The following is a 111825-nucleotide window of genomic DNA, read 5'->3' as shown; positions in this document are numbered from 1 at the left end:
CTTTGCTAACTTTATGGAGCAAGTCAAAGCTTTAAAATGCCTTGCCTTTTTATGCTTTGGAGAAAAAAGTTATTTGCAAACATATTCAACTTAAAATGCAACAGCTATGCAGATTTGAAGCTGCTAGCATATACAGGTCTGCTTACAGCAACATTTTATGATAAACTGTATCTTGGAGACAAATGCAAACACATTCCTACATGTCAGACCACAGGGGTTGGAAGCCCACACAGGACATTGGGTAGACTAAAGCAATTGTCAGTCTTAAATGAACCATATCCAACAAATGTTGCACCAAATCATGTTTTCACTTGAAATGTGTTGTATTTATTTAAATTTGTTAGATGACAGTCAAACATCAAAACAGGATCTGCACACAGTGTTAAAGTGTAGCAGACTGATGAGTGTGTGTTTCTCTCACAAAATGCAGACACTCACTCTGTCACAGCCCAAAACACAGAAAGGCACAGGTCTAGATTCAAACTCAGGACCTTGGTGCTATTAGCGGAATAGCAATAAGTTTATTTAACCTAATTCCTTGGAGTCAAAAATAACTGACTCTCTAACTCTGTCATATCTATTGTTATAGTAAGGAAGTTTTTTTTTTCTTTTTTTTTTCTTGTTACTTTTTTCATGCACAAGCTCATTATAAGCATATATTACTTTCTAATTGTTTGTGATGGTTTTTGACAATAAAATATGGAGATGCAACAGCTCCCCAAAAATGAAGCCAAAACGTCTCTATTGCCCCCTGGTGTCTGGCTGCAGGATAGGTCATAAACGGGGCTTTATGAGGCTTTCTTTCATTATCAGCAGGCACGTGCCCCAAGTTCCCTTTTCTTGAGGCAATTTACTCAAGAGTATGTGCGTGTGGAGTCCTGCCTGTGCCTCCCTTGCTAAATAAAAGAATCTAGCTTGCATCAGGTTACGAGCTAGGAACAAGCTCACAAAGAGCACGCACATTTTTTGCTGTTTTGTGTGGTAACCCACTGCGTCTGTTCAAAGATGGTCGTTCACAGTGGGCATAGATGGCTTCTTTCACTCCTCTTTCAAACTATCTGTCTTCTGTCCAAAATGTGAACATTGGTGTCATCAAAGGAGTGACCTTGGTCCTTTAGATGCAGATGGACCGCCGAGTCTTGTCCCGTCGAGGTGGCTCTTCTATGCTGTGCCATGCGTTTAGGAAGTGGCTGTTCGGTCTCTTCAATGTAGAGGTCTGAGTATTCCTCGCTATACTGTACAGCATATACTATGTTATTAAGTTTGTGTTTAGGAATTCTGTCTTTGGGATGAAACACAGAACTCCTATAATATTTAAAGCTTTACTTTCTGTATTTTGAAAATACACACCACGCTTATATGATTAAAGTTTTTAAGTTTTAAGGCGTTTACCGAGTTTTTCACTAATAAATAATTTAGGTGACCTAGAAGAACTTGGTGGATGTAAGGTCAATTTTAATGGACTGTTAACATAAACCCATTCTATCAGATTTCACTGAAAACCTTTTGAGCTATTACGTTTACAGATAGAATGATCACATGTATGCACGCACAACTATAGACGTACACATGCAAACACAACCACTTTGGATGCGGTAATGTTGCTCCAGCGTTGAAATTTTAAAATTTTAAGTATTTCAGTGAGTCTTCTTCAAAGAGTTAGCAGCCAGGAATGCTGCAAAAATCTGAAAGTAATCAAATTTGTAACTGGAACAAGCAAAGAATAACACATTCCTGAACTTTCACTCCAAATGCAGGATAACTTGTATTTCTTTATAAACTAAAGAACTACTGGTGTGAAACTTTTCCCATTAATACAGTCAGATCCAGTATACTAATAAAAAGATCACATGTGGACACATAGGTCATCAAGGAGAAGAGCCCATTTTTCACACAGGATTGTTTTTCGGTAAGAAAAAACTGAATAAAAAGGAGGACGTACAAAACGAATGGTAGTCACTCATTTTTCTGCTAGTTCAGCTCACACGGCCCAATTTTTTCTCTCTCTCTCATTTGTTGTCCCTTGAGTCCAATAAAGGTGTCATTGTTGAAAAGGCACAACGGTCACAGACACAGACATAAACACATGCACACACACTACTTGCTTTTATGAGCTTGCTGAACAACGCTGTAGTGTTTACACCGTCGTGCTACTTTGCTGCGGTTGTGAATTCCAGTGAGTCATATCAAGCCAGGCATTATACTAACACGGAATCACTCCAACTTTATGTCAAGACACAGAAAGGGAGAACATAACTTGATGATTACAACCCAAGAAAAAATTCAAAACCTATGACCAGTCAGTAATGTCTGCAGCATGAGGTTGTTTATGTTTTATTTTTCTTTAAGTCAGTTTTACTACATAAAGCCAAGAGTAATCGAATAAAAAGACAGTATACTATTTGAGACCCACCCGTGGTCATTAGGTCTTGGCTTCAACCTCTGAAATTGAAACGCAGTTTGGAATACAAAGTTCCCTTTCAGAAAGGTATACGTACTTGAGGGAGAATGGTCCAATCATGCCAACTAGATTATTAAATAAGGAGGTGCTCAGGGAAAGGGCACACTATGTAACAGGAGAAAGTCTCTAACGAAGGATAGGAGAAAAATATAGAAGACTCACTCATCCAGAGAACTGTCATGTCTGCCACTGAGTACATTAAATACCACGGTCTCCTCCTGCCCCCGGAGGCCCACACCACGGAGAGCTTGGAGTACGCCCAGAATTTCTGTGTGGAAGACACTGATGTGTTTGCCATCACTTATCCGAAGTCAGGTATGTGTTTGTTCTCATATCTGTTGTCGCTTTTTAGCTTTTCTAGTTGTCTCTAATGGTTTTTGTTGATAAGCTTTAGTTTCCACATTTTATATATGGAGGAATTTATTCCTGTATATTTAAGAAATTTATTTTGATAGCAGCAAAACATCTCAAAAAAAAGCTGAGATTTGGGCAAAAGAACACTGAAAAGGGAAGTGACACTAAAAATAATCACATGGAGGAGCATTTCAAAACTTTTGGTTAATTAGTGACAGGTCAGCAACATGACTTGGAATAAAAAGATCATCTAAGAGAGGCAGAGTTTCTCAAAAATGATGCTAGGCAGCAGTTCCTTTCTGAAAACATTCACAAGTTGTGGAATGGTTTCAGAAAAATGTTCCTCAAATTAATGCCTGCATCTCTGAAGGTGTGGGGGTCTATCTGTGCTTATGGAGTGGGTGCTTGCACATCTGGAAAGATGCCTTCAGAGCAGAAAAGTAACTTTTAGTTTAATTTTTCTGTGATTTTCTGCCTCTTTTTCTGTGATATCCTGCCTTTTTGGCCTAAAGAGACCACCCACCATTGGAGAGGAACTCCTCTAATAAGCACATCAGGGCTTAGGAGGGTAGCTCAAATAAGTCAAACGATATAGACCAAAAGCAAATATGCATATTTCAGCAACATAATGCTAAACCACATACTGCCGCTAATACAGCATGCTTTTATAGTAGAAGATTCTACTTCAACTGGCTCCTTTCAGTATGGAAGAGTAGCGGCTATACCCTGAGGCACAATCTCTAATGGAGAGACCAGCCTCCCTTCAGAGAAAGGCCATTTCTGCAAACTTTCTCAAACTTAGAGGTGCTGATTCTCATTCCCACCACTTCATACTCAGCTGTAAGACAGGACAGCAGGGGGAAAAGGGGGAATTTCTTGAAATTCAGAGATTATACATAATGTCCTCATTTATTTAAAAAACAAACTGGAGTATACTCCCTGTATCCCATACAGAGGTGGCATGAAAATGCTATGCAGTTAAGTGAAGGCTCAACAAGTTAGCTTACTGTTTGTAACAATGCACCTTGTAGGACTGGTAGAGAGCAGACTCTGGGCTTCATGGTCAGTTTAACAGACAATGATGGTGGGAATATTATTAGTAGTCCACTCACTGAGCTTGACATTTATAGTAGCTTCATACTCTGTAACAGTTGGAAATCAGCCATGATAGCTCATCTAGCATCTCTGTTGGCTAAATCCATAAACAACAGTGAATCTCAGAGCAGCAGCATACCTTAGCTGATCACAGCATGTACTCAAAGAAAAATCCTACTGGCGCTCACATTGGGAATTGTTCTTATGTGATTCTTTTCCCTATGCCCACCACCCACCTACTGAATCCTACTGTCTACTGTAATGTTGGGCTACATTATTTTTTTCTGTTTACATGTTGATGCAAAGTCACCCATCTACAGTGCAGGCAAAAGCAACAAATGTAAGGCTGAGTTAGCTTAGCACAAAAATAGCTGGTAGAAATGTTTTTCAAAGAGCTGTTTTTTATTTTTGTACTCAGGGTACATTTACATCCAGTATAAGTCCACATGCTTTACGTATACTTGGTCAAAGAAGTTGAATTATCTGGACGACCCTTTCAAATTTTGATTTGTCAGACCTCTGGAAAATCTTTCACTTAAGTCTTTGTTAGATGAAGTCAGCCTCAAAGAAGACAACAGCATTTCTGGATCTTTTTTTCCCTTGCAGGGCAGGATGTTGTTTTGAAGTTGTGGTGCAATGACAAACTGTGTTCAATGGCATTGTTTCTCAGAAGGGTTCCTGAGCTCGGGCATAGTTTCCAATACAGATTGTTGTTTCACTGTTATTTGGTTAACAGATTGATTGAGTGGTGTTCAGCTAACAACCTCCAACTGAACACCACGAAAACTAAAGAACTTATTTTGGACTTCAGGAAGGGCAGAACAGACCCGGCCCCACTCTACATTCACGGGAACTGTGTGGAGAGGGTACACTCCATGAGGTTTCTGGGCGTGCAGATCTCTGTTGATCTCTCCTGGACTGCAAATACCACGGCGTTGGTAAAAAAGGCCCAGCAGCGTCTCCATTTTTTGTGAGTGCTCAGGAGGAACAACCTGGAGGAGAGGCTGCTGGTGACATTCTATAGAGCCACCATAGAGAGCATCCTAACGTACGGCATAACAACGTGGTATGCAGGGTGCTCAGTTGCAGACAGGAAAGGACTGCAGAGGGTCATCAACACAGCCCAGAAGATCACTGGCTGCCCTCTGCCCAGCCTGGAGGCCATTGCAAACTCTCGATACCTCAGCAGAGCTGGCAATATCATTAAGGACTACTCTCACCCCAGTAATCAACTGTTTGAACTATTACCGTCAGGCCGACGGTACAGGTCACATAAAACCAGGACAAACAGATTCAGGGATAGCTTCTTGCCCAGAGCTATCACCATAGTAAATAAGCACAAAACAATTAAACCTGCTTAACCATACTTGCCATTGCCACTATACTATGCTGCTATTCATACTATCATTATACGATGCTGCTATCCTGTATATATTGTACTTATTTATTGTCTGAGCACTACAGTTGTTTTATTGTACTTTTTATATTTTACATTTATATTTATTTTGCTTTTTGCACCAAGGGAGTGGCACTCCAATTTCGTTGTACTTTGTACAATGACAATAAAGGCTATTCTATTCTATTCTATTCTATTCTATTCTATTTCTTCAGGTACAATCTGGATGCAGGAGATCCTCCCACTGGTGCTGAATGGGGGGGATCTGACCCCCATCCATACCATTCCTAACTGGGAGAGAGTCCCATGGCTGGAAGAGAAACAACTGGCACGGGTGTTGGATAGGCTGGCATATCCACGGGCACTGGTCTCACATTTTCCCTACAACCTCATGCCCCCTTCCTTCTGTGCCTCCAAAGCAAAGGTAATGACTCTGTGTGATATTCCCAATTCATTCCTGATTATATAAGAGACTTTACACTCATTATGTTTTTGCACTCTTTCTGCTGTAGGTGATCTACGTCATGAGGAACCCAAAGGACATCATGGTGTCTTCATACTACTTCCACCAGATGGCCGGCTTCCTTGAGGATCCAGGAACATTTGATGAGTTCATGGATAAATTTCTTGAGGGCAAAGGTCAGAGATCAAAACTGCACTTCTATTATCACCAGTAGAAGAGTGGTTGCATGTGTAAATGATTACCCAATTTCTATCTCATTTGCAGTGATGTTTGGAAAATGGACAGACCACGTAAAGAGCTGGAGAAACAGTGAACTAGGAGACAGAATAATGTACATTACCTACGAAGAAATGGTTCAGGTAAAACACTTTTTTTGTTAACAACATCTTCCATTGTTTTCCATGAAAGGAAAGCATAACAGATCACTGTACAGAACACTTTATCTTCGAGCATTGTGTTGTCGGTATGTCTGCAATATTCCCAACAGAAAAGGTTATTTTAACATTCTTGCTGTTAAAAAAACCCCCTCAAAGTTCATATTACGTTTGGACGTATAGTATTCAATTAATAAAAGTCAGACTTTTTATCTTACCAAAAATGTGAAGCTGTTACTTAAATCACTCAAATCCCTGACCTTTCAAAGTATGATCTTAAAATGACTTCAGAATGAGCTTTCATTAAAAGCTAAATATGAAAAACACAGACTGTTTCACATAATATAACAACCGTGTTTCTTCCAGGACCTGCCTGCATCACTCAGGCATGTCTCCGATTTTCTGGGCTGTAATCTGACTGAGGAAGTCATTCATAAGATAGCAGAGCATTGTTCTTTCAAGAGCATGCAGAACAACAACATGTCCAACTTCAGTCTATTCCCCAAGGTGTACATGGACAGTGACAAGTCTCCTTTTCTAAGAAAAGGCGAGTTTCCATATCTCCTATCAAAAGTGTATTTTTAGATTTCTTCCCAGAATCAATTTCTTTTCTCATCAGGTGTTTTTATGCTTATGTGACTCAAGCTTGGCATGTTTTTGTTGTCAGGTATTGTTGGAGACTGGAAAAACCACTTCAGCTCAGAGCAACTGACCCGATTCACCTCTGTGATTTCCAAAGAGCTGGAGAGTGAGAGCTTCTCTCTGCCATGGAGCCTGGATTGACCACCATAGAGATCAGGAGTGGCAAAAATCCTGGCCTGTTATTTCAGACCAAGTAATTCATGCTAACTGAGCCAATATTCTTATACTTATTTATGGTTTCAATATTAGGAACATGAGTAAATAGCATTAGAAGTAGCAACGTTTATTCACATGTCTTCTAATACAATTAAACCAGGATTCAGAAGCCTCACAGAGTCCATTAAAGTTCTCATGACTGGCATGCTTTAAATTAAATGGAGACTATTTATAGATACAGATTAAACTAGCTTGACAAAATATTTAGTGTATCCTGATTCAAATCTGAAGCTACAAGCACTGGACATTAAAGATTGTACAATTTGTGCTGATTTACCTACAAGGAAATACTGTTGCAACATTTGAATTCCTCACAAATTAAAGTGAGATTTTTATACATCTATACTGCTGTTTTCATTTTATTTCCAGTTCACATAATATGCTGAAATCTGTCATTTTTTAGTAAGCACTTTTTAACTTATTTTTATCTCTAATAATTATTTATGTCTTCATTATTTTAATATGTTATTTTTTGCATGTGGGAATGGATTAACTACTTCAGATTTAACTTAAAAAGTAAAAAAAAAAAAAAAAGTAAAAAATTATAATTTGCCCAGTGAGTCTAAACTCATGCACTAAAATGTACTATGTGAATACTTAATTTCTGTTACTTTGGTATTATTTAATCATAAAATACGGGTTATCGCTTATTTGTGTGATAATTTAACAGAAATTATGCCTAGCAAGAGGAGTAAAAATATAAATCTGATATCTGAATGTACTGAAAAATGTTGGTAAAGTCCTTCAGATTAAAATAAACATATTTTTTTTCAGGACCATTTCTTTTTAGGCTAATAAAATTGGTGTAAGAATTTATAATCTGATGTAGTCTTAGCCTTCACTGATAAATGATGGCTTTTCCACAGCCATAGCAGAGATGCTTTTATTTAGAGTCGCTCTTAATGTAAACCAGGTGTTATTACTTTAAGTGTAATATACTTAATTTAAAAAAAAATAATGCAGGGCAACTTTAAAGGAAAATGTGTTTCAAGAACAGTCTAGAATCTAGATTTTAGATTTATTGTTATGTATGGTCATTCTTGGACGTTTTCTTTACTGCACCCTGTGAACTCCTAGATTGCGCACTTGTTCTTTGTTTACCTCAACTTTGGACTAAATGAAGAAAAGGCTCAGTACAGCTGGAACTCAGTGTAATTGGCAATCAAAAAATATAGTTACTTTGCACCACATAGCGTGCACTTTATCTACTGATAATGCACCAGATCAGTACCAGAGGAGGAGTCTCGTAATACCTGATCCAGCTCGAATTTGAGCCAAATGTGCACAGATTTTATTAGATTAGATTAGATTAGATCAGATCAGTATTAATAACAAAACAGAAGTTGAAGTACCTGTCAAGAATGTTCAGTTATTCAAATCATATTCCTTTTAGAAACTATTGAACAACAAAACAGTAAAATGGGAGACAACAGTGGAGAAAAGTTAGCTTTTTTAAAAGTATCTATTTTAAGATAGATGAACATATTTGTACATTGTGTTTAATTAATTAATAATTTATTCTGAAAATATATTAATTTTTAACAGCATTTATTTTAAAAACTAAAATACAAAATGAAATGTTGCTTTAATTTTACAAGTAACAAAAGAGCAAAATTTCACACAAGCACACAAATAAAATGCAATGGTTCAACACTAAACAGATCAAACAGGATCAGTGCAAGATTGGATCAAGAATGATACATACACTCCTAACAATCTAACACAATTCGACACTCCTTCAATTCCTCACATTTAAACCCATTTAAAATATTTTCTAATATGGCATCAGACATGGCAAAGTAGAAAACAATGTGGCAGCAACTTTAGGTTAAGGCTTCTTTGGCTTTTTGGTGTTCTTTGGGACATCCATGGTCACCAGCGGAGAGCAAAACAGTCGAGTTCAGTATCTGCTGCACTTGCAGACGAGGGGTTCTTCCACACAGCTCCTGTGAAGACAAAACATGTACCGTTTGACAAACATACCCAACATTCCAAAGTTAAGTTCATTCATTGATAGCTCTGCTGAAATGTGGAACATTGAAGGGTTAAACACATAAATGAGGTAAATACAAATTTGAATGAACTAAAATCAGACAATCATATAAACCACAACCACCTCACTACACAGTTATCATGGTCCTGGGTCAGTGACCGAGTGTTTTCTGTATTATTATTATTATTCTGTGATTTCATCATGGTTTATGATTAGTAGTGGTTTAGTTCAGTTTTAATGTTTAATATGTTGTTTGCCCCTGTCAGTCGTGTCTCTCGTCATTCCTGTCCCTGTGTTCCACGTTTCTTCTGTTCTGTATCAAGTCTGTGCCTGTCGTGTGTTTCCTGTTTTACTTTGAAAGTCTGTGTCTCATGTCAGTGTTTATAGTTTAGTTTCTCTGGTCTCGTCAGGTCTAATTTCTCCCAGCATGTTTCCCTCCTGTCGCCCATTCCCTGATTACTCCAGTTTGTATTTAAGCCCTTTGTTTTCCATGCCTTGTGTTGTGTTGTGACGGCTGTGAAAGCTGCCGTTTTAAATTCATGCCTTTGTGTTCTGTGAGTCCTGCATTTAGGTCCAATCTCCTGCCTGCACATTTACACAGCACATGATATCATGACAGCAGTACCATTTGTTAGAGGATGGAACCACAGGTACATGTAGGTGAGCTGTTTTGCTGAGCTACTCTCCAGGACTAATCAGTTTCACTATCGGTGTCAGTATCACCAAAGATGAGTCTACCAAACAAGCCTTGTTACTTTTTAGAATGGATAATTGAAACATTTGCTTCATTTATGACTACCGATTAATCAGTGATGAAACTACAATAATCAAGAATTGCTGACATTTCAAATACTCATCAGTCTAATCTAGGAAGCCCTGGGTGATTTGGCCTCAAAAGCACACAAACAGTCCAGTACTGGACTTTATCTGTTCTTTTTGTATATGGAGTTGCCATGTGTTTTCGTAAAGTGAACTAAGAGAATAAAATACACACACATTAACGCTGTTTATGACACATTTAAAGCCATATAAACGTTGACATATATCTCCATAGACTTGTTGAATTAAGTGGTTATATGGTTTTAAAACTGTCTGTCTCTAAATAATTCCTAAAGATTTTCTCTGTTCTCTGGGCCCAAACCTCGGTTTTCTCTGGCACAGCCGGCAGAGCCTGCAGGCTCATCGCCACAACCCCCTAGGGCTTCTGCAACATAGCGGCTGGGTGACCCCCCTTCCAGGGCTCCCCTCTGCTCTCTGGGTGGGGGCCGCCATTGTCCCTGAGGTTTTCCTCCTGGGGCTCTCATGCTCTGGTGGGCCTCTTAGCTAATTACAGGCCAATCTCCAACCTTTGTTTCACAATGATTATGGCAAGAGTTGCTACTCTGACAATTGTACCCAAATACAAAGGGACAAAGACTACACTTTGGGTTATTAGCTTACTGCAAGATAAATTAATTAATTAATAAAATAAACTACCTAATGAAAAGAGCAAATATAACAAACACACCATACATGCCACCCCATGTGCAAGTGAAAGATGTGAGGGGAAGGGAGTGCAGTCCTTATTAATGATAATCTGTACCACTTGATTTCACTTAAGGTAAACAGGAACAAAGGTGCTAATCAGAGGCAAGGAAATGTGGACAGGAAATAACTAAAGCCAAATCAAGCCCAGGATCATATTAATGTGGATTCACTCCAACTTGATGTGAGGATACAGAGAGGTATAATGTTGTTGATAATGTGTTTCCCTCAAATAGCAGTTTGCAGTATTACATTGTTCATTATTGTTCATTATTTTTTCCCTTTAAGTAAAGGGAAAAAAGACACAACTGGCAGTCCAGCACACATTGCTAATACCACTGAGAATATTAACTACCACATCCTCCTCCACCTCCTCCACACATTGGAGAGCTCAGAGCAGCAACAAAATGTTCTGTCTGGCAGACCCTGATTCCCATTGTTTCTAATGGGTTTTGCAGCTTCACTTTTGCTGATAAACTTTATTTTTCACATTTTATATACATGTTAATGTCTCGGATAAAACAAAAATGAAATTAGCAAACAAAATTATATGATTTGCAAATCACATAAGCCCATATTTTACAAAATATTAAGCATATCAAAAGTTTAAAATGACGAAATGTACCATCTTATGAAAAAATAAAGTGATTTTGAATATGTTGGCAGAAGTGCTTTGACAGCTGTTTCTTTTTAGTACCTAAAAGCTATTTTTCTTCAAACTGTCAATAAGACAATTACAAGATTACATTTTATACAGCTTTCTAACTTTTTTTAAAATGTTAAAATTGTTCAATGATACATTACTGAGATGTTCAGTGGTTCAAATTCAGTGGTCATGTTTGTGGTTTTATGAAGATGCAACAGATGGCCAAATTATTACTTTACTTAACAATGATTTGATTCAACCAGTAGATGGCAGCCAAGTATCCTCATGAAGAAAGCACAGTAACCAGCTCCTCATAAAACACAGACACAGTGGCTCATCGTGGTGCTTTTGTGCCCTAATATAACAGCGTGAAAAACAGTAAAATGAAAAGAAAAACAAATGAGACAAGAAATCATTTTGCAAAATGAAACTTTTTTAAAAAAAATAAAATACCATTGTGTGTGTTTCTACTGTTTTCAGTCTGTTTTCTTAAACCTTTTGTGTTTTGTTATATATATTTTTTATATGTTTTTGTGTATTTGCATATTTTGTTCTTGTTATTTGCACCTAAGGGGCCTCCACGAGCAAGGCAAAGTAAAAGAAGCCAAACTCAAGTGAGCTGAACGTGACAAAAATGTATTTTTTGCAGAACTGTGCAAACCAATTCACATGAATATATAACAATATTAATAACATTGTGCAAAAGAAGGCTTATAGAACAGAACACAGACAACACTAATACAACAGTTTTATATATAAATGAATAAACCAAATCCTTCCAAACTTGTATCAGCTCTATACACTAACAGATTTTGTTACAGAGAAACTCTGAGTTAAAGAGTTTCTTTTTCAAGTTTGTAATAAAAACAAAAACAACCAAACAAATTAAATATTTAACCAACAAAACCATTTTATGCATAATACTGCACATTTTCTAAATCGTGCATAACATGTTACCAAGTTGTTACCAGTTCATTAATTATCAAAAGCTCAAACAACACTAGATATTGAATTTCTATTAATTTGGTTCCACAAATCAGTACAATCTTAGTAGTCATCATAAAATAGACTTCATTTCTGTTCCTGTTTATTTAATGAATCTATTTTTTTATTCTTTGGTGTAAATATTAAAGAATAAAAATAGAGTTTGATATAAATATATAAATGTGTGTATTTTTTTTTAATAAATCAACATAAATTATCTTCTCTTTATAACTTAATTTCATACCACTGCCACTCTAACTGTCCCATGCAGCCTGTGGGTTGTTTGCAGTACGTGGGCGCATACACGTTCAGCATCTTCGCCACATGATGGGCCCTCTTCCTGACTAAACCAAAACTAATAGTGTGTTCATATTTGTAACTTTTTCATTTTGGCCTACGTTTTGTTTTTCTGTTGGCATAAAACACGATGGAGCCACTCCAGTTATGTCCTGCATTATCTAGTGGAAGGAACATTTAATTTGTCAAGTTTTCCATTGGTGACTATCATTTAAGAATTAACTTAAAATACATTTCTCTATATCGCTCAAGAGTTCTAAGTTTATTTTCTGATATTTATTTTTGTGAGACGTTTTTTCCCTCTGTATCTGCTAAATGCAAACATAGACTTTAGCAATCATTGACTCAAACTACTAAATTACTTTAACAAAAATGTTAACGCACTCTCCTTAATTATTGCCTATTGTCCTTCAGTTTTTTCTGATGTTTCTTTTTTACATAGTTAAAGTTAAGTTAAAGTAGTTTCTAGAACAGCTTCTCTGTGTGTGCGCATATGCATGTGCACATGTGCCTCTCCCCAGAGTTCTGACACTATTTCAATTACATGGTGGCCTTTTGTCCCCAGGGGAAGAATTGGGTGTGTGTGGATCTCAAAAAGTAAATGATGTGCTCTAGGACACCCACCTCGCTGCCGCCTTGTACCCACTGGTCCTGCCCTGGGTTGCCCACAGGATGCTATCTTGCTTTGATGCTCTCATCATACACACACACACACACACACACACAGCATACAGTACACAAGATAACCAATAGTCCCTTAGAAGATCCTGTAATCTTAATAAAGTTTGCGACGAGCAGCCAGCATAGTCTTCCTTAGTCTGTTGACTTCCATCACCCAGAGCACTGTTCACACTAATCAAATGATTTTGCATTACAGGTGTTTTTGACCAGCCTATAAATGACAAAACTGTTTTTGTCCAAAAATAATTTGGACAAAGTTGCTTTGAAATAACATCTAGCAGAAACAATTAACTGGAATAAATGTAAATGTGAGCCTGTGATGTGGGCCACAAGCCCCCCCCCCCCCCCCCCCCCCGTTAAATAAGTCGTTGTCTACAAAAATATCCTGCTGTTGTCTTTATAAGACACATGCCGCCAGCCCTCCCTAGGGTCATATAGCCTGCTGTAGACATCTGCAGATAGACCAGTGATAGCATGCAGTGCATTTAAACATCCGCCCAGTCTGTATGACCCAGTCCCAGAATTGCCAATAAACTGTCACTGTTGTGTGTTGTGTGGTATATGTTACAGGCCGCTATCATTCATCACAAATACAAAGTGGGTGTTTCTCCATAGCTCCATTTTTATTAATTTAGAGCTTACGTGCATTTGATGCTTGAGACTGTTCATGCGCTCTCTGGTTTTTATACCTAATGCTTGCAACTCGCTTACACTTCTCTCTCTGTGCTCTCCTTTATTGTCTTTCCCTTCACCCCTACACCAGTCACAGCACTGTCTGTCACTGAGTCTGGCTCTCCCAGAGGTCTCTTCGTGTTAAAAAGGGATTCTTCCTTCCCACAGTCGCCAAGTGCTTGTTTATAGCTAATTGTTGGATTGCAACTGTTTTCTCGCTATCATTGTAGGGTATAAACCTTATGACAAAAACCAGACTGAATTTGACTGTTATTGTGAACTGCTGGCATATAAATACGATTGAATTTCACTCAGTTATCTACATATTTCTTCTCTGTTCCTCTGTTGCCACTGTTAAAACAGCACTCCTCTATCTCAGACTTCTGGTCATAAACTCATAAACAGGTAGTTAGCATTTACAGATATATGAAAACTTAAATTTCACACACACACTCACACAGACGAACATACTCCTCAGTCACGCCCCACCCAGGGTGTCTGCACAGTTCTGGGCCGTGGGGCAATTAGGAATAATGGCAGGAAGCTAGTTAGTGTTATCTCCTGCCACGGCGGCCTCCACTGGCACTGAAAGACCCGGGACCGGTCACGTAGAGACACAGACAGTCAGACAGGGAGCCTGGACAGAAAGAGGAGGAGGAAGAGGAGGTGGAACTGTAAGAGAGCCCTTGGGCAAATGGCCTAAAAGGACATCAATATTATTATTATCACCTGTTGGGCTGTATGTTAAATTAGAAGTCACACTTGAGAAAACCAAGTGTTGTCCCAAAGAGTCTTCTAATGTGGTTATGAAGATAAATTTTAAAATCCAAACATCCACACGTTCACATATCAATAAGCTCATAGTCCAGAAATTTGGCAAAAGTGACCTAATGTCTCATCTATGTGCCACTGCTTCGTCTGCAGTGTGGCTCCTGGCTGCAGTTAAGATGTCTTTCTATTGTTTCAGCAGCATGTCCATTTCCTGTATGCATGACACTGTGCACATGCCTAGGACTACGTGGGTGTGTTTTGATGGGGGGCGACAGGGATGACGGTAGGAGTAGCGCTGAAAAAACGTAAGAGGATGTGGTAAGGGAGGCCCAAAAAAGACTAAAGAAAATAAACAAAGAAATCCGTGAATGAGGCTCAGGCACAACAAACAGTCACGTTCACCAGCTTCAGGTCACATCATCAGTCCTGCTTCTGCAAGATATGTGTCAAGATCTGGCATTAATAAATTAGCAATGCTATGAGTGGGCTGTTGCTGAGAAGAACCATGCTGACGACATAAAGACAATTTTAAAAATCCTATAAAAGTAATTTTGACAAATATGCCTTGTCCATGTGAATCCATAGTCTGTGTTCCACTACAGATTTTATCAGAAGGTTTATCGATGCTATAGACATTGGCCTGTTGTTGTGGACACAAATCTGTTGTGCGGAGTGAACTTTCATATCTCTTTGCGGCAATCTTTACTGAGTTTACTATGTATGAAAGTGTGGGGGATAAACTGGGCTTACCGAATGTGTTTATTTGTCAGATCTTCTCTTTTCCCTTTTATCGTCGCACCATTTCAACAAAAGAAAAGGCCTCTGTCAATAGAAGAGGCCGAGATAAGACCGCAAAATACCCCAACAGACGATTTACAGTAATGCCGCATGATGTTACGTGCCAGTTTGCAAACACTGTCTTTGAAGTACATGAAGGTCACTGTTGCCACTATAATGAACTTCCTACGTATAAATCTGTCGTGTTTGTGCTGATTGTTGGTAATCTGCAATAATCTAAGTGGGATGACTTTCCAAACCTTCAGTGAAGCCTGTGCTCGCAAGTTCCCGACTGTATAAAGATCCACTCTTTATTTTTTCTCATTCTGTCCAGATCAGAGCTTAAAAAGCTGTTGTTTGTCAGAAAGCATCCTTAACGGAAACCCTAGTAAAATATCAGCCACTGCCAAAGCGCACTGTTTGGACATGTGTTCATTCACTCATGTAATGGCGAAAAAATAAACTATAAGACAAATAAACAGGTCTCTATTTTGGTAAAGTTTGTATTTGAGTTAAGAAACTGGGATGGAATTGAAAACTTCCCACCAATTAACAATGTCAGCGTTTGGGTTATTTATTGTTTTATAAGCAAACTTTTTTTCCCAAATGGCCAGATGATTAAATTTGAATGACCTCAGAATAAATGTGTGATTGAAATTCATCCAATGGCCAAGGCCAAACTGAGCCAATGCGTACGCTGCTGCAGAAGCTGCTTGTACATAGGTATGTCCCTCTGTTTGTGTGCAAAAATAGCTGATTAGACTAAAGATGTTTAATTTTAGATGAACTGTCTTCAGAGCAGCCTACCATCTGTCTTCCTTCTATTGTTGTGGCTAATTGTATTTTGAATTTCAGTGACGTACAGTAGCATCGACAGGCTCAGCTATAGTCAAACTAATTCCAGGGGAGTGGCTCCCAATCACAGACTGATGATGGACTGTGTGAGTGAGGAAGAATAGTGAATTTCTGAATAATAACAATGCTAAATACTTTTCACTCGTTTGAAAGCATGCCTGATATGCTGACTTCTTTAAGAAGAAAATGTCTTGATGTTCTATCAGGAAACAGCTCTATTTTTAAGTTAAAATAAACAAAATGTAAAATGATGTAACTGCAATGCTCTGATGTTGGTTTTTTTTAAAAAAAAAATCACAGCAAGGAAACTTCATCGACTCATCTGCAGCTGGATCTGCCAGAGTGGGTCTGGATGTTCTCGATGTTCAGATGAAAGCTCTGGTGAGAGACTTTATGGCGACATCCAAGATTGTTTAGACTGTGGGGCTGTTTGATGAGCGACATGGCTTTGGCTGAAAAACCATTTCTTACAGTACTTTGTTTAGTCAATACATTTTAAGAAAAACATCGAAATATTTCCTGTTGCCCCTCTGGGGTCACTGGAGTGTAACTGTAGTGCTTTACCTCTGACCCAAATCTTTCATGATATCACATCTCATCAGAGAAAACCAAGCAATCAAATATTAGAAAGTCATGCGTATCACCTGTCTTTGTCCTCTGTGTATTCACTATGAGTTTCCTGTATGGCAAAAGAGGTCAGGAAGAAAGGAGCACCGAGCAGGAAACTGTGTGGGTGTGTTACTCCCATTACGAGCTGGAGAAATGTGGAGGTGCAGGGTCGCACAAGATGCTGGATGAGTTCAGAATAGCCACACACAATGCACGTAAAAGTGGTATACACACAGACAGCGCACTGCGGTGTTTGTTTATTAGGTATTTATGTGACAACAATGGCTGGTGTAAACAGGGTTTCATGACCTCAGGGCATCTTTCTGTCTGTATTTCTGTGTATAAATACATCGTGTATAAATTTAGCAAGACGCTGCATTACTATCACTATCACTTCTTTTGTTTAGAGCCCGGTCCAGTGTTATTTTAGTAACAATGGCTGTGTCGCAATTCAGGGTCCGGATCCTTTGGAGGCCGCATTTGAAGGCCGATTATTTCACAGCGACACGATGAAGGTGGTCCAAATTCGAAGGCTGCTCCAAATGTGGCCGACAAATGCGTCCTTCATTGCCCGAATTTGAAGGATGGGTTGGGTGTCCTTCGTGGTTTGAACACCCGGACAGCTATCGACCTGACCGGGTGGTCAAGGCTCACTAGAGCCGGCGAGAACAGCGAACTCCCGGCACATCATTTTCAAACCCTGCACGGTCTTTATCTACTCAGGTTATAGATAAGTCACTTAGAACTTAAAAATGTCATTGTTTGGCTTTTTTAAGTGTTTTATGAGTATGCGATTAAAGTTATAGTTTTTACACAGCTGAATGGACGTCAAACAGAAAACTGATTAAACAGAAGTGTGAGATGGTCAAGAATTTGCTCCAATGTCCTGTTATACTTCAGATAGCAACGAGCAGACGGCTGAGTTTATTAAACTCCACCGAGACAGCAGGGATGCGAATCTGAAGGCTAGACCGTCCAATTTCACAGCGTTGCACAGCCTTCTCTGGATGCAGCCCCTGCATTGAGACACAGCTAATGACTATGTAACAGACATGACTGCAGACCACGGCACTTTTGCACCTCATACATTTAACTACAGGACAAGCAGAAAAAAAAATCTTCCAAAATTTTACTCTTAAACTGGTGGCAAGCACTTTTTTTCCACTTAGAGTTTTGTATTAGTTACAATGTTTTCTTTTTTGTTCAAGTTTTCTGTTTCATCCCTCTCGCTTGCCCTTGTCACTTATGGAGCCTCTTGCCACATATTTTTTAAAACCTGACTGATAGGTAGTAGTGCCTTTTTCCACACTCGCTACACACACACACAACTATGGAATATCACATGGAATATGCATGGAGCTTGCTCCAGAGAAAAGAGGTTAAAGATGTGTAACCAGCTTAAAAAACTGCAGGCAGATGTACTCATAAGCTGTCACAGCTACAGATGAACTTAAAACACCCGAGTTTCCTAATGTGTTCTCAGCCTGCTATAACTCGAGGCAAAGGGGAGTAGCAATTTTAATACACAAAAATATTAATGTTACAGTACGCAACACAGTTATAAATCCAGAGGGCAGATTTCTAATCATTAAATTATCTGCACTTAACAAAACGTTTTGTATTGTGAGTACATATACTGGTATATAAACTGTTTAAAATCTACAGTTCTTTCAATTAATTGCTTATTTCGTTATTCGTCTTCTACCCAACTGCAATCTGGAAATGTTAAATATTCCTCCTAGGCTTGCAGATGTAACTGCATTAAATCACATCCCACTTTTAAGGAAAGTAGAAGGTGATCTGCCTAGATGGAAGTCTCTACCCATAACACTCATGGGAAGAGTCGCTTCAAAACAAATGAGGGTTTTGCCAAGAATCAATTATTTATTCTCAATGATCCCGCGTAAACCATCTCCTGACTGTTTTAGATCTCTGGAATTTTCCATTTCTAAATTCCTTGGGAAGATAAGCTCTTAAAAACCCTACAAAGGACCAAGGATAGAGGAGGACTAGATCTGCCTAACTTTCACCACCACTTCTTAGCCAACAGGCTACAAATTCATCTCAGGAAGGTTAAAATATACTTTCTTAGATGAGCTCTGGCTAGATGTAGAACAGCCATTATGCAATTATATAGAGCAGGGCTCTCAAACTCACAGCCCGAGGGCCACTTGCGGCCCACGTTGTACATTGACGTGAACAAATATAATGCAATTTGGCCCTTACTTTACTTTTTTTGTTGGGGAGGATTTGTTTGTTGTTGAGTGCAATGCTAAAATACGTTCTTTAAAAAGCAAAAAATGATTTAATATGCAGGCAATATGAGCAGAGAGTACAAACATGTTGAGGGATTGGCTGTGTTAGTTCAGTGAGAGAGTTATTTGTAAAGAAAACCTTTTTTTTCACCAGCAGTCAAAAACTAATGTGTACACTTTAGTACGCAGGCTTCAAACTATCAAAACTCTCCTTTAAAGAGGACAAAGTCAACATCTCAAACCTGTCAAAGACAGTATGGCAAGGAACACAGACTGAGGGGCCATGAGCAGAAGGAGAGATTTGAACCCTAGTGGAGAAACCTTCTCATTAAAAAAGTGTAAAAGAAACTTTCACAGGCTGCAGGGGAGGGCTCAATACAGTCTGCGATGCATTAAGAACAGAGTCAGTGATCTGAAATAAAACACCCAGATTGTGACACTTAAACCTCACTCGCATCTGACAGCTTTGGTCATGTCGTTCAGCCTGTCGTTCAAACTCTGTAATTCGTTATTATGGGTGTGCTGAAAGCTCCCTGAAAAGCCTTCAGTTGATCCAAAATGCAGCAGCAAGAAAACTGACAGGGTTAGAAAGAGAGAGACCATTCATCCTCCCATGATGCACTGTGTGTGTTTCGTCTTCACTCACCTTTTTTCACTCACTCTGCATTTATACACCTCTCTACATTGAAGTATTAGTTATTATTAATCTCTGGTTCTCTTCCACTGTGTTTCTTTGTTAAACAATTTATATAAAATATAAATTTAAAAAAAAGTCCGAATTTCATAAGCCCATGTTTTATTTACAGTAGAACACAGAACCTATATCAAATGTTTTAAATGGGACTGGGGCATTTTGATTTTAATGGCAGCAACATGTCTGAAAAAAGTTGCGATGGGAGCAATAAAAAGTTGACAGTAAAGGGGGTACTCAAAAGAAATATATGGTTATTATGTTGGTAACAGATCAGTAACACGATAAAGATTTAAAAAAATGGGCAAATAATCACCAATCTGCAAAAATATGCATCTACAAATTATGAAATCATTTCAGACTAATGCTGCTCAATGTAAAATTGTGAAGACTTTGATTACCTCATCATATAGTACATAATATCACAATGCAGCATGCAGCACACAATAAACTCAATTAAGACAACACATACTCAGACGGCTTGATGGATTCGGTCTGTACTTAATGTCTACCGTTGCGCACATACACAGACACATGTACACAAGCCCTTGCAATGTTGTACGTGCACTGGCTAAACATCCGTTATCATCTGTGTGCAAGCACTAAGTACTTCCTGCATCGTGATGTTAGAGAACAACAATGCTGTGACCGCATGAATAGATGTCTTGGCAATGATAACACGATTCCTCCTCATTATATTTTCAATTAATATTTTTGTCTGGAACTTTTAATTCACCCGTGTCTGCAATAAAGTTTTTATAGAGAACAAATTTGCATAAATCCCGAGAATCTGGAATCATTTATGTAGTCTGATCTGATCAGAGATGAATGAAACTCGATGGAGCTATGTGTGTTAGGAATAAAAAACTGTCCTCTGGGATTTGGAAAATTATTTATCCGTTACATCGCTCCATTGCACAGTTTTACACATGTTCGTAATCTGCCAAATTCTTTTGTTGTACTTGCCTCACTTTTCCATTCTTCAAACTGGAACGAAAACTTTTGCCTTTTTTTGAGACTGAACATTTGGAAACTGTTTAAACTTTTAAAAAGTTGAACTTAAAAATGTATCTAAGAAGCTTTTTAAAAACAATACAAAAAACATGAGCCAGGACTTTCAGCATAGTGAAGACACTTGAGGACAAGCACATACTCACAGCGGTCTGTTTTGTTCACACAAAGGGGAGAGCGAGGGTGGGCCTCTCCTCAGTCACGAGAGCCTTGCTGTCTCTCACTCCTTCCTGCCTGTCTCGTCCTCATGTCTTCAGCTGCTCTTGTTCCTGTCTGTACATGTTCGTGTCTGCAATTCTTTTGTGTATTATCTGTCCTTAGACACATTTAAGGTCCTCTGTCTCTTTGACACTGAAACATGTTTGTTTAATGAAGTCTTTTTATCTTAAAAGATACATAAAAATCTATACTTCTACACTTCGAAATTTCTTCAAATCTAACTTTACTTACCTGGTTAACTTTAACATACAACTTAAAACTAGCTAAAAGAGATCTTGGGGTGTTATGTTGGATTTTTTTTTTTCTTTACAGACTTACCTGCTTTTAAAGGTTTTGTTAAAATGTTTGTTCTTCTGTGAAAACGAAGACAAACAGCAAGTTTCCAACTCATCTTTCTTTATGTCTCAGACTCCAAAAAAGAAGGAGAATTTAGGTTTTTTTTGCTTTGTTTTTTAATCAACATAGTTTTATAAAAAATATATATATATTATTTTTTACTATTTTAAGTCTATATGGCTACCATTTTAACTTATGTGTAGCCTTTAAACACATGAATTGAACATCAAAGAAGAGTTGTTTTTATTTGTATAGCAAATATTTGTTATATTCTGATCCACCAGAAAACCCCTTTAGCATCATTTTCTTACCTGAAAAGCCTACAAAGGAGACATGTTGGCCCATTGCGTGACCCCAAAGCCAAAGACAGTTCACATCCAGGAATCAGTTTTTCTTTTACACTTTTTACAATTTTATTTCATTTTTTTGTGGTTGGGTTTAAGGATGGATGCGTCATTCTAGATTTGGAAGACAAATTAGGCTTCTGTTATGTACATAAGAAAAACAAATCATAAGCCATTATAAAATTTGATTTGTTCAGCTCAACCAAAGGTGCTTTTTCTGTTAGATGTTTTAGCTTTCGTGCTATGCTTGGCACCACCTGGTTGCTGATACTCTGGAACCTGAAAAAGCAGATTATACAGAAGGAATAATGTTTAATAAAGTCTTAAATATTTTGTTAAAGATGATCATACTGTCATTATTGGAATATTTACTGAATTTCAGATAAGAGATAAATGAATCTAAACAACTTCCAAAATCTGGCTTGCATTCTTTTCAATAGTCCTAAAGTATAATAATTAGTATAAAGTATAATAATTTATACTCCCCTTGATATTAGAAAACCCCCCAAAACAAAACAAATGGATTCCACCATCGACAATATGGTACACAGCTTTACTTAGTTTTAGTATATTTTGAGTATATTAACTGGATTTAGTCTGTTGTTGAGCATTTGCTTGTGAATTTGCATGTATGTCTGAGACAATTTGGCTATAAATATATGTAGTTATAAATATAAACGTAATGTTGAGGTTTTGGCACCAACAGCTGGAACAATTGTTCTCAATTTGTTTATTTATTGGCTACAAGGACAAAACAGAGGACGTGGACACCGTTACCGTGCTGTGTGTGTGTGTGTGTGTGTGTGTGTGTGTGTGTATTTGTGTTTTTGTGGATGGTGTGTCTTCATCGAAGAATGTTGTCTTGGGTAGATAAATGGCACATAGACAGTATGATAGAGTTTTTAACTGGGAACGCTGTGTTACTGGATGTTAAGTCTGTTTGTTTCCCACTAATCTCTGCAAAATGTTCCAAATGGAAATAAATGTTACACATTATGCCAAGTCCTTCTTGGTCTTGTTAAGCAGAGAGTTATTAATATAAGTACAATGTTGAGTTTTTGACAAAATCACCTGGGCCTGTTGTTCTAAGTTCTAAAAGAGGGGTTGCAAAAATTCTTAGATGTCAACAGTGTTAGAGATAATATTAAAAAATACTGTCTTCACAGGCAAGAAATAAAGCTCTTGGATAATGTAATGTGTAACAGTTTATAGCCACTATATAGCCCCAAGAAATGCTGCTGAGACCAACAAATGAAAAAAAAATTTAAAAAATGAAACAAACATATATATATGTTCACTATTTACTGATTAGTCAGACTCTCTGTTCAGGTAACATATATGTTTATGTATTTAAAGCTGTTATGTTGAAACTTTCCTTTAGAAAAAAAGCATAAAATAAAAACAATGTGATATTTAGGGAGGTATGAAAGCTAATATCCTCTTTGCAAGTAATGTACTCTCAAAATTCATACTCACATTATACTCACTACTTACAGTTTTATTTTTAGCTAGCAGTGCATTATTCTATACACTTTAAGCTTTAGCCTCACTAATTACTCTAACATGCATGTCTTTGGACTATGGGAGGAAACCCTAGTACCCAGAGAGTATGCAGGCCTCCAGTCGTGGTTCTAACCAATAACCTTCTAGCTATACGCCAACAGTGCTAATCACATCATTACTCCTCATGATCTTTGTGTGACCACTTAGATGTGTGGTTATTTTGGATTTTGCCTTCATGGCGCCTTGGGCCTGAACTAACCAATTCTTAGCAGCACCATGAATTATAGCAAGACTTTTGTCAGTTTTATAAATTTTGCTAGTAATCAAGCAAAAAAAGACTCAAATAAATATGATGCCAACAAGATCTCTGTGTGTGTGACCACCGTCGTTAAACGCCCTCGTTATGAGCGCACTCTGTTGTAATGAGCCATAATAACACCTCCTGATAATCAACATGATAGGTGTCCCCTTTGGGCTCTCCAACCTTTGACTGGCTGGCTGGACGTTGGTGTGGAGACACTGATAGGCTATCAAAGGGAAAGAAGGAGAGGCGGGCTGGCAGTTGGCCAGTGGAAGTGATAGGACCCAAAGGAACAAGACTTGACTAACATCACATAGATGAAACACAGTGGCATAAACTGTATGCGTGCATGTGTGTACACTTTTACATTTTTAAGTTCATAACACTGATCATCATTACGATCTTTATGGTTATGATCAAAAGGGATGTAAAGTGTTCCCTATTGCTAGTTACTGTGTTTGATTTTGTCGTAGTGGATTCCACGACACTCGGTGGACAAAAGTATTGGACGACACGGTCTCTCAGTTTTTGAATCCAAGTATTTTCAGTCGCATTTCCACAGGTGTATGAAATCAAGCACCTAGTCGTGCAGTGGACCTTAACACACATTTGTGAAATAGTGGATCGTTCTAAAGACACTGTAGTTCAGCACAGTACTGCAATAGGATCCACCATTGCAGTAATCTCAGCCACAAAGCTACAGAGTGAGTCTCTGAGCACTGAGATACATAGCGCATAAAAGCAGCGCTCCACTGCCTCAATAGCTGCAGAGCTCCAAGCTCCTCTGACATGAACATCAGCACAAACACTGTACACCAAGAGTTTCAAGGCATGGGTTTCCCTGACTGAGCAGCTCAAACTAACAGTGTGGCCCAAACAGTGTATGCTATTTTGTCCCATATACATGGCAACCATGTAGTATATGGGATTATGTGGCAGACCAACACTTGAATTTAGCACATTTATGGTAATGTAAACAATCGTGTTGTTTTTCAACATAGTTCAATCCACCCACTATAGATGCAGTGGCTGGATCCCAAAGATCATATCTAATTCTTGCTGACATCAAAATAAATGAACACATTAAAAATGGGCACAGGCACAAAGATGGTTAGAACACTTAAAGCAAGCCTTATTGAAACGTAACTGCATTAAAAAATGGTCTAAAAATGCTCCAGTGGGGAGCCAGGACTCTTTGCACACCTTTAACAATGCACAATTTTAAACCCTAATAAGACTTAAAGATAATCGTCAACAACATTAATCAGTTCTCATGAAAGGCACTGCATTTACATTTTGATATATCAGAAGTTGTTAAGAACAGAATCACTGATTCAGCAGTAACTTAACAGACCACGATGGATTCACAGAGCATGTAGTACAATGCATAAAAAAGCACCTACATCATTTTGCTTTTTATTGATTACTGCTGATTGTTTATTCTTGCTTTAATCTGATGTGAGTAGCACACGCTTGCTCAGTGGCATGTCTCATTTTGAGAGTTACAAGAGCAAAAAAACACTCTCCCGTGAAAACACAACATTTATGTCACCTCGTCACTGTATACACTTCGCTCCTTTGATTTGACGTCGCTTTCACATCTCAAACAAATGCTTTTTTTTTCAAGGTCTGTGATCCAATGTAGCCAACAATTAACACCACCAAAGGCGATCCCAGAATACGAGCTGTTTTGCAAAGTTAAGAAGTTGTTTTCTTTGCAGCAGAATGGGCATCACTGTGGTTTGTTGATCTCAGCTTCCTGCAGGATGTAAAATGTCTGTGAATGCGAGCGTTGTCATGCTGTATGTGCAGTCTGGTGCGCTTTCTTGAGAAGAATGTGACCCTCTTTAAATGAGAGGAACAAACGATGGAATGATAAAAATATCTTTCTCCATCTCTTCTTTCCCTTGAGGGCTGCCTCCCCTCGCTTTCATCCGGCAGCCTGAAGGGACAAGGAGGGAACAGGGTGGAGAAGGTGAGAGAGAGGGAGCGAGAGAGGGGGAACGTGAACTTTAGCAAATGTAACTTTTTAACTCCAGATTTTAAAGAACCTAATGCCTCCTCGGTAATGAGAATAATACAAATATTCCCATAAAATGAGATAAGGATTGTGTCCTTACACGCAGCAAACTGAAGGACAGTGCATGCACATACACACACTGATGTGATGTAGAGGTATATTTAACGATATATGCAATGTAAATACCGTACCTAATTTGTGCACATTGTTTATTCTGAAGAAAAATGTTGTTGTTTTGCAGTGTTAAAAAAAGTGCAAATGAAAAGATAGAAAAGAAGATAAATATGAATTAAAACAGGCCAACCCAACAATACTGGCAAACATACAGTGTATGTTTGCCAGTATTTGCCAGTAAAATCCTAGAAAAACAGTAATATTCCGGCAGCTGGGGCGCCAAAATAATACCATGAAATAACAGAAAATAACTTTCCCATAAAATTACGGTTATTTTCAGTAATGACAATACAGTTTGTTGCCCTAATTTTACATGGGATTTTGCCTTTTTCAAGTGCTTTTAAACATGAAATTAGAAACATTTTAATGTGATCAAACAATGAAATTACCTATAAACAAGGTCAATGAATGTGGCAATATGAATCATAATACGTAAATGTATATACAGTTAACAGTTGGTTTAAATAATAATGGATTGCATGCCCTGGGACAGACTGACAGAGGCGAGGCTGCCATATCGCACCATCGGCCCCTCTGGCCATCGCCAGTAGGTGGAGTGTCTTGACCAAGGACACAACGGCCGAGAGTGTCCGAGCCGGGGCTCGAACCGGCAATCTTCTGATTACAAGGCGAACTGTCAACTCTTGAGCCACGATCGCCCTAAATAGCAATAACAATTATTATTTGATGTAAACAAAGTTTATAGGAATCATGTTATATATTTTTCCATAGCATTACATTTGAATTTAACAGTTCAATCCTTCACATAACGGACAAATATTTGTGCAATCATGATACATTTGTGAATGTATTTTAACAATCTAAATATGCATGTGTACAGACAAATTCATTTAAAAAACAAGGAAATTCAGTTTTTATTACATTACAGAGATTAAGTGATGGGCACTAATGTGGACGAAAAATAATAATAAAAGAATAAGCTTCAAATTAAACACTAAAGCCTTAACTGTGACTTTTTGCTGGTCTTTAAGTACAAATTTGATTTTACATTAATTTACATTTGAAATGTGAACTCACAGTTTATTTATGTAAATTTAATGATATTCTAGAAGAACAGAACAAAACTGTAAAATACTTTTATATTAGGACTTTTTCTTACAGTGTAGGCAGTCACATGAAATGAACTTACAAACATATATACAAGCAAATCTACTATAATTGCAATTTTTCCCATTCTTGATGCACATTCATGGATTACCTGTTAAATTGAGCTTTTCTGTGTCACACATTTTCAACTTCTCACGTGACCTATGCGCTGATAGAGCGTGCCGAATTGAATTGAACTGGCTGAGGTGAGCAAAGCAGAATGCGGTGAAAAAAAACGAACAAAAGAGATAAAGATAATAGAACGTGGGGGACCATTTTGAGCAAAACAAAAAGAGAGAGATTAAGGAAAAGATGAGAGGAGCAATGACGTCATTCACTCACCACATCCCAGTTTTCTTCCTGAATGACCCAAAGTGACTCTGCTGGAGTTTTAGGAGGGATGAGAGACCAGAAGTCGTGCTCCCCCTGTTCCCCGCCTCCTCCTCCTCATTTCCTCTCATCTCTTTTGCCCTTGTGCCCCTATATAACCACTGACATAGACCCTGTTTCTCTCAGAGTGGTGCTCGGTGGATAGGATACAGGTGTTTGCCTGTCAGTTTCATACTCAGACAGATTTATTTTTTGACTAGCTGATTTTTCTGAATTTTATTTGATTTGCTGACAGCACAGTTGTCGTTTGAAAGATCGGTAACCTGCAGACAGGTGAGCAAGATGAACCAACCAACTCGCATCCTGACATTGGCCTTGCTGCTCCTGCAGCTGATGGTCAGCACAGGTAAGATCTGCTGATGTTTTTAATGATGTTGAAGTGGAAATACAGAGTTGTCAGAGTGGGAAAAATGAGACTGTGGTCTATGAAAACTGTGAAGCATAAGGATGAAATTATTCAAGAAAACTATACTTTATTGAGAGATAAATCCACAGAGCGTTGGAGTGTTTAAACTGGATTCACTGGGGAGAGATGTGTTGTGCATGTCATTCAACTGCTGTCTGTTAAATGTTTAACAATGAACTAAAAAGTCCTGATAGGTGATTTAGGAACAACATTGTTACTGTGTTTGTTTTGGATGAGATGTTGCTCTGTGTTCCTCTTCTTCCAAAGAGAGGAAAAACATCCCAGACTAAAACCAATCTCCTCTCCTGTCTTCTCCTCCAGATGCTAAAATGAGCATCATTTCCACTAAACTAGATTTTAAAGTTGGAGATGAGATCTTGCTGTTGTGTAAAGGTGAGTCGTTTATATTTCTTATCTAATTGAAACGATTCAGCATGAACATATTTTGCAATCCAGCTTTATACTCTTGTGAAGGTATTAAAATAAGGCTACAAATTATATTTTTTTCCCTCTCTTTTTCTTTTTTACCTTCTTCTTGCCTCTCCTCTCAGCTGGAGCAGAGGGAGAAATAACCTGGCAAAAGGATGGGGAGGACATAGATGATGAAGAGATTGTGAATAAGTTGGACGAGACCTCCTCCAAATTGGTAATTAAGAAGGCTAGAATGCAGGATGTCGGCAGGTACACTTGCCACTGCGATTTTGACAGCGGACATAAAGATGATGTTCAGATACAGCTGTTTGTTTATGGTACGTAACAGCTGGCGGCACTTTTTCCATTTAAACTTTAAACTCAGTAATATGTATGCTAGGACTTGTTGCTTTATCCTTAATCTTTTCCTCTTCTGTCAGATGGGCCGTCATTTGGAAGCACTAAGACCTACCATGAGTTTCTGGAAGGTACAGATGTGCTGGTACCCTGCCTGGTGACTGGACAGCCACAGGTGGATGTTCAGTGGTTTAAGAACCGGCAAGAAATCTCTAATGGTAAGAGCAAAAAATGGGAACATAGGACCTGATGCTACCCTGCAATATGAAGGCTTGCTTTGTGATTTAAAAAGTTATTGTATGACTATCATACCCAAAGCTGCTCTAATCAATATTTCTGCATCAAAATAGTTTTTAGTTAATTTTTTCTGCCTTTCTTCTCTTGCTTCAGTGGGAGGGCATATGCGTAAGCAGTCTGATAACACGCTACGTATTGAAAAGGTGAAGAGAGCGGATGCTGGGACATACGTGTGCAGAGCTCAGATCAGAGGGAGGTCGTCAATCTTTGTGGAACTCTCTGTTTCTGTTGTTGTCAATGGTAAGTGACTGTTTTGCACCAACACATTCATGAGGCTGAATTATTATCATCACTTCCTCATTGAGTTTTAGAATGAGATTAACAAAACAAAAAAAAACTGAAAATATACTGAAACTCAACCCTCTCCTGCAGCTCCCCCGACTGTGAGACTGAGAGAAGAGGTGAAGAAAGTGTTGGCTGGACCTGAAACTAACGTCTCTTTGTTGTGTTTGGTGGACGGTCTGCCACAACCCAACATCACCTGGACCATGTAAGACCACATTTTATGATCTAATATTAAAAATCAAATGTATGGGCACAGAAATGTTACATTCCTCTCTCTAACGGCATCACAAAACCTCTAAAGATAAACTTGTCTGATTTTTCACACAGTTCATCCTTTCCTCTTTATTTAATTAACATATATGCATGCTTGTCACAAAATGTAAATAATGTTGTTGTTGTTTTTATTGGTTTTAATTACCACCATGACTGAGGGAAAATGTACAATCAGCAAAGAAACTGGGTCACGTTGTGTTGATGTTTGGACTAGTCCCCCTGACGCTCCCTGTCACTAATGTAGCGTGACATCTACACTGTGCATCAGCGGGTGGAGCAGAGTGCACGTGTCTAAGGGGGCTGTGTATGTATGTGTGTGTGTGTGCGCGCTTGTGTGTGTGAGAGAGAGAGAGAGGAAAAGGAGAATTCCTATCAGCTTTGTTAATGTTCCTTGGACTCGCTCAGTTTTGATTTCCAGCTTTATCTCTGCCTCCCTCTCCTGGCCTCGTTTTCTCCATTCCTGATATCGAAACAGTCTCACTATCTCATATTGCATAGCATATTAACATGAAAAAAATAAGCAATTTTCTATTTATTTCATTTTTTTTCCAGGCCTGTGGAGTTTAACCCCTCCCGTCATCACTTCAACTCAGACAGCAGCCAGCTGACTATACAATCTGTTGTGAGGGAGGACTTTGGGGAGTACGTCTGCACGGCCACCAACAAGATTGCTGAGAGCAGCGCTACCATCATGCTTCATGTCTTTGGTTGGTTTGATTGTGTTTCACTTTAAAAACAGCTGTGCTAGAAAAACTCTTTTTAAATCTTGTTTCAGCAGTTTGTGTCACAATCATGGATGTGTTTCATTTCAGAGGCCCCCGAGGTGTTCGTCTCAGCAGAGCAGCAGCGTGTGTTGGTGGGTGAGGCTGTATCTGTGTCCTGTAATGTGACCGGCCATCCCCACCCTGAATTACACTGGCTCAACAAGCAAAATGGACAAACACTGGTAAGACCGTATAAACATAAATACTTATATTCAAACAGCAAATTGTGTAGCTGACTATATGTAAGCACTAATCCTGCATTGAAAAATTTGATAGAGCCCTAATGGTTAAATATATGTAATGTTTTTTAAAATGTTTTTACCTTCTGTCTTTTTCTCTCTGTCAGAGTTCAACTTCAGGCCGTGTGCGAGTGGTGGATAATGTGTTGATGATTGATGAGGTGGTGCCCTCTGATGGTGGATTGTATTCCTGCATGGCCACCAGTTCTTCTGGAAATGCATCAAGAGATGTCGCCATATACAGTAAGACTTTGTCTTCGTCATATATGGTTAAATGGAGAAAGTGCCTTTATACTTTATTTATAACACCAGTACATGTTCTGTTTCTTTTATATTAATTTGTGTTTTGCTGTTCCCTTTTTCATTTTTTTCATTTTACACCCTAACTTCAGCTCAGCCCGGTCCACCTCTCTACCTGTCAGTCTCTGCGGGTCCAGCTTCAGTCCACTTCTCACTGAAAACCACACCTGTGAGTGGAGGAACACCCATCACAAGTTTTGTCCTGCAGTGGAAAGAAAAACCCACAGAGCAGTGGAAGGAGAACACCGTCCCGGCTACAGGTAAAACACCTCCTCTTTCCAGCCGTGTATATGCATCAGTCATCATTTACACTTTCACCTGCTCACAAGTAAAAGTTTTATGAATGAGTGAATGAGCAGTAAGACTTGAATATGTGCAGTATCTGATGCTGTTTGTGTGTTTTTGTAGATCCTCTTGTTATCAACCTCAAGCCGTACACTTCGTACACAGTACGTCTCTCTGCACTGAATGCAGTGGGACGTGGAAAGTTCTCTGAGACACACAACGTCCACACACAGGGAATACGTAAGTTCTTCACACATTACCAACATATTAGTTAAAGCATACATTATATCTCTAATTCATTTTATAAATTTAAATAGGTGTGAATGAATTACTGGTTCACACTGTGCAGGATGCTTGCTGATATTTTTGTGGTACTACATCCTTATCTGCCATCATTACTTTTTCTTTTCCATGTCATCTTCTTCCGTCTCCTGATATTCACTCGCGCTGTTCATCACATGATGTAATCCACCGTCATCCATCCTCAGAAGGTAAAGTTCTCACAGTTTCTTGCTAAACTAACCTGACATGCTAGTTTAACTAAATCAGTCAAATGCAGTGATCAGGTTTTAAATATTGTTATGAATTCTTCATGTTTTTCTTGCGTCGTTCCCACAGGTGAACCTGACAGTCCAGTTCTATCCTCTGATGAGATGAAAATAGAGGGCAACACCTTCTCTGTCCCTCTTAAACACACGGTAGATGGTGGCAGCCCTGTGTTGCAGCTTAATGTTCGATACAGACAGGTAAGAGACAGCATGAGCCTGTCTTTGTGTTTGTCTCCATCAACCCATTTCCCTCGATTAAGTCCTTTGGTTGCTCTGCTGTCTTTAACCAGGATAAAGAAGAGGCTGAGTGGAAGGAACTGCAGATGCCACCTGATGCTGACTCTGTTTCCCTCAAAGACTTGGCTTTTGGTTCAAACTATCAGCTGGAAGTCTCAGCAGTTAATGCCAACGGTTCCTCCATACCTGCAACATTCAACTTCACCATCGCAGAACAGTCTGGTGTGTGGCCTCTTGAGCTCTGCAGCATATACGGAGCTAGAAATTATTCTCAGAGTGTAATTTATACATCGAAAAACTGACACTCATACAAAATCACAGCAGATCTACCTGAATAATAGAATTTTCTTGTCAGAATAAAGATGTTTAATGTTTTCTGTTTGCACATTGAGACTTTTTCCTCTCTCCCACCAGCCAAGAGCGGCATGACCAAAGGCGCTGTGGTTGGCATCGTCATGATCATCTTCCTGGTGGTATTCATTGCTGTCGATGCCACCTGCTGCTATAGAAACCACTGCGGCCTGCTCATGTGCATTGCAGTGAAGCTCTTTGGGCAGAAAGTTCCAGTAATCAAAAAGCTGGAAGAAGGAGGTGAAAAGGGGTAAGTGTTTGGAATAAGCTGGAGGAGATGAAGCTTATAGCATATATTTCCATGATCATAACTCAAATATTTATGTGTTTTGTCTGCAGAGAAGTAAAGCTGAAGGGCATGTCCACTCTGAAAAGCAGTATGCAACAGGTGGGGGTCCCACTCAAGGAAGGGAAATGTGACAAGGCCCCACTCACCAAGAATGAGTACGTTCATTTTCTCCCACACACTGTAAATCTACACAGATATGTCATAAACATGCGTTGATCTCATTGACTAATTATTTTTGTCTCGCAGGAAAACCCAACCTGATAGAGACCTGCCCAGCATTAATGCATGAGACAAGAAAACAAAGACGGGAAGATTTCATGTACTTTACAAACAACAAAAGAAGAAGTGAAGTAATGATAGGTGCCATGGGAAAGGGCAAACATTTTAACACTCCGTAGGGGACTGGCTGACTTTGGCCTGACCCAAACCTCTGAACGGTTTCAGTCAGAGGACAGCGATTCTTTGTGCAGCCTCTCGTGACAGCACCGTCCTCTCCTCAAGCTTCTAGCTGACCTGGTTGATACATGACTGCAGACATGAGATTAGCAGAATTTGTTTTTGTTACTATGTCTGCTTTTACAGGGTAATCCTCATGTCTGTGGTTTACAGGCTAAAATCATTGTTGTTACTTTCTAACTTTACACTTGATTTATGAAAAAAAAATCATAAAGACACAACAAAGGTTTGCCTTTCACATTTGAATGTTACACAGGCGTGAGGACCTAGTTCATTTTGGTTTTTGTTGCTAACTTTTTATTATTACTGCACTGTGGCAGCTCTACTAACTTATGTCTATGACAAAATATCTTATTAATGTAACACCAAATATGACAACTTTACCATGTGGACTATTTAAAGGGCAATATATACTAAAGCTACACATAACCAACCTTAATTTAAAGTATGCTCATTTGTGTTGGTATTTATTGGGTTTAAAAGCCGTACCGTGACTAAATGAGAAATGTTGCAAAAATGAAAAACATAATTGGACTTTTTAGCCAGTTTTGTTCTCAAGCACTTTTTTAGGAAAAGTTTTGAAGCTCTGCTAGTATCACTGACCACTTAGGGGACCTTAAAATGAGATCCCTCTTTAAAGTACCTGTAATAATAGCCGACATGTATGATATGGTTGCTAGACACAAAACTGATTGATGTAACTCATTTTTGTATTTATGACCAAATTAATGATTACAGGACGCAAGCTGTTCAAACGACAATTTATTTGAAGTATCTTCGAATTTTTGAAGGCGATGCATGTTTGTTTTTATATTATATTTTTCACTGTACATTCTTGTAAATACATGTTACTTCCTTCTCTTTGTGTTTTATAAAAAAACTTTGACTCAGAAAGCAGCCGTATGTCTCTTTTACTCACCAAATGAATGTTTTTCCCTTTTTCCTGGTGTAATTATCTCATACAGTAAAACTATGAACACTGAGAAAACCTGTTTTTTCTTTATTGACTAAGCCTATCACTGTTACATATAACACCTGACTACTATATTTAGAGAGTTTAAGAATATAATATGTACCATTAAAAAAAACCCTGCATGGAAATGACTGCGTTTCCACAGCTCACTGAGCGCCATGTTCAAATTTAATGTAAATGTATAAAAAGAATGATGACATGTCTCCTCTTCCTCCCACTTTACAAAAATGAAGCCAAACGCTTCTACAGTCACTGAACTCAACATTTATTTAGCAGTTTTTAATTCCAGATCAACCAAGTATTGATTCCGGTTGTGCTGAATTGATTTCTGACTTAAATCCTTCAAGTAAGCAAGATGTACTATTCAGATGTACTATAACTTACATGACTACAGCATTAAAAACCTTATTGTTCAGTCGTGGTATGCTGAGCTAATGTTGGTATTTTGATATCCAAGCAACTTTTTTGATACCAACTTTTTATCTTTCTCGAAATCCAGCTGTGTACAAACAGAGTTAAACTGTAGTCTCAGTTGCTTTCTTCATGTTTGGATGTTTAGGATGTGATAAACTCCAGTCACATAAACATCTGTTGACTTCTGAAGAAAACATCAGGACTAGAAAACAAAGAAAAAAGTCTGTCTGCAGATGCAGTGCTGTGTAATAGTGAGTGTGATCAGCATGAGTATGATGTGGCTGCTAATCTGAATTTCTTCTTTCATGTAATATAAAATGAGATTGACCACAGTTATGACTGATGGCAGTTTTTTCTGTACAATGTGAGAATGGCCCATCACGTACACACCACCTGACAGGCAGGCCACAGTGCTTTGTTTTATATAGTGGTGAGCGGCTATGCTGTCTCTATTCCTGTTCACCTCATACACCTCAAACTGTCAGTACAGCTCTGCACTAACTCAGTGAAAGCTTCTGCTTCTGAAAGTGAAAAAGCCCCGAAAATTCATACTTTTACAGAGGGACTATCGAGAGCGTCCTGAGCAGCTGCATCACTGTCTGGTCTGATGATAACTGCACTGTATCGGATCGCAACACCCTACAACAGATAGTGAGAACAGATGAGAACATCACTGGAGCCTCTCTTTCCTCCATCACAGACACTTATCGCACCAGCTACATCCGCAAAGCCACAAGTATTTTGGAGAAACCCTCACACACACTCTTTGCCCTGCTGCCTTCTGACAAGAGGTACCGGAGCATTCGGGCCCTCACTGTCAGATTGACAGTTTCTTCCCCCAGGCTGTTAGACTCCTGAACACTCAGTGACTGGACTGACACACACACACCCATACCCTCATACACGTCACTACCAAGCACTTATCTGCACAATTTCATACACACACAGACAGCACACCTTCATACACCAAGTTACTTTTTGCACAATGCTCAGTCATTTCTATTGCACAGTTGTGTCTGCACTGTCTTGTGTCGGTAACGTTCTGTTCTGTCTGGTGTTGCACTGTCTTTGTTTTGTTTTTGCATTTTTTGCACATTGCACTTTATGCAGTCCTGCGTTGATTGTGTGTTATATGTCATATGTAGCACCAGGGTCTTGGAGGAAGGTTGTCTCGTTTCACTGTGTACTGTACCACTGCACATGATTGGAATGACAATAAAATCCAGGCCAGCCGAGAGATATAATCTCTCCAGCATGTCCTGGGTCTGCCCAGGGGCCTCCTCCCAGTGGGACATGCTCGGAAAACCTCACCCAGGAGGTGCCCAGGAGGCATCCTTGTCAGATGCCCGAACCACCTCAACTGGCTCCTTTCGATGTGGAGCAGCAGCGGCTCTACTCCGAGCCCCTTCTGAATGGCCGAACTTCTCACCCTATCTCTAAGGGAGAGGCCAGCCACCCTTCGGAGGAAGCTCATTTCTGCCGCTTATATTCGCGATCTTGTTCTTTCGGTCACTACCCACAGCTCATGGCCATAGGTGAGAGTAGGGACGTAGATTCACCGGTAAATTGAGAGCTTCGCTTTTACACTCAGCTCTCTTCTCACCACAACAGACCAGTACAGCATCCGCGTCGCTGCGTCCGCTGCACCAATCTGTCTGTCAATCTCCGGCTCCTTTCTCCCGTCACTCGGGAACAAGACCCTGAGATACTTAAACTCCTCCACTTTGGGGCAGGAACTCATCCCCGACCCGCAGTGGGCACTCCCCCCTTTTCCGGCTGAGGACCATAGCCTCAGATTTGGAGGTGCTGATTCTCATTCCCACCACTTCAGGGGTACTGCCCCTGATCTCCACGCAACATTGTAGAGGCGTGTCAACCAAGACAGCCCTACAACATCCAGAGCCTTCAGGAACTCGGGGCGGACCCCGTCCACCCCAGGGGCCCTACCACCAAGGAGTTGTTTAACTGCCTCAGTGACCTCGCCCCCAAAGATTGGCGGGTTATCCCCTTCGTCCCCAGATTCTGCTTCCACCACGGAAGACGTGCCAGTGGGATTGAGGAGGTCCTCGAAGTATTCCTTCCACTGCCTGGCAATCTTCTCAGTCGAAGTCAGCAGCACTCCGCCACCACTATACACAGTGCCGGTAGAGCACCGCTTTCCCCTCCTGAGTCGCTTGATGGTTTGCCAGAATCTCTTTGAGGAAGTCCGAAAGTCTGCACTGTTAATAAGAAGTTTATCAGTCCCATAGATGCTGGCCTGTTGTTGTGTGTATGTGTGTGTGTGCAGCAGACGTTGTTATCTATCTGGGTAGATCTGATATGTTTACAACGTGTGAGAGTGTGGTGAAGAAAATTGGTTTACCAAATGTGTTTATTTGTTAAGTCCCCTGTTTTCCTTTCATCATCTCCCCAAGGCGGCTGCCAAACAAAAGAAAGAACTTCTGTTAATAGTAGAGGCCGAGATAAGACCCAAAAATACCCCAACAAACAACTTACGGTAATGCTACATGATGTTACGTGCCAGTTTGCAAACTCTGCATTTCTTTGACTAATTTCCTCCATTTAAATTTAACTAATGAGATTGTAACAATCTAAATGGGTTGACTTTTGACTAAAACTTCCAGAGTCGCCATCAGTAAAGTCCACTGTATAAAAATAAATTCTTTGAAACAGACACTTTTTTCCCTTCTCTGAGATGTTTTTCTGACAAACAACCACTGATATCTGCTGCTGGCAAAACAGTGTTATATAATGTCACTTAGAATATTCAAAATATTACTATGCTATATGTTGTCCTTGGTTGTACTTGACGTGATTGGTGACCTGCAGCCAGGTGAAAATGATGAACCAGTCAGCTTTCATCCTGAAAATGGCCCTGCTGCTTATGCAACTAATGCACCGCACAGGTAACACTGGAAGTCTCAGCCATATGAGAGTGTTAAAGGATACTAATGTCTGCTCGATATTTATCAATGATCCATGAACTCACCATGTATAAATCAGATGCAGTATTATTAGATGATCAGGTTTGTTTTTGATGAAATGTTGCTCTGTGCACTTCTCCAGATGCTAAAATGAGCATCCATTCCATTAAATGAGATATTAAAGTTGGAGATGAGAAGAATCATTTGTTAAAATAAACCTGGAGATTCTATTTCTATCTTCTTCTTCTTTTTTTCTTCTTCTTATCGATCTTCTTGTCTCTCCTCTCAGCTGGAGCAGAAGGAGAAATAACATGCCAAAGGGATGGGAGGACATAGATGATGAAGATATTGTGACCTCCTCCAAATTGGTAATTAAGAAGGCTAGAATGCAGGATGTTGGCAGGTACACCTGCCACTGCGATTTTGACAGCGGACATAAAGATGATGTTCAGATACAGCTGTTTGTTTATGGTACGTAACAGCTGGCGGCACTTTTTACATTTACACTATAAACTCAGTAATATGTATGCTAGGACTTGTTGCTATATCTTTTCCTCTTCTGTCAGATGGGCCGTCATTTGGAAGCACTAAGACCTACCATGAGTTTCTGGAGGGTACATATGGGCTGGTGCCCTGCCTGGTGACTGGACAGTGGTTTAGAAATCTCTAAAGGTAAGAGCAAAACATGGGAACATGAGACCTGATGCTATGCTGCAGTATGAAGCCTTGCTTTGTGATTTAAAATGAACATTTTGTGAACATTTTATGCAGATAAACTTATCCAATTAATCACACAGTTCATTCTATTGTTTTTATTTAGTTAACATATATGCATGCTTGCCATAAAATGTAACTTTACCTGAGGGACAATTTAAAATCAGCAATCAAACTGGGTCACATTAAGTTGTTCTGTCAGTGTTTTTTCAGCCTTACTCAGAAATTATTTACATGGAACAATTTTCATGTAACCACCTTAATAATATAATATTTATTTGTATATTGCTTACCCAGTCCTGTGCAGTTTAACCCCTCCCGACATCACTTTAACTCAAACAGCAGCCAGATGACTATACAGTCTGTTGTGAGGAAGAACTTTGAGGAGTACGTCTGCACAGCTACCAACAAGATTGCTGAGAGCAGCGCTACCATCATGCTTCAAATCTTTGGTTGGTTTGATTGTGTTTCAGACCAGAAAAACACCTTCTGTCTTTTTCTCTCTGTCAGAGTTCAACTTAAGGCCGCGTGCGAGTGGTGGATAATGTGTTGATGATTGATGAAGTGGTGCCCTCTGATGGTGGATTGTATTCCTGCATAGCCGTCAGTACTTCTGGAAATGCATCAATAGATGTCGCCGTATACAGTAAGAGTTTGTCTTCGTCATATATGGTTAAATGGAGAAAGTGCCTTTATACTTTATATTTATAATACCAGTGCATGTTACTGTTCCTTTTAACTTAATTTGTGTTTTGCTGTTGCTTCTCACTGAAAACCACACCTGTGAGTGGAGGAGCAACCATAACAAGTTTTGTCCAGCAGTGGAAACAAAAGCCAATCACTGACAAAAAGTCATAGTTTATACTTTCAACTGCTCACAGGGGCATAATTAGGGGGGGTTACAGTGTCATGCCAAATTGTCATACATCCGACTGCTCTAAGTAAAATATTCAATCAATTCACATGCACATCAACAGGCCAGTGAGACCCAACACTTCCAGTGAGACGGCAAACAACGCCAACAGAACAGACAAACAACAAAACAAAACAAAAAAAGAAATCCAAAAGAAAAGGCAAAGCAGCAGCACTTCTGTCAGTGTAGCCCGGAGAAGCAGTGGCGCCCAAGCTATAAAAGTTATCAGCCACCCACTGAGGCCCATACTTCCGATTAAACAGCATTGAATTTGTTAACAAAGTAGCCCATATGAGGCAGCTATAACCTATAAACAGTGTTGGGGAGTAACGGCATGTACCACCGTTACGTATTTAAAATACAAAATATGAGTAACTGTCCCTGTACTAATGTTCAGAGCCGCGGACCTGTTTTATATACATGCGGAATAGTTTTCTATACGAGATCGCTGCAAAAAGTGCAGCCTTACCTAATGTCCACCCTACTGTTACTCATTTATTTTATATTAAAATTTAAGAATCTAGTTGGTATTGGTATGGCGAGTATCCTTCAGTAATAGTAATAAATCACACAGCAATAGTACTTTCATGTAGTTGTAAAAAGCATGAAAAAATATTAATAGTAATCCAAAGTAATCAGAATACGTTACTCTCACTGAGTACATTTTAGGGCATGTATTCTGTAATCTGTAGTGGAATACATTTTAAAAGTAACCTTCCCAACACTACCTATAAACACACTTATTTACCACCGAGTAAAATAATAAATGGCACAAAATAAACACATACCAGCAGCGATGGGAGGCTTCAGGAAGATAATCTGCAGGTGATAACATGAGTAACACCAATCAACAAAAGTACAGCCAATTCAGGCTGAGGAAGTCGCAACATGTACGCAACTCCTACCTGTAACACCCAGGGAAGTCAGCTGACCGAAAGGCCGCATGCGGATAACAACAGGTGAGCAATTCAGGGACACTCAGATGGCAGCTACTATTTATAGCAGAGCCATCCAATATGATTGGTTAGTAGTTGGATTACAAACAAAAGTACTGAATACAGTATTCATTCTGCTGCACAGAGAAGTAATGCTGAAGAGCATATCCACTCTGGAAAGTATGCAACAGGTGGAGGTTCCCACACTCGCTTATGAGGTCGGTCAGTTCACAGAGATGAATATGAAAACTGTTTAATATGCTGTAGGCTACAAACAACAAAAGAAGAGAGAGGTCAAATATACTAAAACGGTCTGATTTGGGGGTGAACCAGAGCTCTGCATTTTTGCAGTGAGAGGACGGTGGTTCTGAATGTAGCCTCTTTGTCTTTGACAGCAATGTCCTCTCCTCAGGCTTCTACTCGACAACAGGGTGACTACAGGGAGGAAATTCTGCTGAATGTTTTGTTGTTTATTCAATTTGTTCACTGCAGGGGAGTAAACGAGATGAATTAATGCTGCACAGTGAGACCAGCAATTTATTTCATATCAGCAAGTTTTCTAATTATATGTCTTGGTATAAGATACACTGCTGTAATATGCAGACTCTACTTCATCATTCCTGGTACAGCAAGCTTATGTTAGTCTTTTGAAATGTAAGCAGTGAACTTCCTCAGGAAATAACTGATGTCCAAGTCTCTTTTGTCCCAAATTTGTGTGTATAAACAGAGTAAACAGCAGTTCTGGTTCCTTTCTTCATGCTTAAACAGTGATAAAAAATGATAATGTCCAGTTCTGTAAACAGTTGCAGACTGCTGAGCAGAACGTCACAACCAGAAAACGACAAGTGAAACATGCATATCTTACTCTTCAGAGAAGCAAACTTGAGAAAATGTCTTTTTCACCACCTAGTGCTGATCTTTTTTTTTCTTCCAGTATATATTGAATAAAATGCAAGGTTTTCCCCCACCCTAGTTCTATTTTTCTTAAATGAAGCTTATGGGAAGGTTCAATAATGAGTATCTATGGCTTTGCATCTGTCTGCTCGCTCCCAGATGCTGCCAAATAAATCTAAGCTTTATCACTTCCACTTTCCCACGCTGTCAAGCTGCTTGTGTCATCGCTGGACTAGTCCAGTCACCTTCTCTCTGCCTTTTCCCGGCCAATCAACATTCGCGTCACGTACTTAAAATCTCACTGCGCATCTGTCTTTCTCCTTCGCAGAGTCCTTTGTGCAACCCACCTCCTCCCCGTCTCCACTCACTCATCACTCAAGCTCCATTCAAGCCACCTTCATCTCCACCACCAGCATCTAGGCCATCTGAGTCTAACTGCCAAACATTTATCTGTATTATTATTGTTGTTATTATTATTAAGTCTTTGTTATTATTTATTTATTTATTTAGTATCAAATATGTTGGCATAAAAATTTAAAAGGGCTATTGTAAAATTGCTAAAATCAGTGTCAAATATAAATAGCAAAACTTTTCAGATTCGATTCTTTCATTGCCTGCTCAAAGTTTGCCCAAAACATTTATTTGAGGCAATTTAATATTTCATTTTTCATGTTTTATTCAAAAGAAACTGGCAGGCACAAATTCACTATATGGGACTCAAACACAGAGTTTGTAATACTTGATGTTTTGTGCTGATTAATAAAGTGTCTTGCATGCAAATGCTCCAAATTAAAGAGATGGTCCTCACCTGCATCCATCAGTTAGAGGAAGAGAGAGGGAGTCAAGATTACCGCATCCATTACTGATTAATTTTCACTGTAGCTCTCTTTTAAAATGGCCATATATGTATTTAAATGACTTCTGAATATATGTTTAGTTTTGACCAATACAATCTGTTGATTGTTTCTTCACTTTCTGTGTATAACTTCCGTTACCTAAAAGTATTAAGACAGAAATTTGGTTTAGATTTTCACAGGTCAAATTCGGGTTGCCTGCATTATACACTGGGCTGCCATGGCAAACTATATGCTGCAGTGACATTTTTCCTCCTTCAGTGATTGGTCGCCAACAGCTTTGAAAGTCAAAGCTGCAAAGCATTTGTTAAAGATTAATTAAGATTATTCAAATCAAGCATTTTTTTAACCTGGACAACAGTCTGTGGCTTGCTCTTTGTCCTGCAAAAGAATGCTAAAAATCTCAATTTGGGGCGTTAAAAATATAAAAAGAATCTTTAATGCAACATCTATAATCTCTCCTTAGCACCAAGACAGATACAGTCGACTCTTTTTTCTTTTTCTGATTTCCTCTCATAACAAGTTCAACACAGGACCCACAAAAAATGCTTAAAGGTGCAACAAATGTCAAATGTTGAACTATATTTGTTAATAATTAGGCATGTTCTATGCTTTCTATTGTTAGCTAGTTCATTTACATATCTTTGGACTCCAGTCACACCTCTATCTGTGAACACTTGGTCATTATTATAGTCCATGGTTAGACCAACGAAGAAAACTAAAAACAGAGAAAAAACTGAATCTGCACAGAACTCTTAAGCACTGTAGTTAATATGTAATGAAAACTATCATCACAGAGAGAAGTGAACAAATAACGACAGAGGTGAAACTACTTCCCATGCGACAATGTTAGGGTGGATCATTAGATGGCAGTATTTCCCCACGATTTTAACTATTGCTCCAAGAGACATGACAAATATTATTTTGGGCTTTTAAGATAACATTTCAATCTGTAAAGTCTTTATATTCTTTTGGAGATGACATTTCCTGCACACATTTAATTTGTGTAGAATTAGAGTACAGTAACCAAGTCAAGATTGGAATTTGTAGTTTTATTGTTTGATGAAATAATGTGGTCTTTTCCCCAGTAACCCTTGTTAGAGTCCTAAAAGACATAAATATTAAATCTATAGTTAGAAAAAACATCTACTTTATCAATCAATCAATGATTCAATCAATCAATGAATCAATCTTTATTGACAGACTTTTCGTCTATAAAAGGATCATACCCTTTTTTTTAAATTCATAACCACAACTCCATTACAGTATGGAGATTTGTTCTATTAGTACTGTTAGTGTGTTAAAATTGCGTTTGTGCACCATTTACACTCACACTTACGCTTGAATGTTTTTCTTTAACTAAATCACATCAAACACCCACATCCACTTTATCTTTTTTTTTTTAGCTGTTTTTACAAACCTAAAATAATGAATTATAATGAGGTACCCAGTTTACCCATCAGAAAATAAATACTAATTTGATGACGCCTCGACACCTCTCGGTAGCAGTGATGGTGGCAGCTCTATGTGTTTCAGGTCTGCACGCTAGCCACGCCCCCTGCCTGATGCGTTCCTGCTGACTGAAAGCACATGACCAAGCGTGTTTACACCTGCAGTCTTTAGTCAGGCGCTAACGTCAACTGTGACACGGATACGCAAGCCTGTTTTTTAAACCAAGATAAGACTTGACCGTGGGGTGAGAGATTATTGTTTGGCAGACCCTCGGCTGGTAAGTTAGCCATATTAGAAAGGCCGCTGTTTTGGTTCAATAAGAAGGCTAGTAGCTCTTCCGTAGCTGCAGCTGCTGCTAGGTTAGCACACTAATGACTCTTGAGTAGGTTGCGACAGCAGCATCACCACCAAAGCAGGTAAAAGCTAAATGTTTAACAGTTCACTCATCTATAAATGGCTTCACTCCAGGCACTCTACTTAGCTTAGCCCACACGGCGTGTTTGTTTGCAATGTCATCGTTCTTTATGGTATAATCAACGTAAAATTACAATAAATGACTGAACGAGCTAGCAACGATTCAGTTGATGGTTATGTTAACCCTTTAGCACAGCAGGTGTGGCGGACTGATAAAAAGTTAAGTCCTATTGACCGGATAGTGGCAGTTTTTGGTTGAATACAGCCTTAAACTCATTAATAGGTGTTAGTGTGTCTCAGTGTGAACTTGTCACAGAGGTCACAATCAATTGTCTTCTCTTAGGTAGCTTCTCGCAGGTTCCCTGTGTCTACATGAGTTGTTGTCATCAGAGGTTAAACTGACATTTGGCAGGTGAAGGCAGAAAGATTGGCTGCAGCAGGGTCAAATAATTACTGTGAGTTAGAAGTAAGTTACATAAAAATGTGTTCTGTGATGTCCAGTAGATGTTTCTTTGTCTGCAGATTGTGATCAGCTGAACTGCCATGCTACTCCGATATTCCCTGCTCTTTATGGATTTAACCACCTGAATTCAACAAGATATAAGCAGATGTTAAGACAGTAAAAGGTAGACTTCGGTGAATGAGTCTAATCAGCATCAACTTAATCACCTTAAATATAAACTCATGTAACCCATTAGCAGTACCCAAGATAGTTCAACATACTAATTCTCTGTAAACTTGATAACAATACTGCAAACTAACCAGTGTAGCATGCACTAAACTGCCTAGTGCCATATTTTCATGTAAGCATTTGCAAAATGTTAGGCAAAAACATATTTCAGCAACACATCATGCATAATCCAGTATTTGATTTAAAACTCAGAGACTGCTCAGCATGTGAAAATCCCATTCTTTAAAAATAAATAACTCATCTTTCTGGCATCTTTCTCCATATGTCGGTGATGCATGTTAACATTTTTTTTCCTCTCCCTGGGAAAAAAAAGCAACTGAGCATTTAGCTCACGGATGTATTTTGCAACACACTGCACGGATATAGTTTGTGCATTTGCTGATATTTGTTGAGCTGTTTTAAAGTTAGTTTTTACAATACTTCCCCATTAAAAATAATTTCTTACCTCTTCTGTGGCACTAACTAGATGCAGACTACTGTGAAACCTTATTTAAATCAGCACCATTATTTGCATCACAGGGAGGAAAAGGAAAATGGGATGTGTTTAAGGTGTAAATGAACCATGGGATGTCATTGTTTTCTTATTATTGAGCAAGTGTCTCCATGCCATCACTGGAAGCAAGCACAACTCACTCAATAGTAACATGCACTAACCTCTCTATCAGATGTAATTAATCATTAACTGAAGGTGGTGGGATGCTCTTTCAGATTGTTCCAACCCACTTTAACCCCTGATTGTCATGTTTTTGCATACATTACTCCACATATTTGATAAAGGAACATCCTTACTGGCATGGTAGTATGAACATTTTAAATGAATTAAATGATTTTGGTTGTTCCCAAGTCAAAACAGCAGTTTATTTCCAATGAAAAAATGGCAATATTAAGAACAGTATTAACTGTAAATACTGTATACTGTCTTCGGTAGCTCTAGCCCATCTGTATCCCAGGAGAAACAACCCCTCTTTGGCCTCTGGCTCCAGGAAGCCAGAGCTCCTTGCTGTCCAACATGGATGAGACGGATGTTGAACGTGAGTCTCTTCCCTTCTCTACTGAAGGCTAAGCCACATGTATTTGACATTGGTCAATTCAGGTTTCTGAAATGTTGTCCATCCACTTATGTTTACTCCTTTTCTGCTCCGATATGCTTCTGAGGTTGTGTTTTCCTTTCAGAGGTGACCCTGGCTCTTCTTGATGCAGCCACCGATAAAGACTCAGAAGTCCAGGAACAAGTCAGGAAGTCTATTTTGACTCTGGGAAAACAGCAGCCAGACCGAGTGTTGGCCATGTGTCAGGACTACCTCCTGAAACACCCTAAGGTAACAACCCAGAATAGCGAGAGTCATTAGAAAGACGAAAGTCAGCCATAATTACGTAACTAAGAAAACAACTGCAAAGTCATTTAATGTTTAAAAGCAATATGGACTGTTAAATCTATTTTGAGCCTGTTTTTCTGCATTTTTTTCCTGCACACAGCTGCAGAGACTTTTGATACCGTTGTAGCCACTGACTTCATTCAGTTTATTAGTTGGCTTTTTTTAATTTAGATGGTGTAAAATGTTCTTAGTGATATATTCTTTGCTTCTCTAAAGGCAGTCCCTGACATTCAGCAGAAAACAGTCATGCTGTTATGTTTCAGATTAACTGCTCTTGTAGCATTTTAATTTCCTGTTTCACTCCATTGTGTTCCTGTTCTCCTTTATGTTAATGACCTTGTCAGTGAGGCTGATACTGTTTTCATCTTATTAATCTATCAGTATCATCATGCTAAAATGTGCTTAGGGAGACATATACTATAACAGAAACTACCACAAAGGCTGTTTTGGAAGCTCTGCCTTTCTATGGACAGATTTTGGCAACAAGGTAACACAGCTTTGGGAGATGCAGTCATCAGATTTTACGCTTGTACTGACATCAAAATGAAGGCTGATTTCTGTGTGGTCGGAGAGCTTATTGGCATAGTGACTGATGTTATTCCATCACAGACCAGCCTGTGGTCCTCTCTTCTTTTTTTTTCATGCTTTTATATCGCCTCTTCATATCTTCCTCTTCTTCATCTCATCTTTCTTCTGTAGCTGGTGGTGAGCCACAGAGTTGTGATTCTTCGGACTATTGAGCTGATTGTTAGCTGCAGGATAGAGGAGATCAGTCCTTCCAGGATAAAGAGTATTATCTCCCTGGCCTCAGATGAAATGACTCGATCAAAGGTAAATTATTTATGTCTGTGAAGGTTCTCAGTCACCCAGGTCATCGTAGTCTAAGGAGCTTGGAAAGAAAAGCATCTGGACTTCTTTAAGTGGACCCTTCACCTCTCATCCGAGAAGCTTCTTCAGTTCTTCTTCTTTAGAGCTAAAGAAGCTGAGAGGTGTAACGTCTTCAAGAAACTTAAAGAAGTCCAGATGTTTTTCTGTCTAAGCTCCTTTGACAAGGGTAGAATATTTACTTTTAATCATTGATTTTTGTTTTTTTTAAGAGTGTGGACATTACATGATTGAGTTTTGATTAAGATATCTTAAAAGTCTTAGTCATACAGTTTCGTGTGGTCCCTTTCTTACCTCCTCTTCATTGTTGTTCTGCCATCATGGTTGATTCAGGAGGTCATCCCAGACTGGCAGCAGGCAGCCAGTAATATCTTGGTCGCGGTGGGTAATAAGCACATCAATGATATCATGGAAGAGATACTAAGCAAGTTCCAGCCAGGGGTCCTGCCTCACTTCTTTGTAGTTCAAACACTGGCCAACCTCTCTGATTCAAATGGTAAGGACATTTTTACTGGCGTGCATGAAAGGAAAAATGTGTAGTCTGTCTTTAACCTCCTGAGACCCGAACTCTTCCATGACATGCATTTTTAATTTCTCTTTGATATTTGGGCACGTTGGGACCTGATGAATGTAAAAACAAAGAATTTCCAGATTTTTTTTTTTTTTTACCTGATTTTTGTTTCTGAGAGAAATGAGATCCACATAGGAGGACATTTGTTTTAAATTTCAGTAGAACAGTGGCAGTATAATGTCCCCGTAACTGGATATCAGGCCCTTGTGGAGCAAAATGTATTATTTTGGTCTAGACATCCCAAAATGTGATGTCCACATGTGGACGCCAGGTCCTAGGAGGTTAAGGAAGCCAACATGCAGGCCAGGTTAGGATTTTGGCTGAGAAGGAAGGAACTGAGCGGTTGCTGAGAAAAGGTGAACCTGTTAAACCTGTTCAGTAAGAGCACTTGCAGGTCAAAGATTTTGCACAACACCAGGATTTTTTTTTCTTTCTCTCTGTTTTTTAGGAGCACTCTGTGATTACAAATGATTAGGGCTCATTTTTTTCACTAAGTATGGAGTCATGGATTAGTAAAACTTATTTAAAGCCCTGAACTTCAGTGTCTGTGCTCAGAGTATGGCAGCTACCAAAGTAGCATGTCAGGTAGTTAAACAGAGTTTGTCAGTCTTTAAAGGGCCTTTAAAGTGCGGCTGACATTACTAATCCTACATTTGAATTTGAGCATGTGTTTTATGGCATGAATGAAGTTTTTTTTTTTTTTTTTTTTTTTCCCCAAACTCCAAAAAATGAAATCTGGAATAACTTTAAAGAAAAATAATCTTGTCTGAACTACTCATGTCTGAGTGTCACTTATTGTGGTAACAGCCAAATAACTGATAGACAAATCCATTTGAATTATTGTATAAAAATTAGTCTCATAGTGCAAAAATAATGCCAATGTATGTCTCACTGCTGTTATAGAGGACGAGGGAAATGTAAGCGTGCCATAAATGTGTAATCTGTTCTGTTTTCTAGTTTATGGCATGGTGCCGTTTCTGAATGCTATTCTGGGAACCATGTTACCCATGCTGAGCATAGCAAAACAGGACAACATAAAGTGGGTCTTCTCTTCTGGTAAGAACCATCTGACGTTTTTTCCAGTGGTTTCTTAGATTTTGACTGAACAAACCAAACAAAAAGTGCAGCTTCACGATGTTCGCGTGTTTGCTTTCCCTGCTCTTTACAGTCACACGGCTTTTCTGTTTCCTGTTTTGTTGTTTTTCTCTCCCTGCAGCTCTGTCTCATTTCAGCGACAGTATCTTGGAGTACCTGGCCAACTTAGACAAGGCTCCAGATCCTTCAGTCAGAAAAGACACGTTCTCCAGTGACATCTATGCTGCTTTTGAAATCCTCTTCAATAACTGGTTACAAAGCAGAGAGCCCAAGGTAGGTTGATCGTGCAAGATGATATGAAGTGCAGTGGACTATACAACTGAAAAACCACCTACGTTTTGCAAGAAGTCATGGGTTGAAGGAAGCTGAATCATTAAGGAAGCAGAAGTAAGCCATCCAAAGCTGCAATGACAAATAAAAAAATAAATGATAAACGCTAAATTAATTTTCTCAGCTTGTAAAAATACAGAGAGAACACTTGGTATAATTTACTCTCCTATCCTGGAGAGACACTGTTTTATAGGGAAATTCAAAAAAAAAAATTTTTTTTTGAGTATTCTGGAAGGTATATTAATCCGTGTTACTGAGCCAAACAATTAAACCACTTGTTGCACAATTGGGAAGATACAACTGTTTATTAGAAGAGTATTGAGTTAAATTATCTCAGAAAGAGGCTTGTTCTGGGAACGAATATTTATTCAATCACAGGTTATTGATGTGGAGGTCATTCTTATTACACATAATATGTCCAAGTACTCACCTAATCTCTGTCATCTCTGTCACCTCATATTCTGACTTTTCTTTGTATCTGTTTGGCTTCCAGTTGAGGCTGACAGTGGCTGAGGCGGTGGGATCAATGTGTCATCTGATGGCCAGCGATAAGCTGGAGGAACAGATTCCCAGACTTGTTCCTGCCATCCTGTCCCTGTACAAGAAAAACAATGAGCACTACATCATTAGCAAGGTGAGCACAGTGTGATGCATCAGTGTAGGGATCGTTTATTATGGGTTTTTGTAGAAAGTATAATTTATGTAAGGAAATGGAGGACCATCACTCTCTGAGCATCTCTAAACTCTGTCCTGGCTTTAAGTAGAAGTGCATCTTAAACTGAGTCTGAGCCTTTGCGTGTGTGTACCTGTTTGTTTTTCTAAACAGAGTCTGTGCCAAGTCCTAGATGCATCTGTCAACATGGGCAGCAGGGTGCTGGAGACACAACTGGAAGCTCTGCTCTTTGCACTGCACCAACAGGTACACTTTAAGTGCATTTCTTTGCTTCTTTGCATGGTAATAAATTGGTATCATTGATTGTGTAGTGTATTGATGAGAAACAAATGGTTGGAAGAATTGTGTCACAGTATTTGTTTGGTGTGAGAACTACTTATGGTATTGAAAGCACAAATCTGTGAATGAATGGACTGGGTTAATTCTTGCGAATTGCTCACCTGTGCTGCTTTTCTTAGTCGATGAATCAAATGACAGTAACTGTTACTGAGGTCACACATTTTCACATCCTTGTGACTCAGCTGACACTTGGCCTGATGCCTGCGTGTTGCAAAATTTCACCTCAACTACGTGAGTGATGGCATAATGTTACAGCAGCAGTGTCTGTTACAGTTCCTTCTGTAATTTTTATATATGTAATATTTAATGGTGCTTAAAAGCGCATGTTGCTGTTAAGAATGTGTTCCTACAACATTTTCAGTTTTTATTTTCAGCTGAGAAGTGTACCCAAAGTGAGAAAGTGGTGGCACATGAAGCTTTTCAAAAACAATAAACACATGTGACTTTGTGCTGTAAAAACAGACCATGTGTCATTAGCTCTTACTCAGACTGTTAATTTTTTTTAGTATGGTTTTCAAAAATACACTGGTCCATGCAAAAATGAACTCATGTTAATATTCTCCCATTCTTCAGCAGCAGGAGAACACCATCATCCCTATATATGATACAGCTGCAGGAGAGCGTTTATACAAATGTTTTATTGCCTTTAGCTGCTTGATTTGCACACTGACTTGTAGATTGTGATATATAAATCACTCAGTATATTTTTAATATACAGATGTAGTCATTTGTATTGGGTAGATATACATTTCCTGGCTGTCACTGATCCAAACACACATCTGCACCCATGACACCCGAAGCCACAGAAACCAAATTAGAAAACTGTATTTTATCCATGCTGAATACCACATACGCTGTTATTAACACAGCTGTTTTAATACAAGGGATAAAGGTAATGGTAAAAATATTAAGATTATTTAGAATAATGTGACATGTAGCACAATTGTGTTATAGTGAGCCATTTTTAATGACATCTAAAATAATCTAATCTACAGTTACCATTATTTTCCTGATGTAACTAAAACTCACCAGAATAGACACCATGATGCTCTTCCCTTGTTTCTACCAGGTGTCTGCCCCTGTTGACTACAGTAACCCTCCTACTGTCAAGAACCACAATGAGGTCCTGCGCTGCTTCAGTTTGATTGGTACTAATTTTACTTTTATTTTTCTTCGTATGTTGATGTTGAGTGCAAAGTGACAGCTGAATGTTGTCCGGTTGCGTCAAGCTTTTCTATCTGGTTTAGCTCTAGAGAGTCACAAGAGCAGTAATGAGATGTGCATTAGTGTGTCAGACCCAGTTTCCACCACAGGATAATTGCATTAACTGTGGCAGTTTGTGGACTGCTCTTATCCTCTGTCTTGCTTTGCTTGCCTTTTTGACCTGATTATTACATCTTTGTCAATTTATGCATTTCACATTTTAATTTTCTTTTTTTAAACTTCTAATTCTCTCCCTTTAGCCAACTCTTTCCCAGATCGCCTGGTTATGTTTGTTCTTCAGAAGTTGGAGAACAGTAATGAGAGAAGCAGGCTGGGCTCCTTGGCTGTCCTCCGTCACCTCATCAACTCCTCCAGTAAGGAAATACAATAACAGACCCAAGCATGACACACACTATTCCCTGATCACACACTTGCCTGTTTTACGGCACGCAGACATTTCAAGACAAGTAAGAAGCAAATTGTTCAGTTTACCTAAATCACGTGATAGTATTTATGTATCTATGTGTGCATATACGTGTTGATTCATTTGATTATTTAAGACTTTACCTTTATTAGTACCTGTGCATTACAGCTTCTACTATGGAGAGCAAGAAGCTGCTGATTCTGGCCAGCATCAGACAGCCGATGGCTGACCACAGCAACAAGGTAACACACATGTACACACACACACACACACACACACCTTTTTATTATTATTCTTTTGACTATCATGCTGTTAGATGGATGAACATATTCTTGTTCTTGTGTTTTACCCTTTTCCTTAAGCTTTTAGTTGTTTAGACAATGATCTCATTGTTTCCCAGGTGAAGAAGCGTGTGGTCCAAGTGATCAGTGCCATGGCTCATCACGGCTACTTGGAGTTAGAGGGAGGAGAGTTACTGGTTCGATTCATAGTTCAACATTGTGCTTTACCTGACACGTATCAGGTACAACTCCTTTTGTGTTCATTTCCCTTTTTTTTTCTGATTTGTATGGAAGTTCTCTGTTAGTTGCATTTTCAGTACTGTATGTGTGTGTTAGTATGGTGGCTTTTTGTTGTATATATGTACACCATGTACAAAATGGTAACAGTAAAAACAAATATCATTTTCTGTTTTCCATGTGATTAAAATCTAAGGTGCAAACAAGCCCATTAATGCCCAGACATTCATAGTTGATATTCATAATCATTCATAATTCACAAATGAGCTTTAATACTTTATCTTAAAGTCTATAAGATTAATGAACTATATGGAGCTGAAAATGACAGATTCTGCAGACATGAAACATCTGTCCTCTCACAGATAACCTGAGGACCTTAGCACCCCAGATTAAAGAAGAACTGTACAGAAGGACCAGCGAAGATGTTTTCAAGTAAAATATGTATTACTACCTGTGCGCTTTTCTGTGTGTCTTCAGCGGAGTCAGAGGCCCACAGATCCAGAGGAGGTAACTAACGAGTCACTTAGGTCAATGTGTGACAACACCCTTCATCTCCTCACTACCACTGTTGGACGACTAGCCGATGTATGTACCCTTTCTACCAGTCTGATCTGATAAATATTGTGTATATATATTAACATGTGTTGTTCGGGAAACAGTGTTAGCAGCAGGTGTTTCTTATGTCTTTATTTTATGCTGTGCATGTGTGAAACTTCCCTGACTAGTAGTGTAGGTCAGTTAAATTTGATTTGTACTACTAGTCAGTTAAGTGTTACATTTAAGAACTTTGCTGTGATATTTAACATGTGTGTTTTCTTGTTTGAAGGTATTATGGCCAAAGTTGCTGTATTATCTGACCCCTTCACAGTACAGCAATGCCACTACTCCTCTTTGTAAAAGTCTCATAGTGCTGGGCAACAAGAAGAAAAATAACCAAGAGCCCAGCTTCAAAATCGACTTTACACGGGAAGGTACTTGGCTATAGACACTTTATGTAAAGTGTGGAAAGCAGTGTGCTGTAAGGGGTCTATGTTGAAATGTTGTGTGTGAAAGTGGAAAAAAATAATATTATAAATAACTTTAAGCATTGAAATTTGTTCTTTTGTCTCTTCTTGTTCTTGTTCTGAATGATCAGTTTAAGCTAAACATGTCTCATCTCTGTCCTTTAGTCAATCTACCATCTCCACAAACACTGATGATCAGACTGCTGGTAAGCAAATATAGAAGCATCAGCTAAACCTAATTCCCTTTTTGCATCTTCAGTATTAAAATAAAGGCTTGCCAAGCATCCCATCTAATAATTGGCTGGAGCAACATTTTTGTAATAAAATAAAAAAATTAAATTAAATTTAAAAAAAAGACTGCATGGATTTATTATGCTAATTTAATCCCCAGTAACGTGTGTGTGTGATCTGCATATAATGATTGGGTGTTGTATGCATACTGTGAGTGAAAGTTAAGTTATTTATTTTAAAATGCTCTCTCTCAGTCTGTATGTGTGTTTTTTGTGTGCGTGCATGCGTTTGTTTCACTCATTATGGCTTTAATCCCAAATTCTTTGTAGTTGCATTTTTTTCTCTAGCTCCTCCTACCATGGAGCAATAACCAAGTTATACAGATTTACTGCAATTGTTTGTCTTTTATGTGATCTGTGATATAAATGATAGGTATCTGTTTTTGTAGGTGAATGCAGCTTTTCCATTCAATAACAGAGATCATGGCGCTCCATCCCTCTCTCTCCTCCAAATCCTCAGTATTAACATTCACCCCAATGCTGAGGCAGTCTGGGACAAAGAAATAGCTCCACTGCTTACAGTACTAGAGGGTATGAAAATATGTGCACATACAGTAATCATTTTATGCATTTATTTGTATTATACTATATATGTGCTTTGCTGTAGTTACACACAACTGGCATTTTTGCCCCTCAGGAGTTCTCATGCTTGCATGCTTCATTTTCTTGTAAAAGTGATCGTCACCTTGAGTGTCATCCTCATGCACAGTATTTTTCACTATGCTGCTGCCAGAGCTTTCTGACTGTGGATTTTGGTTTTAACAGAGTCCGCTGCAGAGAGTCTGGATAAGAAGGAGTGGGACAAGAGGCTACTGGAGGTGTGTGGGCTTTTTAATATTCCCTCTTCAAATGCATTAGTGATTTTCAGCTGAATAAAACAAAAATATGGTCCCACTTATTTGGGAAGAGAGTGAATGATGGTTGTCATCATTATGAGATTATTTATATAGTTAGACTGTTATGATCCCTGCTTCGTCAAAAACCATTTAAGTCAATTAATTTGATCAAAGTCATCCTAAAGGTGCTAAAACTGTCCACAGCTCTTGTCTAAAACCCTGACAGCACTTGATGATGATAAGTGGGTATGTCAGTTGGCAGCTGAATCAACCAGATACCTCCCTACGTATAACAACGCCTTAGAGGAGAAGGTAGGTACCTTTTTACCAGTAAAGGTTTATTAGACAACCAGTTCAGAGCTGCTAAGGCTTCAAAGCAAACTTAATTTAGAAGTGAAAAATATGGAGCAGGTAGAGGGTGGTAATAAATCTAAGAAAAACGTCAGAATTTCTGACAGTAAAATTGGCAATTTCCAAGAGAAGAAAACTACAATTTTCTGAGATTACCATCACAAATATGAGACCACAGTTCACACAGCACACATTAGCACTAAAATGATGCCCATGGTACTCCTTGTGCATATTTTGGCAAGACTGTGCAATGAGAGCGGATGCCAAACGTTCATCATCTCACCCAAATCACAAAGTTGTTTTCTTCAGGACACCCATGCTAATATTATGAATCATATTTAAAATCACAAGTATTTCTTCATTCTTAAATCCAAATGCAAGGTATAATTTGATTTGGTCATCTGCTGCAGACATGATGAATGCTTAGCAGAACACATAAAATTTATATTTATTTATATATTTTTTAAATTGCATACAGAAAGTTGAAAAGTTACACCTGACCAAGGGTGAAGCTTGAAAATAAACAAAATTTAACTAGTAAATTTTGTATAGTATAATTGATATCACAGATGTTCCTCTTATAGGAGAGAAAGATATGAAAATACTGCTTAGATATTTATATAATGAGCCTTTTTTCATTTTTTTTAGAGCTTCCTGTATCGATGTATAGGAGTGACTCTCCAACACTGTTACAATAAAGACCTGGTCAAAAAACAGCTGCATGAAGTTCTCCTCGCAGCTCGGCACAGTGATGCAGTCGAAAGAGAGGTACCTGAAACTGTCACCTGACAATATTCTTTCGTACAAAACTTATGTCACTTTTGATGTTGTTGCACAGGTTTATAGTCTGACTCTAAATTCCCGTCATCTGCATCTCTCAGGGAGTGGCGATGGGCGTCGGTCTGTGTGCAAATAGCCACTTGGAGGGAACTCTGGCCAAGCTGGATGAGTTTGGAAAATCGGATGCCTTCAAGAAGTCACCGAGCATCTTTAACCTGCTCAAAGTACGATGGAAAATGTGCAAATAACAAGTTTCCTTATGTTTATTTTATGTAAAGCAGTGTTCATTTAGACAGCAAATTTTGATTTAGTTTTGTCACAATCTTTTGACCAAAATCTCATTCTAAAAAAATCTAAATTCTTGTAGTTTTAGCTAAATATCACAAGATATGAGACCAAATCTGACGTTGGCTACATTATAAAGTGTGAAAGAGTGTCAAGTTTTGTTGGTGACAGTTTCTCAGCACTGTTTATTTTCCTTGACATGAAATATCAAATGTGTCCATATGTCTACTCTTCTCTTCCTCTCATATGTTAATTTAAAATCAGAGATTACTTCTGATTGGATCACTTCCATATTCCCACCTGTCTATACACCTGTCTCTTAGATAGTTCTTATTGGATCTTGTCTCTGCAGAATATTTTCATCTTTTTATTTTTTATTTTTTATTTTTTATTTTTTTTTTTTGACAAAAAGTGGCAATACATCCCATCATCGTTTTTGTCCTCGAGCATTATTTTTTATTTGCTTGTCAGTTTGTTCTTATTAGGAAAAAGTGTGACAAAAATTATTGGTTAACAAAATGAATACTGATTGTACAGTTTAAAAAAACAAACAAACAGCTAGTTATTCCTTTCTTGTCTAACCTCAGGAGCGTAATGATGTCGAGGTGGAGAAGGTGAAAAGCACATTAATCCTGTGCTACGGTCAAGTGGCTGCGAACGCCCCTCCAGAAAAGATTCTGAACCGCATTGATCAGGACATCCTCCGCTGCATCAGTAAACATTTCAACACCAAGGTATGGAAACACTGAGAAACAGTCCTGTGATTTAGTAGTTTGCCATTGTTTGAGATGGTGTTGCTGGGTGTCACAGACTCCTGCATCACTTAGGTCAGCGGTCCCCAACCCCCGGGCCAGAGACCTGTACCGGTCTGTGAGTCGTCTGGTCCGGGCCGCGAGAGTTGAGGCTCAGGTGTGAAATTTATGGTTTTAATGGTTTTTATTGTTAACTCGATTTCTCTGGGTCTTTTCCCGCATTGTGGTTGTGCGTCTTATTTTGAAAGAAATATTTACGCATTACCATAGCGACCAGAGAGCATTAAGGGGCAGAGAGGAGGATGTTACTCTGAATGCTGTTGGCGCATTTCAGGAGGACGCTGCTAATAAAGTTACACAATTACACAGTGAATTTGCCTTTATTATTATATTTACAAAATACCACAGTTTTTGTCTTGGTCATATCATTTTATTTTGTTGTATTTATCCGCAACACCTTAAAGGCCAGTCTGTGAAAATATTGTCTGACATTAAACGGGTCTGTGGTGCAAAAAAGGTTGGGGACCGCTGACTTAGGTGATCAGACAGTTCATGAGAAGAAAAAAAAAAACAGCAAACTGAGCTAAGATCAAGGTCTGATGCTACAGGCAGTGAACAAGGAAACTCTTAATTTTAACAGCTTATTGATTAACATTTTATTTGACTGAATCCTGCAGGAATCAGGGCTGTGTTTGTATGTGAGCTCATCCCTTATCACCTTTTCTTTATGCAGGTTCTGGGGATTAAAGTAGAGACAAAGGTATCGTCACAGGAATCCAGGAGCTTTGTCTTTAATCCTTGCTCGTTAACATTTCTTCTTTCTTCAGTTTGATCTCACCCTCCTTTCTTAATATATTTCTGCATAAAATCTGCATACTTTTGGTGATATTGTCACTAAAATCATACATGAAAGTCTTCAATTTGAGAGCGCTGTGCAGTAAAACAGCTTTTTCATTATGCCTCAACCCAGCTTCACTGCATACATGTGAAGTTTCACGGTGCAAGAGCACCAGACTTTACTGTCCACTGAAGGCATTCATGTATGATCGATCACTAACATGTTTCCAGTGTGGTGGTGGAGTTTATGTTGATTTGTAAAATGCAATTTAAAACTTTTTTACAATCACGTAATAGCAATGAGACTAAAATATATCCCAGTTAAATTTGGTTGTTGAACCGTCAGAAACCATATTGAGCATCACTTCTTATTGTAATAAGGGACCGTGGTGTACTTCAGGGAAATGTAGCTTCAAAGTGATGCATCACTGAAAATATCTCACACACTCACTTCAGGAAAGCTTGAAAGATGTTTTTATCTTTTGTTGTCGGCTCTCAGCTACAAAGGGCAGATGATAAGAAACTAGCAGACCACCTCTCTTACATTAGTTCTTACTAAGTAATATTCAGGTTTACAACAATATTGTATTATGTGTGTGCTGTTAAGCTGTTAACATTTTGTCTTGTGATTATAATCATTTGGGGCAATGAAACAGCTGTGTTTACGGCATTGTTCTAGTCAGGGTGACATTCATAAATAACACCTTCAGGTCCGTCTCTCTCTGTTCTTCACTATAAGCTCTCCTCTTTCTTTCTTTTTACCTTATTTGCTTAAAGGTTGATTGCTGTTACATTACTCACTGGTGACTCGCACGCTGTGTGAACGCCTTTTATGTCTTGCTGATCAGAGCTTGCAGATGTTGTTGTTCTACTGATCTCCTCACATTTCTTTCCATCCATAGGCATGGAGGATCAATCTGCAATATACATGTTGGATTGATTTAATTAATTAGCTGACTGATTTATTATTATATGTATTCTATTGTTTATTTTTACTAAGCTTTGTGTAGAGTTGTGTCTGCTAAAACAGGTTTGCAGTGCATCTTGTTCATTCTTGATAACAGAGACTGCCTCTTGACCTGAATCATTTTCTCTTTGTTTTTTTTGTTGTTGTTGTTGTTTTTTTATATGTCTTTGTGCGTCACTTGTCTTTCTGTATTTTGTGTACCCTCATCTCTGCATTTTCCCAATACAGGACCTGACTATGAAGCTCAGTTTGATCCAAAGTGTTGGCCTCATAGCCAAAGCCATCAGCGAGTGTGTAAAGAAACAAGGCTACATCTTCTCTCGCAAGCAGGAGCTCATTACTGTTATGCTGGTCAGTGGAAATTAAGGGCCAGCTTCTTGTTACACAGTAATTGCAGACCTTAAGAATAGCAGACATGTTCTTGTCTTTTATTTTTTTCACTGGTCAGGACTTCATTAAGGCAGAGCAAGCTGATGCACTGAGGACTCCAGTACGCCAGCTCGTGATGAGCACGTGTGCCAACCTTATGTATCCTTCACTTCAGTGAAGAAACTGAAATTTGCAAAGTAATATGACAGAAATTAAATCCCTTAATAATAGAGACTAACAGCTACTGAATATATGTACAGAGCGCTTACTAATAAATGAGTGTTTGTAGTAGTTAATCTTACTGTTTGCACTGAATGAACTGTAAAACTTTCATTTGGGGTGACTTCCTTTTGCAGACTTAAATGATAACCACAGAACTCAAAGTCAACAGAAGACAAATACGAGGCAGCACTTTGCTGACGTGAAATGAATCATCAGTGACTAAAGCTCTGTCATCTCCCAGTGTTTTATCTTTGACCTTAATGCCTCAGTCCACTGGACCCTCCGATGAGCGAGAATGAGAACTTTGACTTGCTAAAGGTGTGTATCAACAGTGTGTTCTCTCTGCCAGCTGAGACGAACACTCCAGAGAAAACTAAAGAAGAGGAGCCACTCGACCCCAAGCAGAGAAAGGTGAAGTGAGGTAGACTGAGATCTGCTGTAGTTTGTTTGTACCACCTCTGATCTTTATAGCAAACTTTTTCTGTCATTGTAGCCAAGTATTTTAAATGCTGTCATGCTGTCAGTCCAATATATTCTGGTGGATCTCTACAGGCGCTGTACAAAGACACGCTGGCTGCTCTGCAGGAGCTGCTGAAGAGAGTATTGGCTAAAGATCCAACACCCGACGGTTTACAGAATGTCTTTAAGGTGAAGCCTGCTGCTTCAGCAAATACTCTTGTTTTCACTTGGCTATTCAATGTGTTATTTATTTATTTATTTATTTTAAATGAGGTCATTTTGTCATAAGATTAAGAGGCTAATGAAAATCTTTACTACTACTTTTGGTTGAACAGTAGAAGAATGGGGAATAAAATCAATACAGAATAGTAACACAGTGTTTTACATGGTGATAATAGATCAGTACAGGGAAACAAAATATCAATATTCTATTAAATAAATAATACTTCTATTAGAAAAATCAATAACTTTATCTTATAGAGTAAAACAAATACTGAAATAGTTTAACTTTGAAGACAAATCACCTTTTTAAACTGAAAAATAAATTGCAAAATATGCTTTTGAATATATTCAGCATATGTTAAAAGTACAATAATATTATATTGTGAGTGAAGTATAGTGACAATATTGTGTCATTAGGTATCTGGTGATTCTAGCACTAGCTATGCTATCCAGCTATGAGAAGTATTTATTTCGGGTTTTAAGCGCATGATACAAATTGCTCTCTTTCTCTGCTTTTAATTTTAGTTTCTGTCAGTCCTGCTCACGACTCCAGTTCCACAAATAACTTTATAAAAATCTTTAAGTATTGTAGACTGCCATACAGTAATGATTGACTTTAACATGCTAGTATCATATTGTAGTATACATGTAAAGCGCTTTGGGGTCCTTAGGGACAAAGTAAAGCACTATACAAATACAGGCCATTTACCATAGTGTATGTAACCTGCGTTTCCTGATGTGACTTCCTTGTGCAGCACATTGAATCATGGTTGAGTTCTGGACAGGACCACGAGAGGGAGCGAGCTATCACAGCCACAGCTCACATACTGGCTTACTACCTGGATAACCTGACTGTCAAGGTACACACAAAAACATAGGGCAGATATATTGGTTAAATGTTTTTATAATTCAATGGATAATCGTGTAATTACCATTTAATAACTCAAAACTTTGTGCAGAACATGGTGTCTTTCCACAACCTTGGAGCTCTGCTGGGCCGCCTGTCTCCACGCTGTTCGGACCCTGTCCCTGCCGTACGCGCTGCTGCCATTGAGTGCATACACACACTCCTTTATATACAACTTCGATATGAAGGTACAGTCATGTAACGCTTTGACATTTTATACATTGTTTTAAGGAAGTACCATGTCATGAAGTGGGGAAAGGTAAGGAGGCAATGATGAGACCCTGTCTGTTATTTTGTAATTGGTTTATAAAAGGAGCAGCTGTGGGATAATCTGGAGTTGAACTGTGAATAATTATTGTCATTGTAAAACTTGTTTAAATATTTCTATCCCTGTTCCTAGGATTCTCTTTGGATTATAAGGATGAATCTGTGGACTCTCTGCTGTCGTTAAAGGATCGGCTGGAGAACCCTGACCACTCAGTTCTGTACAAGACCTGCTCAGACCTTACCAAGGTACGCGCAGGAGAGCTGCAAACTGCTTTATTGCTCGTGCTCAATACTTGTTTTCTTGCCAGTGGGGATTTTTATCTTTTAGTATGACACTCAACAATATGTTTGTGCAGTTATCTGTTGTAATGCGTATAGTCTGTCACACTCTGTCCACCATAATGTAGATGCGCAGTGTGTGTGTGTAACTGCATCTTTCCCTGCATGAAATCAGGTGATGAGTAAGCGTCTGCCTCAGCAGCAGCTGACGACATTGGTGTTCATGCTGTTTGAAGGGCTTGTCGACAGCCAGACAAACTGCTGCCGAGCTTCAACTGTCATTCTGAATACTCTGCTCAAGAACAGAGGAGGCGGACTACAAGATATGGTAACACACGGACTGCCTTTAGTTGCATTTTCTTATGCCTGTACAGTCATTGCATATGATATAAAGTTTCAAAAGAGAAATCTCTGGAATCACTGACATTTCCTTATAAATAATTGTATGCAACATTTGCCTACTCACAAATTTGGGGGATAGCTTTCACAGAACCTTAAGAAGAGGCATTTGAGCGATCCACCAAGCAGGGAAAAGCAACAACAAAGCAACAAGCACTTCTAAAGATCTGGATGTTATTCAGCCCGCGAAAAGAACTAATTGTCTACAAGTGAATAAAATTTAAGACTACTGCTACTCTCCTGGGAGTAGGCGTCCTTTAAACTTCAAAGGGAATAACACTCAGTCTTGGGAGTTGAAGAAGACCAAAGGGCCGCAAAAAACAGCAAAACAGCACTATAAATCTTTAAACCTTGTTAAAGTCTTTGTTCATGTATTCATAAAAACACTGATCAGGAAAACTCCTAATGAAGGGGAAAGTTTTTTTTTTTTTAAAGACCACGCAGATGTTTCAAACTACATTTAAAAAAAAAAAAAAAGAAAGAAAGAAAAGAAAAAGGAAAACACTCAAAAAACTCAAGATTGGCTGCTTTGCAACCCAAGGGCCACGAAATCTTTGAATCAATGAGTGAGCAATAAATTCAGAACAGAATCAAACAGCAAAGTGGTTTACAAAAAAAAAAAGACAAAGAAAGGAGGAAATTCCACTTTTTTGAGCCTCTTAGCTCTGACCTGATTCACATGATCTGGTGTGACCTGTAGAGGCCTGTTAGGTCAAGACATCCCAGACATATTGATGAAATATTTCTGAGAATTAACCAGGACATGGAAAGTACAACTGTTACTGGTTTAGTTAGATTGTGTTTGTCTAAAACGATCTTGATGGCCGTACAGATGACATCAAATCAAAAGTCCTGCTAAATGTAACCAGCTTCACAGACATTGTTTTGCAACTGTAACAGTGAAGTGCTTTACCTGCTGCTGTCCTGCTGGATCACCAAACACAGCATTTGTTTGTTTCTATGTTGTTTGGTGTGTATGTAGGTCCCAGAGATGCTGGAGGTGCTGCATGTGCGTCTGCAGAGCGTCACAGAGGACCAGGTAAAGACAAACATGAATGCAGAATTCATATATCACACACTTAAATTATTTATGGATTTCTTATTATCCCCATGTTAAAATAACAAAGAGCAAATTAGAAGAATACCTTTGAGCCCTATTTTGCAATGATGAGCCGTTTACTTCACAACTCTCTTACGTTGTGTTCTTGCAGGTACTTAATGAACTCACTCGGTTTATCAGGGGTTTATATGCACTTTGCTAAGAATAACTGTTTTATTGTATTATGTTCAGGTGAGAGTGGCAGTGGGACAAACAGTACTTATCCTGGCTTCTCAGCATCTACAGACTGTTATCAATACACTAGTCAACCAACCACTTCCTTATGACAAGTAAGTATAAAGAACCTTTAAATCCTCTTCCTCAGCGTGACCACATGCCAGCTGTTTTTTGTCTTAATATAAGAAAGAATTGCTCATATTTTAGCTGTAACAGATGTTTTCTGGGACATGTGTGAACATGAAGCGTATTTGTTCGTGCAGCTGGATCAGTGAGATGTGGATGGCTTTGGGAGCAGACCCCATTGTAGCTAATCAGATCATGGAGATGGTGATGGAGAAACTTAGCATCATGGCACCCTACGTAGACAAGAAGGAGTCATTGATGAGAGGAGGGACAACAAAGGTGGCTACTAATCAGCCACTGGCTGTAAGTTACAAAGTGACTCACTACATTTAAATTGAGATGCAATTGTTGTGCACAGGACACACACCCCTCATGTGCTTGACTTTCAAAGTAATATCATGAAAGTCTGTTGTACAGACTTGCACATAGGTACAAAACAATTGGCTTGTGTTTAGTTTCTGGTGCTGTTTTTAAACTTGGTAAATTTACTATAGATAATTGATGGGTGTGAATGTTGTGTGACTTTTGTCATTCAGATGACATGCGGTCTCAAGGAGCTGTTATTAAACGGTCAGAGTCAGGAGCCAGCGGTCAGTCTGTTCCCTCGGCTATTCTCCTGCCTCACTGTGCGACTGGGAGCGAGCGTCGGAGTCTCAGCACCAAAGGACAGCAACTCAAAACACACTGCCTCCATCCACGTCGCAGGGTACTCATCTTTTTTTATGTATAAAATAAATAAATAAAATCTCTGTCAAGTTAGAATGTCAGGTGTTTCTGTGGGTGAACTTTTGGATCCAATCCTTTCTTCTCTTCCAGGGTAGCAGCTGAAGCGCTGAGAATTTTGTTAGTACGAGCCCAGTTAGATGAGGTGATGAAAAAACTGGATGAGGATAACGCCTGGGATGCAGTGAAGGAAGCCAGTACACATGTTAAAGGAGTGACACTGCTAGCAAGGTACAGATATCTTCATGTTGCACACCAGTAAAGCTGTAAATCTCTTTTAAAACAGTACACTGGAAACACTATGCCCTTGTTTTGCATTTTATCCAAACCCTGTCTTATTAGGAGTTAAAATGTTAATTTAAATGTGCTCTAAATGTACTATGGTGTCTTTGTAAACAAGCGTTTGTTTGCCTTGTCCTTAGGGCGATGGCAAAGCATGCTGGTCCCAGATTGCCTGCAATCGTGGAGTGTCTGTGTCCATTACTGAACAATATCTATGAATGCCAGCGAATCACTGTCACTGCTTTCTTTTCTGAGGTGATAAACCCAGTGATTACATGCCTCCAATTCTTATTGTTATATCTAAATTACAAATGACTAAATGAGTATCTTTAGCAGCTTCATTGGCCAACAGCAGGAGAACAACAATAAAATAATGTTTTTTATTTATTTTATGTCTTTTGTCACGGTCTTATCTTGTGACTCCAGCTGTTGAACCATCATGTGGTGACAGAGCTGATGTTAGTAGATGTGTTAATGAACAACATGATGGAGAGGATATCAGATCCATGCTGCACGGTCCGCATGTTGTCTGTGCGAGGGCTGGGGAACATAGCCGTGGGCTCACCTGAAAAGGTACGCACACTCACAGCACTCGCACTCAGCCACCCTAACTGTTACGACACTCACAGCTTTCTCTGTGTAACTTTCCTATCAGGTGAATAAATATGCCAAGGAGCTGCTGGCAGCCATGAGTTCAGGAATGGAGGAGAAAGATGATCCAGGTAAGTCAACAGCAGAGTTACAAGTGAAAAAAGGTAACGCTAATAAACATTTGTATCTAATTCACTGCAGTGTTTCTTAAAGCGTACATGGTACAGTCATTAATCAGATCTCTCTCTTTTTTTCTATATAAAACTGAAACAGGTAAACTGATCACACTTGAGGCCATGTCAGGCCTGTCTAAAGTTCTTGTCCACCTCGACAAGAAAAACGTTCACCTACTCGCGGTCTACATCTTCATGAAGATTAAACCTTTCTTGGAAAATGTAAGTTTGGTCTTTTATATATGTCCTGTATCATGTTATTAATCAAATATTAATCTAAATAAAGTAACATTTTGTTGTATTTTATATCAATATTTCTTACTTTAGCTTTTTTTTAAAGTTCATTCACATCTGAGGTCAGTTAGATTCCTCAAGCTTTGTTCAGTCCTGTAAGAAGAAGACTTTTTAAATATTCAGACACAAGGAGGCTTTATGAGACACACCTGTATGTTTGTGGCTTTTCAGCAGGTGTGCCTACTAACAGGGCCCTTTTTGTAGGCATACCTGTGTACCTGCCTACACCTCTGTGCCTAATAAAGTGAAATTTCCCATTCCAACCTACATGAGACAATGAAACAGGCAATGCACTTTCTCTAGTTGTCTAAATAAAATGCTAAGTGCAGCTTCTGACTCTCAACCAGGAGAACGATGACATCCGCTGTACTTCCATCCATCTCATGGGTAACCTGTCCACGTTTGGCTCAGGAGAGCAAGTGTTCAAAGACCAAATCCACAATGTTCTGGTCAGCCTGCTGTTACACCTGGTTGATCCAAACCCAGAGGTGGTTAAGGTGAAGTTGTAAAGCACACACAAACTGTGACAGCAGCTTTCCCTCTTATTGCAGATACACTTTAGTACTAGAGGGTGAACTGTTATATATATGCTGTCATGTAAAAGTTGATTTGTTTGTTTGTTTAGGCGTGTAAGTATGCGATGCGAGTGTGTGCTCCTGTAGTGGGATCAGAACAGATCACAGCCATGTTTCAGAACCACCTACATGAAGATAAGAGCTTGCACTACGGAGAATTCATCAACGACCTCACAAAATACCTGGTGAGCTGAGAGACAGTCTGAGTTAAGCTTATTTAAATGTGGGGAGATAAATTCAAACCGTTAGTTTGATTTAGATTTTGTCAGCTTTCTGTCCTGATGTTTGCTTTTCTCACCACAAAGTTACAATAAATGATGAAGCACATCCTAGATGCTTGTTTGTGATGCTTATTGTGTGTTTTGTGGGTTGTAGATTCAGGACTTTCCTGGCATGCTGAACTTCTACCACATTTCAGTCATCCAATTCTTCAAGAGTAACTGGCCTGAGGTCAGAGCAGGAGCTGCCATGTTTATAGGTATCACTGCACTTTAAAAAAAAAACTCCATATTATAAACTGAAGTTCTATCAAGCATGAAGTGTCAAATGACAACCAGCCTCTGTGTCAGTTAGGTTACAGTATGATAGTTTACAGATGACATGTGATCTACATGCCGTGCTCCAAGTGATGATAATGTATCCATCATCAGGGTTCATGCTGGGAAATCTTCAAGAGGAGCATCACTCCCACCTCAACATGGGCACCATCACTAAAGGTACAGTGAAAAAATCCCTTCATTTCCTCTCTGATCTCATTCTGTTTGTTTGCTGGTTTTAATATTTGTGTGCGTTCATTTACAGGTTTGGTGATGCTGCTTCAAGATCCGGATCCTGTTGTGAGAGTGAAGGCTGCTGAAGCCATGGGACACTTCCACTGACACACACACCCCTACATACAGATACTAGTAATTCCTTTACACATCAGTGGTCGATCAATATAGATAGTAATTTAATTTTTTTTTTAAATATTCAGCACTCTGTGTTCCAGTGTGCAGTCATTCTCAAATTATCCAAATAAACTAACTGCAGACTTTTTTTAAAACCAGAACAGGGACCAAAGAGGAAGAAGTGAGGAGTACGAAACCAAACGGTCACATGATCATGCCAATGAAAACTAAAAACACTCAGTCATACACACACACACAGATGCATTTAGCTCTTATAGTCTTAATTTAGCCCCTCTCACCTTTTACTCTGGTACTTGAAGGAAGAGTTGATTCTTAACGGTATTTTAGTGACCCAGGACTGTGCTGCTCTTCACAGATAGACCTCATCTGTAGCATCCTGTCAGTGTGACAGTGACAACGAGATACACTGTGTTCTCTCGATCAATATATTATACGTGAAGTTTCTAATGCGAACATGAAAATACATTTAAACTTGAGTAAAACTTTTTTAGAATAAATATAGTTTCTTTGAATACAGATATATATATGAGCAAGTGAAAGTTGCACATTTGAAGTACATGACTAGTTTACGTGAGCGTGGTTGGTAGCTAGTGTGTGTGTGTAGTCATGGCAGCATTTTGTGACCATGTCAGTGAATGTGGAGTTTAGTTCCAGAAAATCTCCGTTACAGGTAGTTGCAGTTTAGTGAGCTTGGTTTTGGTGTACTAAAGACCCCACCCTCCCCCTCACCTTTTGAATCTTTAGCCTCCGCTGAGCTGTTTCCCTGCCCTCAGTGAAGACCCTGTGAAACGTGCTTAGATCGATTAGATTCGTAGTTCCACGTGGATGTCTTAAAGTGAAGCATAAAATAAAAATAAATGCACGAGAGCTAGAGCAGATCAGATTTGAAGGGTTGACAGTGTGTCTGGAGGATGTGAGTAATTAATTCATATCATTTAGCCACTAAATCAGCCACCAGTAACCAGCCAGTAACTGTTAGTGTTTCTATAACCAGCAGGACTCAAGCTCAGTAATGGGAACTGGGTAAGAGTTTGCCTATTGACTAATGCCAGGCTCACCATCACTGTTTAATGATGCTGTTTATAAATCACTGCCATCTCTACAGCTGTAACAGTCATGTCTTCAGCCGAGGCTTTTAAAGCTGCTTTGATTGTTGTCTTGTTTTATCAGCATATGGTTAATTTAGTTTTTTAATTTCACGTGAACTTCACATTAATCTCACGCGTACACATTAATCGCCTGGAAAAAAATCTTTGCCAAACCTCCTGTGTTAACCCTCATGAACACACCAGCCAAAATCATATCAATCCATAACGCTGAGAGGTGTCACATTATTTAGAAAACTAACTCAATTCCAATTAATAATTGTCAAAAAGACATTTGTAGCCAATAAAAGGTTACTAACCTAGTGTTGCTTTGTCAAACAGTCCAGTTAAACGTGATGAAACCAATGCCAAATATCTACAGCCTCATTATATTGTAGCAATGCCGTTAATGATTTTCCTTTATTCTAGCTACGAAAGCACTTGATCCTTGTTTAGTTTTACAGTTGTTGCCTCGATTTGTGTGCTTTTAGGTACTGATGTGGGTGTGCGTGTAAATATGTGTGTGAGCAGTGTCTTATACGAGAATGACTTGAACACTGGGCCTTAGTATTTATGTCTCCAATCAATGTGCTCAAAGACAATAAGTCAAAAATAATATGTTGTGCATCCACATTCAAATCGATTTTGGGGCAGAAATTTCCAGAAACTCTGATTAAGGTGATAGCGATGCATCGTTTGTTGTAAAGTTTACCTCTGATATTTCCGTTGCACTTTTAAGCCCTGCTGTGCGGTTCCTGTTTGGGGAACTGGCCGGCAAACCTCTGCTTATTTTCTTCCAAAGTTCAGCATCACAAGTCTTCTTTATTTTTCCCTGTTTAGTTTTGCACTTGGACAATCTTAATACTCACATTCACACTATAAATGTATTAATCGCATACATAAGCTGCTCCTGGATCTGTTTTTGTTAGCCCTACAAGCAGGGATTCATGGCCTCCTGCACTTTCTAACACTATGGCTCGGTTTAGGGTAGTTGGTATTGTTCTGTTGTTGTAAACTTTGTACCACTGATATTGATTGTTTCATGTCTTCCTGATTTTTAACATGTTCTGAATGTCAGATGTTGATTATTTCAAATGTGTCTGCGTGTTGGAGCGTGAATGTGTGCATGTCTGTTTTCAACAGAGTGTGTGAGGACGATGGTAATCAGTGCATATAAAACGAATAAATAAACAGACCCATTATAACATAACTGGTCATTTTGTATTTTTTTTAATACCTTTTTCAAAATGACTTATACTCTTACTATAGCAGATCAACCAAGTTCAAGACTTTGAACGAGACTGGATGGATAAATCTCAGCTAAGAGACCAGCAGATACCCACCTGTCTATATGAAGAGACATTTTCATCCTCTATGCAGATAACACATGCCACCATTTTTTAATAAAGAGAAATTTTAGCTGAAATTCTTATTTCATATGTGTGACATAGGTGTACTCACCGTAATCATGCAGAAAACTGTTAGAATAGAAAGTGAAAAACTTCAGATGACTCCAACAGAGAGCTACAATATTCTTGTGTATTCGATGAGCCTCCAACCAGGAAGCATGTTAACAGTTTCATTCATACTGTCCTCAAGTGCCGCTCAAGGATGATCTCTCTTAATCCAACAACAGATGAAACTGCGTAGCAATCAGTCAAACAATGCCACCAATGAGTATTTCACTAATTACATTAAATTCATTGAGTTGTCTGATCATTCAAAATGTTTTCAGTATAAACATCAGAGGTTTACCAAATTATTACTTAAGGTAATATAACCATGTTGTGTTCTATTACATTGGTCCTTCTTGTGTTCTGCACACGAAAACATAGAGTGGTGACAATTCGGTGACGGCCAGTGTTGGTCAAGTTACTTGAAAAAAGTAATCCGTAACTAATTATTGATTACTTCCCCAAAAAAGTAATCCCGTTACTTTACTGATTACTGTGGGATTATAATATTATTTTATGCCATGTTAGACCCCTAATTAAAGATGCATTATTATATAGTTTTAGTTTGCATTATTCTCCTGAATTAGAAGAAGGTGATAACTATTACATTTGTTAAACTGATTTGCATTACATTAGACTGCTGATTTATTGTGAATGAATGATATTGTTTTATGATGCATTATACTGCTGAGATATAAGAAATACTGTTTTCAGAAAGTCATCGCCATATTTGTCTGATTAGAAGAGAACATACATACCGGAGAGGTTTTCTGCCCCATCTCAGCAGGAGCAGATAAACAGGGAGCCAAGGTCGTAGCTTGGGCGCCGTGTGAGAGAAAGAATGTGAATGTTTAGGCTTTTATGATTAGGTGGGGGCCACTAGAGGCTATAAGAGTTTGATCAATGCTCCACCATTTTGAGATCTGATGCTGTCTGCGTACGGCGTCCATCTCCCACGCGTGTGATCATTAAAATTATCATTTGACTCAACCCAGCCGGACCAGTGTTGTTATTTTGGTTTTCCTCTTGTATCCATCCCCAATATTTGAATCCGTGACATTGCTTATTTTCAAAAGTAATTAATTAGTAATTAGTTACTTTTTAAAAACACGATTTACAACCTGAATAGGTGATAAAGCGATAGATCTTTCAGCCCAATTCTACTTTTTCTGCATAATCCATCATACAAAATGTAATCAAATGGAAAAGTCTCTTTTTTTAAACTTGTTTTATCAGTTTTAATCTTTTAACTTTATGCATCAAGCAAAAATTAAATTATATGCAACATTCTCTGACTTGAAGAAATTAGTTTAACATTTAAACCTATTTTCTGCACATTCCAGCACATAAAATAAAATATTTTTTGTGTTTACACTCAGTCTTTCAAATAGATGCAAGTAAAACACAGCAGAAAATAAATAAAATCAAAGACTAGCGGTCCTGTTGCTCTATTTTCACCTGTAAAGCAGGAGTGGGGTAGGCGGAGGTTTACCCTGGTGCAGGTGTGCCGCAGCGGTCAGTGGAAGAATCCGTGAGTTTCTCTGTGAATTTCCCATTACGTCGTTGCGCACTCGGTGCTTGTTTAGGGTTTTTTTCTCTGTAAAAAGTTTTTTTTTCCCACGCACAACAGACACTAATGTTTTTGTCACTTTTTATGGAATCAAACTCAAAGTAAGGTCAGTACTTCCACGCTTTAAACGCTGCACGCTCATACTCTCTCCCGTACTTGATATATTATCCATTGTTGATCTGCACACAGCTGTTGTCATGAACGTCGCACTCGCTTACATCATTGTCATGAGATATTCTCGCAAAAAAAAAAATCACGGTTTTAGTAACGCAGCGTTCCAACGGGAAAGTAACGGTAATCCCTTACTTTACTCGTTACTTGAAAAAAGTAATCAGATTACAGTAACACGTTACTGCCCATCTCTGGTGACGGCACATCAAAGTCAGTCACTTGAATATGAATGAATGTTGTCAATGTTAGCACGTAATAGAGCAGGCAACATTATGAGCTGTATTTGTGTATAAAGGAAAAAATGAAAAGTATCTTTCATTACAAGTTTGTGAAAATTCAACTCCAAGCATGTGTGATTCTTCTTTTTCCTGCTGTTCCCACAGAAGCCCCACAATTCATCTCTCACACATCTTTGCACTTTTTAACAAACCAATGAGGTAATTACTGCACACAACAGTCTGTGGAGGTCATTAAGGTATCCAGTAATCGACTGTTCATATACTGCAATACCACTTTTTTTTTTTTTTTTAAATGTGTGTCCGTAAGTCTGCAAATTAGTAATGTAATTACACTGCCTGGCCAAAAAAAGGCAACCACATGGATTTAACTAAGCAAATAGGTACAAGCCCTCCTATTGGATAATTACTGCATAGGCGATTGTCTTTCAGCTGGTAACAAGTTGTTTAACCCCAACTGGTGCAATGAGTTGCTTCTCATTTCATAAACAACCATGTCGAAAGACGCATCTCGTGGTCGTGGAAAAGATGATAGTGTTTGGAAAGGGTCAAATCACTGGCATGCATCGATAAAAGAAAACATCTAAAGGAGATGCAGAAACTACTAAAATTGGATTAAGAACTGTCCAACGCATTATTAAAAAGTGGAAGGGTTGCGGGTACCCAATTGTCTTCGAGGAAGAAACGTGGCTGGAAAAAATTGATTGTGATCGGATATCACTTACACATTTGGTGAAATCTAATTAAAAAAAACAAAAAAAACCAACAACAGTAGAACTCAGGGCTGTGTTTAATAGTGAAAATAAGAGCATTTCCACAGACGCAATGCGAAAGCAACTCAACAGATTGGAACTGAATAGCTGTGGAGCCACAAAAAAAAAAAAACACTGATCAGTGAGGCAAACCGGAAAAAAAGGCTTCAATTTGCTAGGGAGCATAAAGATTGGACTGTGGAGCAATGAAAGAAGGTCATGTGGTCTGATGAGTCCAGATTTACCTTGTTCCAGAGTGATGGGCGCAACAGGGTACGAAGAGAGGCAGATGAGAAATGAGATGAGACTGGGAACAACTAAAGAACAAACCTGAAACCACACAAACACGGGGCGAAGAGCAGAAATGTCACGGAGAATGCTGAGCAGAGAATTACACCAGGTTACACAGACGACGCGACAAGGAACACTATAAATACACACAAGGTAACGAGGGAATGACACACCAGAGGGGAACACAGCTGAACCTAATTAGACAAGACAAGGAAGTAAAACAGAACACACTAACATGATACAGGGCCTTCAAAGTAAAACGGGAATTTTACAAACTGTACTACAACACAAACTCGGGCACGAACAGTGCAGGGGAGAGAACGCAGGTAGGAATAATAAAACACTAAACACAAGAACCAAATGACGTGTCCACACTGAACGCGATAGACGCAACCAAAAAGCGCCAGACGCCCCTAGCTGGTCACGTGCACATTCGCACCTTGAAGCGCGTCCAAAGTGAACTGGTCACACTTTAAAATATGCAAATTTCACGCACGTGAAGTGGAAATGTGGGAGGAAGTAGTGCCAGACGGTATGTTAGCAAGATGGCAGCTGTCGATCTAGCGTTTGAAGAGAGACAGTCTCCCTTCTCTATTTACTGTGGAGAGCAGAGCAGCGGCGTAAAGGACCTCCTCACCGTACCTGGGTCCATCAGGTCCTCCACAAGCGTGAGCAGTTTGGTGAGTTTCACCACTTGCTCCAGGAGCTGCGTCTGAATGATGGCCGCTTTCAGCGCCCAGTTTGAGGAGCTGCTGTCCCACGTCGCGCATTCCTGCCTTTTTAAAATTTTCTTAATAAATGAAGCTTGCCTCCAAAATAAACTAACCTCTCTTTATTCTCTTAAATAATTGGTCTTCACTATGTTCCTATATAGTAGTATATTTTTTCATTAGTATATTATGAAATAAATTCTACGTGTCAAGTTGTGTGCCAATATTTGCTGTGTAGTAGAACTGAGACATTAGTCATTACAAAAATTTATTTGAAATAACATTAAAAATTTCAAACAGAAAAACCTAAAACATTAAACCAGCTTAAAGTGGAAGAGCCTCAGGGAGAAGGAGGAGAAAAATAAGAACATTATTTCTGCCCTGGAGAGCCTGCTGCCTCATCAGAAAACTACTGATTGCTAGGGTCCAATGTTTCCAAATTTAACACAGCTGTGCTGTTTTCAAAAACTAATTTATAAATTTGAAATTTCACATTTTCTCTTGTCTGAGGCGGCATGCTCTCCAGAGCAGGAACAAGGCTGAGGAGGAAATGCTCCGTTGGAGACTGGCATGGCCTCTTCAGGGACTCCAGGATGGCCAGCTCCACTGCCGATGGACCGTCCTGAGACCCGTCCTGGGATGCGTCCCTCATCCGCCTCGGAGCTGTCCTCCTCTGTGGGCCTGTAAAACAAAGCACAAAACAACACAAAGTAATGAGAAGGCTGCTACTACATTTTCATTTTCAACATTGAAAAAAACAGGATCTAATCAGATTGGTTGTAGATATTTAGTAAAGGTGATCACATGGGAATTCAAGTGAGTAAAAAGCTATCAGTGCTGCTGTACATCTGTTGCTACAATTACATACCTGTGGGTGCAGCAGCAGGAGCAGAGGGACCAGGGACTGGGGAGCCAGGAGAAGCAACAGGGGATGCTCTGCTGCACAATCAGTTGGCTCTGTCAAGACAATATTAAATGTCAAAAGGTTGAAAACAATAGTCATAGAGAAATTATATACAGTGGTCCCTCATTTATTGCAGCAGGGGTTCTCAGAATAACTAGCCCCTCGCCACGCACTTTATACACTTTTTTTCCCACACATACATGAACATTACTCACAGTTCTCACAAGTTGATTCTCAAAGTGCAAACCTTTGTAGATTTTAAAACGTAAAAGTATTGTTATGCCGCGTTTTTTATCCATCTGCCTGCCACTTTTGTGCGCCTTTTTCCCTCACGGTGCAGGTGTCTATTTCCGAATGAGGGTCATAGTTATGGGTGTTTTTGTGCTGTTATCAAAACCAAACATGACACGACGCGGAGGAGATTTGTCAATCAGGCTGCAGAATGCAATGCGCATTGTTGAAAGTTGTACTGTGCAATACTGGAACAAGAAGGCATCGGTGGGCAAGAGACAAAACAGGGCGTTATTGGAATGCTAGTACGCAATTAACCCTGGCGAAAGAGGTTACATGAATAGGATGAGGGACCTATGAATTCTTCGATACCCAACATCCACAATGACAGCGAAACAACTAGTAGCTCAGTGTTCCAACATTCGAAAGAAGGGACTTCTCTCACAGCTAGAGATTGACAAGGTACAACATAAATGCTACGGCAAGGGGGAGCCAGAACGCCAGGTCAGGGGGGAGATATCATCACCCCCACCCAAGATTGGGTACCAAGCCCCGAGTGCGATAGGAGAAGGATCGTTGAGTGCGAGAGGAACTGACCTGAAAGATAGGATCATGGCCAAGCTTGAAACCTGGACCCCCCGTAGCCGGTTACCAAGATTACGTGAAGTACCCTCAGAAGGTCTGCTAGATGATGTTAATGCAGCACTACGGACGATACCTACAGCCACGATTACCGACACTAACAAGCTGATCTACAATACAGCAGCAGTGATCAGTGAGATGCTTGGCTACAAGTTGAACAGCCACAAGGGGCAGTACCCTCCATGGAGAAGGAGGCTAGAGGCTAAGATCAAGGTAGCACGGAGAAAGGTTAGCCAACTATCGGAGTTGCAGAAAGGCGCAATGAGGAAGGTCCCTAAGAAGTACAGGAAGCTGTCCATACCTGAGGCCTTGGAAACTGCCAAGCAATGACTCACAGCCTTGGCCAGCCGCTTGAGGAGGTACACCAGAGAGATAGAAGGCAAGAGAATAAACCAGCTGTTCTCCACGGAACCAGCCAAGGTGTACTTTCAGTGGCAGGGGGACAATATGAGAACAGCACCACCAAGGCTGGAGGCAGAACAATACTGGAAGAGCATATGGAAGAAGGACGCAACCCATAACGGCAATGCTCAATGGCTAGTGGATCTGAGGGAAGACCACAGTGACCTCCCCGAAAAGGGTCCAGTAACCATCACAGTGGCAGATATCCAAGAAAGGGTCTCCAGTATGAAGAGTTGGACAGCACCACGCCCTGACATGGTTTACTCCTACTGGCTGAAGAAGCTGACTGCACTCCACGAGCACCTGTCAGCACAAATGAACCAGCTGCTAGCCAATGAGAGACACCCAGAATGGCTAACCGAAGGCCAGACAGTCCTGATCCTCAAGGACTCCCAGAAGGGACCGGTCCCCTCCAACTACCGACCAATAACCTGCCTCAGCACCACGTGGAAGCTCCTGTCAGGCATCATAGCGGCTAAGATGAACAGGCATATGGGTCAATACATGAGCGGGGCACAGAAAGGGATGGGCAAGAATACCAGAGGCGCAACCACCAGCTACTGGCAGACCAAGCAGTCAGCCGAGACAGCAGGACCAGACTGACCAACCTGTGCACTGCCTGGATTGATTACAAGAAGGCCTATGACTCAATGTCCCACACCTGGATCCTGGAATGCCTAGAACTATATAAGATCAACAGGACCCTGAGAGCCTTCATCAGGAACTCAATGGGGATGTGGCGGACAACACTGGAGGCCAACCTCAAGCCCATAGCACAAGTCACCATCAAGTGCGGGATCTACCAAGGAGATGCTCTGTCCCCACTGCTGTTCTGCATAGGCCTTAACCCCCTCAGTGAGATAACTGACAAGACTGGCTACGGATACCGACTACGGAATGGAGCAGTTGTCAGCCACCTCCTGTACATGGATGACATCAAGCTGTATGCCAAGAGTGAACAAGACATCGATTCACTGATCCACACCACCAGGATATACAGCAATGACATCGGAATGTCGTTCGGGCTGGAGAAGTGTAGTCGGATGATAACAAAGAGAGGGAAGGTAGTCAGAACGGAGGGGATAAAACTACCAGAAGGCAACATTGCAGACATAGAGGACAGTTACAAGTACCTGGGGATCCCGGAGGCGAATGGGAACCATGAAGAGGCCAGGCAAGTCCTGAGGAGTCAGCTGAACGGTAAGAACAAGATCCGGGCTATCAACACCTACGTCCTGCCCGTGATCAGGTACCCTGCTGGGGTAATAGGCTGGCCAAAGGAGGAGATAGAAGCCACTGACATCAAGACAAGAAAGCTCCTTACCATGCATGGAGGGTTTCACCCCAAGTCCAGCACCCTGAGGCTGTACGCTAAGCGGAAGGAAGGGGGCCGGGGACTGGTGAGTGTCAGCACCACAGTCCAGGATGAGACAACGAACATCCACGAATACATCACGAAGATGGCCCCAACTGACAGTGTGCTCAGTGAATACCTCAGGCAGCAGAAACCCAAGAAAGTGGAGGAAGAGGAGGAACCATCATGGAAGGACAGGCACCTGCACGGTATGTATCACCGGCAGATAGAGGAGGTGGCTGATATCCAGAAATCCTACCAGTGGCTCGACAAAGCTGGACTGAAAGACAGCATGGAAGCACTAATCATGGCAGCACAGGAACAAGCACTAAGCACAAGAGCCATTGAGGCTGGGGTCTATCACACCAGGCAAGACCCCAGGTGCAGGCTGTGTAAAGATGGTCCAGAGACAATGCAGCACATAACAGCAGGGGGTAAGATGCTAGCAGGCAAGGCATACATGGAACGCCATAACCAAGTGGCCGGCATAGTGTACAGGAACATCTGTGCCGAGTATAACCTGGAAGTCCCGGGGTCAAAATGGGAGATGCCCCCAAGGGTGGTGGAGAATGACCGAGCTAAGATCCTGTGGGACTTCCAGATACAGACGGACAAAATGGTGGTGGCTAACCAACCGGACATAGTGGTGGTAGACAAACATGAGAAGACGGCCGTAGTGATCGATGTAGCGGTTCCGAATGACAGCAACATCAGGAAGAAGGAACACGAGAAGCTCGAGAAATACCAAGGGCTCAGAGAAGAGCTCGAGAAGATGTGGAGGGTGAAGATGACGGTGGTCCCAGTGGTAATCGGAGCACTAGGTGCAGTGACTCCCAAGCTAGGTGAGTGGCTCCAGCAGATCCCAGGAACAACAGCGGAGATCTCTGTCCAGAAGAGCGCAGTCCTAGGAACAGCTAAGATACTGAGCAGGACCCTCAAGCTCCCAGGCCTCTGGTAGAGGACCCGAGCTTGAAGAATTGACCGCCCACAGGGGCGAGTGGGGAATTTCTTTTAAATATATATATATATATATATATATATATATATATGACAACATGCATAAATTAACTGCCTACATCAATTCATTGTAAACATACCTTCTGACTGGGACTCCCTTGCTGCCTCTCCGGGCTGTCCCTGGTCCTCGGGGGAGATGTTCTCCACGGTCCCCACCATATTGCCGCTAGTCTCCCGTGGGGTGAGGAAGGGGTCCAGAAACCCCATGACCGCGAAGAACTTCCATTTCCTCCCCGATCCTGCTGCAGACCCACTCCTCTTCTCCATCCTCTTCTCCTTGGAGTATGTGTCCCTGAGGCTCTTCTACTTTCTCCTGCAGATGTCCTCTGAATAAAAACATTATCTTGTTAGCGGAAAGGTATTTGTACATCAGTGGGAAAATACCGGGACAGTAGGCGGGCTTGCTAGCTTTTGCGCGGCTTCCCCGGGTCAGTCAGTCAAAAATTTCAAAAGAGAAATGAATGAACTAACCAGGTTGCCTGATCTCTTCACATATCTTCCTCTAAGCTAGGTCCTTTTTATTCCTGTCTCAGTAGAGAAAGCAGCTGGTGTCATACAGCTCCGGGTGGTTGGCTACAGCTTTGATGAGCCTTTTCTTCATATTGAGTGAAGAATGAATGGCTTTCGCTGGACCTGCCCCTTTGAACTAGGTCGGTGCATCACGTCACCAGGCTCCTGATTGGTTGTGGCGGCGCGACTTGATAAGCGCGAATGCACAAAATGCACCACACAAACTGCAGCGCTTCAAATGCGTCATTCGCGCTACTTGGTCATACAAAGCAGGCAGAAAAGCGTTTTCGCAATGCAAATCTGCTTCTGAAGTTTCGAGGGACCCCCAGTTGCGCTTCATCGCGCTCCTCCATTGACTTTACATGTAAACCCGAAGCTCTGGTCGGGTCTATCGCGTTTGGTGTGAACAAAATCAGAAGAAACTAGAAAATAATGACAATAAACTCAAAAACGCAGGACCATAACACTACCATCATCAGTACAAGATGTTGGTAAAAAAAAAATTAATCCAACACTGAATGGAAATAAATCTTGTGACATTGCAGAAGCTTATTGAAACAATGCCACAGCGAATGCCTGCTTCAATCAAAGCTAAGCCAGGTAGTGTATCTTAGTAATTGTGACAGACTTCTTCCTCAAAATGGTTCACTTATCTCATGGCCTCACTGGTCCAACTTCCAGTAGATTTGAATGAATCACAAGTAAGCCTGCAATCTGGGACAGAAGTACTCTATTGTGATAATATTTTAGTGTAAGGTCTTTAAGCTATGATGGGATTTTTCATGGTCATAACATCATAACTAATATTGGTAAGTTAATATCACGGTAAGTTGATTAAATCTATGAATGATTATCTGTCTCTCTGTATTGGTCCTGTAACAGGCGACCTGTTGGGGGTGTCTCCTCTCGCTCTATGGCAGCTGGGGTCAGTTCCAGCCTCCCCGTGACTTTAAATTGGATAAACGGAAGAGAATTCCTTTCCACATGTTCATCAAAGAGCACCTATCAGTATATTTATATCACGTTTGCCAATTTCACACACAAAGACTTCAAGTACAAATTTAATTAGAAATAGAGCCAGAGTTTAATTTGTCTTTCTGTTTTCATATTTGTGAGGAAGATCATTTTTATTTTGCCCCTTATCAGCATTTAGTTCATTTCACCAGGTGATTTGTTTTTATTATTTTATGGCTTTTTATTTTATTCAAAACTTCATTGCGTTAGGACCAGTGTTGGTCAAGTTACTTGAAAAAAGTAATCAGTAACTAATTACTGATTACTTCCCCAAAAAAGTAATCCTGTTACTTTACTGATTACTTATTTTCAAAAGTAATTAATTACTTAGTTAGTTACTTAGTTACTTTTTAAAAACACGATTTACAACCGGAATAGGTAATAAAGCGATAGATCTTTCAGCCCAATTCTACTTTTTCTGCATAATCCATCATACAAAATGTAATCAAATGGAAAAGTCTCTTTTTTTAACTTGTTTTATCAGTTTTAATCTTTTAACTTTATGCATCAAGTAAAAATTTAATTATATGCACCATTCTCTGACTTGAAGAAATTAGTTTAACATTTAAACCTATTTCCTGCACATTCCAGCTGTAAAAAGAAGTTTTCTTCCCACGCACAGCGGACACTAATGTTTTTGTCACTTTTTATGGAATCAAACTCAAAGTAAGGTCAGTACTTCCACACTTTAAACGCTGCACGCTCATACTCTCTCCCGCACGCGATATATTATCCATTGTTGATCTGCACACGGCTGTTGTCACAAACGTCGCACTCGCTTACGTCATTGTCATGAGACATTCTCGCAAAAAAAATCACGGTTTTAGTAACGCAGTAACGCAGCGTTCCGACAGGAAAGTAACAGTAATCTAATTACCTTTTTTCCGATAGTAATCCCTTACTTTACTCGTTACTTAAAAGTAATCAGATTACAGTAACGCATTACAAGTAATCCCGGGAAAGCTATTTTACTTATAGTGGGCACAAATGAAAATGTTTTGGCTTTCATTTGCTGAAATCCCACACTAGGTTGCACCAAATGTTTGTAAAAAAAAAAAGAGACATCCATTCTTTCTCTTCTGCAGTGATCAAATCTAACACTATATAGAGAACTGCCCCACCACCTGTGCCCTGAAACCATAAGATCATGAGACTGAAAAGAAAGCGTTTGAATTTCTTGCTGACATTGGAGGAAAACAAAGCTTTATTTGAAGTTTCACTGAATCTGTAGAAACAAATGATTTAATACAGAGAGTTAACCTTTATATATAATAAAGGCCTTTAAAAAAAGAAAAGAATATTAAAGAAAACATTTCTAATCTGTAGATTTAATATCTGCAGCATCCTGATGTTATTGTGTCTGCCACTGAAGTCCATTATGCAAAGTCAGGGAGACTCCCAGGTATCAAACAGACAACACTTTGTGCTTGTCAAAACCTGTTTTGCCCTTTTCACACTGCACACTGCAGCAGCCTGCCATGTTAGCCACTTTTCACCCAATTCTCCCAGTTTCTAGCACGATCAAAGACTTTTGAATGATGTGTCACATTCAGTGTTGAGCATGGTGTGATATGAAACAACATGCTTTTTATTGTTGTGTCGTTTTTGTTTTTTTATTGTGTAATTTTATGAAGATTAGATTGCAGAGGACACCTTAAGGGCACATTAAAAGTCTACAGATACATTCATACAGTAACGCTCAGTAAAATTAAACATTTTAACAGTACTTTAAAATACAAATGTCTAAATCCTAAGACACTGATTTTTCTCACTGGAAATATATTTAAAGGGTGTTATGTTTAACAGCTTTTTGTAATTTTTTTGCCTTTTAACAGTTGAAGTTGTTGAATTTACAGTGCTAAACAAATTAATTAGATCTCCACCCAGTGTAAGTTTAATGTCACAGAAGCCCTAAATTAACAATACTGATAATTGCCAAAATCATTTTTAATGTTTCTATAATAGGTTAATCCAGCAGCATATTAATCGAAATGATGTTTTTAGTGCAGTTCTCAGAGGACTGGCTTAAATTTAGTCATATAAACATGATTTCCCTTTATTTATTGCATACTAAATGATAAATGATCTTTTTTAGTTTTAAACAAGTTTTGACTCATTGCTAAAATATTTGTGATTTCTTAGTTAAGCTCTGTATATCCACTGAAACAGAAATGTGGCATTTCCCATTGTTATACCAGACCTACTGTTTCTTCACTGATCTGTTAACGCCAAAAAGCTAACATTGCATTTGTCAAAAACAACTTAACTAACAATGAATTTATGCTAACAAGCATCTGCTGTGTAACCAGTGCCTAATAGTATTAGCAGATCGTGAGCTACTCATGTAACTTTATCACAGTTTTAAGATTGTTTGTTTTTTAAATTAATTTAGATTGATCCAACTCTGAAAGTACTGCCAAACAAATTAAAAACTCTGCTGGTTAGAAAATTACAATGACCCCATACTCCCTTCCTTGGTTTAACGCACTTATTGTAAATAAATCACTGTCACAAAATATTAAGTGTGTGACGTGCTGCTTGGGGTTGGACGGGGATGGATCACCCTTTATGTTGTGGTCTGGCCGTGCCTAGACGGGCCATAACACCCCATATTTTAAGAAATCAAAACACCTTTTTTCCATGAAAAAAAATTTTTGTGCCTCATTTTTAGTGATTACCATCCAAACCACAGAGAGAATGAGGGACTAAGAAAGCACTGCGGGATGGACAAGCATTGCTACCTTTGGTCTTAACAGCAACACAAATATACAATAATGTGCCGTAAGTTTTGGATTGAAGTTTGTGGTTCGTAGATTGAAGGATATGTGCTGAGATATACTTCTCACTAAGTCAGCTCTGGTGGGCTGAGAGTGCAGTGTGAAAAGGGCTCCAGATTTCTAAAAATAAAAACTTTAACTGGTGATGTTGGAGGTTTTGGGCTCAGCGTTCGAAGAAACAAAGCCGTGCCTTCAGGACTAGTATTCGTACTCCTCTGCACTACGCCGTCCAAAGTCCATCCAGCCGAGATAATCTCTGTCCTTTATCCTGTGGTTGGGGGGGAGACCACTGGCTCTGCTGCTGAGGGAGGATCTGGTGTGGTAGGCAGAGCCTAGAAGAGACATGGATGAAACAAACTAAACAAAAGAAAACATTCACTGCATTTCATAAAACTTATGTTGTTATTCTTTTTTTTTTAAACTACCCATACTGTATGATAATAATATACGGTATATCTTCCAAATGGCACTGTTGATCTAACTCATGCTGACTCGCTGTGTTTCTATTTCTGTCCATGAGCTCAGCAGGTCTCGTAGTCACACAGCGTTTACTTGAAAGAAAAAAAAACGATGCGCGGTGACAGAGGGAGCAGAGAGTGAGGTCAGGAGGTAGGCAGACGACTATGATAGAGGGCGCAGGCAGAAATGTTAGGGGAGTAGCAAGCGTGGAAAGATGAAGAGAGGAGGCCAGAGGGAGGTGGGAAATGCCAGATGGTGGGACTGAAACACAGCATGAATGAACGCAGGCTGCAGAAGGATGGATGTGAGGAAGAGGGAAATATGAGCATGTAATGAGATGACAAGGAAAGGGAAAAGGAAAAGGCGGTCATTTCATTTTCTCTTCCCATTCTTTGTTCTCTTATTCTGTATCGGCAGTCATACGTCTGATCACACCTTTCCTAGAGATGAGTCTGGCCAGAAGCTGGTTCAGGCTGTCTGGAGTGTCTGTGTCCTCTTGGTGCTGGCTGTAGTTGATAAGATGCCCTGAGAGGGGCGCTGGAGCGGAGCGAGCCTGCCGTTTCAGGCTGGGAGAAGGGAGAGATCCGCTGCCTGAGAGAAGAGCCGTACTTTCAGCTGTCTGTGGAGAAAATGACACATTTATGAAATAACACATTTAAAAAGTAATAAAAACAAAAATTCAAATGAAAATAAATATTTATCCTCCAGTGGAAAATTGAATACAATTGTACCACGTGGAAGCAATTTAGACATTAAAGTTTGTAATCAGGGTCCTACTCCACTTCCCTTAATTGGCAATGTACGCGCTGTTTAGCTCTGCATAATGTGTGTGTGTGTGTGTGTGTGGGTGTGTGTGGGTGTGTGGGTGTCTTACAATTGATTGTGAAGGCAGACTCAGGGAACCACTGGACAAAGCAGCCAGGATAACACAAACACAGATGCCTACATTCATGGCTGGATGGAGAGACAGGGAGAGAATAACAGTTAAACAAACTCAATAGCACATTTCCAGTTAGTCTTTATTTGCTCTTTACTGCCTCTCATCTGCCCTCTTCTCTCTTTCTGTCTCACCTCAGCTTGCTAAGGGAAAACAAACCAATGCAGGCAATATTGGCTTTGCAAAAAGCAGCAATAAATCAATTTATGGTCATTTAGACACATCGGGTGAGAAAGAGATGACTCTTTAATGGTTCTGCCTCGAAGTACAGCAAACATTATTTTATGTTTCATAAATACTCTCCTGCCTGTGACAGAACAGCTTCATGTTTACACACAGACACATACATGTATATGTTTGTGCTGTTTGGAGTTGCGGTCTCTATAGTCGAATGTTGATCTGTGTGCTGTTTTTTGAACGGGGCTCACAGGACAGTCGGTGTCACACAGAATCAACACATGAAGTTTACTCACGCTTACTCAAACCTTTTTAACCCCTCATATAAATACATATAATATTATCAAACATAATAATAAATACATTTATAGATGTTTCTTATTAATTTGTGTAGAAGATCATTTTGATTATTTATTTATTTTATTTCTATCTTGAAGCCTGCCGAAGCAGCATATTATCTTTGATGAATGATGTTTTACTCCCGAAATTTATTTCCAAAGGAAAATGAGTTAAAGTAAATAATTAGATAAAACCAACAGCAAAAGCTGCTTGGGGGCTTTCAATCTCAGATAAATCAAAAACCCCACTGCCTCAGTCTGTCACAGTGTTACAGCGCTCTGCTGCGTCTCTCTGTGTTAATATATTTACTAAGTCAAGAATGATCTTTTTACAGCCCATGAACACCGGAACATAGATATGCAGGAGAGCATAACTTTGCCATGGTTTCTACCTTTGCAGAACAAATAAATAAATGAGTGATTTAGATTTTTCATGTATTTTATGCATTGAGTCTTTGTTCTTAGTCTAGATCCTTTTGTACCGTTAACAGTCCAGAACGTCTTCTAGTCATTGTTCACTGGTCAATTCATTACAGACGTGCAGGTGAAATCGCCCCCTTCTGCAGTTTTAAACCAACTGAAATGGAGAATTTCTTCTTGTGTGATTTTATCACCATAAGTCCAGTAAAACGTTTGGTTTGAATAATTTGTTTAAACTGACACAGCGGTGGTGTAAATAGCCATTCTGCTCATGCTAATATAATTCCTTTTAGCAGCTGGTCATTGTCTCTCATTCATTATGTAATAGGCTGGTAATGATGTGGTAATGTAATGTATGTGACAGCTCTCCTCTCCTCAGAAAACAAAATGAGAAAATAACACTTTTACCCATCACTACTTAATTAATACACAGAGATAAAAAAATAAAATAAAATAAAAAATAGCTCCTATGAAAAGTGATTAGGAATTTCTTTCCTACTTTCTTTTAATTCCAACTCTTGGAATGATAATTTTATCCACAACAAAGGTCAAATGATGTCCACAGAACCAGCAACTTCTGTGAGCATTTAAACACAAACACAGAGTTTTCCTCCAGATAAAAGTTAGGGGCAAAATTAAATTTCTTATGTGGTCATTTGGACACTCAGACAGTGAAGGAATATCTGGCAGCTACTTAATTCTCTTTCAGCTCAGCTGTCAGTATGGATCTATTTTTACTCATATATTACTTTTTAAAGACTTTTAATCATAAATATTGTATAATCTTTTAATAATTCTGTTTGGCTCGTGTATGAATATAATTTTCTTTCATTAAAACCCACCACTCACTTAAATAAACAGAAAAAAAGATCCACTGTAATAAACATTTCATTTGTGCTCTAAAAAGGCAAAAGAAGACAACTACATATAGATGGATAACTATCTATATAAATACCAGTCCAGTCTTTACTTGTCTACAGTATTCTCATTTTCAGTGTATAAATAACTGAAAATAAGGGGACAGGACACCTTCTCAAAGCATTAGTGAGTGTGTGTAACCATCCCCCTGTGACAGGAAAACAGAGAAATAAAATGGTTTTAAAATGAAAACAAACTGCAGAGAATATTTTAAACCTTACCTGCAGCTGTTGAAGTAAACCAGGAGAGGCTGATTTGAAGATAGTGAGCTTTGCTCCACTGATGAGGCTGTGACTGAGTATGAGATTGAGAGGGAAGACCATACTTTATACTGACAGAGAGGGAGGGGGAGGAGCCTCTGCCTGTAGGAGGAGCCTGGTGCTGGCGCAGAAAGTGACAGCGCTGACGCCAGTGAAGACGCAAACATGCATGTAAACTTAGAAAGCACAATGAACGCACACACACACACTTCCACATGTACCCACGCCAATCTACGAGTGAGAGGATTGGGACAAAGGTGGCAGCTTTAAATACACCTGTGACTGAAAAAGAGGGGTTAGTATTTTGAATCCAGTAAAGAGACGCTTTGGGGATCTTTAACTGGTTTGCTGTAGATGATAACAAACTTGCAGGTCAGTGCCTTTCCAGCTGCAGCAAGGCTCTAACAGCTTTAGCTGATCAAAAGCAGGGACACTGTTCATGTCTGAAGGGCTGAAAATCATCCTGGGACTGAGTCTGAAGTGGAGAAGAATGAAACTCTGAGACTTCTAACGAAGCCTTTTGGTGTCATGCACATGGATCCACTGTAATCTCGTGGATGTGTCATGTAATCAAACAGACGTGAGTGTTAAAGATCAGAAACACATACGGTACTTGCTTATATTATCTCCTGTCTGAGTGTGTACCTTCATCAGCGATGAATGTGTATGAGCTCTGTGTACAACAGCTTTTCTTTAAACAATAAAAACATCCCCAGTGTCTTTTTGGCATCTTTAAATTATTTAATTAAATAGAAGTGGGATCATTTTGTCAATCTATGAAGTACTTAATTAAAAAAAAAATCCTAATCACAGCTTGTGGGCACAGCACTTATACACGAAACAGTGATGCACTGACTGTGAGTGTGAATATGTAGGGTTTATACGACACATGTGGCTGTGGTGCTGAGGTGTAGGAAATGAGTCTGACGTCTGTTTGAAAAGCCCGAAGAGAAGCTGAGCGGGTCACGAGAGAGAAGTTTTGAAATAAAATTCTGCTCTTTAATGTTTGATTAAAAATAAATAAAGTAAAATAACATAAAAATTCAGTGTCTCTGAAGGCCAGAATGAAAGTAACAGCATGAGGATCCCTTTCATATATATTTTACAGATTCAAACGCTGGAATAATAACACCCTGAAGTGCAAACTGTGCTTTTAAAAGTTCATTAAAACCTAATGATCTATTTTAGCTATCATCAAATTGTCTGAGTCAAAGGATTAATTTTACAACATTGTTGTTTGCTGGAGCTGAAACATACAGGACTCAGGTACATTACACCTGTTGGGTGCATATAAATGGCTGTTTGCTTGTAGCGTTTTTGTGAATCCTGTTAAATTCTTCAGTAGTTCAGGTACCGCTGAGTTTACAGAAAGGTATTAAAGTACTTTTGAAACATATTTTCACTCTCTGGCTCCGTGAAAATCTAACTCCCCTGGGGAGTATCCTGGACCTTTAAACATATAAAGTTCTTTATTGCAGCTCCCTTTTGTTATGAAATGTTGCTTAATGTCAGTAAAGCCAGTGGACCTGCACAAACTAAACTAAACTAATATTTTCACAATAGTGTACACCAATCATTCACTTGCTGTATATGAACAATGGATTTTAGAGTCATTCTCTGTTGCGCTGGTCTTCATTTCTCGTTCAGTAACTGTGTCAGACTGTTCTTTTTCCATTTATTTTCCTATTCAGACTTTTTATTTTATTTTATGTGAACTGTGACCTGGCACCGGGAGGATATTTAAATGAACTCTTTTTTTTTTTACCCAGCAGCGCAGTCCCACCTCTGAAATGAGGAAAACGTATCTTTCAATTCAAACCTGGAAAAAAGAAATCAAAAATGTGTCAGAAAGTTGAGATAGGATTGTGTGCTAGCTCCCTTTCAATCAAATTACACCAAAGTCCGACACTGTGTCAGATGTGGGAGGCTGCCAGTGGACAGTCTGAGTCTGTCCCAGGGGTGATTGTCTGTCTCATAACACTGCCATGAACTTTTTGATCAGGCACGCACCTGTAGGCTGATACTCGTGCCCCTCTGCCCTCTGTCAAAGACAAACACCGCACTCACTTTGTGTTTTAAATAAAAATTTATAGATTTTGACGTATCAAGTGGGCAGATGTGAAGAGACAACTGGAAGCTCACTAATCCACTACCCTCTCACAGGATTTCATTACAAAAGTCAGCCTGTAAGCCTCATCAGACAGGTTCTCTCTGTTATTGGGGTGAAAAAAAAATGAATGTGAATGAAAAGACAGAAAAAAGAAAGAAAGTTTTTATGGCTTTTCTTCTCAAAGATAGGAAGACAAACAGGGACTGCAAATCTTTAAGCTAACACTGACTTTTCAGACCATGTCAACATTTAGCAGCTGTGCAACACAAACTAGAATAACTGATTTCCACAAAGCAGAAGAAGACTATATAAGTGTTTGTGATGTAATTAAAAATGGCAGTCAACGGAAACAGTGAGGGTGAGGCCAAGGTCAGGAAGTGTTAAGTAAAAAACATTAGGGCAACTCAAAATGCCCCGTTTGACTTCAAAACATATTTTAGGAGCTCTAGCAGCCTTCTTGACAGCCACACTTCACCTGAGACCATTTCTGATGAGGCTTCAGTAGATGGATCAACTGAATGGTCAGATGCATCTCTGAGGTCCTGTGTCAATATTTGTTTTCTGCACATCATGCCAGGATATAAAAGTCATAGGTCAACAGCACGTTGTGAATCACCTTGTTAGTGCAAAAATGCTATTTTATGTATTTTTCTGCTACCCTTGGCTTTCACCGTAGATTCAGTCAAAGAAATAGGAAAAATCTAACAGTGGTAAATTAAGTGGTTCTTTGTTGAGTTTTCTGTTATGTGTGGACACAACGATGAATGATCGTTGAGTTAGGTGATCCCTTGAGTTAGGTGTGTCATGTGTCATGCTTGAGTGATTCATAGGTCAGCGTCAAGTGATTCAAGCAACAATAAAAAACAAAATCTATGAAAATGATGAGGTAAAACGAGAAACGACTGCTCACCCACCTCTTAATGTGAAAACTGCAAATGCTACAACTAACTTTAGACCAAACTGTGGAAGTGGGTTTGTGTAATTAAGTGTTGTATTTACAAGCTCAGATTGCCTGTTGTGCATCAGTCACACACAAAGTTAGAAATCGGGGAATTTTTCTGCCCATGCTGCAACACTAGGCCCAACCTAAAGGACCGCTCCGCCCCGAGACACCGAGGACGACGGCTGAATCGCTTCACCAACTAAAGTTTGCCTGTTGGTTTGAAGTTTGAACTCTTTCAGTTGCTTGCATGTTCGTGCCTGTGCTGCTCTGTGCGTGTCAGTCTGAGTGAAGGCATTTGCTCTCTGCTAACTAGCTGCTACTTTGTATCTGCCATCTGCCTAAGCCATGTGCAAATTTTCCATTTCTTCTGGTTCCCATTCTGCATGCTCATTATGGTGATTTATGCTGTGGTAAAATATAACCAGGCTGAAATGAACCCCGAGGGGTTCTTGCCTGCTTTGGCTGAATGGATGAGTGCAAACTTTGGTTAAGGGGTTATATTATGTGTTGGGCTTTAGTGATGTAAACGTAACATTAATTTTGCATTACTCCCATCGTTATGTTTATTTATTTTTGGATTAGTCAATCAAACATTTCTCATAGAAAAACCTGCAGCTTAGAAGTCGACAACATCAGTCAGGCATAGTTATGAGTCAGATTGACATATTATTCTTCATCTAATTTCCAACAAACAGCTCTGTGGTTGATGCTGTTGTCACTCTCTCTGCCATTCTGAGCTTAAACACATGCATTTATGAGTCTGGCTCTTTGAACCATTTGATAATAAGAGATTCTTTGCAGACTGTTTGAAATTCATACCTAGCATACCTGCTTCTGCATATTGGATGAGCTGTAATCTCATTGCAGTAGACAGACAGTAGATATTCTTCCCCATGGTATTAAGTTCACAGGAAGGGGATGGCTACATAATGTCTTCATGGTTTTGGATTCTGCTTTGGTTATGATTGTATTTTTGTGGATCTCTGATGCCGTAAACTTGAGTTGATCCTGGACTTTAAATGCCAGCTCTTTATGGAACTCTAAAGCGATTATAACAGCATAAATATTGCAAAAAGCAGCATCCAATAGCAGTTTTGGTACTGAACACAGATTTGTCCTGATGCCAAGTTCACTAAGAATCACTTACAACATGTTGTGTTAATCTTCAGTGATTATTCTGCCTTTTTAAAAAATAAAATACCCAAACAAGGTGTTCCACACAGGCCTGTGACTCATAATGACATCACTTCTGGCATCAAAGGAAAAATACATGCACACAGATTTTTAAGGAATGTATTCATATTTATTCTCTCTGTCTCTCCTCCTACCAGCGGGTACTTGATTTAATTGCACTCTTGTGGTGTATGGGTCACAAACCTCTTCAGTAGATGGACCCTCCATTCTTTAATTAACTGGTGCGTTTTCTATTGTTGGACATGAAGGGAAGGCTGGGTGCAGAGATGAGCACAGAGGTGGGGAGTGGGAGGGGGCAAAAATGATGATAATTATTAAGCATTAACTACATACACTTAAAAACATGCTGATTACTGATGGAAACAGTTAGATGCTTTTTTTAGTGGTAAAGGGTTTTTTTGCAGCCATGTGAAGACAAAGGGAAAATAATGAAATAAAAAACTGTGAGCTCAAGGAATGAGCAAGAATTTCATCTTCTTCAGCATCTGGATAGTTTCAGTGTCTTTTTTAACCTCCAAAGTCTTCTTCAAATGTACAGAAGTTTCTCCTTTTCTAAGCTTTTAGCCAACTATGACCGAGGGTGTCATGATGAAGTATCTTTTATCTGGAGTTTAAACACATGTAATCCTGGAAGCCACTGGTATTGCAGCTGGAACAACATGAGCAAAAGCTTCCAGGCAGACCCAGCAAAATCATTTTTCACAGAAACAGGAAAAGAACAGGAAAAAACTTCAGAAAACTTTGGGACCATCTGGTGGGAACACTGTAGCACACAACTGGAGATCATTTGTCTGCTATTTTCTCACTACAGGAAACAATACGTTTGATTTCAGGTGATAGAGCTGTCTGACTGGAGCATGCAGGAGGTATAATTCGAGATACCGACTCACTTGCTGTGGATTGTGGTACCAGAGCTGTTCTCTCATTGGTATAATCAGACCGATGGGGGCCATTCAAGTTAAAGGCCATTAAATGTGGAGCTGCAGACGTGCGCTCTGCACATTCATCTTAATCAGTTCTAACAAAGCTGAAATTCATGTGTGAAAATGTCTTTAGTCAGGATTTTTCTCAGTAGACATCTTTGAGGTTCTTCTACCCTTTGACAAGGACAACAGCGTTTGTACATGTATTATGAGAAATTATTATTTCTGGTTAATGTAAAGAAAACATGCAGTTACACCTTTCTCACTATAGGATATTAAACAGTCTTTTTCTTCTATTTCCTTGTTTTATAGTTTTCTTCTTTTAAAATCTTCTTTTATCTTATTTATTCTGTTATCTTTTATAATCTGCTTCTTCTTCTGTCTTTTTCTTGTTGTCTCTTCTTCTTTTATTCCCAACCTCTATTTCTTCTTCTCCTTTCAATGTTCTCTCTCAGCCTGTTAACAAGCTCACATTTTCTCGTTAACCTGAAACATGAGGGAATTCTGAATGAATAGTAAAACCTGTATGGGCAAAACATGCACATGTTTTTTTTTTTTTTGTAGTTGTTGTTGTGGTTTTTTTTTTTTAAGGCAGAATTAATCTGCAGGAAAAAAGAAAGACATTTGCAGCTCCAAGATATGAGAAAGTGCAGTCCTGCCCTTCAGGCAAAGCCATAGTATTTTCCACCTACTGCAAGTTCTGTTCCCCAATACCAATGTTTTGCGACAGAACTGTGGGGGCATTGCGACAATAATGAACAGTAGTTGAGTTATTGTGCGCCTGTGCTGCTGTGTGATGTTATTTGTTCAAGACTGCTTTCTCAGAGGAAATAATCTTACTGAACTTTGCTGCTCTCTCTGATTTTCCACATCGTGGCATCGAAGCTTTCTAGCAAACCTCTAAATCATATTTGTCATTTGCAGGATTGTCTTAATCTGGATAACATCTTGGAACATGGTGATTAAATTCTTTTTCCGATTTGGGGAATTATATGAAAAGCTGTAAGCTATTTGAATTCAAATTAACAATTTGTGAGTCCAGAGCTGCGAGGTCTTATTGAAGCATCTTAAAAATGAGTTTCTCAGGGGAAATAACGTGAGACTACATTCAGCTGCCTTTTTTTCTCTAATTGGTCCTTTAATCAGTACTAATGCTCCTCTCTGGGCCATAAAAAACAGTGTGTGAGTGTGTAAGTGTGTGCATGTGTACTATCCTGCAGTATCACTTACATGTGTCGCTCTGTCTGTGCCACTGTGTGTGTAAAACAGTAATGGTAGAAAGTTAAACAGGGGAAAACTGTGCCCTGTTGATGGCAGAAATATTCATTCGGAAATGTTATTAGATTTTTTTGGGATGTGGGAAATATGTTTAAGTGTTTGAAATTACAGTATTAGCAGACAGGAAGTGCAAAATGCTGTCCTGGGGTGGACTCATTTTGTCTTACATAACCAGCAATAAAACATTTTTAAAAGATGACTGTGTGCTAAACATCACAATCAGGGATTTAGGGAAATATTTCAACCAATGTCTTATCTTATGATGTCACTAAGGTTTGTATGATCTGAGCAAAATCCTCAAGGCATGAAGCCATTATGTAGCCACCTGCTGTTTGTGCTCTATTATGGGGTCCAGCCAAAACTGAGCTTTGTGGTTTGTTTGCTCTTGTGCAGAGCTCAAACTGGTTCACGTCAGGTTTGTGTGAAATGCACTTCACACACGTACACACACGCACAGTTCTTTGTCGCCAGATGCCACGTTTATTCTTAGTTTTCATTTGTTATGACAGTCCACAGTCTGACAGCTCCGGTCTCAGCTGATTCCCAGCTTCCTTTCCGCTCCTCTCCCATCTCACTAAAAAGGGGGAAGGAAACCGTCATCAGTCCAAACGCCATCAGCTGTTCTCACCTGCATCTCCAGCACCGCCCCGTTGAGCTCACTGCACCACTCCTCCCCTGCAGCCGCGCCCGGGACCACACCTCCGCCACAGTTTGTTATCCAGTTAATTTTCTTGATCTGCCTTTATGGTAAAAGCAGGATAGTAACTTCCTTGTGGAAAAATAAGAATTAGGAAAAATGAGGAAAAATAAGTGGCTGTCTGGTGATTACATTACATTTTGTTCTATTCAGGAACCAACTGGTCAACCAGAGGCTGAGCATGCAGCACCCTCGACCTCTGGGCAAACACTTTTGTTCACAAGAAGATTGCACAGTCATCTGTTGGGAGACTACCTGTCTCCAAACGACTCACTGCAATCACTCTCTGACAGACTGCTGAAGGTTTTCAAAGAACTGCCTTCTAATTAATAAACAGACAGATAACATGACAACATGTTGCAGTCAGTGTGAGTCAGTCTGCACCAGTGAGTGCAACTTGTCTGCAGTGTCTCCTTGCAATAGGAGCTTGAACTGGTTGCCAACTGATTGTTTTCTGGTTGTACTGCTATATAAAACTGCATATTACTGCATATTTGCCCAGTTTCGCAGCTAATTTGCCATCCTCCAGCAACTACATTACTATGGGTTGAAGAATTTCTAACTTCCAGTTTCTGGTTGTACAACAATGTCACTGGGAAATTTCTGTGTTTGTAGATTTGTGATTTTTGACAGTTTATTACAGTTAATCCATATTATCACAAACAGATTACATGTAATCGGCAGCTTGATCCCACCCAATTACAAAATGATGAGCTGATTGCAAACTGGTAGCAGATTGAGATGATTGCTGTCACGGCTGGGTTAGCAGTCATGTGGTGGAGTTAAATGAGGACCCAAGATGCAAGAAACGGCTAGATGCAGGTGAGCGTTTTATTTAAAAAGGGTGAAATATATACAGAAATGAGGGTGGCGAGGACCGCACAAAGACACGAACCTAAACTGGGACTGTTTTACAACACAAAACTCGAGGACCCGAACAGAGCACAGAGAACAGACACATGTATGGCTGATACAACACTCAAGCACTAAACACAAGAACCAAATCCCAAGAACTAAAACCAAAATCAGAATAAACACAAAACACGAGGTGAAACCAAAAGGAAGCACAAAACGCTGGGTCAAAATGACCCAGGATCATGACGATTGCCTTTTTATCGATGCACCAAAGTTTCACTGAATATGACAACTGACACCGAGTGGTCGTAGAAATTGTTCCTATCTTCAAAACAACCATTTCAAAGGCAATGAGCTTGCAAATTTATTGTACATTTTGATTAAATGTGTCTGTGAAGGTTCTCAGTCATCCAGGTCATCGTAGTCAAAGGAGCTTGCAAAGAAAAGCGTCTGGACTTCTTTAAGTTACTTGAAGACGTTTCACCTCTCATCCGAGAGGCTTCTTCAGTTCTAAGGTCAAATGGTGGAGAGTCCCAGATATAAACCTGGTGGGAGTGTCCCCCCACAGAGGGACAAAAGAACCCCCTGATGATCCTCTAATCGCCTGAGCCAAGGTGTGGAACTGGGTGTGGGTCCCAATCAGCCAGAGTTTTGGGTGAGTTCATTGTGAAAAACAATGTGGTGTATGCCGTACAGTGCAGCGAGGAATGCCCAGACCTCTACATTGGAGAGACCAAACAGCCACTTCACAAGCGCATGGCACAACACAGAAGAGCGACCTCCACAGGACAAGATTCAGCTGTCCATCTGCATCTTAAGGATAAAGGACACTCTTTCGAGGATGCCAATGTTCACATTTTGGACAGAGAGGACAGATGGTTTGAAAGAGGAGTGAAAGAAGCCATCTATGTCCACTGTGAGCGACCATCTTTGAACAGAGGCGGTGGTTTACAACACCAACTCTCTGCCATCTATAATCCAGTTTTGAGATCCCTTCCCAGACGCCTTAACGCCCACTCACATCCTGGGCCATCTGACCTCAGGAATTCGCATGATAAGGTGGGGCCAGGATACACAATGAGCTCACCCGAAACTCTGGCTGATTGGGACCCACACCCAGTTCCACACCTTGGCTCAGGCGATTAGAGGATCATCAGGGGGTCCTTTTGTCCCTCTGTGGGGGGACACTCCCACCAGGTTTATATCTGGGACTCTCCACCATTTGACCTTAGAACTGAAGAAGCCTCTCGGATGAGAGGTGAAACGTCTTCAAGCAACTTAAAGAAGTCCAGACGCTTTTCTTTGCAAGCTCCTTTGATTAAATGTGCTTGTATCACAGTCTCCAACCACTGTTTTCTCTAATGTGACTGTTCTTCTGGAGTTATTAAATGCCTCCACCCTCCAAGGACAGGAGAGGTGATAATGGTGGAGCCAGCCCAGCCACCTTTTCAATCTTAGGAGGTCTACTACAAAGCTGCTCTGCATGTAATGGCAGTCAACTGTGAGAGAGAATATGATGGTGGTGCAGGGTGCTGGGATAGATTTAAAATCACTTAGAAGCCTCACTCTATTTGTAATGTTTATTCTGAATCAGCGAGGTAGAGAGAAAGGATCTCATTCCTCTATTCCAAACACACCCTCCTCATCGCACCCTCTTCTCTTCTATTTTAGACAATTGTATTGCCAGCCTGAGGTGGTCTGTCACTGGCAGGAAATTGAGAGTTTAGCTGGCTGAATGGAGAAAATGTGTCGAGAGCATTGTGGCAAGCCGCGCACACACAAACAGCTGCAAATACTGAGAGAAATGCAGCGTTAACAAGACTGATAAACTGCAGAATACGTCCAATACAGTATGTGAGGCAAAGATATGCTGTAATGTGGAATTAATTATATTGTATTCGTGCTTGCATGTTAACGCGAGCTATGCTTAATGTCTCTGTGTGTGAGGGTGCGCTTGGGTGACGTCCCTTTTTGTCATCAGAGGGTGAACGCGAGGCTTTCCTGTTGACATCCGTGTTTCCCTTCAGATAACTGCGACGGCCCACACCAATAAAAACATGACAGACAATTTGAGCAATGACTGAAACGGGGCATCACACCTGTAGACGCCAACCAGTCATGCTTCAGTCCCCCTCACTGTTGTCACATCAGCTGCTCGGTCACTAGATTTAGATTAAAACATAAATAAATCCACGACTCTGATGTTTCTCGCTGGGCAGACACAGCTCTTGCTCTGAGTCTGAGAGGAGCGGCTGTGCAGTATGTGGGTGGACAAGGTGAGGTGGAGTTAAAACGCATCCTATTGCTTCTCTCTGAGTGATCCACTGTTGTTAACTTTCTAACTTATGTGCATGTGTTGATTAATGTAAGAGACCTGGAGCTTCACCAGCAGCTTTAGTGAAATGCAAAAGTAGCTACAATTTATCAGCTATGAGTTATCTCTGATATATGAAAAGAACAATAGAGTGAATATGTAGCCGACATTGGGCTGGTGGATTCCCACAGGCATATCTCCAAAACACATTATGTTCACTGTCGTGGCTCATGTTTGTTAGTTGTGTTGCATCAGTTTTGAGCTGGCTAAATGATGAAGAGCTGAAAGACTTTAAAACAGCAAAACACAATCAGCCAAATTCATATTTTTGGAAACATCTGTGTTTCACACTCAGTGCATCCTTAAAACATAAAGCTACTGTACAAGGGTTATTCTATTCTGAACAGCTGAATATTTTTCTAGGATGTCCTATTTAACCTCCTAGGACCTGGCGTCCACATATGTGGACATCACATTTTGGGTTATTTAGACCAAAATACTTAATTTTGCTCTACAAGGGCCTGATATCCACTTACGAGGACATTATACTGCTACTGTTCTATCAAAATTTTAAACGAATATCCTCATATGTGGCTCTCATTTTTCTTAGAAACAAAAATCATGTAAAAAAATCTGGTAATTCTTTGTTTTTACATTTATCGGGTCCCAATCAGCCCAAATATCAAAGAGAAATTAAAAACACATGCCATGGAAGAGTTCGGGTCTTAGGAGGTTAAGAAGCTGAAAAATGTTCACGTTCCACACCCCAATTTGTTTCCCATTTTATTTTACAGCAATGAAAAAATTATCCATGCTAACATTGGCCTAAATAAATCTGTTTTTCCCCTTCATATCTTTTGCCTGGTTGTGCTCAGCCCACTTGCTGTGAGCCCGCAGCCCTGCCCCACAGTTAGAAACACTGCTGTAAGGAAAATGAAACATTGTAAAAAAAAAAATTATATCCTAATCTTGATGCCATCATTCCCATAGAGGTTTCATTCCAAATGCTTTCTCTTTAGTGAAGATCATCCCAAACATTACTGAAATCTTTCTGCTGGTTTTTCATTTGAAGTCAGTCTGTTATTTTCTTCTTTTTTCGACCTTTAGCTTGCTGTAGGATGAACCCTCGATCAGCCAAGCCATCGTTTAATATCACTTCTCATCATTCTTGCAAAAAGAATAGGCCAGGCTTTTCATTGGGATCTCAGTGACAATTTGGATCTTTGCACCATGTTTCTTTGTCATAGGCAAATGTTAATGGGACTCAAATTAAAAACATGTCATTTGTTGGCATTGTTAGAACACAGTACAAATGCTACCTGTTAAGATGTTAGTAACACTGCAGGACTGACTGATCTCTGTGGGCTGGCTCAGTAGGTGAGCCATCATCAGCTGGATAATGAAATAACAGCATGGACACATCACTAACTCGCACACACACAAACACAGTGTTGCTGCCTTCTATCTGTTCTTACAGCTCAACATGTGTGAAAAATCGATATGAGTCCCAGCACCACCATAAGGTTCAGGAGGGAGTGACTTTAGAAAGATCACACCATTCTGTGATTAACCTGCAGGGGACGGCTATATTGTCCACCCCTACAGTGTGTGTGACGCGCTGCTGTGTGTGGGTGATTCTGTATTTTGCGCCACGGTCTTTGTCTGTGTGTCCGTGTGGTCCTCCAGGCAGCACGGCACCAATAAAAAGGTGACAGAGACAGACCGTTTAAAAGATGGATTGAAAAGGGGAAATGACGGCATCGCACCTGTGTACTCCGGCTGGGGGAAGAAAGGGAACGACAGACATGCGATATTACAAAGTGCGTGAAGAGAAGCATATCACTGTTATTGCCGCACTTTCTTAGAAATGTTGGGTTATACACTCTTTTGTTTCTTATTTTCCAATAACTGTGGTGAGCTAGGGCAAATAGAGATGAAGCTGAAAGTGCATCTCTTTTATAAGCTGGTGTAATTAAAGTTCATGGCTGGTGGTTTTCCCCCCAGAGTTCTTCCTCAGTGTGTAGCACTTTCTTAATGCCCAGAAACTTTAAGGTGGAATTTGAAGCTCTAAACTTTGCTGATGAAGCCACAGACAATGATGACATCCAGATGAAATCTGAAATTTCATCATTGTTTCAAACTGCCACATGCAATAATGTAGTTAGACAGTTGGTGCTTTTTTAAAAGATTTGCTCTTGTTTTTTTTTTTTAGATCGCGCTGGAACACTCGACGTTCAGTGTTCAACAGATTTATTTGTTTTAAGAATCATGCGCATTTGAGGTTTGCATGTTTGTGACTTTTCCTGTGATGCTTTGGAGGAAGTCAGAGGAAGCTTAACACAGACTGTGCTGTTTTTATTCAGAGCCCTGAAACCCAACAAGTCCTCCAACCTGAATTACCATAGAGGCCGCCCCTACATTCCCATGTCAAAGTCTAATGTCGCTTTAAGTCTCCTGATTACAATAGTAACAGATTACTGTATTTCACTGTAATACACAAAAGCTCACTCTATTTGTTTCTTTGTCCATCAGCTCATCCTACATCATCAGGAGCTGAACAACCAAAGTTGACACACAAGTCCATGAAGGTTCATATTTGTATCAGATACCATGATGTTACCAGGCGGCCTTTCATTCACCCAGCAACAGACTACAATAAAGCACGTATGCAGCTATAACATATTAGAAAAGCATTGTAACAACTTTATCCATTAATAATAACATCCCATCCTTATAAACAAAAACTGAATTATGTATGATATGTTATGAAACCATCTCCTAGTAAAAATCACCTGTTGTTTTTTGTTTTCCTGCATTTTTAGGCTTTATTGGACAGGAACAGTAGAGAGTAGACAGGAAAAGCAGGGAGAGCGTGAGGGAGACTGACGTGCAAGCAATGTCCTTTTTTCAAGCCGAGGCCCCTGCAGTCTTTTGGCATATGGGTCTGCTGCTCAACCAAGTGGGCGCTGCTAAACAAAAAAAAAAAAAGGCACCTATTTTTAGTATAAATTATGCTTATCTAACAACCACCTATGCACTAAAATGACAATTTTAAGCATATAAACAACATCTACCAACCTTATTTAACCTCCTGGCATCCACGTATGTGGACATCACATTTTAGGAGAGCAAAATAATACATTTTGCTCTACAAGGGCCTGATATCCAGATACGAGGACATTATACTGCCACTGTTCTATCAACATTTAAAACAAATGTTCTTATATGTGGATCTCATTTCTCTCAGAAACAAAAATCAGATAAAAAAAAAAAAAATCTGGAAATTCTTTGTTTTTACATTCATCAGGTCCCAACATGCCCAAATATCAAAGAGAAATTAAAAATGCCATGGAAGAGTTCAGGTCTTAGGAGGTTAAATATGTCAGTTTGCCAGCTGCACAACCAGGCAAAGCAATACAAAGAAAAACGTACTAGTATCTAAAAAAAAGGTATCTCCAACTGACATTTTTGAAGTGGTCAAACTGGCATTCTTATAATAAAAAACATATTAATATATACATGTGTAACAACAGTTAAACCCACTTCTTTAGGCTGTGGAGAGGTTCTGCAAAAATGATTTAAAGCAGAACTTTTTTGCAGATGAAAGTTTCCTGTTAGCTTTTTTAGAAACACATCTTTACAAACTTCTGGTTTGTTTTGATGTAATGCTGCGAGCTACCACTAGGAAAATTGGCACTTTGAGTGGCAACACTCTCGTGTAAGATGTCATAATACAGAACAAGAAGCGTGCTAATATAGAACAACGATGTCTTGCTCTATGTACTTTAATGTGAGCAAACATAGTAAATGAAACAATGTTACTATATTCAAATTATAGCACATAGTGTTGCATTTATAGTCCTGTCGGTCTTATGTAACACTGTACACTGGTACTGTGTTGTTATTGAGTAGGTTTGGCTGTATTCTTAGGACAGTGTACACAATCAGGGTTTCTCTCCCTTTAGCTTAACCACAGGGGTGAGATATGTTTGTAAAAGTACTGCAGGCAGGAGGAACTTTATGCTTTTATTTTATGTTCACACGCAAAAAATCAAACAGTGCTGTCACCAGTGTTGGTTTAGTGATCAGTCTTCATAATGCAGACGACCCTTGCGTGTGAATCAGTGGATCAACAGGCTATTGTTACTCTGGTCTCTATGTAATTTGATACAGAGCAGCTGGATCAGTAGCGCAAATATTCCTCAATGATCCCGCTCTCTTATGATGTATTGGTTTTAGTAATAGGGTCAGTGGTTTCTCATTTACCATTTAACCTCTATATTTTATCTCTGGGTATCCCTTCTTTTTCACTGCAGTGCTATATTTAGTCAACAGTTTGGGCAGCGGATTTTGAATGTAGTAATCTATTTTTAACAACTCTTGGTTATCAGCTTTAAAAGAAGTAAATGTCTGTTTGGCATTTTTGGAACTTTTGCATTCTAACTAAGGGTTGGATAAAAATATGGATGTTGCACATGGCTGCATGCATAATATGAATTTGATGGTCCTCGAACTAAATGTTGTTGTTTTTTGTTTCTACTCTGAAATGACCAGCGTTCCTTAAAATTCCAAGTCAGAAAAGCAAAGTTGCAAAGATGCAAAGTCAAAACAAAGTAGATGCATTTAGAGAAGCCGATCAAAAATTATGAATGCAATACGAATTGCAACAAGCTAATTCATTATGGGACAACTACACAAGTACAAATTGGCACCAAATTGCCACTGTAGTCATACCTTAGCAACACTGGATGGCATTATAGTAGCAGGCAGTTGCAATTTAGCAAATATACTTTGTTAGGCAACTTCATTTATGAGTTTTTTCACAAGTTGTAACCATCTGGAGTTGAATAGTGAATATAAATTAGTCTTATATATGTCTTTGGCATTTCGTGTTTTTTTTCTGATCAAACATCAACTAAAATCTTTTACATTTCACATAATATTTGTACATCTATTGAATGTTGCTACAAGTATCATAGGTTAGGTATAAATGACAGCATTCCTACACATTTTACCATTATTAAAGGTAGAAGTGACAAAAAAGATGGTACGTCCAGTCTTTAAGTAAATGCACAGTAAAGACATATAAAGATAAAGTAAGGTGGGTGACTTTCTCCATACGTTACTACTATAAGTAACATACTTGCTTTTAAGCAAACTAAACTGTAATGTGTACATTACTTTTTTGTATAATAATGCAAACTCTGGTGTTCGGTGAATGTTAAAGTGCAGGAACCTGTGAAGAGCTAATAAAAGACAAGGACAGTTCACTTTTTAACAGAATCTAAATCAGTCCAGCTTTTATATGAGACTAAAGACATATCTTTTATGTTTGGGACCCCAGGAATCAAAGCCTTCCAAAGATGACTGCCGTATAATTGAAATAAAGAATAAATGCTGTTTTTAAGCAGCAGGTATTTCATAGGCAAAACAGTTGAAGCTGATCAAAAATAATAAGTTGAACTAACTCAAATGAAAGAAGATGTTAGATGATATTTCAAGATATTTCACTTATTTGGAATGTTTAAAAAAAATTACATTTAGATTATTGAATTTATTTAACTACTTGGATTTACTTGTATAACTCCATAGGCAGGCGGAGGTAACGCAGTCATCGGGGGATCATTTGTCATCATGCAAACTGTTGTTTCAGATAGTTTCGTAATTGATCCACACTCGGGAGCTGACTCCTGACGTCAGCTTATATTAAGAAGACTTTTTTTAAAAAGGTAAAAATTAAAGAGCTGGGACTTTGAATCTTGATCGCTGTGGGCTAAATTGACAGCATCTGGCTTTCTCTCTGATCAAAACAGATTTACATATTTGTGTCACGACTGGGAATGCTTAATCTCCAGACACGGATGGGCATCAGGTACTCAGCTGGTATGTGCCTCAAACTCTATATGCTGCTCATTCTCACAGTTAACCAAAGGCTAATCAAACCACTAATGCAGTTTTTAATAAGCCAAAATACTCTGTTTTTCTCACACATTTGTGAAAGAGGGTCAAAGAGGGGAGATTGCAGTTAAAGCGCACGTCTGAGGTCGTGATTGGAGAGACAATTGGTTGGGGAAGGCTTGAAGAATAAAGGCACTGTTAGATGGTGAGAGGCTTAATTGGGTCTGAGTCACTCTGCAGAGTCATTTGTGTTTCACCGAGATCAAAGAAATGCTCATCTGACATACACCCTGACAGTGATACTCATTTATAAGACAAACACTCTCCGATGTAATGGCTGTGCTGCCACATTCAGTTGGAGTGTTGTGTGTTGACCTTGTCTGTCTTCCAGTCTTGCTAACAATCTCTGGGATTGTTTAGGCGGTTTGTAAGAGAATTACCCTTGAGCTACCAGAAGGGGTAAAAGTGTCCGATTTGGTTTTCAACATTTTGGGTCAGATTCCGTTTTCATTCAAATAATCCGTGATTGATGAGCTAATTCAGTGGATACAAACAGAGCAGCAGGAAGGGTGTGTGTAATGAGGAAAATAGGAGGCTCACTGTCAAGAACACAACAGAAGTGACCAAAAATAATCAAAAAAGTACAAAAGTACAATGGAGTATGTTCATCTTGAAAAAAGTCAGAATTTTGAGATTAAAATCTAAATATTATTTTGAGAATAAAGTTGAAATGTGTAGATTACAGTTGTTCTTTCGACAACAACTTCTACAGCTGCTGTACCCTCTGCGAAAGCCTTGTGTGGATGAGTTAGTGAAACAACCTGATCAGCTGTCCTATGATGCACGGGGGTGTTACCATCAAAATCCTTGCATCGGTGTATTAATTTTACACAAATCTGGCCAACTCTTTTAACTTTGTGTTTTTTCCATCTGACCAAATGCATCTATCTGCACCATCTCTTCAACATCCTTATACAAATCACCTGACTGTGTTTATCTGCTAAAAGAGAAACCATTTCCTTGCTACTAAAACCGATTTTGAAGTGCGATTTCACGAACTCATCTACACAATGCATTCTGTAGATTATTATCTGGGAGGGAATGAACGCATCTTAAAAAATAATTTAAAAAAATATTTTGATCTGATGTTGCCGGCACAAAACAAACTGCCAATCCATGTTATTGTCACGGTTCTGGGTCAGTTTGACCCAGTGTTTTGAGTTATGTTTTGGTGTGTTTTTGCATTTTGGATTCTTTTCTTATTATGATGATAATGATGATTATGACTCTATGTTTCAGTTATTCTTGTTTAGGGATTAGTTCATAGGTTTTGTTCTCATGTTTATTGCAGGTTTAGTTCAGTGTCTAGTCTGTCTCTCAGTGTCGTGTCTGCGTCTTTGTTTAGTGGTGTCTTGTTTCCTGTTTTACTCTGAAGGTTCATGTTCCTGTCTTACATCAGTGTTTCTAGCTTTGTTCCCCCTGTCTCATTAGGTCTTATTCCTCCCAGCTGTGTTCCCCTTCTGTCTCTAATTCCTTGATGACTTCCTCAGTGTATTTAAGCCCAGTGTGTCTTTGTGTCAGTGTCGCGTCGTCTGTTAACATTCCTGTCATTCTAGCTACACATCATAGTTTTTCAGTCTCTGTTCTGGTCATGTTCTCATAGCCTTTCATGTACCAGTCCAGAAGACTGTCCTTTGCTTTTTCTTGTCGTGTACAGAGCTCTTAGTTACAGTCTAAATCAGAGTCTTAGTTTTTCTTAGTCTTTAGTTGTTTCCCAGTTTAGGCCCTTTGTTTAGGTCATTGCCATAGTTTATGTTTGGTTCTTTTTGCTTTACTGTTTACAGGCCCTAATAAAGGCTCACTTTAAGTTCAGTAAACATTTTTGCCTCCTTCGTCTGTGTCCGCACCTGGGCCCTCCAAACACCCTCCTCACGGTCTGCCCTCGCAGACCATGACAGTTATAGGTTTTTGCAAATGTCATTGTGCACCAGAGGACTTGACTGATGGCTCTAGCAGAGTAAATGTACTGGCATGACGCACAAAATTAAAAGACGTGTCAGTATCATAGCAACTTAAATGCACCACAGGAATTTTAACAATGTTAATATTGGGGTTAACAAATGAAGACCATTAGGGGGTTTTTTTCACATCAGTACAGTAAGATTAGAAAAGAATATTTGGATATAGGTGCCACTGATGAATTTGTGTGCGGTCCACACTTCAGCCACCATCTTAAAGAACAAAGACACTGAGTGTGACAGATTTACAAAGATTGTGGCCCCCAGGCTCTGAAATACATTTCAGCTGCTATTCAGGGAAGTATGCATGCACAAGTATCAAACTCCTGAAGAGGACATGGAGGAAAATCAGATGTGTTTGAGTTCCCAGAGCAAATCCGAGGAAACAGCGTTTTAGTGGAACCCACTGTTACAATACAAAAATTGAAAACTCAGAAATCTCCAGTATCACAGGTAAAGGAATGATCAATATTTAAAAGGCTAATTTTATTAAGATTACAAAAATGCAAACAATATCATTAATAACAACGCTATTTTAATTTAAAAAAAATATAGAACATAAATGTAAGGTGTATGTATATGGCAGATATTTTAGGCTTTCTTAAATAGTGGGAAAAAAGACAATAATATTTTAAGTTTTCTTAGTTAGTGGTGTGATTGATTTTGTTTGTCACAACTGTGCTCTAATTATAGGAGAATCCATCATTTAATGATTCTTAGTTTAACAATTTGTGTTCTTTTCTTTCTCAAGGAAACCAAACAGTTGTCATCCACCAGGAAATTGCAAATAATTAGCCTTCCATTAGGTTTTTACATGTTTTAAATCCAGTGACATATTGTGACTTGCCATTAGCAGCTTGACTGACTGCCTGTGTTGTGTTCACAGAGAAATTGTGAAAGGGGGCCATCCACTTAGAAATCAGTCAAAATAATGTCTGAGAGGAAAACATTTCCAGTTAAATTGTGACTTGTAAACATTTTTGCACAAATAAGCTGCAGCACAGATCAAAAGTAACCTCAACCTCTGTAATAGGAGTGGCTCAAACAGTATTGATAGGAATGTTCTGTAATGTATAATAAAATTCATATATCATATATATATATATATATATATATATATATATATATATATATATATATATAAAATTTAAAACATTTATATTTTTGGATGTTTTTGTAATATTTTATAATATTATTTTCTTCTACTCAGCTGTTATAAATCTGAAGCTAAATACTCATTACCCGTGAGTAAAGAGTCCTGCCAGTGTTTCTTTAAATAGATTTACTCTATTAATCCATCTGTGTGGAACTAATCTTTAGGACAGTTGTCATCATCATCAGTTAACCCATTTGTGCATGTTTTTACTATATTAATCATCTGTGCATCCATTTATAGCTTCCGTCTTAGCAAAGCCCCATAAAGCACATCCAAAAATCAAACACGAAGTACATAGACTGAAATGATGCCGGTTAAAGCAGCCAAAAAGTGCTGTTCACTCCCTTCAGTGGACATGTCTAATGAAATCATCTTTCTTATTTAAGCCAAAAGGAGACAAACACTGATCCTTAAATTCTGCTGCATTATACCAAAGATTACCCAAAACTCTTTGGGTAAACTCATAAACTCACTGGCAGAAGAAATAATGAATTGGAACAAACATTTGTTAAGCATAGATAAGTTGAAAAGTTTCTAAAATGTGAAAAAGAAGATCCGATGTGAAAAGATACATTTTTAGTTTCAGTTCTTCTACTGGCTGCTGTCAGCTCAGATTTCAATTTCAGCCCAACATAAAAGAAACTTGTTTCACTTACATCTTTGACCTGAGAGTGGAGCCACTGCTTTAATCCGTCAGACACTTCTGCCTTTGCAAGCACCTTCGGACACATTTAGACACCATGACTGCCAGTATTGGTTTGCTCTGCATGTTCAGCTGTGTCTTTGATGTGGCCTCAAGATTTTTATTTTGTTTTCAAAAATGGAGGAATGAACCAAACTCTGTGGGGACGGAGAGGTCATAAAGAAAGTAAAATCAAAACATAAGAAAAGACAAACTCCAGAAACATCATGAATTTGTATAACTTGTATGAAATCTAACCTTCAGGAAGACAAGGAGATGTCACTTCACAGAGCAAACACTGAGTGGTATCTGTTAAGGCCTTTATCTATAAGTTATGAGATGCATCGGGACACCTCTGCCTAGAAGTCCTTTAAAAAAGTTGTCGAACTTCTCAGTCTCAGAAAAGTTACAATTCTGGCCAGGTAGAGTTATTGGCACATCTGCTGTGAGTTTTCTAATCAACCTCATCCTCCGCCAGACACGCTGAGACTCACAGCTGACAGGCTGTGCAGCAAATTAGGAGCACAATCTTCCCCGAGTTGCTGTGGAGCACACGTGCTTTCAGTTGTTGTCAAGTGTGTGTGTGTTTGTGCACGTGTGTGGATGTGTAAGTGTGTGTGTACCATGTTTATATATTTGTGTGGACCAAAAACTGGAAGTTTACTATACTTGTGGGGACCAACAGCCCATATGGGGACAAAATCCTGTTCCCATGAGTTTGAAGGCATTTTTGAGACTCAAAATGCAGTTTTAGTGTCAGGGTTACAATTAGGTTATGGTTAGGTTTAGGCTAAGGGTTAGGGTTAGGCAGTCATTTTTGATGGTTAGGGTAAGGGTAAGGGGCTAGGGAAAACATTATGTCAATGAGATGTCTCCACAAAAATATGAAAACAATATGTCTGTGTGTGCTCAGCCTGTCTGGTCTGAGAAGAGCTCTCAGGTTTAAGAAGTCTCTGCTGCGGATGCCACTGAAACCACTAGCAAACTTAACTGATGCAGCCTTTCCATTAAAAAAACAAACCCGCTGCTCAAGCCCAGTAGGGGGTCGACTTAGGTGAAGTTTGTCCTATCAGGGCCAACTGGTTGCAGCAGATGACTTCCCTTCCCTGACCCTGGTTCTGCTGGAGATTTCTTCCTGTTAAAAGGGAGTTTTTCCTTCCCACTGTCACCAAGTGCTTGTTCATACTCGGTGTCATCTGACTGTTGGGGTTTTTTCTCTTCTTTCTTGTTGGGTCTTTAGCTTAAAATCTAAAGAACCTTTTTGCAATTAGTGCTATATAAATAAAATTGAATTGAATTAAATTGAAATGCAACCCTGGCAGAAATGATGGGTTTATGTATCTCAAGAATAAATTAAAGTCTTGCAGCAGCAGCTCCAGCACAGGTTGGGCTCTAATGATTGATATCTCATCTGCTGGTAAGCAAATATAACTGAAAGCCTGCAGCAGAGAACACACTATCATTCACTAAACCGATTTTTTTCTTTAATCTTTGATCCTTTTGATGCGTATGGTTATGAGCTCCCATTAATAATCACAAGCACTGCCCTGCTGACAAGAACAAACCCGCTGATCGATCGGGGAGCCGCATGATGGGGTAGGGTTATTAGCGGCACAGGTGAGTCGTAGATCACATTATTGATGTTGAAGATTAACGATAATTGTGCAGGGAAAAAAAACAACTCCAGCATGAGTGTTCAGCTCATGTAGCTGTATATCTGACAAAGATATCCACTTTGTTTTGACTAAATGAGGTGCCAAGATTTCAAAAAAGGCTTTTGCACGCACATCATGGTGACTGTTGTGTTTATTATAGGGTGTATTTTGTTTGAATTTTAGGTGTAAAGAGTAAAAAATATATATCCACTTGCTACCAGAAAACAGGTCTCTCTATCACATGTCAGATGTTAAAGTTTCTCTCCATTTTCTTCCACTTCATACAGTCATGCTTGTAATTCATATAGTGAGTTTTGACTCTAGAGTCTGACGCTTCAGTGTTGTGTCTTTTAACGATTAATTTCCAAATGATATTAAAATTCAAACACTCTTCACTCATCTGAAGTATTTGGACACTTCTGATTTAAGGGCAGCTCCCCCAAGAATAACACTAATGAACATGTTTGATTAAACCATGAGTGAAAACTATGCAGCTTCATAATTTGCAGTACAAGAAATTCTGCTCACCAGTGCACAGAAAGAAACAATAACACTCTCCGGGACATACAAAGTGAAGCCGTGCAGTGTAGCAGAGACATAATGGGAGAGCCTAATGCAGACTGTGGTTTTTGACCCACCCTGTTTTGCAGTGACAGATGGAGATGAAGAGTCCACTCATGATCCGAGCAGTCCTGATTAGCAAAATGGCGTGCCTTTGCATACTAACCACTGTCATGAACTCAAAGTCAAGTGGTCGTACCACTTGACTTTGCTGCTAAGTGAAAGCAGCACAGGCACACAGAAGTTTGTATTTGTTGTGACTCACTTTCTTTTCCATGAGTGTATTATTTTATAAATGTATGAATTTGCTAATCTGTGTATATACGAATGTATCCTTTTATGCCTGCGTGAGTGTGCTGACGTCTGGTCCTTATGAATTGCGTAGCAGATGATGTCATGCGTGCTGTGACCAGGACACACGTTTAAATAAGGGCCTGAGTTTTTTCTTCGTTCTTGTAGTTTCGAGGATTTCTGACTAAATGAAAGTGGACACATTTTTTTTAATGGTCGGATACACACATATTTGCACAATCTATTTAAAAGAGGATGAGGTATTTCTCTTAGGGGGAGGCCTTAAATTGATCATGCCTCCCGCTGCTCAGTAGTTACTCTTTGGATGTTTTTTTATTTGATGTGTCACTTTAAATTAGATTCCAGTGTCCTGAAAATGCAAATCACAATGCCACAAAGCATCAGGCAAATACCGCAACAAGGGCTGCAGAGCCCAAGAATTAATATAGATGTATAGGTCTTGGAGCTATTGCCTTATGCAAAGAAAAAAGTGTGTTTCTGGCGTAGCAATATATAAGATGTCAACAGACTCTTATTAAAATGAATGGAAAGGTTGCATTTGGATTACAAAGACTTTTTTGTGTTTTGCTATTAGCTCATTAAAATCAGTGCAATGTTAAAAGCAGCATTATTCAACATTTGTAAAATTAAAAAGTAGCACTCTATAGAAAATAGATTAGCAGTGTGTGTGTATTTTAGGCACACAATCTCGTCTTCCTTCCATCGGGCTTTCCTTTTGTTTTTCTGTGCGTTGGCTATTGAAAGTGGCCATAAAGACATTAGTCAGCAACTGCAGAAGGTGGGAATCATAAAACATCATTTCAAATGAGTAAGATGTGGCCCCAGTGTGTGTAGAGTACACAAATCAGCCGGGCCCTTTTGATATCCAGCTGGCCATAAAGGTGAACAGATAAGAAAGCCAACAAGCTTCATTCATAAATGTGACATACAGATGGTTGATATGAAAATCTGTGTGAGTCGGTATAGAGTAATAATAAAACTATCACTTTGTCATTGTTGATTTGTTATATTAGGCACTATTCTGGCCTTGCTGCAAGGTATAAGGAAAGCTCGTGTAGTAGTGTGGTAATTATGTTTACTTTAGTCAGCAAGCCGAAAATACATTTTCCATTAAGAGTGATTTCTGATAAATCTTAATGAATATGCACTACCAGTCAAAAGGTTGGACACACCTTCTCATTTAATACTTTTTCTCTATTTTTACTACTTTCTATATTGTAGATACACACTGAAGACATTAAATATATGAAGCATAATATATGGAATTATGCAGCAAAGAAAGAATTGATAAATAAATATGTCATATAATTTAGATTCCTCAAAGTAGCCACCTGTTGCTTCAGTGCTGCAAACCCTTGGCCTTCTCTCAGTGAGCTTCATGATGTAGTCACCTGAAATGGTTTTCACTTCACAGGTGTGCCTGGTCAGGGTTTGTTTCTGGAATTTCTTGTCTTCTTGATGGGATTGGGACCATCAGTCATGTTGTGCAGAGGTCAGGTACACAGCTGACAGTCCTAATGGACAACTGTTAGAATTCATTTCATGGCAAGAGCCAATCAACTAAATAAAGACAAACGACAGTCCATCGTTACTTGAATTGAAGGTCAGTCAGTCCAGAAAATTGCTAAAACTCTAAATGTGTCCTCAAGTGCAGTCGCAAAAACCATCAAGCACTACTATGAAACTGGCTCACATGAGGATGGCCCCAGGAAAAAGAGCCCAAGCGTCACCTCTGCTGCTGAGGATACATTCACCGGCCTCAGAAATCGCAAGTTAACAACATACCACAGAGCAGAGCCCAGATAAATGCAACACAGAGTTCCAGTAGCAGACACATCTCCACATCAACTGTTCAGGTCTTTGTGGTCAAATGGCTGCTAAGAAACTACTAAGAAAAATCAACAAGCAGAAGAGATTTGTTTAGGATTAAGAAACAGACTGAATGGGCATTAGACCAGTGGAAATCTGTGCTTTGGTCTGATGAGTCCAAATTTGAGCTCTTTGGTTCCACTCCCTGTGTCTTTGTACAATGTAGAAAAGATGAATGCACGGTCTCTGCATGGTTCCCACCGTGAAGCATGGAGGAGGAGGTTTGATGGTGTGGAGGTGCTTTGCTGGTGACACTGTTGGAGATTTATTCAGAATTGAAGGCACACTGAACCGGCATGGTTACCACAGCATCATGCTATCCCATCCAGTTTGCATTTAGTTGGACCATCATTTATTTTTCAACAAGACAATGAGTCCAAACACACCTCCAGGCTTGTAAGGACTATTTGACCAAGAAGGAAAGTGATGGAGTGCTGCGCAAGTTGGCCTGGCCTCCACAGTCACCTGACCTAAATCCTATCAAGATGATTTGGGATGAGCTGGACCACAGAGTGAAGGCAAAAGGACCAACACGTGCTCAGCATCTCGGGGAACTCCTTCAAGACTGTTGGAAAACCATTTCAGGTACCTTGTGAAGCTCATCGAGAGAATGCCAAGAGTGTGCAGAGCTGTAATCAAAGCAAAGGGTGGCTATTTTTAAGGATCTAAGATATAAAACACGTTTTGATTTCACACTTTGTTGTTTGTTGCATGTTGGTGCTGATAAAAGGATAAAAAAAAAATACCATTAAGCTCTTGTCCATTTGTGATGTACAGTTTAGATCAATGTGAAAACATTATGCACTGGGAAACAATGACAGCTTGTGAAAGCTCAGAAACTCGCAGGTTTGCCTATATCAAGTAACTACTGGATACCTTCGAGTTTATGTTTTGAGCAACATACAGCCGACTTTGATCTCTTAGTTTAATTTTATTTATATAGCGCCATATCACAGGAAACTCCTTTTCCTGTCAGTCTAAAGAAACTCAACTACAAATGTAGTAGTTACATTGAGATTTCTTAATATAAGGAATAGAAGATCAATTTCAAACATACATCCCAGTTTTTCTACATGATAAAGAAATGCTGCTGTAGTAAGTGAAAGAAATCTGTCAGAATTACTCAGTGGGGTTAGGTTGAAAGAAATATCGCAGGAATGCTGCCGGTAGCTCAATGCTCAGATTGTCTGTAAATATAAAATGAATTTTTCTTAATTCCCAACAGTTTTTTCTTGCTGAAAACGTTTTCTGTCATTTCATTATGTTTCTGTTACTTAATCAATTTGCATAATATGACTTTAGCACAATTTCAGAAAATGCAGTTAAAAGCCTAAAATTTACGCCCTCCTTCATAAAGCGATTCAGTGGGGTGGATTGGAGTCTTTGCCGGTCAATCCTGGCCCCCCAGCCTTATGTTTGACACCCCTCATTTAAATGATCAATATTCTGACTTTAACAGATTTCCGTATAAATGCATTACATTCTGTAATGTCTCGTTCTGTGTGAAAACAGAAAAACAAATGATGATGTACAATCTTACAGGAGAATATGGTCATTTTTATATCTGATCCTGTAAGTTCCCACTACTTTATTTTGCGCACAGTAACGTAAAGTAATCTTTAAAAAATACAGCAAAAACTGTAACAAAAATACGGCAACGTAACAGTTTCAGAGTAGCAGTTACAGCTTCCTGAGGTTTAATTTCAAAGGCATGAAACTTGTTTTACTCTGATATGAGTCAGTCCTGCAGACTTGTGTGCAGCATCTATAGTGTTTATTTTCTTTTTTGTCATATCAGACTTGTGTAGCTGCTGCCAAGGGACATCAATGTGACCTGGCAGTCTTGTCATCATACTGTAACAGCAGACACTAATGTGTGAGCTTGGCTGGGTTATTGTGGGACATTTGCATGAGAGCCATAGAGACAAATCTTGATGGTTTTTACCAAAGGGGGAAAAAACTCCTGAGACTATTTAATATTAAAAGTTTATGTCTTCATGTGTACTTGAAAAAATGCAAAGCACATAAACCCATAAAACTACGTTGCAATGATTAACAAGTGTTCAAGTGTAAAAAGGAAAGAAAAGACAAGTTAATGTGTTTCACTTACTCTAAATGTGACTGCTTGCATATTGCTGCAAATACACTTATGTTTACATAATGCTGGTACTGATGCCTTTCTCATAACTGTTCTGTCAGCTTCCTCCGCACAATACATATTTCTTTTTTTAGGCATGGGTAAAAAGCTTCTTGCATTAACAGACCAAAACTGAATTTCATTTTTCAACCTTTCGTCTGTATCCCACTTTAAGTAGTACTGTATGTAATAAATGTCTAAATCATTCTGACAAACATAATCCTCTTCACTCACGCACAGAGATGCACACAAATAAATAACAGTGCCATCTCCTTTTTCATGTCATGTCATCTTGTTCTACATCCTTCTGATGACGCAGGTGATACGAGCAGGGTCTGCTAAATATAGCTTTGCACTGGAAATGTCACCACTGTCACATTCCTAGATTAAAAACCTCATCAAGTTTTCAAACATAAACCAGTTACATCCTGGTGGCCCAAAGTAAACTCGTGAAATCAACTTACATCCTCGCTGCACATCAGCATGAATCATCTTTCCGTTTCTTACAATTGCCACCCGCGGTGTGTTGCTGAATAACGCCTGCAATACAAAGTTTGCATACGTGAGTGCATGTAAATGACAGATGCCAAACAAGCCATGGGTAATCATGACTCAAGGGAAATGTAACATCAGTTAACAAGTAAAGCAAAGAATCAGTGTTGTGATAAAGCTAAAAAAAAAAAAAAAATCTGACCTTCTGATGCTATTTATTAAAGGTCACAGATAATGAGTAATATTTGTTGAACATAAATAGTTATGGGCAATCTTTATGAGCATTTGTTTGCTACTGAATCAACATTAAAAGAGTTTTTTTTTTCTGACACATCTCTTATAATTATCAAAATGAGTCAAAATAAACAAAATTCTGGCTCCTGTTCTCTCTTTGCAACTGTTAGATATTTTAGACGTTTAGGGACATTACTTAAACATGCATAAACCTAAATATTAATAACTGATAACTAGCCATTATTTTTATTTAATCTGTAAAGTCTCCTAAGCAGTCGGCTTTGGAGACTTGTGTCAGTCGGCTCTTTAATGTGTTATGGACACATAAGCATACTCTGTTTGGACAGAAGTACTGGGACACCCACACATTAAACCTACAGGAGCTGCTCAGCTGCCGGGTGTGTGTATGTTGCTTACCTGGGAATCAACAACAGGATGCACTA

The 111825-nt window shown here is 39.3% G+C and overlaps 4 protein-coding genes across 4 annotated transcripts; 3 read left to right on the top strand and 1 right to left on the bottom strand.

The window, feature by feature from the left end:
* Positions 1 to 2636: 2636 nt before the first annotated feature.
* On the top strand, positions 2637 to 6926 carry sult2st3 (sulfotransferase family 2, cytosolic sulfotransferase 3). Its single transcript, XM_087847709.1, has 6 exons — positions 2637 to 2776; positions 5522 to 5730; positions 5819 to 5945; positions 6034 to 6128; positions 6510 to 6690; positions 6811 to 6926. The coding sequence occupies exons 1-6, from the start codon at positions 2641 to 2643 to the stop codon at positions 6924 to 6926; spliced, it is 864 nt and encodes a 287-aa protein (XP_087703835.1). The 5' UTR covers positions 2637 to 2640.
* Positions 6927 to 27217: 20291 nt separating this feature from the next.
* Positions 27218 to 33647, top strand: ncam3 (neural cell adhesion molecule 3). Its single transcript, XM_087847708.1, has 16 exons — positions 27218 to 27507; positions 27889 to 27960; positions 28119 to 28316; positions 28419 to 28553; positions 28726 to 28872; positions 29005 to 29122; positions 29743 to 29897; positions 30003 to 30136; positions 30301 to 30436; positions 30586 to 30753; positions 30902 to 31018; positions 31397 to 31524; positions 31617 to 31785; positions 31978 to 32164; positions 32254 to 32358; positions 32450 to 33647. The coding sequence occupies exons 1-16, from the start codon at positions 27444 to 27446 to the stop codon at positions 32490 to 32492; spliced, it is 2076 nt and encodes a 691-aa protein (XP_087703834.1). The 5' UTR covers positions 27218 to 27443; the 3' UTR covers positions 32493 to 33647.
* A 9223-nt stretch (positions 33648 to 42870) lies between these two features.
* mroh1 (maestro heat-like repeat family member 1) lies at positions 42871 to 67720 on the top strand. The gene is made up of 46 exons (XM_087848060.1): positions 42871 to 43009; positions 43669 to 43772; positions 44766 to 44868; positions 45011 to 45156; positions 45913 to 46044; positions 46432 to 46594; positions 47627 to 47725; positions 47886 to 48037; positions 48588 to 48728; positions 48921 to 49013; positions 50176 to 50254; positions 50570 to 50683; positions 50902 to 50975; positions 51134 to 51256; positions 51729 to 51836; positions 52078 to 52222; positions 52421 to 52461; positions 52935 to 53076; positions 53311 to 53363; positions 53586 to 53693; positions 54381 to 54500; positions 54614 to 54736; positions 55385 to 55531; positions 56283 to 56309; positions 57582 to 57704; positions 57802 to 57881; positions 58214 to 58355; positions 58497 to 58592; positions 59381 to 59485; positions 59585 to 59720; positions 59933 to 60045; positions 60254 to 60406; positions 61460 to 61516; positions 61769 to 61866; positions 62017 to 62182; positions 62416 to 62585; positions 62696 to 62833; positions 63025 to 63139; positions 63311 to 63457; positions 63540 to 63606; positions 63749 to 63870; positions 64290 to 64439; positions 64568 to 64702; positions 64893 to 64995; positions 65168 to 65233; positions 65319 to 67720. The coding sequence occupies exons 3-46, from the start codon at positions 44847 to 44849 to the stop codon at positions 65393 to 65395; spliced, it is 4911 nt and encodes a 1636-aa protein (XP_087704186.1). The 5' UTR covers positions 42871 to 43009; positions 43669 to 43772; positions 44766 to 44846; the 3' UTR covers positions 65396 to 67720.
* Positions 67721 to 78948: 11228 nt separating this feature from the next.
* On the bottom strand, positions 78949 to 84079 carry LOC102782051 (cholecystokinin-like). The gene is made up of 4 exons (XM_006794900.3): positions 84016 to 84079; positions 81879 to 81958; positions 81440 to 81623; positions 78949 to 80877 (listed from the first exon to the last, which is right to left on the bottom strand). The coding sequence occupies exons 2-4, from the start codon at positions 81954 to 81956 to the stop codon at positions 80744 to 80746; spliced, it is 396 nt and encodes a 131-aa protein (XP_006794963.1). The 5' UTR covers positions 81957 to 81958; positions 84016 to 84079; the 3' UTR covers positions 78949 to 80743.
* Positions 84080 to 111825: the final 27746 nt, after the last annotated feature.

Source organism: Neolamprologus brichardi, chromosome 11, assembly GCF_056152115.1.
Source record: "Neolamprologus brichardi isolate AB-2024 chromosome 11, ASM5615211v1, whole genome shotgun sequence".
NCBI classification, from domain to species: domain Eukaryota; kingdom Metazoa; phylum Chordata; class Actinopteri; order Cichliformes; family Cichlidae; genus Neolamprologus; species Neolamprologus brichardi.
The sequence above is the reverse complement of the archived record's forward strand: the minus strand, read 5'-3'. Positions and strand labels throughout refer to the sequence as shown.

Excerpts from the sequence above, each read along its gene's own strand:
- mroh1 (XM_087848060.1), top strand. The coding sequence starts at position 44,847 with ATGGATGAGACGGATGTTGAAC. Across the intron at positions 50,684-50,901 it reads TCACCTCATCAACTCCTCCA|CTTCTACTATGGAGAGCAAG; the intron begins GTAAGGAAATAC and ends TGTGCATTACAG. Across the intron at positions 51,837-52,077 it reads CTGTTGGACGACTAGCCGAT|GTATTATGGCCAAAGTTGCT; the intron begins GTATGTACCCTT and ends TCTTGTTTGAAG.
- ncam3 (XM_087847708.1), top strand. The coding sequence starts at position 27,444 with ATGAACCAACCAACTCGCATCCTGACATTGGCCTTGCTGCTCCTGCAG. Across the intron at positions 31,525-31,616 it reads TTAATGTTCGATACAGACAG|GATAAAGAAGAGGCTGAGTG; the intron begins GTAAGAGACAGC and ends GTCTTTAACCAG. Across the intron at positions 32,165-32,253 it reads GAAGAAGGAGGTGAAAAGGG|AGAAGTAAAGCTGAAGGGCA; the intron begins GTAAGTGTTTGG and ends TTTTGTCTGCAG.
- sult2st3 (XM_087847709.1), top strand. The coding sequence starts at position 2,641 with ATGTCTGCCACTGAGTACATTAAATACCACGGTCTCCTCCTGCCCCCG. Across the intron at positions 5,731-5,818 it reads TCTGTGCCTCCAAAGCAAAG|GTGATCTACGTCATGAGGAA; the intron begins GTAATGACTCTG and ends TTTCTGCTGTAG. Across the intron at positions 5,946-6,033 it reads TAAATTTCTTGAGGGCAAAG|TGATGTTTGGAAAATGGACA; the intron begins GTCAGAGATCAA and ends TCTCATTTGCAG.
- LOC102782051 (XM_006794900.3), bottom strand. The coding sequence starts at position 81,956 with ATGAATGTAGGCATCTGTGTTTGTGTTATCCTGGCTGCTTTGTCCAGT. Across the intron at positions 81,624-81,878 it reads GTCTGCCTTCACAATCAATT|ACAGCTGAAAGTACGGCTCT; the intron begins GTAAGACACCCA and ends TTTTCTCCACAG. Across the intron at positions 80,878-81,439 it reads CAGACTCATCTCTAGGAAAG|GCTCTGCCTACCACACCAGA; the intron begins GTGTGATCAGAC and ends TGTCTCTTCTAG.